The 119,259-nt window shown below is 41.4% G+C and overlaps 3 protein-coding genes across 3 annotated transcripts; 2 read left to right on the top strand and 1 right to left on the bottom strand.

Moving 5' to 3' along the window:
* Nucleotides 1-12,038: 12,038 nt before the first annotated feature.
* On the top strand, nt 12,039-24,093 carry MED4 (mediator complex subunit 4). The gene is made up of 8 exons (XM_048957687.1): nt 12,039-12,241; nt 15,611-15,677; nt 15,969-16,139; nt 16,521-16,578; nt 17,563-17,649; nt 19,087-19,218; nt 21,086-21,303; nt 21,446-24,093. The coding sequence occupies exons 1-7, from the start codon at nt 12,054-12,056 to the stop codon at nt 21,256-21,258; spliced, it is 876 nt and encodes a 291-aa protein (XP_048813644.1). The 5' UTR covers nt 12,039-12,053; the 3' UTR covers nt 21,259-21,303; nt 21,446-24,093.
* Nucleotides 24,094-24,207: 114 nt separating this feature from the next.
* Nucleotides 24,208-28,781, bottom strand: NUDT15 (nudix hydrolase 15). The gene is made up of 3 exons (XM_048957836.1): nt 26,611-28,781; nt 26,332-26,522; nt 24,208-26,171 (listed from the first exon to the last, which is right to left on the bottom strand). Exons 1-3 carry the CDS (start codon nt 26,760-26,762, stop codon nt 26,026-26,028), a joined length of 489 nt encoding a protein of 162 aa, XP_048813793.1. The 5' UTR covers nt 26,763-28,781; the 3' UTR covers nt 24,208-26,025.
* A 7,483-nt stretch (nt 28,782-36,264) lies between these two features.
* SUCLA2 (succinate-CoA ligase ADP-forming subunit beta) lies at nt 36,265-57,164 on the top strand. Its single transcript, XM_048957559.1, has 11 exons — nt 36,265-36,426; nt 37,965-38,148; nt 47,664-47,763; nt 47,952-48,114; nt 50,754-50,882; nt 51,314-51,452; nt 51,811-51,972; nt 52,054-52,196; nt 54,404-54,524; nt 54,795-54,883; nt 56,361-57,164. The coding sequence occupies exons 1-11, from the start codon at nt 36,340-36,342 to the stop codon at nt 56,433-56,435; spliced, it is 1,392 nt and encodes a 463-aa protein (XP_048813516.1). The 5' UTR covers nt 36,265-36,339; the 3' UTR covers nt 56,436-57,164.
* The last annotated feature ends 62,095 nt before the right edge of the window (nt 57,165-119,259 follow it).

Genomic DNA, 119,259 nt, shown 5'->3' with positions numbered 1-119,259 from the left:
GACTCAGGACACCTCCTCTTCAGAAATTCCTCTTTGCATTATTAGAACATGTGCACTTCCCAAATTCTGGCAGAAAGTGCATGTGACCCCTTTTCAAGTCTTGACTGCTGAGAAATACATAAGTTGAACAGTTGTGTGAGGAATAGTTTAGAGTCTGGAGCTCCTGTGGCTTCACTATATGCTCAGCAACAACTCAGCAACAGATGCTGTTGGTGGGAACCCAGCACGTATATCACACAGAGGAATTCTCACTGAGGCAAATGGACTTCAGCACAAAAGATGTTGGCACACTGGTTGTAGTTCACATGAAGAGTGAAGGAAGGCTTCCTTTTCTCCCCTAGATCTTCTAAGGGATCGTGGTGGGTCTCCATGGCTCTGACTGGATCCTGCTGCGGGTCTCAATAGCCACATTGTTTGGGTGTCCCATATTCAGGGTCAGGGCTGACTGTTTTTCTGTTAGAGGAATGTGGACAGCATTGCAGATTGCAGTCAGTCAGACTGAAGTGTGCTGCTTCCCAGAGTTGAAAGATCTCTCCTTTCTTCCTGCCCACCAGCCCACTGAAATCATTTTGGTTTGGGGAACAGGGAAGGGCTGGGCCCCTGGCATGTGAAACAGACCTGGGAATCTCTGGATTTATGAGTGGCAGCAAAAAGAGGTTGGGCCTGTTATGGGAGCTGCTTATAAAAACTGTGACCTGACAGTGAGCAAAATGTCAGCTCCTCTTAACAATGGAATCACTAGACTGCTGTTGAAAGAGAGGAAGTTCTCAAGCAGGCATTCTGTCATTTAAGTGACATTCTTTCCTACTGAATGCAAGCCTCTGCACAGCATTTCCTACTATTGTTGCCTAGCATCTGGATTACTGCAGCTCCCTTCAGGGGGCTGGCATTACAAATTCTCCAAAAGCTTCAAGCACATAATTAGATTGCTCCCTTAGCAAGCAGAATTTCCCAGAGGGGAAGCACCACTGGCCCGTAACTTGCCTGAGCTGCCATCAAGAGTCGAGAACAAAGCTGGTTCTTGAAGCTGCAGGGATCTTGCAAATTCATCTGGCCCATAATCAGTAGTCTGAAAAGTTTGGTGGGGCTCTGACACAGATTGTGCTTGGGATAGCAAAGTCCAAGAGGATCTGAGCCAACCCAAAGGCTCTGTGTTGCCAAAAGCCTCAATCCTGCTCCCAGCTGTACCTTCTGTCCCTTCCAAAGTGTTGGCCCACTTCAGTGCCTTCCGACCATGCAAAGTGCCTGGGCAAGCCCCCTCAGCTCCTGCACAGAGGAGCCCAGCACACCACTCACCTTTCCAGCGGCTTCGTTTCCTGATGGGGTGAGATGACAAACTGGCCCACTCACTCATAAAGTGCAGGATAAATGCTTGAGATGCTGCAGGGGAAGCATTAATGACATGCTGCTCTGGGGGAACAAATGCAAGGGAAAAAAGGATAAACAACCCCCTATCAGCAGCAGCAAGCTGTTAAATTGTGTTCAGCATCACATGAACCCCCACCCTTGGGCCTTGTCCATTGCCAAGCCTTTTTTTTCCTTTTTTTTGGTATCGCAAAACCCTACGGTGGGTGATATTTCATCTATTTTGGGATAAATAGGTGAATAGATAAATAGATGTTTAATCTATTTTAATCTGTTGCGCAGTTCAAACAGATTTATTTTACAGGAGGTACGGATGATGGCAACTCACTGGGCAGATAACAGCCCAAACTGTACTCTAGGGTACGATTCCAGCACAGCACAAGCTGCTGTAAATTTGGGCTGCTGCCTGATTCCCCTCTCTCCTCACATGCGTTTCTTTTTTTTTTCCTGCACATTTTGGCCTCGTGTTTTATATGACAGTGGTGCCAGAAAAACCAGAAGATGAACCAAGCACATGGAGCTGATCTGGCTAGAAATCTAACATGTGAGAAAGTGCCTTACTTTCTCAGGAATCTGTTTTCTGAATTGGACCACTGCACAAGTCCACCTCCTGCAAGAGGAATGACATGTGTCTGATGATGCAGACAAAGGGGAGAACATACTTTGCCTTTTTAACTACCTCCCCTTTGCTTCTAGCCTTTTGCCGTGCATGTTAGATATGCTTTTATACTTAGGCACTAGAAGCAAAAAGGGAAAATCATGATGGGACTCAGGCTGGATATCTTATGTGTAGGTAGGTTTTCAAGGATTGTGATTCATGGGCTTGATTTAGATATCCATCTCCTCTTCCAGGAGCAGGAAATTAGGCAGTGGTGCATCCTTTTCCTAGCAATAAAGTCTTCTGAATAAGGGATAGCAGCATCTGTTGAAACCAGCCAGTAAATGAGAAGGCAAAGATAGGAGCTGGGATCCTTCCTCTTCCCAGATTTAGACTTCTGCGTATGCGACACTGGAATATATTTTGAGCTCTCCTTCCATTCATTCACTTCTAGATTTAGGTAACTAGCTCTTGCCCTGCAGAACAAATGTGTGTCTTGCTGAAATGCAGCCTCAGAGGAGGAAGTATTTTTTTTTAATCTATTACATAAATATGTACTGGTTTCATATCCTCCCAAGAAAAAAAACTGGAAGTTCTATCTAGGTCCTCCTCAGAGGGATGATATTCAGTGCTGCAGCTCCCTGCTTCTCAAAGGAGAGCTCTGAATGCAGGAGCTAGGGGACCATGCTGGATGAAAAAGCACTGAAAAGTCACTAAGCAAGCAAGATCCTAGCAATAAAGACAATCCAACCCAGTATCTTAATTATAGAGGTGCTTCCCTGACAGATGAAGGACTCGGGCGCCAGCCCTTGATTCCAGCATAGATTAATAGATTACCCTTTGTTATCTGGGGACTCCTTGAAGCAAAATACATAAGCAAATCCTGGGGCATGGCTATGGGGAAGGTATTAATTCTCCTTACTCTTAACTTCATCTGATTTTTCGAAACACAAGACATTTGTACATTAATAACACACTGTAAATGCCCAACAGCTTCCAGCAGGAGATAGAATGAATGCTTTGTTATTATAGGAAAATAGATGCGTATTTTTACTGTAGTCATAACAAAGGAGGCTTCAAGCATTCCTCTACATGCCAGTTGGGTTGTTTTTCTCATTACAGATATTCATCTCCCCGAAGCCTGTAGTGTCTTTTTGTATTCATACGTGATGCATTCTGACAGCTTCTTTACAGTTAAAATTTGATATTTCAAGAAATCCGCTCACAGGCTGGCTTTGAATACAGCACATGAAGCTACTTGAGCTTCCGCATCACTTTCCATTTTATTTTCAGCAAACTTTGGTTTGCATATTCCTGTAAATGTGTGAAACTTCCAATTGAAAGGACTTGCTTCAATTCTCTTGCTGCTAATCAAAGTTTGTAATTTCTCCAAAAGATAGAAGCAGGAAGGTTTGACTGAGGGCTAGTTTCCTTTGCTGCATACTGTTACCCCTGGAAAGTTAGTGCATGTCAGGTCATTGAAAGTGAACACGAGGTTGTTCTGTAAGGAGAGAGGATTGGCAGAGGTCAGAGTGCAACTAGGAACATTGCATGGCTTCTCCACCTCTGTTATTCAGATGTTGAAACAAACCACAGCGTTTTGCTGTGATAAAAACAAGCCTTGAGGTAATCAGGCACATGGAATTAAAGCAAATGCTTGTATGAGGACTGCAACAGACAGGAAAATCACACAAAAATAAAGAATAGCAATAATAAAAAACAACCCCAAAGTCTCTCTGCAGAAATGTAAAAGGCAGAATTAATTTTCAAAGCCTGAAGCCCTTTTCTAACTGCTTGTGTCTGAACAGAATTTCTACACCATGTCCTTGCATAAATAATTTCACAATTCTGAATCAGATCCTTTTCTGTATTATCAGGTTACTCTTTATAAAAGCACTTTTCCTGCATTATTTTTTCTCAACACTCAATTTTCAGCCCAGGAAGAGGAGCTGGGTGAGAAGGAGCATGATGGATTTAGGACAGTGTCTCAGCAGAGACCAGAATGGTTCTCTGTTGTGAGGCTGCAGCTTGATACCTGGATTGTGTGTTTTGCTAGGGAGAAGCAACTATTGTTCTGCAGAGATGATAGAATGAATGACAAATGTGAATTGACAAGAAAGGAGTTTAAGTGGTTCCCCAGTGAGCAAGGGGAAGGCTAGGAAGCTGTAGGGCTGGAAGACTCTACAGTGTGGTCCTTGCTTACCTTTTACTTGCTTGGGGATTTGGAAGAATGCGTCATGCCTGTCTTTTGGCCTGAGCTTATTTCCCATGGAACTATGGAGCAGAGAAGTGGCTGAGGCAGAAGGAGCAGTTGGTGCACGCCCACTGTTCACCCTGACACTCCAGAGACACGCATCTGGTCTTGAGACTACAGTAGAAACACCACTGAGTTGTTCAGTTTACACATAGCCCATGACATTTTTTTTACATTGCTTTCATCTGTACATAATAGAACAGTATAGTCAGTGCTGGCAGGGAGAGGACAGCATGTTGCCATCTGCAGCACTGACATCGTATCTAGATTGGTTTTGCAGGGACTTTGAGCTGCTGGGTGAATGTGGAAGGATCCTTTCTTGTGACAGTGGAGTGATCATGTCAGACACAACCCAGTCAGTCCATGCAGCTGCTCACAATCCTGCCTGCATGCATGCTGGATGCAATTCCAGTTTATGGGAATGGTCTGGAAGCAGAACAACTATAATGTATTTTACAGGACAAAATGCCAGCACTTGGAAGGCAGGGTATACAGAAGCACTTTGCAGAAAGAGCAGCACCTAGAATACACGTAACTTGTGCAGCCCTTGTAAAAACATTCTCCTGAGCATTCTGTCCTGCAAGACTGGAATATCCCAGATACTGTATATTCAGGCTACAATCTAGCGAACAGCTTAAATATATGCTTACTTGTAAGCAACTAGTCCAAAGCCTAAAGCTAAACATAGAGACAGGCATGCTATTGAGCCGAGGGCAGAATGCTCAGCACTTCACAAGGTCAACCCTCATCAAAATTGAGCCTTCATTTCTTCAAGTACCATAATACTTCAGGTGTCTGAGGCTTGAATTTGAAAATGAAGGTGGCTATTGAATTTTGAAATGAAGGTGTCTATTATTCCGGGGCGTATGACTCGGGCATTGAGCAACCTGAACAAAATCAGAGGCAAGGGATAAACAGAAGCACAAGGGGTGCTGTAGGGGAAAAAGCAGATGACTGAGCATGACGGTTGTCTGGGTTGAACTTCTTGCTATGCTGCTTGCAGACGCATATAACTCATTGCTACGCCGTCCTCTTCACTGCCAAGTTTATTGCCAGATGATCCAAGTGTGATGAAATGTAACTCGTGAAGCACCTGGGGACAAGAATTATGTGAGATCCCATTCTGGTCACCATCCGTCCTATTGCAATGAATACATTTTTTCAAGGTGGGTAGCAGGGAAGCTGAGGGATAAAGAAAGGAATTTAGTGAGGTGAAGAGAAACAACACGTAAATTATTCTGCTGCTGTGACACTTTTCAGGGCCTATAAAAATGTGACAGATTGTGGCGGCTTCTTTTCATATCTTCTGTTCCACAGTGCATTTTGCATGGGTGCTTTCTGTGCCCAAGTTCATGCCTACAAAGTGGCTCTCAGTGAAGCAATTTCCAGTGGTGGTGTTGCCACATGACGTATGAAATTGTGACAAGCAGCTTGGATCTGAACAAGTTTCTGTATTCTTGCAAGGCACAAGAGACAATTCCCAGCACAAGAAGCATAGATTAAACAGACAGAACAAAAAAACAACAAAGCAAACCAACCAACCAGCCACAATAACAACAAGACAGCATAGGTTCAAAGTAATATCAGTGTTAAAATTATTTTAATGATGCATGAACTCCTGGCAGATTGTTTTCAGTGACAGCCACCTATCTGGGTGACACCAAGTGACACGATACTGCATGGACTTTACTGACCTCATGTAAAGCCCTGCTGTAGTTTGAGCTAAGAAGGAGACGTGACACGAGTAAACATGAACTATAGTTAGGCTTTACCTACTGCAGGGAGGCTCGGTGTGAATCCACTTTGTTGAGTCTGTTGAGAATGCTGCTGAATGTCTTATTCCTTTCTGTGAACAGGTGAGGTGAATCTCTTCAGTGGCTAAAAGAATGGCTGTTCAGCGTACTGCCTTTACAGATGATCAAAACTATGGAAATAACTCCTCATGTGGGCCTACCACTAACCTTTAACAACACAGTACATTTAAATGACAAATGGGTTTTCTCTCGGAATGGTAGGTTGCAGCCCAGAGAAGTGCCATAGTTGTTAAGTAGAGATCCATGCATACATGGCCTGCTTCACACAGGGCAGACTGCTGGTGACTGTGACAGCCTTTCCCAGTCTCATTAGCTGTGTGCCCTCCCCTCATTCACATGGCACCAGCATTGCCAGCAGTCAGCCAGACTGCAGAATCTCCAGTGGGAGCCTACTTGGTTGCTCATTCAAAGCCATCCCGTAATTGCTTTTGGAGTGGTTTCTCACACTGTTTTCATAGCTGCCAATAAAAGCTTGCCTCACTTCTCTCAAGATTCCACAAAGAATTTTACCTCTTCCCACCTCCAACTGCTGGGAGATAAACCACTTTTTTTTTTCATTTTTGCTCTTACAGCTTTCTAAATAATTCTTCATTTCACCTTCCCTGAAGAACTCAGTCCTTCAATTGAAGCCAGCTACTCCTATTTCTGGCTGGTGGTCTGCTCCTTCTGAATCCCCTGGGCTGGAGCTGGTGTCTGCTGCAGGTAGTCAGAAATCTGTCTGGAGGCTGCATTACTGTGAACCAGGTGAAACTTTAAACAGCACCTTGGAGAGAAGGTGGCAAACTTGTCCAGTTAAAGGACAAGTGACCCAAACAGCCTCAACAGGAAGAGGTGGCAGCTTCATCTTTAGCAGGCAACGGAGCGCAGTGAAGGGATGAGGGAGGTGTGGGAAGGCTTCATTATAAGTAAATTAGAACTCCTATCAGCTTCATTGGAATTCACCATGTGGGAGAGCAAAGCCTGCTGCTGTCATCACTGCCCTTGTATTTTTTTTCTGCAAGGGGAAGTAAACAACTGTAAATTTCAGTGTGGTAGAAGCTTGCGTGGGTGTCCCAGTAGTGCTTGGTAAACAGGTTATAGGAGCCACAAGGAAAACTAGATTTTTTTCCAAATAAACAAGTATACCTTAATGAAGACTCAAAACTAATATGAGTCGGGGACTACCCCAGTAGTCTCATTATCTCTAATTGGATGTTTTCTCTCACGAAGTAGCCAGTGTTAGCTTTTAGCTTGGTGAGGGAAAAGATCTCGTATTGTTCCCCAGTTTTCCCTCATTCCTGGGAACACTTGGCAGGATGGTGAATATCTCCAGCAGCCAAGCTGTCAAACAAGCTTTCCCTTTTCAGAAGAGATTTTTTTCCCAACACTATCCAGGCCAGTTTTGATTCTGTCTCCCACTCAACACCTCCCACTCCTGAGGCAGAGCTGGTCCCAAGAAGCCCTCTGGCAGACTGAAAGCCCTGACTGCTTTCTGCCTGGGTGACTTCCTGTCTCCAGGGCTCTGTGCCTACATTTACACCAGCAGAAATCAGCACAACTCAGGTTTAATATAGCTCAAAGCAGACATAATTTTGTGCTGGAACAGTCTGGAATGGCTTACCAAACTATGGTTTTGGCCGTATGTACCAATGTTTCACACTCCTCCTACAAAAAATAAGCTTAGGCTCACAACGCTATCTATTTTTACCCTATATTTAGCCTGTTTTAGAATTACACTGGCTAAGCAAAACCACTTTTTTTCTTCTCCCATCTCATCAGTCTACAATCTCTATCCAACAGAAGTGAGCAGGGAAGTAAAGATTTCTTTTAAAATAGCAATAAGAAATTGACGGTTTAACAGAGGCATTAAAGATATTAATGATGTAAACAGCTTGACAAATAAGGGATGATTATTTTCTTCTCCACAGGCCAAAGTACAGCGGTGGCGTCCTCCCAAGCAATGCTCAAGAAGTTTAATTTCTATTTTAGGTGATATTTGACAGAAAGGATTTTATTTTTACATTATCTAGGGGAAGTGGATATGAGGGTTTGTTCTGTCCTTGCTCTCTTTGATTGCCCTGCTGCCTTTTTATTGTACTGTTTTATTACATACGGTCAGACACCTGAGAGCCCTCAGGAGTTCTGTGTCTAATGTCATCAATATTTTCCACTTTTATTTTAAGGTGTGGTACACCAAACACCACTTGAACAATTGATGCTTAGTGTCTGTAACGTATAAATAAGAAAACTGCTGAAGAGCACTGTGACCTGGAAAAGCTGCAGACTGAAATTGAAGCGTATATCTGCTTTGGGTTCTTCTGCAGCTCTCTAAAGTCCAGCTTCTAAATTACAGTGACCCTCTAGTTCACGTACAGTGAGGTAATAACAGCAGAGGTTAAGAAATACCAGCAGTATCCTGGAAGAAAAATCTTTGCATCAGAGGAATGATAGGCTGAAATTTCACTTGAATGTGCATAAGGGATGCATCCCTCTTTCCTTCCCCTGTCCACATCTGCCCTTGTGTCTAGTGAGCAAGCAACGGCTACAATGAAGCCAATTACTTCAGCAAGCTCATCTGACACAAGGCAAGTGAACCAGCAAAAATGAAACTTTTCTGTTGGATCTGTTTGCTCACCTGATTCATTGTGTGCTCTCAGTTATGTAAAGAGGAATGAGATAGAGTGCATGGCCAAGGAGAGATGGGGGAGACTGCACTTTTCAGCATTAGCTCACAGCCATACCAAATTGCTTGAAACACAAAATCATGCACTGAGGGCATGGTTTCACTAGATGAAGTTGGGTGACATAATATTTACAGGAACATCTTCCTCCTGCTCCTGACTATGTGCCCAAGAGCAGGTTTCACTCTCTAACTCAGAAGAAAAAATATTCACCATGACCATCACCAAAATTAGTTTTTGGTCTTGTTAGTGAGTTGAAGTAGCTCGTGGAAGCAGACAACAAACACCGAAGAGGATCTAAGGGAGGGTGAAAATCTACGTATGAGAGATGAGTGAGCAACATTGCTGCTTCTCAGAGCTGGTGAATGATGAGATCAGCTCAGCTGGTCTTGGGTCAGCCTGGTCTAGTGGTTGGCAACCCTGCACATAGCATGGGGGTTGAAAATAGATGATCATTGTGGTCCTTTTCAACCCAGGCCATTCTGTGATTCTATGATTCTATCAAAGTCATTTTGCTCTGCAGATCATCATTTCCCATTCTGGAAAAGAGAAGACTCAGCTAAACAGGATATAAAAAAAGCTTCGCTTGTGTTAACAGCTTGTTAATAATACGCACAATATACCATTGAAAAGACTATCTGAAATCAAGGAGCTCTGACATGTCTAATAAACTCACTGTGCATGGAAAGCTATCTTCATGGCCACACAATTAAAATCTTCTCAGACTACTGAGGAAAAATAGGGAATGATGCTTAGCTATTTGGGAAATGCATCAGGCTTTAAAGGAGCAGATCTGGCTCAATACCAACACAACTATGAAAAAAAGTTTACTCAGGGGAAAGAAATCCAAAAGCACTGAAGAACTGAGGAAACAGAGGAACCTACACTGGGAAAACAGATGCTCTGTTGTTTCGTGTGCCTGTTTCAGAAGTCTATTCAGCAAATCGTCCACTTAGTGTTAAACAAGTGGGCCATGGGGCAAGTTTAGGGTGCAAGCCCATTTAACCCAGCTTTCCCCTTTGTCCAGAAGGAGGTGACCCCTTTGCCACAGTCTGAATGACTCTCTCTGTTTTAACACAGGCAGGCATTTCTCAATGCCTCTGGCCTCAGCCCGTCCTCCCACGTAGAGGCAGGATCTCAAGTTCAGCCTTTGCCTGGGAACCTGCAAGGAGAGGGAAAGGATCAGACACCAGAAAAAAAGCAAGATGAACATGCTGCTTAGAGGAGGGTCAGCAGCATGGGAAGTGAGGGGGGGAGGGTGGCTGCTCCAGAGAAAGCCTGGTGGCACTGGCCTGGCTCATAGATGTACTGTTATCAAAAGGGATGGAGGTAACTGGCTCCTGGATGCAAGGAGGGAAAGATAGCTTGCGGGAACCTCCTATGCCCTTGGCCTGTCAAGTTTGGGCATCCAATTAATGCTATAAGTTTTAACTCTAGCATCATGGCCCTGAAATGTGTTAGAAATACATCAGGTCCAAATAATTCAGATGTCAAAATGAATGTGAAGAAGAAAATGATTTAGCAGAAGGATTGCTTTATTTTCTGAAGTTGCTGTTTTCTTTCTGTTCATGCACCCATACTGACACTCTAACAAATCAGTGAAGTGGATGCACAACCAGACAGCATCGCTGATTACATCTTTCCCTGAACAAAAACAGTGAAATACTAGGGAACAAAAAAAAGAGCAAGAAAAAGTTATTTAGAGAGTAGAACTATTTGATGAGATTTTATCTGCTATGTAGCTTAAAGAGAATTCCCAAACTACAATCAGGACTCTGAGGGTTGTTGTACATCGCAAATGAATTTTGAATAACTCTTGTTGGCAGTTATCTTCATCTCAGGGTTGCCAAATCTCACTACTTCATCATGAATCTCATAACGCTGAATTGTTTATTTAAACCACAATTCAAAGAATCATTGATTAATGAGTTTCTCGCCTTTCATTTTTTTAATAAGTGTAAATTTTTCAGGGACGTGCTTATTACAGAAGGTAAAAAGATAATCAGCGTAAGTACCAGAACAGCCAGAGACGTTATCATTCATCTGAAGCTTTCTCTAATGAAGAGAGAAGTGAATCACAGCTTGCTGGCGGGTTCTGCAGCTGCCTGCCGGCAAGAGAACAATGTGGAGGCTGAGGACACCCTGCCTTCTGCCTAAGTCCTCACCCCAGCCATAAACCCCGACCCTAGATTTGTTTTCACTCCTCATCTGCCTCCACCTTCTGTCCTGATCTCTTCGTATTACCAAAAGTTTCATGAATGTAAAAAATTCCACTGGCTTCACTCTGGCTTCCTTTGTGACCCCACCCGGAGCCAGAGGCCTGTTTACAGAACCACCCAAATTACAGCAACACTTAAAAAAACCCAAAAACATAACCCAAAATCTCAGTATTTTTTAATTCTAGCTCAACTGCTGGCAGGACAAAGGGCGGGACTTGCATGTTAGCTGCCCCATCATCACAGGCAGACCTCTGTAATGATGCAGAGCTGCTGTCAGCTGCCACCGGCAAGCCTGCATGCCTTGCCTTGGCACATTGGGCTGCTCATGTTTCCTTGACAGCTATGAGGTCCTGGTGCTTGCGGGACACGAAGGTGAGAGGTGATCCTGGCTCCGTACCACTAACAGGTTGGACTGCTGTCACATTTTCAGCTTCGCTCTTAACTTTCTTCAGCCACTTTCCTGGCTGATGAGTGATAATAAATCACTTACCTGATAAAGCCACCTCAAGGATTTTCAGACATCAGCACCCTCAGACACTGAGTACAAAATGATGTGATTCAGTCGTATGCCCTTTCTTCATCATTTGTTTTCTAGATCGTTAGAGTAGGTCTGAATCCCATTTAGAGGTTCTTTTAAGGAAATCCAGGAATACGAAATGCACTCAAAACCAGCAATGAGCTGATTGCAGTGATGTGGGGATTGGCTTCCTCTCCCAGCAATGAGAGGGAATGTTGCAGCAGAGGAGGCTCAGGGTGGGTGTTAGGAAACGTTTCTGCTCAGAACGACTGGTGAGGCATTGGAACAGGCTGCCCAGGGAGGTGTGCAGGCATCGTCCCTGGAGGTGCTCAAAAACCGTGCGGATGTGGCACTGAGGGACGTGGTCAGCGGGCACGGTGGCATGGGCTGATGGTTGGACTGGATGAACTTAACAAGACTCCAACTGTAACGATTCTACGGTTCTAAGCACAGTTCCGTGTGTAACGAACCAGCTCCAGGAGAGGGCGTTCACAAGCCCACATCGAGCCCCACCGGGGCGAAACGTAACCTCCATCCCCCCACACCGCGGCTCCCGCGCCCCACCCTCAGGGCGGCCGTTACCCCTCCGCCGCTTCCCGCCTCCTGCCCGGCGGATCGCAGCACGCATGCGCTCTCGGTCGCTGCCCCTCAGCCGCTGGAGGCGCTGTCTGCCGCCCGTGCGGGGCTGGATGAGGTGGGGGCGGTCCGCGAGCGTGATGGCGGCTGCGGCAGCGGCGGCCGGGGGAGGTGGGGAGCGGAGCAGCACCCGGGAACGGCTGCTGGCGGCGCTGGAGGATCTCGAACTCCTGGCCAGGTAGTCGATGGGATGGGCGCCGCTCGGTACCGAGCCGCCGGCGGGGACGGCGAGCGAGGGCCCGGGGATTGGGGCCGAGAGGAGAACGGCGGCCTGGGGCCGAGCGCGCGCGTGGGGTGCAGCCGCCCGCCGGCTGAGGGTGGGGAGCCCGGCTGCAGCGGGGGGCTGCGAGAGCTGCGGCGGTGCTTCTTGTGCTCGGAGCTTTGTTCCTCGCTGCCCGCTGTGCCGGCTGCTATCTGTGCTGTCTGTCTTCCGAACGGCTCGTGGGCCTCGTATTACTCACTGCCAACCTGCCGTGTGGCTCACTGACTGCCACAGGTAGGGCACAGAAAACAAGCGCAGCTGTTGCTCTTCTCGTGTCCGTTTAGATTTTAGGTGGTTTCTTTTTTTTTTTTTTCTTCTTATTTTTCCTTTTCATTTTGGATCTGATAGTCTACCATTAGAGGTAACGGCCTCAAGTTGTTCCAGGGGAAGTTCAGATTGAATATTAGGAAGAATTTCTTCCCAGAAACAGTGGTGACGCATTGGAGCAGGCTGCCCAGGGAGGTGGTGGAGTCACCCATCCCTGCATTTGTTCAGGAACTGTGTGGATGTGACACTGAGGGACATGGTTAGTGGGCATGGTGGGAATGGGCTGATGATTGGACTGAATATACTTACAGGTCTTTTCCTGGACCAGGACCTGGTGTCCTGATGGACGACAGGTTGGCCATGAGCCAGCAGTGTGCCCTTGTGACCAAAAAGGCCAGTGGCATTCTGGGGTGCATTAAAATGAGCGTGGCCAGCTGGTGAGAGGGAGGTGATCCTCCTCCTCTACTCTGCCCTGGTAAGACCTCATCTGGAGTACTGTGTCCAGTACTCCACAAAAAAGACAGGGATCTCTTGGAAAGAGTCCAGCGGAGGGCCACAAAGATGGTGAGGGGCCTGGAGCATCTCTCCTATGAGGAAAGGCTGAGTGAACTGGGTCTGTTTGGCCTTGAGAAAAGAAGACTGAGAGGGGACCTGATCCAGGTCTACAAATATCTAAGGTGTGGGGGGCAGAGTGGTGAGGTCAGACTCTTTTCAGCAGTGTGTGGAGACAGGACAAGGGGAAACGGCCGGAAACTGCAGCATAGGAAGTTCCGCACAAATGTGTGTAAGAACTTCTTTACAGTGAGGTGACGGAGCACTGGAACAGGCTGCCCAGGGAGGCTGTGGAGTCTCCTTCTCTGGAGATGTTCAAGACCCACCTGGACACCTGCTTGTGCGACCTGGTGTAGGGAACCTGCTTTGGCAGGGGGGTTGGACTCGATGATCTCTGGAGGTCCCTTCCAGCCCCTACAATTCTGTGATTCTACAATAGTGAACCCAAAGCACGTCAGCAATATGTTAGTGATCAGCAGTACCATGGGGCTGGGCCTTTCGTGATCAATGTAACTGGCTTGGGTGGTAGGGGACACATGGTCTGTAACATGTCTAACCTGCGTCCCTTGTGCTAACACAGGGCCAAATTACAGCCCTCCCCAACATCAGTGTCAGTGATGTTAGCTGACCTACTTACAGCAGATAGTTTGCTAGTGATCAGTGTTGGTCAGGTATGGCAATATTTCAGTAATAGCAAGTTTCAGTATTCACTAATAGCTTTGAATTATTTTAGTCACAGAAAATGTTATTAAGGTTGGAAAAAACTCTAGGATTGACATGCGAAATCTTACTTTGGTTACAGAGTTTGATTGCAAAGCAGGTATGATTTACTCAGTGCTGCACAGACACCAGGTGCAGGGGGAATAGATCCACCTAACTTGCACACCGTCAAGAAAAATTGTGCTACAGATATAGGCCAAGCTAATACATAATCAGTAGTTTCCCTGGAATTTGGATACATATTCATTATAGCCCCCGAGAGTTCATTAGCACGCAGACCCTCCCCTCTTGTGCGTGCATAGGAGGTTGTGGGATGAAGATTTGTTGTCAGAAACCTTCACAAGGAATGCCTTTCTCGCTGTAAACTGCTGGCCTTTTGGGGGGGCATCCCCCCAAGCTTGTTTCTTCTTGCCCTGTGGACATCTAATCACCTCCCTGCCAAATGTCCTCGGGCTGTTCTCAAACCTTATCTGTATGGCCTTCATCCCCCTCACTATCACAGACCCGGTGTCTGCCATCCCTTATTTTCTAACAAGCTCTACATTCTTGCTTCTGTAAACTATAATTATTCCCCTTCACCCCCCTTATTCTCAGTCACTGTGAAGCCTTCTTGCCTTTTACTTGCACTTATGGGGCTCTTCTCACCATTCAGGATCATCTAGTCCAACCATCACCCCATCCCTACCATACCCACTAACCATGTCCCTCAGTGCCACAGCCGTATGTTTCTTGAGCACCTTCAGGGATGGTGACTTCATTGCTCCCATGTTTCAAGATGCTGTTTATAGCTTTACTGATCAGGGGCTTTTTCAAGCTTTTAGAAAAGAACCTGTTGTTGTTTTAAGGTTCTGGCTCCACTACTGTATTAGTGGACATCTCTCTTGAGCTGCTTGCACCAGACTAAAGAGCGTGCCAGTACCATTCCAAGGACCCTACTTTGGATAAGTGGTTACTCATGTGCAGCACTGAACTTATGTTAATAGCCTGAAAAACCAAAAGTGTTTGCCAGATGTATAGGAAAAAAAATGTATGGCCTTTTTGCAGCACGGTCTTATTTAGGGAGTTTCATTTGAGGTTCTTGATGGCTCTACATGATGGTGGAAAAGTAAATGTGTACTTGGAAGCAAGATCAAGAGGTTTGTTTGAGAAGCTCTTCTAACCTATCCCCAGAATATTAGTTTTTCAGTATTCATGTGTGTTCAGTGCACAGCTGATACACCATTGTGAAAATACTTGCTTTTATAGAAGTGGTCTTACAACAAACTCCAGGTATGTGAACACATAGACTTAGTTGCTGTAAACTGAGTGTGAAATTTGCTCTGTAGTAAATAAAAAGAAAAATAAAAAAATATGGAGCAATAGAGAACAAAAATAATGTAGTCAATTCGACTTTCATCCTCTCATGGAACAAAGGTGGTTAGAAACAGGATACAAATGCATTTAATTGTGCTGTTTGCTCTCAGTTTCAGCTTGTGTCTAATGTAGTTGGACAAGAACTTAGCTCTTTTTAAGTACAAATACACATGAACACTTCATGAGCTCAAAGAACTAAAATGAAATCATGCTGCAGTCATGAAACTATTTACAGAATTGTAGTTGTGAAATCCCTGTCAACACTATTACGTAAAACTGTAAAATACTTGAGTACATGAATGCTTTAATGATATAAATACTCAGTTGGGGAAGATTTGATGTGACTTACAAATAATAGCTTAGAAAGTTGCATAAATAGTGTTTTCCTTTCAGGGAACTAATTGAAATTTTGGCAATTTCAAGAAACCAGAAGCTTCCACAACCAGGAGAAGAGAGCCAGGTAAACTGACTTTCTTAGTTGTCATTCTTTGTGCAGATAAACACTATGTCTTCTTATTTTCTCCCTTTGTACTTGGACTAATGATGATGGTGAAGCTTTGGCATCACTGAAAAAGCATTCTTGGTTTCATGTTTTTGATTGCTTGTTCATTGGTTTCTTGCTTCATAGGCTGTTTCTGCAAGCTGAGCAAGAATTAATACTCTTGTGGGTATCAGTTGCTTTTTGCAGTGTGATGGAGGGTGTGTTGTTACTTGAGCTAATTAAAAGTTCTACAAAACTCTTGCCCAACAGATCCTGGAGCTGCTGATTCAGAGAGATGGAGAGTTTCAAGAGCTAATGAAGTTGGCAGTTGATCAGGGGAAAATCCACCATGAAATGCAGCTTTTAGAAAAGGTAGTAGAAAAGAGAGATAATGACATTCAGCAGCTGCAGAAGCAACTGAAAGAAGCAGAGCACATACTGGTGAGTTCATGAGGATGTCTTTGCTTCTGAGCATCTGCTAGCAGGGGGAACAGAAAGTCGTTTTGGAGAAAGCAGTTTTGTGTCAGAGAAGATTTAAATGTTTAAAACTTTGTGAGAGCTTTAGTGTTGGTTGATTTGTTGTCTTTTTTTTCCCCCCCCAGTAACACTACTTCTTTATTATGTCGTTCAGTTACTTTGTATTGATAATTTTCTTCAAAATCTACTTTGTTTCTGTTTATTTTGAAGAGTCCCCTGAGCAGTTTCTCTTAAAATGCAGTTACACGCAAGGGTTTCTTCATAGAGGACTTAAGACAGAAGGATACAAATGAAGGATGTACTGAAGTTTTGGCTTAGTGTTGTTTCTTTTCTTCCCACAATTAGGCCACAGCTGTTTATCAAGCAAAGGAAAAACTGAAATCAATTGAAAAGGCAAGGAAAGGTGAGTTATCCATGATTGTACGTAATATACAAACAGTTGCAAAGAATGTTGCAAGTGAACTCAAGTTAGTAATTGCTTCTTAAGGTTGTCATCACAGATTTCAGTTGCTTTGTGTGTAAACAGATTTTGACTTTGTTATGAATCTGTCAACCATTTCAACAGAAGAAAGATGGAGCATGTGGGGATTTTTCTTTTCTTTTTTTTTTTAGGAGTAACTTTTTTTTCTTTTGTGGCAGACATGTCTTTAGTATTAGACTTGAATTCAAGTTTCTGGATGCTCTTCTTGGACCACAAACAGTCTATCTGGTTACCTAAATGTCTCACAAAAGCAGATCACTTCAATGTGACTACCTGGAAGAGTTTTTGTGTGCATGTATATTATAGCATTGTTTATAAAAGACTTCTTAGCTGGTGATACTTGTTTGTATTTGTATCAAATGCTGCTATGCTGTGGCAATTGCCAAGCTAAACTTGATTTTTTCATTTATTTTTTGGTAGGTGGCATTTTTAAGTCGTTTATAGTATTTTTTTTGCCATACTTCCTTCTAAACAAATCAAGGAATTTCATAATGATTCTAGTAACTCTAATACAGGTGTATTTATTGGAGGAAGGGCTACTACAGGTACCTGGTAGGTAATACAGTTACAAAAAAGGAAGACTGTAATTACTGCCAAAGTTCTGTACTAGAAATGCTGAAGTTTTCTTAAATATGCTTGTCAAGTGCACTGTGGAAGATACTGGTTTGTGTTTCCTCAAAAGGTTAAAGAGCTCTTAACACTGAAGGCATACTGAACTTGTGGCTGTAAAGTGAGTTCACTGTGATGCTTGTTCTGTATCGTCCAAGCAGTCTGTGAGCAGTCACTGCACTTGAAGCCTTCTCTTGGTGTTTGACAGAATGACATTCCTCATGTTTTCAGTTTGAATAACAGTCCAATCAAATGATGCAATCTCTTAAATATGGTAACTTTTCTTCCTTCTTTCAGGTGCCATTTCATCTGAAGAAATAATTAAATATGCCCACAGGATCAGTGCTAGTAATGCTGTTTGTGCCCCTCTGACGTGGGTACCAGGTAAATATCATGTTTATGACTGTTCTTATGACTGCTCTTTTTCTTGAATAAAAAAAGCACAGCCAGTATCTGGTTTTAAAATGGTTTCACATAATGAAGCACAGTTTGGTTTATTAAAGATATGTAATATCTTTAATTATATATATATTTATATATTATATATAAAATATAGCTGTTACATCTAGCATTTCCAAGAAAACTTCATGTGCACCTGCAGAACTCTATGAAACTGCAGACTTCTGTTAACTGATTGGTCTTCTCTCATTAGTTTACTTTTCTTGTTCCTGAATATTGATCCCAGTTAAAAGGCAGAAGTGTGATGAAGACTTCTGTGTGTTTGTGTCCCTTCACTGCACGTATTGCATAGGATGTATGTACATAGGATTTTAGTAACCTATGATTTTGGTAACAGTGAAAGCCCTTCATCTGACTCCATTGATTGTGTTATGATTGTTTTGGGAGCTATCTTTCTTATCCAAAATTAAAATGGAGGATTTGGTTTTTTCTCCAGTACTTATCATAGAATGATTTGGGTTGTAAGGGACCTTAAAAGCCATCCAGTTTTAACCCTCTGCAGGGACAGCTTCCATTAGACAAGGTTGCCCAAAGCCCCATCCGACCCAATCTTCAGCAGTTCCAAGGATGGGGCTTCTACAGCCGCTCTGGGCAACCTATTCCATTGCCTCACCACCTTCATAGTGAAAAATGCCTTGCTTATATCTAATGTAAATCTACTTTTATGTCTGATTCGGTTTATATCTAATCCCAATCTATCACTACATGCCCTTGTAAAAAGGCTCACTCTCCATCTTTTTTATAAGCCCTCCTTAAGTATTGAAAGCTTGTAATTAGGTCTCCCCAGAGCCTCTCTTGAGTCTAAACAACCTCCCCTATCTCAGCCCCTCTTCATAGGAGAGATGCTCCAGCCCCCTGACAATCCCTGTGGCTCTCCTTTACACCAGCTCCAACCTTGGCTGTTTTTCTTAATGCTGAGGGCCCTAGAGCTGAACACAGTGCTTAAGCTGGAGTCTCATAAGAGTAGAGAATAGAGGGAGAACCATCTCCTTCAGTCTTCTGGCCACACTGCTTATGATGCAGCTCAGTATATGATTGGCTTTCTGGGCTGCAACCATATGCTGGCAGCTCATGTCCAATTTTTTATCTGTGTGTATCCCCAAGTCCTTCTCCACAGGATTACTTTCAGCCCATTCATCCCCTGTCCTTATTATTTAGCTGTCAAGTAGCAGAGGGAGCAAAGATGTTCTGAACATCATACATTATTATAATGTAATTTTTATGATAAGTAGGAATGAGCAAGGAAAGTCTCCAGTTCTAATAGAATAGGGGTAATGCTCATTTTGATCCAGACAGGAAACCAGACACAGAAGAAAAAAAAAAATAATATTTCCTAATTATTATCATTATTATTATTAATAGGGGACCCACGCAGGCCATATCCTACAGATCTAGAAATGAGGAGTGGTCTCCTGGGTCAGATGAACAACCCATCCACTAATGGGGTTAATGGACACTTACCTGGGGATGCGCTTGCAGCAGGCAGATTGCCAGGTAAGAGAAGTTCAACTTTTTTTTTTAACTATTCTTATTCTTTGTATAGTCAGAGTAATCACAAATGTTTCTCAGCAATGGGAAATGAGAATTAAAAGAATGAAAATTATGGCCAATGTTGTTCCTAGCAGTAAAGGACCAGTCAATAAAGTTATTTTCTGTTAACTATTTTTTATTTGTTTGTTTCATGCTAAATGATACTGCAAACACTAGAACAAAGTAAATATGAAGAAAACTCACTTAGCTACCCAACAGTTAATTTATTTTAAAATGCTGTAAGCTGATTGATATTAAATCATATGAAAAAGTGTTTCCAAAGCAAACTCTTCTTGTGAGCGACGACAATGGAATTGTGAATGCTGTATTCAGAAGAAAAGAGATTTATTGTCTTCTCCTACTCTCCTTTAAGTTCAGGATTGAAAAGATATTTGCAAGGACTGATGGAAAGGTGGTGCCTCTAGTGTAGGTCTTCTTAAAGCAAGCGTAGAACTGGTATAAAGGCTGCATTGTGTCCTCACATCTGGTGGTGAGTTGGATTCATGCAACTAGCTAATGCAGTAATGTGCTCATCTGGTATTAGGGGATTGTGGCTGTAGTTCCATAAAGTCTCAGTCTACCCTCTTCCAATTTAAAGCCATTTCCCCTCATCCTGTTTCTCCATGCCCTTATAAGAAGTCCCTCCCCAGCTTTCCTATAGTCTCCCCTCAGGTACTGGAAGGCTGCTATGAGCTCCCCTCAGAGCCTTCTCTTCTCCAGGCTGAGCAGCCCCAGTTCTCTCAGCCTGTCCTTGTAGAGGAGGTGCTCCAGCTCTCTCATCGTCTTCATGGCCCTCCTCTGGACCTGCTCCAATGACTCCCTGTCCTTGTGTTTGGAGCTCCAGAATGGACGCAGTGTTCCAGCTGGGCTCTCATGAGAGCAGAGTAGAGGGGCAGTCTGTTGGTTATGCTTTTCTTGGTGCAACTCAGGATATTGTTGGTCTTTTTGGCTGCAAGTGTGCATTTCCAGCTCATGTTGAATCTTGCATCAATCACCACCCCCAAATCCTTTTCCTCAGGGCTGATCTCAAGCCATTCTCTGCCCAGCCTCTATCTGTAGGAGTAGAGATCAGTAGGAAAGGAGCAGAAATGACATTAAGGATGCATGCTGCAGCTTTGAAGTGGGAGGTGTTTTGAGGGCAAAGAGGAAAGAGACCTAGGAAGTGTTGTGGAGGGAGGAATTCCCTTGTAGGTTCATGAGAAATACGCACTGGGGGGGCTTTGGAAGAGATGAGGAGAAATAGATTTGAGAGAAGTTGGAGGCTGCTGGGGTTGGTCTGCTGGGGCACTGTGAGGCATTCCCATCTCCCACATACATCTGCTCACGGGCTTTGTTTTGTAGTAGGACTGTCTTCTCCTTTGCATTTGGTGTATCATATTTGCTCTTTGGAAAAGGATAACCAAGGTGTTTCTGCCTAGTTCAGACTAAACTTAAATCTGAATTCCTGTGTTTACCTTACTTACTCTTTTTTGATGTAATGTTTTCATCTCTTTTTGCATAGTGACTGAGAGTGACCATTTTCGTAACTGCTGGTGGTTTTGACTGTTAAGTCAGTTCATGTAGAGCTTTTCATCATCAAAACCCAGTTTGAATGTACTCTGTTCTGAAATTAATTTTTCTTTTGATGAGGGATTAAGCCACCTACATAAACAGGCCTCTGGCAGAATAGGCTTTTACAGTGATAGAACGACTCCATCACAAGATATTTTTAGCTGTCCAAAAGCCAGTAATGTCTTTAAGATTTGCTTTAATTTTACACTGTTGTTTGAACTCCCTTATTCATTTTGTGGATGTACAAAACTGATAGCTTGATTATGCCCCTTGTTTCCAGATGTGCTTGCTCCTCAGTATCCTTGGCAATCAAGTGATATGTCAATGAACATGCTACCTCCTAACCATAGTAATGACTTCATGTTGGAGCCTCCGGGACACAATAAAGAGAATGAAGATGATGTGGAAGTGATGTCAACAGACTCCTCAAGCAGCAGCAGTGACTCAGACTAGGTACAGGAGGGACGGTATCCCTAGTAGACCTTTCCTGTGGTGAAGGTAGGTTGGATGCTGTTAATCACAGTCCCTTCTATTATGCTGGCAGCCCTTTGCAGGGAGAAGATACAGCCAGCTCAAAAATAAGAGTGGCTAATTTCAAACCATGAACTTACAATTGATATATATATTTTTTTCCCATTAGATGTTCAACTGAGATGACTGGGAGCTTTCTGCTGGATGAGAGATGTCAGATTTCCAGTGCTGATGTAAATGTGTGAATGAGTATGTTTGCAAGAGATGTGTGCATTTGTATACATATATATATATATATACACTATACATATTAGATGACAACGTTCCTGGGACAAAAGGTGTAAGGGGAATCCCCTTGTATGTATGCTAGTAACTTGACTCTTTTGAAGACAGTCTTTTCTATGGCACAGAAATAAGGCATAAGATTTGTAATTTTAATACCTTTTTTGTTACTGCTGAAATGCATGTTGTTAATCACCTAGTGTGTTCTGAGAACAAAACCATGGCAATAAGGTGTTTAAAAAAAAAAGTTTGTAATTATTGTAATATATAATAAACTCACCTTTGCAACTTTGCTACACTTTGCAAACATAAGTCTTAGGTTTGTTGTGTGAGTTCATTAGTCAGCGCATTTCATCTGTGTGTGTTTGATTTCTGATTCAGTTTCAGAAGTTTGTGATCCTTTTATTGGGATGTTTAATCACAGAACAGTCAGGGTTGGAAGGGACCTCAAGGATCATGAGGCTCCAACCCCCTGCCACAGCCAGGGCCACCAACCTCCACATTTAATACAGGACCAGGCTGCCCAGGGCCCCATCCAACCTGGCCTTCAACACCTCCATGGATGGGGCATCCACAGCCTCTCTGCACAGCCTGTTCCAGCACCTCACCACTCTCTCTGTAAAGAACTTCCCCCTGACATCCAACCTAAGTCTTCCCTCCCTCAACTTAAAACCATTTCCCCTTGTCCTGCTGCTATTTACCATTGTAAAGAGTTGACTCCCCTCCTGTTTATGTGCTCCCTTTAGGTACTGAAAGGCTACAATGAGGCCACCCTGCAGCCTTCTTTTCTCCAGGCTTTTTCCCTTTGCAGTGTCAGTATTGGAAGCAGCTGAGCAGCCAGCAGCTGCAAGTCTGTTCTTTTCAGCTGAGCCTATCAGGTACACACAACTGCAGACCCTGAAGCAGTGATGTAGAATGCCCACTTGCCAGACACCACAGATATTTTGGTCAGGTATCCCAGGGCCATGGATGCTTTGGAGCATACTGCAGATTCAGCTCTTTTCAGTTCAAAAGGAGCTCACTTATTATTTAGTCTTTGTCATCTATAATTTTTTTCAGTTCTTTGAACCTGTTCATTTGTTTGCTCCAGCAATTGCATTTTTACCTCTGCTGTAAGTGTTCTTTCATCTTTCCGAAGTTATTTCTCTTGGCTTTCTTTGCTCTGTTTTGCTTAGGGAGTCATATGATGACAGCTACTCTTTTATTTTTGCAATCTGATCAGGTTACTCATGCAAACTGTTACTTATACCAGTTACAGGTTTCTGCCCTGCCTTACTGTTAAGGCTACCTGAAACAGAGATCAAAGTTCTCTCAACTTTTGCATATTCTGTGCAGGAAATAGCTGTTAAATCAAGAATCGTTCCTCATTGTTCAGGCAGGCCTTCAGCAGTGACAGTAATGATACCATATGACCTATATATATATGAGTCCCATAGGGATACAGGAATGAAAATCACCTTTTCAGTTAGGTTCAAGCACTTTAAGGGAATATGGGCAATTTGGTTTTGTCTCAGCTATCACTTTTGGAAGTATTTTCACTTCCTAAGATTTTTTAACCTCTGTTTCACAGTTAGAAGTAATTCTTATTCATAGGTATTTTAATCTTTATGCTAGGATCAGCTTTTTCTCTTTGGTGCCTACTCTCCAGCTGTCTTTTAAGATAAGTGCTTGCCCTTTAAGAGAGGCCAGGTGCATCTGACTCCATCTCTGGATGCATTCATGGCCGGGCTGGATGTGGCTCTGGGCAGCCTGGTCTGGTGCTTGGCGTCCCTGCACATAGCAGGGGTGTTGAAACCAGATGATCAGTGTGGTCCTTTTCAACCCAGGCCATTCTATGGTTTTATGATTTGGATCAACATAAATTAACCATCCTAACAAATAATGTACCCCAAAGTCTTATAAGGCAATATCATATGATTCATTCATTTAAATAACTGAGAAGGTGGGTGGTTGTTTCCAGATATAAATAAAAAAGGAACAGAAGGCAGAGTTTTGTGAAATAACCACTTACTTTCCTGGGTTGTTTAGTGGCCTGTTAAGGGATTAAAAGGTACCCCTAAGTTACCTGTTTCATGTATTTAAGAAATACAGTTCACTTTGCTGCTCTAGTGCATAAAATCAGACTTGGCACATAAGATGCATCCTAGATAAAGTTTCATTGCGTAAATTCTTCGAGCTATCTGTTAGGAAAGTTTTTTTCTGATTTGTATGTCAAGATGCTAGCTACTATAAGCAATTTAACATAAACTTGCAAAGGTTTAACTGCATGTTCTGTTATTCAGTTGCTTTGATGTGTACAGAATGCATTTTCCTACTTAATTTTATATTTAATTTGATCTTTGTATTTCTGCTCAGTTGAAAATAAGCACTAAAAGTGATTGAGCATCAAATATTGGGAGTGCTGGGGGTGCAGTGTGTAAGAAATAGAAATGCAAGGTGCATGCAGAACAAGTGAATTTAGAGATTGCTGATAGCTGATTGCAGTAATGCACTGTCATTTAATCAATCCACTTAGGAAGAGAATGGTAACCCTGACATATGGTGATGCTGTGTCCTCATTTCAGTAGCTACTAGTCTACTTGCAACAGATGGAGTGACTGTAACCATTAAGTGTAACTGCAATTATTGCACTACAAACTATTGTATGCTGACTTGGGTTTTCCCATCAATGCTTAGATGCCTTCCGATATTTAAAAGACCACTAAGTTGTTTGAATTACTAAATATTTTTAATTATTCATTGAGGCAGATGGGCTGGACATCTGTCAACTCCTTCTACAACCACTTTGTTGACAGCTGAACGGAGCAATTATTAGTAAATGTGAAGTTGCTTTTGGGAAGAAAATCTCCACTTGTGAATAGAAAAATAGGTTTCATACAAAGGTAGAGCAGTAAAGGAATTTTCATTGGCATCTGCAATTTCAAAACTGCTTTTTAACAAAATCTTTCTTCACAGAAAATCTGTCATAAGGGAAGCTGCACATAGAATTTGGAGCAGTAACTGTCTAGGAGACATCTTTGTGCCTTTTATCATCTTCCTGCTTCACATCAAAAAGAAACACCTCCATTAAAGAATGCTTCTATGCAAAGTAGGGAAGAGCTTTAAGCTCTTCAATCTCATGTAGGAATTGCCAAGTCAGTGCATAATTTCAGACAATTTTAATCTTCCGCTATTGTGCTGCTTTTATTTAAAGAAAATAAACACATCTCAGATAATTTTCTACAATGGGTATAGTTACAAAACAAACAGATGTATTACAAAATAACCCTGGAGAGAAAAAAAAATATAAGGCAGTTATGTAATTTGTTGAAGTCACAATCTGTCCCTATCCAAAAATTAATGGTTAAAATCCAGCCTGGTTTACGGTTAATATCTACAGCCTGAAAAGAGCCAACTTTGGTTACAGTTGCTATAAAAATGACAAATCCATCATTTTTGTACATATGTTCTGTGATCTCATTTGCTACTAATTCAATTATTGGGTCACCCCATGCAGAAAATTAAGATGTTAATCAAGTCGTAGAAGCTGTAAAGGATGACACCTACCTGTGCATTTTAATACTGACAGCACTCCTAAGCCAGAAAGTGCAGCTGCCTGAATAGAGCTACACATCTATAAATGAGTTTGTTTCTTCACTGTGTTCTGTCAGCCTAGCAGAAGACTGTAGGTGCTTTGACATTAACCTCTTAGGGTTCAATAACATGGTCAGAAATGAAAATCAACTGAGGTCTGAAATTCTGTAAACAAGTTCTACTGCCAACAGAAGGTAGGTGAAAGGGGGTGGAAAAAAGGGTCAGAGAATTTTCATTCCCTGCAGCATTCTTTTAATGTTTATAATACTGGTTTCCAAGTTTAGTGTAGGAGAACATGATATTCTGTGGAAAACTGGACTTTTGTTTCATAGAGCTGCTGAAAGCATCTTAACTGGACCTATGAAACAAGGTTAAGTTTAAAGATTGGTCCAAAATCATAGAACGGCTTGGGTTGGAAGGGAGCTCAGAGATCATCAAGATCCAACCCCCCTGTTGGAGGCAGGGCTGCTGATCTCCACATTTAACACTAGACCAGGTTAGATGTATACTTAAAGAAAGCAGCATGATATACAAAACAGCTTTATGAATAAACCAGGACCGTTGCTTAAACAAATCGTTTTCCTTTGGGCATGTTGTTACAGCTGTTTCCAAGTGAGTTTCTCATTTACTTCCACAGGGCATCTCATCTGCATAAAGATTCCCCAGATAAAACAGTATGCCTAAAGGAAAACATTAATCATTAACAGCTACAGAAGATGTTTGCAGTTGCTTGGAAGGCAGCCCTGTGTACCTCCTGGATGTACGACAACTCGGGTGAAAGCACTGCAGCATGTGACATCTTGGTTACTGCAGTTCAGACATGGGCAAAGCCAGCACCACACATCGTTTTGATTTCTGCACCACAGGTCCTTCGGGCTGTCACACCACCAGGCTTCATGCCAGCTGATGGCTCCCTGTGTACCCCTTCAGGTGATCCAGGTCTTCCGTAAAAGGGTTGTAGCCTTGTTCCCTCAGGCACCGCAGGCCCCAGAAGAGCTGCTCTGCTGGGGGAAACTCATCCCATTTAACCCACTCCCAACCTGAAAAAATAAAAAATAAACATTGTGACCGTAAAACCTCTCCAAATCTGTACGGATGCTTCTCGCACAGAAGCTGCCAACGCCGTACTCGCGCTCAACGTTAATTAAGCCGGCGGTTGCTCAACGAGCAGCGCTGCAGCCCCGCCCCTCCCGCCCTCACCCTCGTTCTTGTCGGGCTCGCAGTTGCGCGGCTCCTCCCCCGGCTCGGCCTCGCCCTTCATGAGGACGGTGACGTAATGGTAGCGCGCGGCGGCGCACACGGAGTTGACGGCCGAAGCAAAGCGCACGTTGCGCAGGCGCAGCGCCGCCTCCTCCAGCGTCTCTCTGGCGGCGCACTCCGCCAGGCTCTCCCTGCGGGCGGACCGGGCGCGTGAGGAGGGCTGCGGTCCCGCGGCGGGCGGCCGGCTGTCCGCGCCGTCCGGGGGGCCGGGGCTCCTACCCGAACTCCAGGTGGCCTCCGGGGAGCTGGTACGTGCCGGCTCCCATTGAGCCTTTCCTCTTGCCCAGCAGGACGCAGTTGGGGTGCGCGGGGCTGGTGACCACCACCCCCACGCCGATCCCGGGGCGCTGGGGCCGCGTCGCTTCGCCCATGGCAGCCGCGAGCTGTGCGCTACGGTGCCTCCGCTCCCGGGACGGCTGTGGGAGTGCGGCGGCTGCGCATGCGCGTAGCGGCGTCTCGTGGAGAGGCGTGGCCTCGCTTCAGCCGCTCTTCCCGCCCGCTGCCGGGGGGGGGAGCGCTCACAGGCTGAAGGACGTTGTGAGGTTCATAGCAGTATTAGCACGGCAGCCTACGCTCGTGTGGAATGCAGCGAGTTAACCACGCGAGCAAACGAAGGCTGGCTTCAAACAGGAACGTCCCACCTAGATACGGCTCCGTGCCATGGGATGCAGGGTTCCAGTTGATCTACAGATCTGCTTGGAGTGGAGTGGTTCTTACTGTGTCAGCTGGTGGTTTCAGCTAGGCGAAATCACTTAGAAGTCATTCAGAAGAAAATCTGCAACCACAGTTATGCATAAATCAAGAGGTGGAATGGCAATTCTTTAAGGATAAAATGGAAAAACAAATGAAAATCCGTGTTAACAAACATTTTTCCTTCATTTTCATGTTTCTTTTAATTATAGAATGACTGGCAGTGAAAAAAACTCACATGCTACAGAATCGTAGTGGTTAGAAGGGACCTCTGGAGATCCTCCAGTCCAGCTCCCTACTAGAGCAGGTGCCCCGTATCAGGTCACACAGGAAGGTGTCCACGTGGGTTTGGAGCATGACTGGAGAAGGAGGTCCCACAGCTCTCTGGACAGCCTATTCTAGTGCTTTGTAAGTTCAAAGTAAAACACCTGACTAGGTTTGTATGGAACTTCCAGTGTGCCAGTTTGTGCCCATTGCCCCTTGTCCTGTTGGTAGGAACCAAGGAAAAGAGCCTGGCCCCATCCACTTGACTACCATCCGTTAGATATTTAGCATATTAAGCACTGATAAGATTTTGTCTCAGTCTTTTCCAGTCTACCAGGTCTATCAGCCTTTCTTGTAAGGAAGATGCTCCAGGTCCTTAATCATGTTTGTAGCCTTCTGCTGGACTCTTTCTGTAAGTTCCCTGTCCTTGAACGGAGAGCCCAGACATGGCCTCAGCACAGCAGAGTAGAGTGGGAGGGTGGCTTTTCTCAACCTGCTGACCACGTCCTTTTCAATGCACCCCAGGATACCGTTGGTCTTCTTGACCACAAGGGCACACTGCTGGCTCATATATTTCATATAAATAACTAAAATTTGTCAGTGGCCATGATTTTCCTTTTCACCAGCCCACTGATCACAAAAAGGATGTGAAGTATTATTCCTTTTCAGGACTTCAAAATAGTATTTTGTCCTGTTTGAAAATGTACCTTTATACAGGCATTTTTATTCACTTACAAAGGTCACTTGGCCAAGTTGGCTGCCTATTGATCTCTGCTTTTTGTGGGATTTGTTTTCTGATGTTGGGTTGCTCGAACTGACTCCATATGGCCTCGGATGACCCCTGGTGTTGGTATGCAGAAGTGTCAGAGTGTGTGTTGGAGGCAGAGCTGCCCTTTGAAACTAGTCTGTTTTTATCTGTAATGTCAGCCCACACCCTGAATTACTGATATCAGTACCTTAAAAAAAAAATATCTCAGGCAAAATCCCAGGCATTCTGTGATCCTAATTCATTTATTTCTGTCTGTGTCTTCCAGTATAGGCATTGTAATCTTCAGATTAAACATTGTTCAGTTATGCCATTTCTGTATTGAAAAGATGATAATGATTTTAAATTTTACCAAAGACAACTCATCATCAGCAGCAATGAAAACATTCTTCTTTGTGCTAAATGTAAATCATTTTCCTGTATCTTACATCAAACAGCATTTACAAAGAAGACTGAGGATTGCCTGCTCTCATTCAACTCATACTGTTAAATGCAAGAAACACTCATGTGGTCGTTATGTTTGTTTCAATGGTAGCAGGATAACTACCTTTTCTTACAAACATATGATTTTTGGGGGAGGCTTTGGAATACATGTGTTTGCCTTTGATTCTTTCAATTTTCTTATGTTTGTGATCATTAGCAAAGGATGCTGTAAAAATAAAGCACTTCTTTTCTGACTGACTCTGTTTGAATTACTTTCTTTACAGGACTTATGTAGGTTGTAGATGTGCACTCAGGTTTTGCACAGATCGTTCAAGAAATATTGGCCAGTATTTTTAAGTGTGATGGTGAACAGACATCCAATGAAGAAAAGAGATGAGAACAAATCCAGAATGAAAAGTGCAATTTCATCTTCTATCATAGTAAGAGTCAATATATACATAGTAAAGATTTTCCCCTTCTCTCAATCAGCCATAGACAAACTGGGGAATGAAAGGCTGGAGAGCAGACCCACAGAAAGAATGACAGAATTACGCGAGTTTGAAGGGACCTCTGAACATCACTGAGTCCAGCCCTTCACTAAAACCTACAGTAGGTTGTACAGGAAAATGTCCAGGCAGGTTTTGAATATCTCCAGAGAAGGAGACTCCACGACCTCTCTGGGCAGCCTATTCCAGTGCTCTGTCATCTTCACAGTGAATAAGTTTTTTTCTCATGTTTGGATACAACTTCCTGTGTTACAGTCCAACTGTGTTCCTGGGTTCCTTCCAACTCAGCGTATTCTATGATTGGTGATATTGCCATACAGAGAGCTGCTTCCCATCTAGCAAAGCAGTGAGAGAACTCCATTGATTTGGGAGCTAAAATGAGTCTTCTGGGGTCCTACTTCGCTTGTGCAGTGTTAGGATAATAGGCAGTGAGTGCGTTAGAGCACTAGAGCAGGTTGCTTGCAAAGGCTGTGCAAGCTCTGAAGTTACTGATGAAAACTCAGCTGGACAGAGCCCTGGGTGATCTGCTCAAAGTTAGTATGAAGGGAGTAGAGTGGTTGTAACAGATGGCCATTCCAACCTAAATTATCATCTGATTCTATTCTGATAGCAGCTAGGATTTCTTCTGATGAATTTATGTATTCCCTATTTGCAAAACCACAGGAAATCAGTAAAAGGTCTGCATTTTTTATTTAAATAACAATTCTACTTGCTAATGTAATGGGAAGGGGTAGCTCCTCACTCTTACCTAAGCAGTTCCTCTGATTTGAAGACTACTCGTCTACTTACAGCTAAGAATGGATGACAAACCCTGTAAGATCACAAAAATGTCTTACGTCCTTTGGGATTTGTCAGGGCTCTAAGCAACCTGATCTAGCTGTAGACGTCCCTGTTCATTGCAGGGGATTTGATCTAGATGACCTTTAAAGGCCCCCTTGAACTCAAACAATTCTGAGATTCTCTGATTTGTATTTCTTGAGGAGATAACAGAGAAGTTGAAAGTGCTTAGCATTTTGTAATTCCTTGATTTCAGTTTTGGCAAGTTTTCTAAGCTATGAATATTAATCCTATCAATTTCTAGCATATCTGCTTTTCTGTATCAAGGGAGAAACTTCAGGAAACAGTTCTGTTAATTATAAGAGATGCAAGGGGGAAAATATAAATTGGATTTGTGGAAAAAAAAAACACCTTTCATACTAATTGGTCAAAAGATGAGCATCTTTGCAAGCTTCAGTAAATCCCCTTGCCAGTTGTGCACAGAGCGTTTTAGAGGCTTGCCATTATTATCTGAGTATTTCACCTCATGGTCAGGCACACCTCTGACCTCCAACCCCTCTGACTTAAATGGGCCCACTTACTTTTCCTTGTCAGTTGGAACTGGAGGTAGTTCTGCCTCACAGCTGAGAAATCAGGGCGATGCCCTTGTCGTGTTCAGTATCACCAGGTGAGTTTAAGTCACTTTCAGAACTGAATATTCAGCCAAATCCTGCTTACACAGTCAGCAAAGCTGAGACATGATCTAATAAGCTGTCACCAGCCGCCTATAAGAAGTGTCAATGACAAGAGAGTATCTGGTCTCCATGATTCCATTAGAATTCCAGGACTGATATTCTTCATTTCCTTCTCTTAATGTAAAACAGTAGATGCTTTAGGCAAAATGAGCAGAGAAATCAAATGCCTTGTTTTTGTTGTTATTGTTGTACCATCCATTCAGATTCAATCATTAAATTGTTTGATTAAATTGGCGTAAGTGCTGCCATGCTTATAAGAGGAGTCTTGCACGAGGTTGGCAACTGTATCTTCTGGGATGCTGTGCTTTGGAGATTGTAGATAAAACAAGATTCTCCACTAGAGTCCAGTGACAGTAGAACAGATTTTGCTCTTTCTTGTCACAGAAGATCCTTCCAATACATGTCTGAGTACTTCATTGTTCTTATCATTCATTACCTGGGTGAATCATGACAGAGAAGCTGACAGGAGTATCTTCCTACTAAATAGCTTGTCATGCAAATTGTTAAGATGCAGTGTGCTTCCATTTGTTCAAAAAAAAATTGCCTTTTGTTCCCCAAATCCATTATTTTTTTCCCTATTTACATATGTGACAGACAGTGCTTGTGATAGATTTAGATTTCTAACAATACCCCTAATAAGCTTTGGTTTGTTTTCTTATACTTTGAGATTTTAATTTAATTGCCTTTATGTTACTTCTCTGCAATTGCAAATATGCTGTCAAATATGCTGACAATTAGTATTAAACGCTTGTCAAACCATTTTTCTTTTCAGTGTAAATCAGATATGATATTTTGTATGTCTCCATCTAGGATTTCATAAAATCTACACTGTGCATCTGAATATTAATCAAGGAAAATGAAAGAAGATTCGTAGGGGAAAGAAGTTGACTTGGTCTGCCTCCCTGAGCTTATGGGAAGTGGAAGAAAATGAAAGAACGGTTGATCTGCTGAGGTTGCTGGTTAGGTCCCATGTGGCCTGGCTCTCTGTCCAGGCTTTGCCTCTAAATTTGGACACTTCCTTTTCTACAGCTGAAGAATAGGATAGCACAAGAGAACTTTTTTGTTAGAAAAATCTGTGGATAAAAAGCAGGAGAATGTTCACAGTAGTGACAGCGTGCCCCTGGCCTGTCACAGGGCTTGGTGATTTGATGGAGTGGCCAACAGTGAAACTGTGAAGAATATAGAGCAATGATAATAAATAAAGACTGCAGCCCTGAAGCAAAAATACTGGAATATTCATAAACAACTGCTCTTAATTTTCCAAATGCAGATGGGAAATTCTGTAGAAGTTAGCTTGCTTTACCTCTGCCTTTGTCACAACCTTTATTACAAATCTACGATCTGCACAATTCTCCGCAATATTCCCCTCTCTGTAAACTCCAACTCATTACATTTTCGTATCGGAATTTATGAGAGCTTTCAGGTTTTCTACATTATGTACTTCCTTATCATAGAACAGAAAATTCTTGTGTTTAATAGCATAGTTCAGGAAAGGCCTGCCTGAGCAGAGTAAGTTTTGTTTCTGTAACCTTCACTGACTCTCACAAACTAACTCTTGTACTAAAAAAAAGCACCAACAGAATATTATTTTCTATCTTGATGCTGGAATTATCATTCACATCTGATTCCATTAAGAGTACTCATTTTCATCGAGATATACTGTCAGCACCAAAGTGGCCACAGTCTTCACAATGATTTATGGAAAATAATGGTGTGCATATGCAAGTATTTGCTTTACTATTTTAACTGCTTGTTAGTTTTTTTCTTAACTCTGGTGTAGACAGACAAGATTGAGTCATCAGAATGGATGTAGGAGGTGGGACAACTCAGTTATATTTGTAGCTCTGCCATTAACTTTTTAAGTGACCTTGGGCAACTCATAGTTTGGAAAAGATGGATTGTGATCCAACTTCTGTAAATCTCCTGTGTGTATTCAAAGTCAGGGCAGATTGAGGCAGAATATAAATGTCTCCATGATTTCAAGCCAAAAATCTGTCAAAGACTGTAGCTGGTGGTCCAGTGTGGATCTCTGAAAAATAGGCAAGAAAACATGACAGGGCTTTTGGCTCTTCTACAGCCATTTGCATCTCAGGTACTTCTCAGAGCAAAGGTGGCTTCTGTGTATTTAGTAACCTTCCTCTCTATTCTCTTCTTTGAACTTATGAAGACCTCTATTGAGCCCATGTGAACTCCTGACATTTGCACCATCTAAGGCAAGGTGCTCCACAGCTGAACTACACAGGATGTGAAGGATCACTTGTCATGCCTTTTGTGCAAGCAAATTCCTTTTGCTGCAGTGAACCTCTCACCAAGTAGCCTCCCTTGGCATCTCATGATTCCTGTATGTGGAGAAATGGTGAAGTGATGCTTAGTGTTCTGAAGAAAAGTGCACCCATCCAGATCCGAGGCTGTACAAGTTTCTGATATGAAAACAGGTGAAAATGTCATTATCTTTGTTGGAGGGATGCAGGAGCATCCTTATGGTGACACACTGGTTTGCCTGTCCCTATGACAATTGGAAGAACAGATGAAATAACTTCAGACTGATGCAAGTGAATAGCTTCATATTATTAAATGCTCCCAAGGTTCCTTTTAGCAGTTTGTCCAGAGTCAACCCTGACAGCTGTCCTGCTAACTAGCAACACAGTGAGAATTAACTAGCTGGAAGATGTGCTGTGTAAAGCTATGGAGACTGCACTGAAGAATTTTTCTTATTTTGCTTCAGGTCAGATTTTCCCCTGTGACTTTGGCTAGTCTGGCAGCTGAACATGTCTACCAGTCTACAATGCATCCTGATTGTAGCCAAAATCAATATATTTTCCCGTTTCTCTAGGAGAACAAAGAAAAGGTGAATGCATCCTTTCCAAGAACTGACTCTTAATGGTTTCTGCAGGGTTTGTTTTTTATTTGCACATTTCCAGGCTACCTTGTACTGACAGTCTGAGCCAGACGGTGGCATCCATGATCAGAAGACAGAGAAATTCATGATTTTTTTACAACATATCCCAGTTATGCTAATTCTCACAGCCAACAATGAACTCAGACAATGCAACACGCAGATTATTAAAGCCCTCTATACAGCTGGTTTTTTGGATTGTACACAGTGGCAGTAGCTGCCGTAATCTTTCCAGTCCTTTCATATGCTCTATCGTAATTTTGCAGCTCCTTACAATTACAGTGAGGTGCTCATGCCTGGAACGTCTGAATGTAAGAGGTGCAGACCTAAGCGCTCTGTGGAGTTTGCTGCAGATAAGAGTAATGCTGTAGGCAGATAGGAGAGGACCAGAAGCAAAATAAATGAACAGTTGTTACTCTGTCTTTCCCAATACTTGCCTAAAGAGAAGCTATGATGGTACACTTTCAATTTCGGAAGAAAAATGCAACCTGTCCAGTTACAAAACTGACTAGGATCACATATCCACCATTGTTTTCCTTGAGATTAGATTTAGCTTTGTGGTTCACATGCATAGAAATAGCTGCATTTTTCTTCATTACTGACCTCTGCCATTAATAGAGCATACTTCTCATTCTGCTTTCCCAGAATTAATGCTTTCTTATACATTATTTTCTAATTAATGTTCTCCATTAAAGCTTTGTTTGCCTGTGACTCACAAGGTTTATTCATTGCAGAGGGTTCTGTCTTGTACATGAACTCACTAGTGACACTAGTGACCCAAGGACACCACAGTAAACACACACATGCTAACTTGCTAAAGCAGAGACTCAGCTGCATACTACATGAGGCAGAAGTTAATTTTATGTGATATAGAAAGCCTGGTACACTGGGGCTGTAAGGATGGATTTCAGAATAACTGTGTGCAAATATTGGGTCTTTGGTTCAGTAATTGGTGTCAATTAATCAAAATAAATTTGATTTATTGTGTGAAGACACTGAAATAAAGAAAGAGAATTCTGAGGGTGAAAAAATTCTTGGAGAAGACACTGAATTGGGAGAAAGTATTGATCTGCCTGAGGGTTGGAAGACTCTATGGAGGGATCTTGCAGGCTGGATTGATGGGCTGAGGCCAATTTTATGAGCTTCAACAAGACAAAGGCAGAGTGGCTGTAAAGCTGTGTGGAGGAAAAGGATCTGGAGGTGTTAATTGACAGCTGGCTGATCATGAGCCTGCAGTGTGTGCAAGTGGTCAAGAAGGCAAACAGTGTCCTGGCTGGTATCAGCAATAGTGCAGTCAGGAGGAGCAAGGAAAGTGACTGTCCCTCTGCACTCAGCAATGGTGAGGCTGCACCTTGAGTACTGTGTTCAGTTTTGGGCTCCTTGCTACAAGAAAGACATTGAGGGCCTGGAGCGTGTCCAGAGAAAGGCAAGGAAGCTGTGAGGGGTGTGGAGCACAGATCTTATGGGGAGTGGCTGAGGAAACTGGGATTATTCAGGCTGGAGAAGAGGAGGCTCAGGGGAGACCTCTTTGCACTCTACAGCCACCTGAAAGGTGGCTGTGGTGAGGTGGTGGTCAGCCTCTTCGCCCATGTAACAGTGATAGGATGAGAGGTAATGGCCTTAAGTTGTACCAGGGGAGGTTTGATTTGGATATTAGAAAAATTTTCTTCTCAGAATGAGTGGCAAGGTATTGACACAGGCTGCCCAGGGAGATGGTGGAGTTAACATTGCTGGAGGTATCCAAGAACCGTGTGGATGTGGCACTGGGGGACATGGTTAGTGGGCATGGGTTTGTGGTCGTACTAGATGATCTTAATGAATCTGTGATTCTATGATTAATAATAATAATAATTGTTATTATTATTATTTTTCATTTTGAACCGAAGTGGAGGAGTCTTGCCACCCCACAGCACGGCCCTGTGATGGAGTACACTGTGACTGCAGCTGTGTCTGCAGGGGTAAAGGGAAGCACACAGTCTATCGTGAGCACAGACTGGAGGACTGTGTTTGGATGTCTGTGTTTAGGCCAGGCTGGGTGCTCATACGCTAGGGAAGGTGGATGGGTTCCTGTGGAGAGCTCACTGTCATGAGGGACAGTCATGGCTGCCTCGGGGACAGTGAGCCTGCAGACCCCTCCAGTTGAGGAGGTGGGGGAAACCCTTTGCAACCATCATGGCAACATGGGACGGATTCCCACTCCCCAGGAGCTGTGCGGGATGTGCTGCCCGGCCCTGCCCAGCTGTGGGGCTGCAGCAGAAACTGCTGCATATGAACCTGCTCATATGTAGGCTTCTCTGGTTCGTGATCATCATTTTAACACTTTGTTCTTTAATTTAACTTAATTTACAGTTTATAGGGCTGAAGCTGATGTACAGTAGCTTCCAGTGCCTTCCTCCACGGAGCTCAGTTCTTAGCTTGGCAGAAGGACACAACCAAAACCGCGGCACAAACTTGCATGCTTTTCAGTTTTGTGATGTTTCCATGTTTTTTTCATAACAGATGTGCTCCTTAAAGTACTTAGGTGCTAACTAGTTGCTGAAGGGTATTTTAGCTCTACTGAACCTTGCTCCTGCTATCACTGTCCCCAGCTTTTTCTTGCTGCCCTCGATTATCACGCTTCTTCTGATCCCTACGAGATCCTTTAATCCTTGATGAACAACCAGGGTTGAAAACCTCTCCCTTCCGCAGTCCGCCCCGACAGGGGGCAGCAGAGCCGCTTCTGTAGCCCTTAGTGCCCGCCCTCCCGCCGCTTCCCTGGCTGTTGTCATTGAGGGCGATGGAGCCGAGCCAGCGCTTCCGGCTCCTCCCCATTCCTTCTGCCCCACCCGCGCCTCGTCTCGATGGTAGCGCATGCGCGCCGCCAGGGGCACCTGAGGGCGAAGGGGCTCCGCCATGGCGGCCTCCATCATCTGCAGCCGGGTGTCGGCCGCTCTGAGGGGTAGCGGTTTCCGCGCCGCTCTGGGCACTGCCACGGCGAAGGTAGCGGCCGTGAGGCAGCGGGGCGGGGCCGGGCTGGGCCGGGGCTGGGCCGGGGTTAGGGTTGGGATTGGAGGTGGAATTGGGGTTGGAGCTGGAATTGGGGTTGGAGCTGGGGTTGGGGCTGGGGCCGCTCCCCGGGAGCTGTGCGGGACGCGCCGTCCGGCCCTGTCCGATTGTGGGGCCGCAACAGACCCGCGCAAACAAAGGAGGTAGCGGGCCTGGTGCGAGCCAGCGCTGTGCCACCTTCTTCTCCTTCCCCATACGGAGAAAGGTCGCTCGAGTTCCCCTCTCGCGTTACACGGAGTCCCTGAGCGCCAAGGGACGCGGCTCCTGCCAGCAGCACCTCGTCCTTGGGGCTGTGCCAGCGAGAGGGCCGCTGTGTGCAGGGGATCCCTCGGAGGTTAAACCTCTGCCTTGAAATGCCGTCCTAAGTTGTCTGCGTGCTTTGTTTTCTCGCTTTAAATAAAGTGATTGAAAGTATATGAAGTCTCCTCTGTGAGAAACTTCCCGGTGCAGATTTCCGTGTATGGTACTTGTGCCAACGCTACTTACCAAACGATTAAACAGCGAGGCCTTTTCTGTTTGAAGCCGGGTTAGTTTTCTAGTCTTTTTGCTTTGAGCTTTCAGCTGTAATTGATATGCGTGGGTTAGCTGAGTTTGGTAGATCTGCTGTTTTGTATGCATGTAAAGTTAAGGTTTTTTTTTTGAAGTCTATAAGTAGATGTTCTTTTTTTTAAGAAAAGAGATAGTTCACGTGATGCCACTCCTGATGTTTTATGATCAAAATTGTCTTTTCCTAGGACTGCTTTATTGAAAATATCAGAAATTCTCCGTGTCTTCTGCATCAGTTTTGCAGATGAAATTGTCTTGCTCTGTGCTGGAATTTCCTGGGCTCAGTGCTAAGCACATTTTCTTTTACCTAGCCTCTGAAATGTTGAAGTTACCTTTTTACAACCCTCCAACTCAGCATCAGTGTTTGGAACTGCTCATATGTAGGCCTCTCTGGTTCATGTTCATCATTTTAACACTGAATACTTTGTTCTGTAGCAAACTTAATTTACAGTTTATAAGGCTAAAGCTGATGTAAAGTAACTTCCAGTGCCTTCCTTCACGGAGCTCAGTTCTTAACTTGGCAGAAGGACACAACCAAAACCGCAGCACAAACTTGCATGCTTTTCAGTTTTGTGATGTTTCCATGTTTTTTTTTCACAACAGATGTACTCCTTAAAGTACTTAGGTGCTAACTAGTTGCTGAAAGGTATTTTAGCTCTACTGAACCTTGCTCCTGCTATCATCGTCTCCGTCTTTTTCTTGCTGTCCTCAATGACCACCTCCAAACCAATACCACAAGTGGCTAGTATGATAGATAATGTACATGAAACATAAAAGAAGGCATTCAGATGATTGCATTGATATACTTAACTTGTTTAATATATAGGCTTTTTTTTTTTTTTTTTTTTTTTTTTAAAGCTAAACAGCAGCTTTTCATAATACAGTCATGTTCTTTGTTTTTTTCCTCTTTCTTTTCTCCCTTTCAGGTGCTTGGTGGAAGTCCAGGAATACTTAGTAATCATGGGTTTCAGGTGCAACAGCAGCAGCAGAGGAACCTGTCACTACATGAATACTTGAGCATGGAACTGTTGCAGGAGGCTGGCATTTCTGTTCCACATGGACTGGTTGCCAAGACGCCAGATGAAGCTTACAAAATAGCAAAAGAAATAGGTATAATATTAAAGAGAACATATAGTGTGTGGGCACGGGATTGATACAGGTTGTAAATACTTTGTCTGTCTTTTCTATTAAGACATTCTTTGGAGTTCTGAATGCACCTTCTCTTTATGAGAGCCTTTCCTGTGGAGCATCTTTCTTGCAGACCTGAGTATTTACTTTGGAGCTGACTTTTTCCTAAGAATATTTCATATTATGTCTAAGAACGCTCAGTACATGAGCAAATGGTGAAGTCAGTTAAGTGAGAGTTTTAAAGACTCTCTGGGTTATACACGTGGAGACTGGTTTATGAAGTTAAACCTTGAAACTGCAGTGGGAAGAATCTAACCTTACTTCCAGTGAAGGCTGTGAACTTGTATTTCTGTCACCATCATTCCCATATCCCAAATGCTAAAGGTGTTTTTCCTGTAACTCATGAGTTATGCTTAGAAGGAACGTATTTTGAGAGGATGTGGCAGGTTTAAGTTGCATTGGCTTCAGGTTCATACGAGTGCCTAGGCTTCTTTGAAATGAATAATAGACTCTGCTTTGTGCAAATTGTGGATTTCTTCTCATTCTCTAGCCAGGGTAGAGTAGATCTTCTGTGAAGAGCTTCAGTGATGGACAGATGGACCATCAGTGATGGCAGGACTTCTGTAGCTCAAAATCTGCTATAGAGCAGAAGATGCAAAGGAGGCTTTCTTTTATGCTGCAGAGGGGTAAAACCCTGTGTCTTTGAAAACAGACTGTTCTGTTAGAATGCAGCCACTTGATACAGGACAGGAGGAATTTGACAGCCTGTAGTTAATGCTGGATTCATGTCTTGTTGGTAAAAAGGCATCCAATCTCCTCTACCTGATGCTAGAGTGATTAGTTGAGCTTTAATTTAGGGTGTGATTTTACCCATTGATTTGCCATTTCACCTACTATATATCTTACTAAAAAAACCTTTGGGGTTTAATGTGGTTATAATATAGAAGCCTGTTATAATTTGCATTATCAATACTATTTTCTTTTTCAGTTTAGAGCTTCCTTCCCCAAATGTGTTAAATTTGTTACACAACTGTAACAGAAGACATTGCTTTTTTATCATATTCCATTTCTAAATGAAAATGCCTTTGTCTTTTCATCTCCAAATGGATAAATTTGTAGTTACTCCTGAGGTTGTATGTTTTGTTAGATCCATTTCTGCTTCATGTCTTGCCTTTATGTGATCTGAAAGTGTTATTTTTTTTCTAGAGCAAATTGTAATGTAGAAAAGAATTGGGCAGCTTCAGATTTGATGTTTCAGAAATGCAGGTGTATTTTGCTTATCTTCTTTGTCTTGATCCCATTCTAGCTTCACCATCATAAAGGAAATATGTTAAAATGCTTCCTTTCCAACTATTCTTTGAGTGGTTTAAAATTCAGTCCCATACCTTCAGTGCAGAGTGAGCTTGTAGCACAGTGTAAACTTCAGTAAGCAGAGGGCTATGCCTGGTCTAGTCTGATCTAGTATTAAGTGTGGAGGTTGGTGGCCCTGCTTGTGGCAGGGGGTTGGAGATTCATGATCCTTGAGGTCTCTCCCAACCCTGGCCATTCTGTGGTTCTGTGATGTGCCCTATCATGTTGATATCTGCACAGATCCCCTGCTGGTGACAAATAAGACATCCCTTGTGCTTTTTGGTGAACAGCAGGGGGACTCGTACCTCAGAGCTCCGTTGTTTTGTTCCTTGTTTAGGGAGGAGACCTGTAGCAAAGCAGGTATGTCTGTGGTTGCTTGCTCATAGTTCTGTCTCATCCATGGAGGCCCACAGGTATGCCTGTTATCTGGCAGATGTGACCCTATGCAGTTTCTTAGGGCTGAGGAAAATGAAGTTGTGAAGTGTATGAGTTGGCATCGTATAGAATACAAGAGATGAAGAATTCAGAGCTGCTTATTGCCATTCGTATACTTCCTTTAAGTTGGTGTGTGTTTGGCACTGTGGCTTTGTTTAGTGTTAGAGATGAGGAAAGGAAGACTTCCTAATAGGGGAAGCTGAAGGAGCTTGGGTTTTTTGGGCTTTCCTCAAGCGTTGCCCAGAACTTGTTCTGCACGTGGCAGGCTGATCTTGGCTGCAATATTTTGGCTTTCTGTTTTATTCTAACCATTTCCCTCTTGTTTTCTTTTAGTATTCACTTAAAACAACCATAGAATTTGGAGAAGAATGGAAAAAAAACCTCACTTTTTTTATCCTCCTACTCGTTATTTGTTTTTATTGTGTAAAAGTTGTTGCTGGTAGATAGCAGATTATCTTTTGTTTCCCTTTGTGTGTTAAACCTTTTTCCAAATGTTTGTCTAACCCGTGACAAAGATAGTTGGTAATGCTGCTTGCTCTGTCTTCCTGCTGCTAACTCACATGCTCCTGATAACCTTTAGTCAGAAACCTGCTCTCTGTGAACTTCACTTTAGCACTGGATTTCTTTCCTTTTGCAGATAGGTCACTCCAGTTACAAATGGGTAACTTTTTATCCTAAAGCACAACAAATACACTTTATCATTAACAGAAATTACCACAATTTAGCTGTATCTAAAGCTAAGTCAGTGTAAGCCAGAACAAAGCCAAAGCTTAACTGTACCAAGGATTATCATCACTGCTAGATAATTAGTGTAGCACAGCTGCAGCAAAACTGAGGCATATGAATATTGCAGTTCATCTTAGGACTAAGTTACAAGAGTGCACTTCTTCCCTGTAATATTCTTTCTAATATTCTTAAAGGTAACTGAGATGAAATTAGATGCTGTGAACAAAGTTAGAGCGATGATGGCAGATCACTCATGGCTTTTTTTGAGGAAAAAAACTACATTTTCTTTACTGTTTTTCAAAACTTGATTTCTTCTGCTGTGTTGTTTCTTAAAGTGCTTTTTTCAACTCAGATTTCCTTTCTAGATGGATTCTGCAGTTCTGTTGTTTTGTTTCTGTTTTGTTTGGAGTGTATAAACAGCAGGGAGTGCAACTGTTTATGAGGGTGGATAGTGATAGGACAAGGGGGAATGGTTTTAAACTGAGACAGGGGAGGTTTAGGTTACATATTAGGAGGAAGTTTTTCACTCAGAGGGTGGTGACGCACTGGAACAGGTTGCCCAAGGAGGTTGTGGATGCCCCATCCCTGGGGGCATTCAAGGCCAGGCTGGATGTGGCTCTGGGCAGCTTGGTCTGCTGGTTGGTGACCCTGCACATAGCAGGGGGTTGAAACTGGATGAGCATTGTGGGCCTTTTCAACCCAGGCCATTCTATGATTCTGTGATTGTTTAGAAAGCTTTTTGTTGTGAAGGTTGGACATTATTAAAACATTGGTTTGCACATAACTTTTTCTTATCATACTTTTTTGGCTGTGGAGGGTCACTGACATTTATTGTTTACCAAACAGCTTTTCCTTCAGCAGAGCCCTCCGTCTCATTTCAAGTGATTTGTTATCACGTACTGAAGCGGGTCATGGAATGACATATTTCTTCAAAGCAATTACTGAGTGATTCAGTCACTGGAAACAGGTTTGGACCTCCTGTAAATGTCACTGTTTGCATAATTTTCCGCTTCTATTTCACTGTCTCCATAAACATCTAATTTGTGCTGCTGAAGGAATGTGTTCTACTCAGAGCTGAGAATACTGATACCCAGTATCTGATAAAGACTTCAAAGGCATTTTTTTTTTAATATTGATATTTTTAGTTATTTGTGAGTTTTGCAGTATGACTATTTCTATGCTGTGTGAACACAAGAGGAGGCTTAGATTAGACATAAAGAAGAACTTTTTCTCTCAGAGTGGTCAGGCACTGCAATGGCTGCCCAGGGAGGTGGTGGAGGCGCCGTTCCTGGCAGTGTTTAAGAGGTGCCTGGATGAGGAGCTGTGAGATTTGGTTTAGTGCTTGTGGTAGCAGAGGTGATGGGAGGATGGTTGGACCAGATGATCTTGTAGGTCCTTTCCAACCTTGTGATTCTATGATATTGCTTACATTTTGAAAACGTAAATGTTGTTAAGATACTGGAGTATGTCTTGATGACTGCTTATGAGCTTAGTTTACTCTCAGCCAATGTGTGATTGCATCTAACTCTGTGACCAGGGCCACTTCAGGAATTGATATGTATTTGTGTCAATAACACTACTAACAGGCCTAGAAGCTATTCTTTGAAGAGCAGATGCTCATTTCTTTGGTGTGTAGCAGATAGCTCAGTGGAATGTGCTGTCTGAAGCATACAGCACTGCTGTTAGTTAAAGCAGCACCTATGAATTTGTTGTGGTAACTGAAATGTTGATGCTTCCTGACACCTTCCTCTGTTAACAGTTTTTGTGTGTGAGAGGGAGTGACATATTCTATGCCCATGGAGAAGCTTTTCTTTCATGGAAAGTGTACGTTTCCTTTTGTGAGGATTTGAGACAGATCTTGAAGCAGCTTTGGTGGTGTTGCTTCTGGTGGTGTAGGATTTTAATGACAGAAATTCAAATCTTAGTTAAATAAAGTAAGCTGTACAGAACAGGAGGTGGTGAGAAATGAAGTGCATAACATTCCTCTTCCCTACTGCTGAGTTACTGGAAGGAAATTGAAACAGTGGAATCTTTCCTCTTGCTACTATTGTTAACTGTTAGCTGCGAATCCTTACCAGTGTAGTTTATAAGCAGAGATCTTTGTTGATATGTTTTCAGCAGAATGATGGAAGTGATTGGCATATCTTCATTCCTAATGGCAGGTCCCTGATGAGTACATGCTTTTTTCCAGAGCTTCAAGTTCTTTTCAGTATTTTTATTTTCACAGAATCAATAGAATGGCCTGGGTTGAAAAGGACCACAACGCTCATCTGGTTTCACCCCCTGCTATGTGCAGGGTCACCAACCACCAGACCAAGCTGCCCAGAGCCACATCCAGCCTGGCCTTGATTTTGCTGTCAGTTGCTTAAACCTGCAGCTTGTATCTGTTTCTTAAAAAGTAACATGTAAACGTAGGTAGGTTTATAAAGAAAAGCTTTGATTTGTAAGTATGTGTTTTGTACAAAAATCCTCCAAGTCTTCAAATCCAGCTGCCTTGGAGGTCAGGTTCAGATGGATTGCTAAGCAGTTTTTTCAATGAGGATCCTACTTGCCTGGCCAGAGTCTCTCAAGAACCAGCAGTCCAGAAACCAAATGTTTTCTTGACTTTTTTTTTTTTGGCAAGCACTACTTCTTGACATCCAAGGCTTGCATTTTGCTTCAGCCTCTGCTTTCTCTTATAGCGTTTCACCTCTTTGAAATTCCCATATCAAAGCATGTTGTTGATAATAATTCAGTCATTCAAATAACTTGTTTAACCTGCCTGTTCAGATTGTGACTGCTGTATTTTAATCGCTTAGATTCAGCTACTGCCAAAACCTTGCAAGTTGATGAAAAACTTGAGGCAGGTGAATAATGTCAGGATGTGTTTTGTGTAGAAGGTCGTGTTGTGTAAGAGGTGTGAAACATGTTGTTCACTCTCCTGCTTGGCATGAAGATTGCAGGCACATAATTATTTTGATAATTAGACTTCTGCTTGCAGAAATTCTTCTAATCTGAATGTTTCTAAGGCTGAGAAAATGTGATTTTGAAATTCTATCCTGAGTAGCTGTGCTTGTTAGCAAAGTACAGTGTGCTTTGAAGAGGCTCTCTGCATTTGTTAAGGTTGGCACTGTTACTCTGTGAAAAATACATTATTTATTACAAGTCTGTATTTTCCTTACTTCCAGTAAATACAACAATATTATTCTACACTTCGAATTTTCATGTCTGTGCAAGAAGAAAAGATTGATTTGCATTATAACTAGGAGAGATTTGTCCTAGAGCTAAATGCTTTTAAATAAAGTGTAACTGTGGCAAAGGACCCAAGGAAACGGCCACAAGTTGTGCCAGAGGAGGTTTAGATTAGACATGAGGAAGAACTTTTTCTCTCAGAGTGGTCAGGCACTGCAATGGCTGCCCAGGGAGGTGGTGGAGGCGCCGTCCCTGGCAGTGTTCAAGAGGCGCCTGGATGAGGAGCTGTGAGATTTGGTTTAGTGCTTGTGGTAGCAGAGGTGATGGGAGGATGGTTGGACCAGATGATCTTGTAGGTCCTTTCCAACCTTGTGATTCTGTGATTCTATTCTATGAAAGATTTGAGTCTTTGTCTACCACAGTTTGCAGCTGAATGGCAGTTGTTGAGATCTTGATTGCCACTTATTAACCTATTATTGCGTCTTATTTCCACTTTTGTTAGAACAGATCAGGCTTGTGTGGTTATCATGAAGACGTTCACAATAGGTGGAAAGCAGCACTGCCACTGTAGTGAATATTAGGCCTAAAGAAGTGACAACAAAAGTGATTTGACGTAATGCAGAATGGAAGCATGTGAAACAGAATACTTTAATTAAGGTTGTCTGCCCTAATCGTCAAACTTCCTAATTGCACAGAACATTTGAGAGGTGACAGAACACCCAGCCTTATTTCCCCTTAATAAACTTAGCATAAAATTGTATTGCCCCTTGATCATCAGTGCGTGAGCATGGTGAGAAAAGGACTTTTCTCCCAGTCTGAAAGTTTAGGTTGTGGAATCAGAAAAGATTCCTTTGTGTTGATAAGTGTCAGTATTGCTTGAAATAAACAACAGGGCATTTCCTGATTGCACCACTGTTTTTTGCTATCTAGTTAATAAACCATTGTTGAATATGAAACCTGTGTTAGTACTGTGTTGATTTTGTCACCCTGAATAGATGCTAACTCAGTGTTACACTGATTTCAGGTCTTGTTCTTAGTGGTTCCTACCATTTCTGAGTGATTGCTGAGTTCTGTGCGTTTCAACCTTAGCTTGCTTGCCTCTTTAACTGCTTCCCTGAGACTTTAGCTGCACTCCGCTGCCTAAAGATGGTATATGGATACCTGCTCCAAGGCAGAGCTGCTATTTGTCACTGAAACAAAAGCCTAGCAGTATTTCAGAGCAATGTAAGGAAAACACAGGACAGAAAAACTGTTCATATTAGTAGAAAATGGTGTTAGCTCCTGTTTTCCAAATGTTTTGTTGAGTTACTGGGAGAGAACTGCAGTTCTCTGTTGTGTGGCATATGAAGTAGTGCTGCAGCTGTAACACTGCAGATGATATATGTGACACAACATCTCCCTTCTGTGGAGTTTAAGGACAACTTTAAATGGGTGCTGTAGGAAAGAACTGTTCATAGAGTCAAGTTAAAGCTTTCTCAGGACATGGTTATCTTTACTTTTGCTTCAGGTACATCTATGAAACTTAATTGCTTGAAAACATAGCTGGTCAAATAACTCTTGAAGTTTTGTGTGCAATCAAGCAGCTAGTTTATTTGCAGTGGTGTAGGGAAAAAAATGTAAATAATTAATAGCCTGTTTGTGGAATGCTACAAATTGTTGCATTCTGTTCATAAGGGACAGTTCAATGATAGTTTTGTTTAAGGTTGTTTCTCACAGGCTTTTTTCAGATGCCTTTATGCATTGCCAAAGTGTAACCAACTACAATACTACCCAAACTCTTAAGAAATACCCTGTGGGAACAGGCCTGTGGTATGGATAGCCAAAATCTGAAAGTGCCAAAAGAATTTTGGGAGACTGTGTGGGAATCCTATTTTGGGAGACTGTGAACCTGGCTGTTTTCTTCAGCCTGTACCCTTTGTTTCCCCCCTGCATCCATAGTAGTCTTCCCCAAAATGTTAAAGGGAGCATCTCTGCCTGGCTTCTTTTGTATCTCCTATTCTGCTTTCATGTTCATTGGCATGCTTCTGTATCTTCTGTGTAAGGAAAAATCACCTGCACTCTCTTGTAGAGCAACTTGCCTTGGTGGGTGGCATTTGTTTTCAGCTCACAAAGACTGTGAAACAGAAAGCACTGATGCTACAGATATGTGGTAATTTTCATGACTTTCCAGGAAACTTCTCTGTGGAAGTAGCTTTTACCTTCTGGACTTGGTGTAAGAGGTGAAAAACAGGGTTTAGGAGGATCTTCTTTTCTCAGCTTCTTCGTGGACTGTAGTCTTTAAGTCTCTGTCTTGATTATTGAGCATGTTTGATCTCAATCTTTGTCAATTAGAAAACTTCAGTAGGAACCTCAGAACAGTCAGTTAAATAGTGCTGTGAAATCTTGAATATTTGAGTCACTTGAAATACTTGAAAAGTATCCCCTAGGAGCAGGGAACTCAACGTCTTTGAATCACTACACAGTTTTATATTGACACTCAAATATCACACTTCTGCACATTTGTGTAAGCACTAGGTAAATGATGTTCAAATGGCTGGAACTTTATTATTAAGTTGGCATGTTGGAGCATGTGGCTCTCATATATCCATGAAGCTACTACTTAAGATTTTACCATGCATGATGCTTACTGTTTCTTAAAGCAAGCTAGCTTTGTGCTTGAAGTATTTCCATTAAGAAAATGGTCTCATGAATAAAAAAGGCCAAAGTCTTATTTTATGTGGCCTCTCTAACGCCCATTAACCTGTTTGATTGCTAGTACTCAGTAGCCATGAAAATGGTTATCTTCAGGACCAGAATTAAATCTTAGATTTAAATAGAGCATAGCAAATAAGCATATGTTTGCATGTTTGTGTTGTTCAAGCCTCTCATGCCAAAAAGCTCCATATCAGCTGTACATTCAGAGATCTGTTGCTCGGTACACAGTCAAGACTGTTATTTTTCTTATGCTTTTACTTGGCTTCCTTTTCACATCCAAGTGGACAATGCATTTGTTCTTTGCCCACTAAGAGCAGAGTGGCTCAGCCAGCTGTGGCATGAAAGGAGATGGGATGTGCCACATACATTGCATCCTGCAATCTAGTTGTTTTCAGCACTCATTCAGTGGAATTGAAGTTGAGTAATATCTCAGAGGGGTTTTCTTTTTCTTCCTTTATCACCTTAAATAACACAATGAATTCCTTCTCCTTCAGCGATGCTTCACAATATCCCAGTTGATAGTGAATTTATTCTCAGATTTCACTTCTTTAAACTTGTATGCACAGCCTGCTCTACCTTCAAGAGTATTTTAAAATGGCTTAGGGCATCTAAAAGACTGACTTTGCCTGACCTGGTAAAAATAATGGGTTTGCTTAGGCCTTTGATTTCTGCAAAGCACCCAAGCTTTCAGTGCTCTGCGTAAAGGAAACCATACCACACCTGCAAGTTAATTTGGGTAAGTGCCATAGTTGCATATAATTGCTGAGAAGATAGTTATAGATGTAGGGGATTTATACTTCATTCAGGTGAATCTTGGATTGCAATACCTCACATATTCAGTGCCATTTTACTAATAGACTGGGAGGTAGTGAACATTTATTGCTGAGATCTCGATCAGTTATGATTCAAATGTGTATAAAAAAAGTAAAATACTTAATGTAGAAAGATTTTTTTTCTAATATTGACTCACCAGGGTTTGTGAATTGTGGTACAGTCTTTGATTCAAGTTTGTCTTTTGAACATGGGGGGGAGGTTAAAATGAAAGCAACCTCTATTGTTACACCTGGGGCAGTTCGTTTTTAGTAGTCATGCATGATAAATTTTGTTTTCTTTCATTACAGGTACAAAGGATCTTGTGGTAAAAGCACAGGTTTTAGCTGGTGGTAGAGGAAAAGGAACATTTGAAGGTGGCCTCAAGGGAGGAGTGAAAATAGTTTTTTCGTAAGTTCTTTCTGTTATCCAACCAAATGGAAAAACCTCACTTTCTTATTATGAATTGAACCTCCTGCCAAGTTTAAAATCAGTGTTTTAATTATTAACATTAAAATAACAAGTAGGTAAGAATTTTTTATACTACTTTTGTTTTTCCAGCAGTTTCTCTGTCACATTCTGAGCTTCTTTTATTCCAGTCCAGAAGAAGCAAAAGATATCTCCTCCAAAATGATTGGAAAGAAGTTGTTTACCAAGCAGACAGGAGAAAAGGGCAGGATATGCAATCAAGTATTTATCTGTGAGCGCAGATATCCCAGGAGAGAATACTATTTTGCAATAACAATGGAAAGGTCATTTCAAGTGAGTAACATTAGAAATAGAGGTCAACTAATTAACTTGTTATAGTTGAACTAATAAAAAAAAAAAAATGCTGTTCACTGTATTGGTTGCTTGCATTTGAAATTCAGAAATATAAACAAGTGAAATGTAATTTCCTAGTATCTCTAACTGTGCAATTGCCGTGGTGTTTTAAATGCTTTAAAAATCTTATGCTAGAATTTAAGATGTAGAAAAAGAGTAATGGTAGCCTCAGCTGAAGCTCAAATTCATGGTGCTGAAGGGGAGGAATGACGGGGTGGAAGGGGCTTATTTTCATTTATTTTCGTTTGGCTTTTGAAGTGTGCACTTGTCTACCAGATGCTTGTACTAGAGTTCAGTTCAAAAATTCAGCTTTGCATGTGCATGCATGTATACACAGTATTTATGAGAGTTAGAAACATGAGAAGTAAAAGCCCTTTGGAAGAGCCTATGGTTCTGGATGAATCAAGTGCCTGTGTGCAGCGTGGAGATTCCTTGGGATGTACAGGTTTGTTCCCTCAATTTTGGGAGTATTGGTAGCTTTCTTACACCAGCACTGTTCAGTAAGTGGTAGGAAGCTTACACAGCTGTCAGGAAGATGAAAACTGTAGTCTCTCTTATATTCTGTATTTATGGCTATATAGCCCTTTAGGCTACAATACGAACTTGGTAACTGAAATGTGTCAATGCAATCTGACAGATGAATTTCCATGAGTGCCATTAGGTAGGACAGAACATGAATTGCTAGATAACAAAGCCAAGGTAAAGCAGATCTTTTAAATTTTTCTTCTGAAGCTTTGCAAGCTGAATTTAGTCGATACAAATGCTTAAGAGTTTGTAGAAGGGCAGCTCTTGGTCATTGAAGAGTGTCTCTAGCATGAGCATGAAATAATTTTCTGTGGAGGAAACTAATCTTTTTTTAATGGAACATTAAAAGTTCAATATTGTACTTACACCTGTGTCTTCCTCTGTTTCTAACAAGAAAACATCATTTGGATTTTAGTGCAGTTAAGTGATTAGGGCACCTGTGTTCTGTTGTACTGTACAAAAGCTTGGAAGAGCCAAACGTTACAGTATGCATCCCAGAATTACCACAAGGTGGCATGAAAATACTGCAAATGGCCAGTTTGTAATCTTAACATCTTGTTCTTGCTCTTACTTTAAGAAAAAATCTGACTGCCTTCTATTGAGCCATAATTTTTGCTTTTTTTGGTAGGGATGTACTTTGTTTTTACTGTTGGCTCTTTAAGTCTTGTTTTTGGATGTGCTTCTAATTGCTGTAATGAGTCTAGGGTGCTGATGATTAGGAAAACCTTTCCAAAGAAGAAATTGTAGAAGTTGAATAGCATGCAGCTGGTATTTCTGATGCTGTTGCAAACCTCCTCCTTCAGGAGGTGAGGAAAAAAGCTTATAAAATAATGAGTTGAAAGTAGAATGTGATGTCTTGGGTTTTACTTGCCAGTGGAGGCAAGACTCTTGCATATTAAAACCATTTATTTTAGTCAATTCTGTGGAATGATGCTTTATTTTTGTAAAGTATTTTTAACTTGCTGACTGTTCAGGATATAAATACCCAGAAATGTTCATTGTGTTGAACCTTACTATTTGATGTAGGACAATTAATCACCTACATGCTTCCATTTGGAAAGATGGTGATGAGAAGGGAATAGCGTGGTTATTAAGCATGCTCTTGGAATCAGCATCTTGCTTTCTGCATTCAACTGTCAGCAGCTATAAGGCTTTTTAATGTTTAAGTAATGTTGCCTTGGTACACCAGATGTCATAATTAATGCACAGGTGGTGATAAGGGAAGGTACTGGGGATAAAAACAAGTGTGTCTTTAAACAGGAGGACTGTTCCCACAGAGAGAGATTGTAGGTATATTGGTAGTGAATCCTTGATGTTTTCCTCGAGATTTAGATAGCAGAGGAGAAAACAAAAAAAAGCAACAGTGGCCAAACAGAAAAGTTTTTAGAAAATGTTATCTATTATGTTTTATTTTTTTAATATATATATATATGTTTTAATTTCTTTTATTATTGAATCATTGGGAGCTATTTTGTCAGAAAACCTTGACTGACTTTCAGCAATAGCTGTCGTTACTGAGCTTTGTGATCCTATTGGACAGGCAAAGTTTGGAGTAATTTATCACTGGATTCTGCAGACCTAAATTTGTCCTTGGAGCTGGAGCAGGGTGGAATTAATAAATGAGTCCCTGGCATTGGGTGTGTGTTTGTGTAGGTGTGAGTGGAGAAGGGGGAGATGCTCCTTTTCTAATGATGCAGACTAGAAGATAAAATGCATATAATTACTGAGTTGGATCTTTCTGTCAAAATTTAATGTATCTGTTAATTGATCTGTTGTATACAGAATTTTTTTTCTTGTGAAAAGAAATTGGGCTCAAGGTACACTTTGCAATTTTGGAAGTATTATTAAAAGTGTCTATATAGATGTATTGAGTAAAAAAAAATGAAAAGGTAACATTCTTTTCAATAAAAGCATGTTGGTAAAATACTGAAATACAGAGGTGTCCAACTGTGAGCAGGGCTTTACTGTTGGAAAGTGTCTTATGGAAAAAACTACATTTCAGTTGTGGGGTATAAAACTACTTACACTTCTACTCTTTTTTCTTTTTGTTCCAGGGTCCTGTGCTGATAGGCAGTTCCCATGGTGGTGTTAATATTGAAGATGTTGCTGCAGAGAATCCTGATGCGATAATTAAGGAACCCATTGATATAGTAGAAGGCATAAAAAAGGAGCAAGCTGTTAGGGTAATTGTTAATGTGGAAAAGTGCAATTAGCAAGGATGGGTAGTGTCGTTTCTAAAGTTGATGAAGTGTGTGTGTGTTCAGCCTGCTGAGTTGTCTTAAAGCATTTTGACATTTTGAAACAGATTCGAGTGAGTGATTTAAGTATTTTCAGCTTGATAATCAATGTAAATCCAGCTATGCATGGCAGTGCTTTATATAGCTGTGTAAAGACAATGATAACTTATTACTAGCTCTCTTTTTGGATAAGTGCAGTGTTTTATATCAAAAATGGTCTTTTAAAACCCAGGAGTTATCCTTCTCTTGGAAGACAGGAGAGAGTCTGAATCTGCAACTCAGTACTGAAATAATATTTAAACTTGGAGATTCCTAACTTGTAAATGTCAATCAATACATGAACATCAGTTAACTGATAACCAGTCTTCTACTTTCAGCTAGCCCAAAAAATGGGATTTCCTCCTAATCTTGTGGATGAAGCAGCTGAGAACATGATCAAATTATATACTCTCTTTCTGAAATATGATGCTACCATGGTAGAAATAAATCCTATGGTTGAAGACGCATCAGGAGTTGGTAATGTTTCTATTATTCATATGCGTTTTGTAACAGCTTTCATAATTCTGTGTTAATTTACAATGAGTTTCAGCTAAAACTTCAGTGGTATGCAGCAAGGAGGACTTGACATTAGCATGTTGTGTTGGAAAAACAAATTTAATAAAGCATGTAAGTGGTTGTCTTTGTTAGTAAGCTGGAGAGAATCTTGTATATACATGCAGTGTTAAGTGGGTCATTTCAGCAAAATGTTGGACCACGTGAGCTGGCTGCCAAGCTTGATGTAACAGATGCTAACATGCACAAGTAACAGTTGAAGTATTGTTCTAGTAGTAATGGCACTAAATGACTTATTTTATAAACTGTGATTTCCTTTCAGTGATGTGTATGGATGCAAAGATAAATTTTGACAGTAATTCAGCCTATCGGCAGAAGAAAATCTTTGATATGCGAGACTGGACACAGGAAGATGAAAGAGACAGGGATGCTGCCAAAGCAGATCTCAACTACATAGGATTGGATGGAAATATAGGCTGTTTAGGTATGCTCTACTTAACGAGCTTTAAATGACTTAGTGAGTTTATAAACTGCATTCCTAAATGTTGTATTTATTCTCTTGTAGTCAATGGTGCTGGTTTAGCTATGGCCACAATGGATATTATTAAACTTCATGGTGGAACTCCAGCAAACTTCCTTGATGTTGGAGGTGGTGCTACAGTGCAGCAAGTGACAGAAGCCTTTAAGCTTATTACCTCTGATAAAAAGGTAGGGACTTGGCATATCAAGGTCCTACAAAGGCACAACACAAGCTGTACTTTGAATTGCAATGCTTAGTGCACGTTCTCCAGGAAACATGTTTTTGTAAGTGAAAAATTAGAAAGGGAAGAAAATGGAGACGTTAGCTAAATCTTGGTACAAATGGAGAAGTCCTGAACACCTGCTCGAGTTTTTTCTTATTTTAAAATGAATTCTTTGGCTGTATACTGAGTAGGTGGTTTTGTGTCCTCAGTTGAAATTACAGCTGTGAGTCTGTTCAGAAGTCCTACGAGTGTAAAATTGGCCACACTGGCTTTTTAAACAGAAACCACTTTTGATAAACTTCCTTTTTTTGTGTGTGTTCTTGTGCTAGTTTTGCAGCTGCTAGAGTTGTAGAGATGAATATTCTCTGTGCTGTGCACAAACAAATTTCTCGCAGGTACTCATTTTGTATAACGTAAATAAATAACTTTGTGATGGACATGGAATGGCTTTATCCTATCCAGAGTTTATCAGTAGTGTTTGAACATTATTAAGATAATAAATTGGTTGGAACCAGAGAGGTAACTGTACTGTCTTAGATAACGTGTAGACTGACTTGGTGGTCCACATAGGGATGATTATCCCAGTAACCAAAACAGTTGGGTGTTCCTTGCAGGATCTGGTAATGGATACTACATTTAGATCACAATTTAATATACCACTTGAACCTCTTTGGAAAGGGTCAGAAGGAAATAGAGATTTGTGTTAGAGGTGTTTAGTTTCTTTCTAGTTGGAAAGACTTTTGTCTTTCACAAACTTTGAAGAGAGAAAAGATGAAGGAACAAGGAAGAAGTTGTGGGAAGCATTGGTGTAGAGCAAGTTCTTACAATGACAGTTTGCTGCAGATGCATAGACAAAGGCTGTCCAAATGCACCTATTTTTCCCTTTCTGCTTTCTTTCAACTGTTTATGACTTGATAAGTATAAAAAAATGAAGTAGCTGAGATTCCTGGTGCTAAAAAGTCAAACAGCAATACAGCCCACTGGGTGGCATGGACTGCAGTCTGTTTGGGTCCACTTCAGGGGTGGTTTGGAACAGCTTTCTTAGGTTCCAGTCTAGGTTGCTTTTACACATTAGTAGCAGAAGTGAAAACAATATCATGCAAATAAGCTAGTCTGACTGCAAGATAATGAGCACCAGCCTACTGTTTAGTACTAGCTGCATATTAAAATTATCTTGTTAAGTTTATCCTGTCTTCCTCCAAGGCTGTTATGTGTCCTTTGTCTTTCACCACTGACTGCAGTCTTTCCAGCCTTCCTTTCTGCTAGTTAAGCAGGAAGAGTCTTTCCCCTGACCTCAGGCTTAGTCCTCCTGAATTAAATATCCATCAGATATCTCTAAACATGCTAGCTTTTAAGTAAACTGCGTAAACAGTGTTGTAAGTTCTGTAAATTTCACATGCTTTTCAGAGTGACTTCTTCAGTAATGCTGAGTTATTAATGTGGGAAATACCCTTGCTGGTAATGTTAGAAATGGAAAGATAAACAGTTGACAAATTAAGTAGTTAAATTACTTTAATTACTGATGTTTCATCTGCTTGATTTGCTGAAAGACAAGCAGCCTTCTTTTTTTAATCATTCTCTGAAGTAATCATAGAATAAAATCATGGGATCATTAAGGCTGGAAAAGACCCCTAAGATCATCTAGTCCACATATCCACCTACAACCAATATTGCCCACTAAACCATGTCCCTAAGGTACCACATGTGGTTCTTGAACGCCTCCAATGATGGTGGCTCCATTACTTCCCTGGGCAGCCTGTTCCTATGCCTCACCAATCTGAGAAGAAATTTTTGCTAGTATCCAACCTGAACCACCCTGGCAAAACTTGAGGCCATTCCCATAATGTACTGTGATGGATTTGTGCAGAAAATGTTTGTCTTTACTCAGGTACTTTCACAAAATATGGACAACATGAAAATATCCTGAGTCAGACATTTTTGAAATGAAGAACTGTATTTCCTGAAGTGAAGCGTGTGACTTTATAGAACTGTATTTTGTGTTCCAGAGAACTTTCAGAGCAACAAAATGTTCTCTTTCTTGAGCTGAGTCCCTTACTACACTTAGAGAGCTTGAATTTTCCTTTGAATTGCTGTTGAAATGCTGTGAGTGGTGCTTTTAGCTGATGTGTCTCTGTCCATTTTTAATGTAAATATTGTTCTTGATTTTTGTAGGTACTGGCTATTCTGGTAAATATTTTTGGAGGCATTATGCGATGTGATGTAATAGCACAAGGCATTGTTACGGCAGTAAAGGATTTGGACCTAAAAATACCTATTGTGGTACGATTGCAAGGTGAGTGTATGTGATAAATATCTTTCTGTCTATATTGACAGATGTTCTTGACCTCAGATACTACCTACCAAGTTTTCTGTAAGCTGTATAGCTGTTAGGCTATGAGAGAACAGGGACAACACAGAATTTAGATGATGAGGATTGGGAAGTTAATAAAAAGAGATTTACTGCTTTCATAACTACTAAAGTAGTTGTCTTCAGCATTTATCTGCATACACTGGAAATGGTAGTCCAGTATTCTGTAAGAGTTGCATTTTATCTTTTCTTAAGGTACACGAGTTGATGATGCCAAAGCTTTAATAACTGCTAGCAGCCTCAAAATTCTTGCCTGTGACGACTTGGATGAAGCTGCTAAAATGGTAAGAGAGCTCACAGTGAGCCTTATTTTCAGAACACAGGATCTGTTTCAGAATACTGGAAAGCTGAAAATCCTTTCAGTCAGCTAGAGGTAGGTAGCCTAGGGTAATCAGTGCAAATTATTACCAGCTTTGCAAGCAGATGCCTTGCAGGTTAGTTCTCCTTTCAAAATATTCCCTTACTATGCTGTTGGGAGCCGTTATGTCCCCAGAGTTTCTGAAGGTTGGGAGAGACCTTTTGAGATCATTTAGTCCACCTGTCCACCTACAGCCAATATTGCCCACTCAACCATGTCCCTAAGTTCTACACCTGTTTCTTGAACACCTCCAGGGATGGTGACTCCATTACTTCCCAGGGCAGCCTGTTTCCATGGTCAACACTCTGAGAAGTGGTGAATAACCTTCAGTTATTTTTTCTGAACAGCAGTTTCAAAATGAAAAAGTTGGGGGGAAAAAAAAAAAAACCAAAAAAAAAAACCAAAAAAAAAACAACAATGCACAGCTAAATGGATGTATCTGTCATCCTTCTTGTTAGGGAAATGGCTGGGAGATTAATTTTAAGTCAAGTAACTGAGAAATGTAACACTTCTTTTGACATAGCATTATATTTGTGCGTGTGATTAAAATCAAACATAGTTGATCACCTTGATTCTGCAGTAAGATAATTAGGTATTCAGGCAGATTGGTTATGATTTTGATTCCCTGAAGTTGAAGTTCTAGAATTAGCTCTGGATTGCTTAACTTGTTAAGCCTGATGATACAGTCCTTGCTTTTAAGAAGTAATATTAAGTTTTGCAAGATTAGTAAGCTTTATTTGGTCATTGTAAATATTCCCTAGGAATGCATATGGATTCTTAAGCTGGATTGGATCTATAAAATGTGTCTTAAAACTGATGATGTTTTGCTGGTTCAGTCATGTTGCCATGCAAATAGAATTAATTTTCTAACCTAAAAATATCTGTATCTGGAGAAGCATTATTGGAAAGGATTCAATTTGTTTGTGTATGTTGCCAATAGGTGATTCTTTGAACTGGTTTATGTATGATGATGCAATGAGATTGATAAACAAATGGATGAGGATAGATCAGTGTAACGAGCTGAGCATTCAAAGCAGTGATTGTAGTCAGTGATTTAAAAGGGTGTATTTATACATGTTTTTTTTTCCACCTAAATGTTCACTAGATGGTTCTGGCCAACTAGGATTTTAGGTGAATTTGAAGTTATGTAATTATTACATAGAAATTATTCTACAAACATGTAGCAGTAGTGAAAGTGAAGAATTTTAATGTGCAAAAAATGAGGACGTATTCCTAAGCAGGAATTAATTCATGAAGGTTATGCAAGAGAAGTTGGGTCTCCAAAAGGTATCAAAACATGGTCCAGAAATGCCTGTGACAAAAATTTATAGGAGAACTCCTGAAATTACTTAAAAAAATTAAGATAGGATTGTTTGAAATTAAGTCTTTGTTTTCTTTTACAGGTGGTGAAACTCTCTGAAATAGTGACCTTAGCAAAACAAGCTCAGGTGGATGTTAAATTTCAGTTGCCAATTTGATCTGAGAAATGTCATGCCAGTGTCTCATATGTTTCTCTGAAATACTGTGTTCTGTGGGATGGTTTTTTTTTGTGCAGAGGTTTTGATTATTTGGCAGGCACGCAGGTTGAAGTACCTGGTCTTTGATGTTAACATTCAGAATGTTTGGACTTCTTGTAAAAGTGTGTATTGCTAATATTTAGTCCTTAGCTGTTCTCAAACCTCCAGCTTTTTTTGCTGCAGAATGTTACTTGCAATATACTTCTGCGTTGTCCAAAGTAAAGCTTCTGGTTGAACAATTATTCTGAGTAAATTCTAAAGTTACTTTACTTGTAAATTTGTATTAGCCTTGGTTAAATATAAATATGACTAGATGATCTAGTTGTCCCTGTGGAGAATTGTATTGAAACGGTATTTTGTATTGGAGACAGTTGTACTTAGCAGTATAGTGGACTTGAACAAACAGATCATTATTTATGAACAGGTGCATTTGAACTTGATCAGGAACATTTTTAGAAGTGCTTCACTGAAGTGGCTGGTTACTCTTCTGGACAACGTGTTTAATCACTACAGCATATACTGTAGCACTTAGATTTTCACAATTTTGGGTCTTTAAGAGAAAGCATAATGTAGTTTTGTATATGAATAAGCATTTACCAGACTTCAAAGAGATGAAATATATAGAGGATTAAAGCGTCTATTGTACATTGCTGATAAAATTGTACATGAATAAAATGTCTCCCAAAACAACTTCTGTCTTTTTCTTTGTATGTCGCCATTTTGGTCAATTGCATAAACACAAAGATTAAGTTGGGATTTAAAGGTAGCAAGATGAAAGCTTTTTAGAAGTAAATTAATAATATAATTAATATAATTAATAATAATAATACATATGCTCTTTTTTTTCCCCTTGAGTTACTAAGCTAGTTTTTATCATCTTAAAGCGCTGTTGATTTTGGCGTTATATACAACTTGGAACTTGTCTGTTGATGCGTACATTCACCTCTTAGTAACTTAACATCAAGTTTGGAAACTTATTTTTTGTTTGTATTTTGTGATTTTTCATTTTTTTTAAATGCAGTTTTCTTGGTTAACAACAGCATGGTTTTGTCAGGAAATAATAAATGAATTTGTCTACTGTGGGATTTCAGAATGGGAAATCCTTTGTGAGATGGAGAAAGTCTTTTAACCAGCAGTGGTTTTGAACTGAAGAGGGTAGATTTGTTTTAATTGAGATGATGACAGTGGTGAGGCTCTGAAACAAGTTACAGAGCAAATCTGTGAGTGCCTCATCATTGGAAGTGTTCAAAGTTGGGTTGAGTGGGATTCTGGGCAGTCAGATCCAATGGGAGGAGTCTCTGTCTAAGGCAGGAGGATTGGAACCAGGTGATCTCTGAAGTTCCCTCCAACTCAAACCAATAGGTGATTCATTCTAAGATAAACATGAACAAAAGACTTAAAATGTTATGTATGGAATGTGGGGAAATTTACAGCCACTGCTACACAGTTTTGAGGTAGGTAGGGTGATAGGAAACTGCAAACAAGCATAGTATATTTCAGTAGCTTTTTGACTAAAGAAAATTAGCAGAAGCTAAGTTCACCTGGAATTTAAACTGGGTTATTTGCAGTCCTAGCTGGTCTCTCACAACACATAACTTGTGTGCTGTTAATCCATTGTGCTAAATTGGGCCTGTATGCTTGGCATTTCTTTTATTCAATGGTCTTGAATGGGTTTGCAGAGATAACCAGTCTGAATAGACTTGTTAAGTGTTGAATGCTATGGAGAATATAATTCATTTCAAATGTGTAGGTTTGCTTCTAGCCTTATGCTTTTAAAATGTATGTAGAATGATAATCTTACAGGCTCATAAGGAGATGGACTTCTCTTTTAAAAATGTAATTATAGTCTACCTTTAACATAAGAGGAAAGAACAGTGGAACAAAAGTGACTTGATGTTGCTAAAAATAAGAAATGGAAATGGGCTTTTAGTACAAACACTGGACTAGAACTGAAATAAAACTATACCCACTGTTAGACCAAAATTTCTTTATGCGTTGTTTGAACTGTAAATGTTGAACAGGGAGAAAGAAGCCAAGGAAGAATAATTTCCATCTTTGAATGTAAAACACTGAAATACTCAGTAATGCATTCACAAGCAATGGACTTGTCAGAAAGCTGTTTTACCACTAGTGTTTAAAAACAAAACAAAAAACCTCATCCTTCAAAGAGAGAACGAATAGGTGTGGGGCAGGAGGGAGGCAACGTGCAAGTCTTTGAGCTGAGCATTCAGCATCCAACCACTGCCCCTTAAAATGGCAAGGTGTGTGATTGAAGATGGTTATTTTAAGGCACTTCAGCAATGTTTATGCCTTTGTAATGTCTGTATTAATGGAAAAAGCTGAATTTCTGTTTGAAAAACAGGAGTATGGAAGGTGTTGAATATGGTGCCACAGGTGGGATAGAGGGCGTGGAAGGAGTATGAACGTGAAGTATTATGGGTAGGGTCATGTATAGAGATGGCACCAGAGGTGAAGTCTGGGAACATGAGTTATTTCACTTGGTGTTGAAAGACAACCAGTGATTGGTTGGTGTGAAGTATCTTGAGACCAAATAGGAATACGGAGATTAATTTGACAAAGGGACCTTTTAATTATTGATATATATTAATTGTTCTTCAGCCTGTTTCATCTTAGTCCAAGTATGTTGCAACTAAGAACTGTTAATCCATCTGGCACGTAGTGATGATTTTAAGGCCCTGATGTCAGAACTACCTTAATCTTCTTAAAGCTTTACAGAACAACCTGCTTTCCCTTACTGCACTAGAATACTACGCATTAGAGATGTGTACGAGCAGAAGCGTACTAAATTGTACAGCCAAAAGCAAGATTTATAACAGAATAAAACAGAATAAGAAAAGAAGAATGTGTAAATAATTTCCTACAGATAAGAGTTTCAAAAGACCTGGAATTGTAATGGTAGTAAAAGGAGTTTGTATTAGATGATTTGCTGCCTTTTAATGCAGCTATTGATGCAGTTTTCTAACTGTCTTGAGATAATCATAGAAGCAAATGCTGCTGCTTTTTTCCTTTCTGCAAAAGTAGTCTAACCACTGGCAATTTGGGGATTCAGAGATCAGCTGTTGCGTTCTGCATCTCCAACTGGTGTTAAGCTTAGCAAACCACGATAGCTTCATTAAACAAATACCAGGTACATTTACAAATATCAAACTGATGCGAACAAAGAATGTGAATGAAGCAATGGCCCAACCTGTTGAGTCATGCAAGGATCACAGGTGAATTTTCACTTTTTGGTAGTGGAGAACCTGTGACAGTGCACCATGCCTTGCTTCTAAAGACAGCGTCAGCTGCTTCATGAATCTCTTTGCCTGATGAACGCAGTCGCTGCAAGCAATTTCTTCAACACCTGCATATCCCAGCCATGGGAAGCTGCAAGGAAACTCCCTCAGATGCCAGAGGAAGAAAGCCTTTATTACAGCTGCTAGATTTAATTTGAAGCTTTGCAGTTTGAGCCAGTCTGGATAGACTTCAGCAGCCTTGGTGTGTGTGTACTTGCTGCAAAACTGATGTGAGGTGTAAATACCAGTGAAATTCAGTTACAGTTGTACATAACAGGCACTGCATGGGGAAAGTGAGATGTTTGCTTGGTAGAGAACACTTAGGGAAGATCTCGACAAGCAGCAGTGATACCTCACAAATATTCTGTCCCAGTCACCAATGATTTGGAGCTGGGGACGTTGTGAAGCCAACATGGGTATGAATGAGGCAAAACTGTTCAGAACCATCACTGGCTGAACCCTGAGTTCTGTTCTGTGGGCGTGTTTTAATGGATCAGATGCATTTATTTTCTTTGGAGGTGATTAGCTGAAGCATCCTATAAGTTAAACTACATTTTTTCAGTCAGTTTGAAATTAAACCATCCTTGCCACGTAGCGGAAGATTTTCAAGAGTGTGTTAAAGTACAAGAAAACTAATGAAGGATGCATACACACAGGTGTTCACCATCCACTTGTCTTGTGTTTTTTTCCTCCTGCGTTCACAACCTGTGGAAATAGCTGCTTCCATACACAGGGAATGATGAGGCAATCAGGTGTTTTTCTCATGAAAATTGAGAAACAGAGGGTTAAAGTCACTCTGTATGGGATGATAAAAGCTCTATAAACTTTTTTTTTCTGAAAAATAAAACTTTAAAGAAAAACCTTACTCAGAATTGATGTTTTGCTGGAAGATTTGTCTTTCCTTTGCAAGAGTTGCCCAGAAGGGCCAACAGTATCCTGGGCTGCATCAAAAGAGGGGTGGCCAGCAGGGAGATGGAGGGGGACTGTCCCCCTCTACTCTGCCCTTGTGAGGTCCTATCTGGAGCACTGTGTGCAGACCAGGGGCCCCCAGCACAAGGAGGATGTGAAACTTGGAGCAGGTCCTGAGCCATGAAGATGATCAGAGGCCTGGAGCACCTCTCCTATGAAGAAAGGTTGAGGAGCTGGACTTGTCTCCACATGCACTGAAGTTCTGTAGGGGCCTTATCTGTGTTCCCATTTCTTAGTTTATCTTCTGTTCTGTGTGTGCTGAAATCCCTCCTGCTCTCCTGGCTCATGTTGTTCTTCCACCCCTCCCTGTGAGAAGCCATGACTGTCTAAGGGCCATTGGCTCTGCCCACGAAGTTTCCCTCAGCTGTCCCAGCACTGGGCTCAAATCTCCCTGCACTTCTGGCAGGAGGAAAGAGGAACGGTGCTTGCAAGTAAGAACAGGCAGGGAGAGCATCATTTTCCATGAGCTAACAGTCCAAAAGCTGAGAGCTGTGCCTCCTCTTTTACACAGTCTGCACTGCATTGCCTTGTGCTCTCTGTTTGCTATCTCATTGATTCACATACTTGTTTTCCTCTGCCATCTTTTGATACCTTCTTTAATTTCCACGGGTCCATATTTGATTGTTCTTATGAACTGTACTCATTTCAGGAGGAGCAGCAGGTTCAGGACTTGGTGGGATTCCAGGAGGTGACAACTCCATACTTTCCTTTATCTGAAGAACTCAGTGGTGCACTTGAGGGAGCTGTTCACCTTCTCACAGAAGGAAGAGGGGAGAAGGAAGTTCCACCAGCCTCTAGAAAAAGGGACTTATTGAAAAGAATAAATAAAAAGGTGCCTGAGGTCTCCCGGGTCAGGCCTCTGTCCCAAATCTGCTCTTAGGAGGATCCACTGACAATAGCAAAGAGCAGCAACATCGGCTTACTGAATGCTGCTTCTTCATTTCGGAAGCTGCTACTGCCAGGGACCTCTTTAGAAGGTAAATATCTTTGACAGATGGGTCTTCTGCTCTATCTCCAGTGATGGAGCTGAATGCAAACCCTCAAAGAGAAGCCAAGTTCTAGTTAAAGTAAATAAAAGTAGCTAGATTGACGATAAGAGAAGTCTGTTGTGTAGATTTGTAAAAGAAACAAACCATATCATGTCTCCTTACTCTGTGTTTTGCCATGCTTACTTGCCCAGCTCACACCTTGCACTCCCAGACTGATTGAATATGCCAGTAGTTATGCCCTTTTTTTGTGTGTGTGTGTTCATGAAATCTCCTATGGATTCAACTCCAGAGCCCTCTTTCACCACCCCTGCTTCTGCTGGATCTTTAAGCCAGTGTGAAGATTATTCCTTCTCCAGGCAGGACCTACTTGCACTCTCGGACAGATTGGGTGCCCTCTCAGACCAGTACAGGGGGACTGGGAGAGGACTGCAGTGTCTTTTCTGCTGCACAGTGCAGCCCCTTGAGCAGGACCTACCACTTGGTTGCAGATGGAGGCCAAGTATCTTTGTTGTTATGATGGAAGGGTGAAGACTGGGAAGAACCCATGGAAGCAGGTGTGAGCAAGGATGCTCTACTTGTCCAGAAAAACAGGGCAAAAATGTTGATTCCCCAAAGAACCAACACTGTCATTTTCCAGACAAGTATTTTCTCTGCTGTCAGAGACAGCTTCTATTTAGGAGGATCATGTTGTGTAGCTGCATATGAAAGCAGCTGCTTGGTAGCCAGCCAGCAGCACAGCTACTTAATTTACCAATGAAAACTCTGAAGAAATGGGGAAAGTTTGCTAGAAAGCAGGTCTGCAATACCGCCAGGCAAAGTGTCTCTCTCCTCCATGCATCAGAAAACCTGGTAAATATTTGAAAGTTGCGCAGCAAAATACAATATGCACCCAGATTTACTGAGCCATGAAGATCTAGATGCTGAAGTAACTAAGGTATGCAGAGTATCTCTGCATTTCCAGTAATCCCTCTTCTCCTGGGTCCTTCTGTCTATGGCTGACAGCTCTTGAGCTACCTTTGCTGTAAGGCAGACGGGCTCTTGATCTCACTGTGAGGATACGCTGGAGGTCTGCCAAGGGAATACATAGATTAAAAGCAATTTCCTGAATGTTTCCTCCTGGGATGAAGAAAACTGCTTGGAGGATGAGCGGACATCTCCCTGCAGCAGAACTTTTGTGCCTTGATGTAACTACAAAAAGAAACCAGAGACAGCTGCAGGATTATGGGAATAGTGGAGGAGTCACCATCCCTGAAGATGTCCAGAAGCATGGAGACGTGGCACTGAGCAACAAGCCCAGTGGATATAGTGCATGTACTCCTAACTTACCTCAGCTCACCCCAGTTACTGGAAGAAAGGAATGCAGATTTATTTTCCCTCATCACCAGCCTTGCTTGTTGCTTAAATGCTCACTAAGATCTGGAAGATGGATGTTTGCACTCCATGCTCCTGCTCAGTTGCCCATGTCTTACATCGCTCAATGACTCCAGCTGTCCCCTCTACACCTGCAGCAATTCCTAGCAGTTTCTCTATAACTTCTACAATGCCCTTTGGCATCTCTAGTCTGAGATTTGGCAGTACAAAGAAAATTTAAATTTAGGGCAGCCTTAAGTTAATTAAACTTATCATCAAATTAATAACACAAAGATTAGCGTGCTGACTGCATTATTCATTTCCATGTTTTATTCACTAAAAACTCCATTTTTAATGCACTCAGTGTTACTTGGAGACTTCTAACTTGCTCTGTGAGAGTTTCATGGAAATCTTTGGCACTCAGGGCTTCTGGGGTCCTGCATATAAAGTGATTTTCGCCCAAGTGATAGAAGATTCACAAGTAATAGAAGATATGAGAACTCTCCAGTTTCTAGGAAAGAAAAAAAAAATCGTCAAATAGAGGGGGTAAAATTGCTCTATGGCTAAGTAATTAATTCTAATATATCGCCTTTCCTTTTATCACTCGTTCCCTAGGTCTCCTGCTCTTCTCCCTGCCATTTGTTTTTCTCCAGTGCCAGCTCACCTCTTGAAGGTCTTTCAATTGCTTTCATTGCTGCCACAGGGGCACAGCTCATTTATTGGTGTAGTTTTGCTCCTGGTTTCATACCACACTGCGGGAGATCATTATTTATGAATAATGCAACAAAATGCCACACGGTATGAGGTTAGGACTGAGTCTGTTCCTTCAGGTTGATATTTTCTTTCAGTTCAGCCAAGCAATAGCTGAGTGAGATGGGTTCAAAGGGCTCCAGCTCCTCTATTCCAAGGAGGTTTTGGATTATGGTCTGAAAGAAGTGAAATTATGAGAACAATAACCCAATGTGTGCCTTGGAAAGAGACAGTGGGAGTGTAACTTTCCTTGGAGAAAGGAAGGAAATTAATGAAAACTGCAGCCATGGCACAGAGGCAGCGTTATTAACAAGGAAGACATTAGGAAGGAATAGTTAAGAAATGTGCAACTGTTGTTGCAACATAACACAGGAGAGAAAAAGAGATCGAATGAGCGTATTAGGTGCTTTGTTCCTTAATTTCTGTTTTTATTAAAGCTAAAGTTGATACAAGAATGACTAGAACTTCAACAAATGACTGCTGCTGAGTAAAAGCATTGCGTTTCATCTTATTGTTCACATTCCATGCCTTGCCTGGTGTAATGTGCAGAGATGCAATCAAACAGCAAAGTCTCCTCTTCCTTAAATCCCTCAGCTCAGAGGAATTAAGCTTGGGGAGATGAAGGCAGCTCAGTCTGTGTGGAAAAGCAACCACCCAAATTCCTCAGAATTGATCTGTCTTCCTCTGAGGCTTGAGAATTGCCTGTTCACATTTGTCCATTGAAACTGCTCATTTAAAAGTGCTAGAAATATTCCAGAGCCTTGCCATTAAAACGGAGCGTTTTGAGGCACAGCTGCACATCCAGCCTTTCTGTCTCAGCTGCGTGCTGAGGAGGGCTACAAAGATGGTGAGGGGTCTGGAGGGCAAGAGGAATGAGCAGTGGCTGAGATTTCTTGGTTTGCTCAGCCCAAAGCAGAGGAGCATCAGGGAGGCCTGATGGTGACTGCAGCTCCTCACAGGGAGCTACTTCATGAGTTTCTGTCTTCTATACCAGCATCCTTATGTAGTGTCATAGTTGGCAGAGCTTGCCAAAGTCTTTAAAGGCAGAAGCCCAAGGAGCATTTGTATCTGCAAAAGTACAATTTTGTCCTGTTGCTGTTTGAAGAAAGCTGCAAAAAGCATACTTTGAAAGTGCTCATTCCAGTAGGGGAATTCAAAGGGCTAAATTGTGCGCCCTCAGTAAGTTTGCAGATGCCATCAAGTTGGAAGTAAGTGTTGATCTGTCTGAGTCTCTGCAGAGGGATCTGGAAAGGCTGGATCACTTGACTTAGGCTAGTTGTACGGGCTTCAACAAGACAAAGTGCTGGGTCCTGTGCTTTGGTCACAACAACCCTATGCATCACTAAGGCTTGAGGCAGAGTGGCTGGAAAGCTGCATGGAAGTAATGGACATGGGGATGTTAGTTGAGAGCTGGCTGAACATGAACTGTGCCCATGTGGCCAAGAAGGCCAATGGCATCTTGGCTTATATCAGAAAAAGCACAGCCAGCAGGACCAGGGAGGTGATCATTCTTCTGTACTGGTGTGGCCACACCTTGAGTGCTGTGTTCAGTTTTAGGCTCCCAAATGCAAGAAAGACATTGATGCACTGGAGTGTGTCCAGAGAAGAGCAACAAAGCTGTGAGGGGTCTGGAGCACAGTGATAGGATGAGAGGTGATGGCCTTAGGTTGCACAGGGAGGCTCAGGTTGGATGTTAGGAATAATTTCTTCTCAGTGAGAGTGGTAATGCATCGAAGCAGGCTGCCCAGGGAGGTGGTGACTTCTCAGCATCATGTGCTTGCCAAGTGTTTGCATGATCATGCCTTCCAGTCAGTGACACATTACAGAATGATGTCTCAAAAGGAGGATAAGATTATATTTTCCTTATGATGTGAATGATGAATGGACTCACCGACCCATTACCTAGAGTGATGTTTTTCATTTACTGTCTTTGTAGCATGGCTTGTTTTACAACATGCAGCTTCAGATATCAACCCTGCCAAAGAGCACAAACAGTGCGGAGTGATCAGAAAAGCCACACTGAGTGACTAGAAGATGGGTATTTCATTTTGGAAAAAGGGCCCAGTTGTGCAGGTGGTTTATCCAACATCCTGGGCGCTCTCAGCCCCACTGCTGATTCCCCAGCACAGTTTTGGCAGGAGATGTGGGACCTCAACACCTTCTGGAGCCAGCCTGGGGATGAGGATCTTGTAGCAACAACTGCTCTGCATTTCACACTGTTCTTGGAGTTGTCTTCCCATGAGAAAATCCCAGAGACAGCTCATGGTCATGAATTATACAGTTCCCTTCTTTCACATTAGGACTCTGCATCAGGTTTTTTGAAGCCATGGAGATCCATAGCTGACAGTTGAAAGAAACTCTCCTGTGTCTCTTTTATTGCAAGCATAGGAAGATAGGCTGTCTTACGTACTCAATTGGGCTGCTGGGTTGAATAAATAGATGCTTTTAGATGCCAGGTTCATACAATGGCATTTGAGAATGCTGTTTAGTAATTAATTCTGTGAATAATAAGGCATCACTGAAAGCATTCAAAAGTCTACATGGTAATTCTGGATGCATGCTTTGAGATAGACTTACAACAATAATCATAAATGTCAGTGCTGTTTTGGGGAGCAGGCAGCGGAGAAGCACCAGCTGATAAGCTCTGGTTTTGTTTTTGTAATGTTTACCTGGTTTGTTTGGGTTGCCAGGCTGAAATTCAAAAATCAATCATCAAGCTATAATGGATGTATATTCATTATGGCTCAAGGAGCCTCAAGTGTCTTTTGCTCATGAATTATTCACAAAAAAAGAAAAGGATAAACAAATAAGTGATCTACTATAGAATGCAAATCCCTGGGTATCTGCACAGTGTGAAACTGCACGGAGGTCTGGGCAAAATCTCCACTCTCTCACTGTTGCCAAGGCAGTTAAGGCTTTGAATTATCATAGAATCACAGAATGGTTTGGGTTGGAAGGGACCTTTAAGATCATCTAGTTCCAACCCGCTGCTATAGGCAGGGACATCTCCCTCTAGACCAGGTTGCTCAAAGTCCCATCCTACCTGGCCTTGAATGCTTCTGGGGAGAGGGAATCCACAGCCTCTCTGGGCAACCTGTTCCAGAGTCTCACCACCCTCACACTAAAGAATTCTTCCTAATATCTAGCTTAATTCTACCTCTTCCAATTTAAAGCCATTTTCTCTCATCCTGTCGCTGCATGCCCCCATAAAAAGTCCCTCCCCAGCTTTCCTGTAGGCCCTGTTCAGGTACTAAAGGCCGCTATAATGTCCCACTGGAGCCTTCTCTTGTCCAGGCTGAACAGCCTCAGCTCCCTCAGCCTGTTCTCCTTGCAGAGGTGTCCAGTCCTCTGATCATCTTCATGGCCCTCCTCTGGATCTGCTCCAACAGCTCGGTAGGAGGAAAGCATAACCACTCTTCATGTTTTTTTGGAGGTATGGGGGAATGCTGGTTTGAATATCTCACGCCTTGGCACCAATGCTGTTTGCTGAGTGGGATGGCTGCTGGTGGTACCGACGTAACCATGTCTCTGTTACTGAAGCTGTAAAGATAAAATGCAGATAATTTACCCAGCAGAGAACATCTCCAGAGACAGACCAGCTCATGTGAGACTGCACAGTGTCAAAGTTCTGCCTGCAGGAGGAAAAGATTGCTTTGTGAGCTCGGTAGCTTGGGATCCACTGTGAGGGTTCTCCCTCCAGCCTTGAACAACATGGTTAACTCGAGTGCTAAAAGGCAGCTGGACAAGGAGGAGACAAATTTTTGCAGTTTTAAAGTGGCCTCAGGATGGACATTAAAGAGCTTTTCAGTCTCTGAACAATCCAGGGGACATGATCCTGCTATAAATGAGACTAAACAGTCAGCAGCAAAAAGGGGAAAGTGCTTACATTTGCCTGCTAAGTGAAACACAAGTGTTATGCCAACACTATAAGAGGGCTGTATCTATTTATGTCCTAACAGTTAAGGTTAACGTTCTATGAGGATTCCAGGTAGAAATATTGATAAAGTTTTCTAAATGTTATGAGAGGCATTTGTTTCCTTGCTTATATTTTATCTATGTGTTAAATGCTTATTCCACCAGGGAACTCTATATTTGCATGCATAGAAAAATCAGCTGGGAATGATTTATATATATTTTCTAGGATTTCATGTGTAAGAACTTGAAGTTTAATTCTTCATAACGCTTTCTGAGAGACCCTTAAAGACAGGGCTTTGAACTGCAAATTGTGGCCATGTGGGAGAAGTTGACTGGTGTGCAATGGGCAAAGCGGGGAGCATGCAGAAACAGCCCCAGCATTTCATCAGAGAGCTGCATCTTCACCCTGCCTCCACTGCTGATGTATCACAGAGATGTTTGTTGAGCACTGCCCTGTTCCCATGCTCCTTATGTTCTGGATTGCTGAACTGTGACTCACAGCCTGAGTGCTAAGAACTGAAATTTTGGTCAGTGGGGGACGCATTTTCTGGACTTTTTTGAGCTATTTAATACCAAGTACTCAAAGATCCTACTTTGGGTCTCCCAAGCTGAGCGCTCAGAATTAGTGCATATGCTGTTACTGCTTCTCTTTCCACCTGCAAAATGGGAAAGTGCCTCCTTGACACAAAGGGGCATCATAGAAAGAAATCAGCGTGATAACTCTGGGCTCATAACAACATTTAGACAATCAGAGCAGAGTTTAAATACACTACAAGTCAAGCAATGAGCTCTCAGCAACAGGAAGAGAACATGTTGACTTGCTGTTCATGAGCTGAGTGCCATCCAGGATGTGCAGCGAGCAAGGTCAGTGTCCTAAGGCAAAAAATACCAACCATACAAAATTATGTGATTAAATACTAGTAAGACAGAGTGTCTTGCTCCAATTTATAGGCGGGAGAGGAGGTTCTTTGATATGTGTATACGCAGTTTGAGATTAAGAAACAACAGACCAAATGTTGATCCAACCAGTTTATTATAAATCTTAATCAGGGAGATGAGGAGAGGGAGAAGGGGAATAGAAAAGATAGGAGATAAAAGCAAGGAGTCTTTATGAGCAAGAGGGAGACAGTCACCACCATGGATCCAGCGAGGTTCATAGTTCAGTTGTTGATCTTCAGTAGTGGTGGGTCATCGAGCGTTGTTGTCCTGCTGAGGACGATGGTGACCACGGCAATGATGGCAATTGATTTCCAATGGCAGTACAAACTTATTTATAAGTCCAAAGTGGTTGAGTCAGCTCCTTTGGAATGACAACTTCTGGCTTCTGGATCTCAGCAGGAACTGCTGTTGTTCCTGTCTCCCTGGCCTTGCCAACAGATAAGAGGGAATATGGAGGTGCCAACTTGCATCTTGCCTTCACAGGATACAATGATATTATCCCCCAATCTCCCATAGCAAACAGGAGTTATTTGGCCGTAGGACAGATCTTCCACCAGTAAACAGTTCTGAGCACTCTCTTCCAAAGGTCAACAGCTTCAAAGAAATGCTTTCAAATGTAAAATTGTCCAGACAGTGATGTTGATTGCCACACAGCAACACCCACCTCTCATCTCCAAGACTCTTATCACAAGAAATACCTCAGGAAGCAAGCTTTGAGCCAGAAAACAAAGAAGGGTTCATACACAGAGGAAAGCACAGAGGGTAAAATGCAGCTTGCACAGGGCTGCACTTGCTGTATTATTTGCCAAAAATGTTGCAATTCACTGGCTATTTTCTCTAAGGGCATTTGAGTAAATGAAATTTATTATGAAATTGTTTTCTGTTATTATTTACTTTATGTTGACTCTGTCTGTATTCATAAGGCTACAAGCAGGCTGGCCTGTGACTGTATATGTCTGCTTGTGGCTTTTTTTTGAACCTCCAACATTTGAAGGTTTAGAACTTTTGTGTGTGTGTGTGTGAAAACACTTCATAGTTCTTCACCTTGTTGACTTTTGTTACTCTTTCCTTTTACCAGTCACCATGGCAGCACAAGGCTAAATCATACTGAATTATTGTTTTCTTTGTATTTCACAGTGAGGTCTTACACTCTCCGAGTAAGGAATGAAAAGGAAAAATTGCTCATGGCTTCCACTGACTGTAAAACTTCACACTAAGACTGCTGCTCTATAAAGCCGTACTGTCCTACAACTATCTCTGAAACATTGCTGAAGAGAGGGGAGGAAATGGACTGCTTTTACAGGGTGTCTTTGAGGAAAAGGAAAACGAAACAAAAGACAGATATTATCGCAAACAGACTTGAAGACTGACCCCGAGTAAGGATGGAGTGGAAGAGGCCCTGGGATCCTGCGGCCCAGCCCTTACAGGCTACTGCCATTTTGAAATTATTGCTCTGCAGTACATGCTGCTGTAGTTTCATTACTTTAGAAATGTCAGGTTTTCTTTCTATTTTTTAATGTGTTTTTTTTTTAGCCCTACCAAAGAATGAACAGTTTAAGAGTGTGTTTCTTTTTACTGTAAGAAAGAAACAACCATTCGTTAACCCATCATCATGTTGCAAATATTTTGGGACCAAAATGACCAAAAGAATGGGAAATTCACTGATCGCAGCACGGGAAAGGATGGCACGTCTCAGTAGCAATGCTTCCATCATAGAAACATAGAATTAAAGATTATCCTAAGTTGGAAAGGGCTGTAAAGATCACTGAGTCAACCCCTGGCTCCACACAGGACCATACAGAAATCATGGCTGAGAGCATTGTCCAAATGCTTCTTGAACTCTGATAAGCTCAGTGCTGTGGCCACTTTCCAAATCATCAGATGGTTGAGCCTTCAGGAGAAGCGAGAATTACACCAACCTTTTTGAAAGAAAAGGTAAGAACCAGTTTTCATAGAGAGAATTAGTGTGGAACCAGCGTTGTTGCTTGATGTTACCAGCAAACTGAGTCACTGCCACTGCCTGAGAAGGCAGAACTCTGCTGGAATCCCAGCTGCCATTCTGGAATCTGCATCTTTGTAAAAACACAACAAAGACATATATCAGAGAGTAGACTTCATCATGGGGTATTCACTTCACTAGCAAACCACAAACTCTGCTACCAGGCCAAATTCAAGGGCAGATTGGGCTGTCTGGACAACCCATATTTAAAATGGACTTTCCCAGTATAAATCTAATAATAATCCATAAAAAGAGGCATGAAGGCAGCTAAGAAAACACATGAACTAAGTTTTTCTCCCCATTTCTATCTGTTGCCTGTTGATTACTACTTGAAAGTGTGCATCCAAATGAGTATTATAGTCTCGACTAATATTCTCCCAACTTTTTGCAAGCCAGACACCCTTTCCACTGCAACTGCTTTCTCAAGATTATTCCACTGCCCCCTTTCCACTTTTAGTTTCTGGCAGCAGCTCATTTTCTCAAAGTATGGGTATGGGGTTCATGCACTGCTCCATGGGCCCTGGCCTCAATATTTCCATCCTTCCTGAAAATATTCACAAAAGCATTCATCCATTTCAGATCACCTAAAAACAGTCAGAAGCTACTTTGCTGTTTAGGAATCACTTATTTCACTGAATTTGCATCTCATTTAAAATGCTATTTACTACCTGGTGGATGTAACTTCAGCAAGTATAATGAAGCTTGAAGTCGAAGAGCAGCATGGATCCTACAGTAAAGTAATACCAATTTTGTGTAGTCATTTTTTTGACTTTTTTTTCTTTCCACGGAGATATTTGTGTTCAAATAAGGGTAAATCAGAATATCTGCACTATTTTTCTCTTTTAAAAGTTGATTCTAATTGAAATGCCATTCACTCTTCTTTTCAGGAAGGTCAGCACTGCAGATCTTTAAGCAGTACCCTTGGAGATACATTCCAAGTACAAAGATCTCCAGGTCCTTCTACTTAACCTTACTTAATCAGCTTCATCCATTGCCCTCCAGTTGTCTATTTTCACAGAAGTGTAGAACTGGCAAACTCTGTGCTGACAAGGAGTTGCTGCTCTAAGCTGATGTGAGGTAGATTTCCTTTATCCCGTGCCTTGCAGCCATGTGAGTTGAACAGAAGCATCTCTAGTAACTGCCCACGGGATCATAGATGATGCAGTCTGGAAGGGGCTACAGGATGTCCAACCTCCTTCTTCAAAGAGTGATCAACACTGATTCCAGATCAGACTTCAGTTTAGCTTATTCTTAATCTTTTCCTTTGCTGATTATTATTTAAAAACAATTACTCTTAAGAATGGCCATCTCCTCCTTGCAAACACAGACCATCTTTCAGGACAGCAGCAGTGGACTGTTTTTTACCACTTCCACTGTGCAAGTCAGGTTTACTACCTGTGACATGCTAACCAGGCTGACTTTCCAAGCAAAATGTTCCCATGCAGGTCTTTTGTTGGTCTTACTCCCACGTAGAGAGTTCAGAGATGGATGGTAAATGGAAAGATGGCCATGTCTTGCCCTGGGATGGATGGTAGCTGGGATACCAGGTAGCTGATTTGATTCTGTATCCTGAGTGTTTCACAAATCATCAGTTTAAGTAACGGATTCTTACAAATCTTGTGGGAAGATGTGGCTTCAAGGATATACTGTCGTGAGGTTTGCCCTGTAAAAAAAAAAGCCGTTCTGACGTATGATGTTGTTTTTAGCCGGTGATCTACCTCTCACTGTGACCTTAACACAGCTATGTAATGAAGTCATCTTTGAGCATATGACCTTGTCAATTCTGCACATAACTTACAAAATCCGATGCGTACTTCTACTATATCTTGCTCAGTAGAGAGCTTTCCTGGTTTAATTAACCTAAGGCAAGCACTGTTATCTCTGGGACCATTGTGCTAGTTTTATTTGAGATTTTTCATTGTAAGTAGTAGATCATTTTTAAAAAAAGACATTCTAAGCAAAAGAGAAGAGTTATTTTTCTTTCTCTTCCCTGTAACCTTTTCAGAGAGCTCAATTACATCCTTAGCTATACAACTCCTTGCTGTGAATCATCCAGAGAGATTTTTCCAAAGTACGTTATATGAAAAAGAACACAAGAGATCCCAAGTATGGCAATTCCACACTTTTTTCATCTATCAGCTTTGAGAAAGAAAACCTGCCAACAGGTAATTCGCCCTTTTCATCCCATCTATTGCAGTCCAGTGATTCAAGCGATTCCAACAAAAATGCTTTATTTTTTTTGGTTCAGGAGAACTGTCTCCATTTTAACTACTCATGTGCCCCATATGGTCTCTCGTTAGGTTTTCACTGACAGCGATCAACTCCCAAACTGTATTACAGGACAAATAGGGTGATGTGGAGAGTGGGTGGGTTAATCCTTTCAGAAGCCAATGGCAGCTGTCACCCTGTGAGCTCACCATACTGCACAGAACAGCACTTAGCTGGTGTCCTGTCATGCTGACCATGGTCCTTTCTGCTTCTGGAAGGATGACATGGCAAAACAGGGCTCTAGCAGCAAAATCATGGTAGTGCTATGGCCCTTTTTGAAATGCTGAAAGTGGCTATCAAGGTGTTTTGATCAAAGCCACACAGGTTCGAGTTCCTGAGGTGGTCCCAATTAGGTGCAGCATCTCTCATAACTCTAGTGAAGTGTTTACTGCATTTTTATGCTTGTATGGTACTGGGAGATTTTAGAAGCACTTTTTCAGAGTATGTATATGAGTACTTTGTGCTTTTTTTTTTTTTTTTTTAAAAAAACTTTTGTGCTTTGTGGTTGTTTGTAGTCTTGTAGGTGGCTGTTTTTCCTCCTAGCCCTTTGTCCCAGGCCGAAATACCCTTTGTTCTGCCATCTTTGGCTTTTTGAAAACTCTTCTCATTTCCTACTTGTTACCCAATCCTCTCACTTCCCATGAGAGCCCTTCACCAATTTTCCGTGAGTAGCTATCAGTCCTTTTCCTGCTTCCCAAACTATTTTGCTTTGAAGTACCTCAAGTGCCTTTGCCTACTTCTCTGGCCTGCTGGGTGATGAGGCACTGAAATAAGGTGCCCAGAAAGGTGGTAGATGCCCCGTTCCTGGAGACATTCAAGGTCAGGCTGGTTGAGGCTATGAGAACCTGATTAAACTGTACAGGTGTCCCTGTTCATCACAGGGGAGTTGGACTAGATGGCCTTTAAGGGTCCCTTCCAAATCAGATGATTCTATGCTTCTATGAAAGACATCACATGCTTCTCTCTTTGCACAACAGCATCTTGTTAACACTATTGAGAACAAGCGTTTGTATATACATGAAATTCTTCCTGCACAAATGTGCAATATTGCAGTGGCTGGAGAAAGAGATGGAGCATTTCAGAGTTCAGCTGCACTGCCCACAGGAGACCTTTTTTGTTTGCTGGTTCAATAAGACTTACTGACAACAAAATTTGTGCAGCTTCCTTGCTGATAAATGCCTGAGAAGAATGTCAGTGGTTGATGAGTGGTGGAAGAATGTACTCATCTTCTTTGTAAGCCTTGAGCTGCCAGTATTTTTCATGCATAGCTTGCAAGAATATGATTGATTAAGTGTTCCAAAAGGTATGAGATGCTGTGTTAGTTTTTCCCTTTCATGAACTTTATTGTACAACCTTGGTCAGCAATAAACACAAATAATCAAACCTCCTCTTGAAAGTCATGCTCTACTATGGCCAAACAAATGATGTCTGACTGCAGGAATAAAAGCAAAGTAGGAAAAGATGCAATTTATCACCAGAGGTAATTTCTGGATGTTCCACAGTACAGAGGCAGAGTGCAGTGGTAGCAGGAATGGCTTTTGCAGACAGGACACTCGTGCAGTGATCCTCTACTCTTAGTGTGCCAGATACAGATTATATCAAAATGGTGTGAAGGAGTGGGGGAAAAAATTGTCAAACTATATTTTAATCTGAGAATCTCTAGAGCAATATTACCTCTACTTAATGCAGCTGCTGGATAAGGTGGACATGGACAGATGGACTCCTAAGACCTGCTTCATTCCTCTTCTCGCAGTGTTGATGATAGGTAATGGCCTTAAGTTCCATCAGGGGAGGTTCAGTTTGAATACTAGAAAAAATTCTTCTTGGAAAGAGGGGTGGAATACTCACTGGAACAGGCTGCCCAGGGAGGTGGTGGAGTCACTGTCCCTGGAGGTGTTCAAGTACTGTGGCACTGAGTGGGCATGGTCAGTGGGCATGGTGGGGATGGGCTGATGGTTGGACTAGATCACCTTAGTGGTCTTTTCCAACCTTGATTCTATGATTCTCTGATTCTCAGTGCTGTAGGGAGGGAGCTCTGGCCCTTATTTTAGGGCAGCAACTCCAGTACTTATGATCTGATGTGAAATGGATTATTCCCCTGCTTTTGTATTTATAGCAAGGGCAGTAGGAGTGAACCAGATGAGTCATATTTGGATGATTTGAACTCTGCTCCTACCTGGCAGTCTGTCTCATTGCTATTTTGAAGCAGGTCAGATCTTCCTGAAGTATTTATGTGGCATTAATCATTGTGCAATTCAGAAAGTTGAAGACTTAAAGGAAGTGGGTAATATTATCTCATGTCAAATCTAAAATGCACAGCTATTAAAACAAGCTTATATATTTTCAATGTAATGGGCAACTAATTTTTGTAAACTGCATATTATGTAAGTCTATACTTTGATTTGATTTCCATGCCTCATTAAGAATTTTAGATTTCAGTCCTAATAAGAACTATCTGTTATTCTTTGAAATGATATAAGAAAATACTCAGCTCACGCCAAGGAATTAAGAAATAAAATAAACCATTTTCCTGTTTTCCTAGTTCAAATAGATATTTAATTAATGTGACATGCCTTGTGCAAAACCTAATTAATACATCATCTCTTCTACAACTAGAATTAATGGAAGATCTATGACTGCTGAGCTGCAGAAGGCACTGAAAACTTAATTCCTGTCTTCTTATTCTGTGTCATCTGATTGTCCGTCATTATTTTTTCATTGAAAAAGGGAATCTCTATTTCTGATCATGCAATTTTAATATGTACTGGCAGATAATTCCCTGCTAGCTCTGCTTCTCAACTTTTCCATTTTCATCATTTCCATTATGACTTGTAGTCTGAACAAATTCTGTGCTAATTCTTTGAAGGAGGTGGTGACTGCTGAGGTCAGAAAATGCTTCCTTACACGCATAGTTTTGCTTGTGGAACTGCCTTTGGAGACTTGATTGTGTGAGAAAAGTTTTTTCAGGAAGGAGGCTCAAACTCACATTGGTGATTTGCAAACAGACAACATATCTGGAACAGCTTCACCATCAAAATGCTTTTCTACATTCTCTGCCTTCTATTGCCCCTGACCCTTATCCGTCATCGCTGTTGGTATGGACAGTCTTTCTTTGTTACCATTCATATGACCAATCTTTCTTCCAGTTATTCCATTGACTCTGTGTACAGTGAGCTCATCAGATTACACAGTTCCTTTGGTGTGATCTACTACTGTCAGGCTGCCTGTGCCTATTGCAGTTCACCCATTTATTGACCTGACTTGTTCCACCTTCCAAGGCATTCCTCCTCTGTCTGTCAGATGCTTTGTTTCACTTTTTTCCTGCTTGAAGCCATCTGTATGCTTTGCAGGCTGATGATCTTTCCTTCTGATTTAATTTTTACAGGCTGCAGAGAAACAGGAGCTGTTGGTATTGACACAAATCCAAGATGAACCGAGATGAGACTACACAGAGAGAGCCAGATGTTGTTGATGAATAGTTGGAGTAGATTCATTTTGGGTGGATGCTCTTTAGGAATTCTTCCTTGATTAATGTCTCCTGTGCCATGGTAGGAAGTCTTGGAGTTGGATGGTTTAGGTAGAAAGATGAGAAAAGTAGCACCTGAATGAGAGAAAAATGAAGCAGATTCATCTTGCAGTATGAGGAGATCATGCTTGAAGGTGAACGCCAGTAAGTGGAGAGGACACCAATCCCTGCTGCTGAGGAGAACTGCTAATTTCAATGGCATGGCAAAAGCAATGGGGAAAGTCTCTTCCTTCAGCCTGACTGTGATACAAGTTGAAATAGTACTGTTAAGCTTGCTAATGCTCGTTGATGGATAGCCCAGCAGTTTGTTTGGAAAACAGGAATGAATCTATGTTTTTGTACCAAATAGATAAGGATGATATGCTGAACTCCTTGTACTGAGCAGATAAGGAAGTTCTGTCAAGTCTTGATATTGAGTAGTTAAGGGAAGTTCTGCTTTGAATCAGCTGATTGTGAAAGCAAGTATTATGCAATTAAGACAAGGAGATAGAACCCTATATTAATGATTTTGGGAGAAGAAATGAGTATGTATGTAATGTCTGAGAAAACCTCAGCATATGTAACACAAGTAATGTATATGAGCTGAAAGTCTTTTGTGCAAGGCATGCACAGTTAGGTGGAAGTATCCCCTTGTGCATCCAGCACCAAGAACAAAGAATGCCTTTTTCTAATACTCCAAACTGAGTCTTACCAATTTATGGTAACAATGGGATGACAAAAAAAAATAAAGCCAAATTTCTTTGAACTGGTGGTCCTCCATGCATAGATGCTTTACTCCTTTTGAATATTAAAAAAAAGACCAGCAACAAGAACAACAAAAAAACCAACACACAACAGGTTATCTCTCCTCTCCTCTCCTCTCCTCTCCTCTCCTCTCCTCTCCTCTCCTCTCCTCTCCTCTCCTCTCCTCTCCTCTCCTCTCCTCTCCTCTCCTCTCCTCTCCTCTACTCTCCTCTCCTCTCCTCTCCTCTCCTCTCCTCTCCTCTCCTCTCCTCTCCTCTCCTCTCCTCTGTTCTCTGTGGTTTTTTTTGTTTGTTTTGTTTGGTTTTTTTTTCTTCTTCTTTTTTTCTGTATGGAGATCAGTTCTGGGATTTGGGGGCATTAGTGGCAACAGCTACGGAAAAGCTTTACTCACCTCTCATCTTGGCATCCTGTAACTCTACCTGTATCTTCTTTTCCTTTTCCACATTTTTGCTTAATGAAAGGAGGGCATGTATCACTGTGTACACATGTCCAGAACTTCCTCCAAAGACTGCTGTTCACAACAAATTGCAGCGTTAAGGCTGAGACCTTTGGCTTCAGCAGTGAAAGGATGGAGGAAGGGAGGGAAGGGGCAAGTCTGAGAACATGAAGTTGGAGAGGCACCTGCTGATAGAAATAAATGAGTATCAGGAAGCAAGGGAGTGAAAGGGAAGACTGAGAAGGACACACAATCAAAAGCAAAACCAGGAACAGAGAGAGAGTAGGGATCAGAAAAATATTAAATACACAAATATGCTGAGACCTAGAGTGGCTTTTCGTATCACATTTCTATTTCACGCTGACTCTCTGTAGTGAATTTCTTGAATTGTTTCCAGATAATATCTTCTCATCCATCAGCAGAGTTCTTATAAGTTTGGGCTATTTCTGCCTTTTAAAGGCTGAGAGTTGCTCCACTCGATATCTGGATTGTCCTCTACAGAACACCATGCCTTTCCATTAGCCCCCAGTTGAGACTTAAACTAGTTGAAATGGCTTTGTATTTTAGTTAAGCTCCTCATTCAAGAGGGAAAACAAGGTTGACAGTTGTTGAATCTGACCTCTGGATTAGAGGATCTGACCTCTGCATCCCTAAAGGACATGAGATTTGGGGCTGTTAGTATGTATCTGAGTGTACCTTTGAGTTCTGCTGGCTGCTTTCAGTGGGATGGAAATCTTTCCATTGTCTGAGTCATTCAAGGAGCTGCCTGATCCAAAGGGCCAAGGGCAGGTGGTCCCTTTGATTCGAACTGATAAACATGAATTACCTAGTGGTATTAAACAAGTAATGGAAAGCTTGTCTGGGTTTTGGTGAACTTGCTCTAGATTTGGTTTTCAGTGGGTCTCTGTCACTTGGAAACACACATTCTTACTCAGGAATCCTAATCAGTAAATAATTTCTCAGCTTTTCATGGCAATTGCAGAGAGAAAGACATTTATTTATTTCCATCTGTTTTATATCACAGGGTGCAAGCCATCAGATCTTTGTATCTGATACAGCACAAAAAGAATGCAAGGTGCAGCAGGTTCACTTTCAGCTCTACGTGGCTGAAGGCTCCAGCAGTTTAGGAGTCAGGTATTCATTCCTGGGGTCAAGTCATCACACAAGCATCACACTGGAGAGAACCTTCTGCATCCCTGTTTGGTCATGCTAGTGAGATTTCTTTGAACTTCAAGCTGTGCCCTTCACTGCCATCAGAGAAATGAGTGCTTTGGTGATAGCAGTGGGACTGCTACCCATGCACGCAAAAAGGAAGCTTTTGAGATCCTTTGGGCATATGAATCATTCAGTTCCTTTTCAGTCTGGATTGCCTCCAGTTGCAATTTAGAAGGCATTTCAAAGGGCTGGGTTATAAAGGAATGGGCACCAATGCTTCCCTGTGTACAGTTTACAGATCCTCAAGGATGTCATGTCCCCTTCTCCCTCTCCCTGATCTTCAGCTTCTCCACGAAATCAGTAATACGAAAAGGCATTGTTTTTGAAGGCATAAGATGACTACAATTGAAGGCTCTCTGAGCTGTTATTAAGACATTTAGTTATGATTCCATTCTCTACGTTAATAACCAGTGCTGGAGCATTGGTTTGACCAGAAAAGAAGATGAGTGTCAATCATGCCCTGACATACAAGAAAAACACCATGGGGAGATCTAACTGTCCCAAATGGACAATATCAAAGGCAGAGGGCTGCAATGGATGAGGCAATATTCACGTTGTCATGCAACGCTGTAGACAACCTAATCTCATTTGCTTACTGCAGTGGTGCCATCCACCTGCTGAGCTTCAGCTTTTTCATAGAATCACAAAATTGTAGAATATCCCAAGTTGGAAGGGACCAATAAGGATCATCAAGTCCACCACAACACCACCCAAAGATCAGACCATATGCCCGGGAGTGTTGTTCAGATGCTTCTTGAACTCTGGCAGCTTGGAGCCATGACCACTGCCCTGGGCAGCCTGTTCCATGCCCATCACCCTCTGATTCAGAACCTTTTCCTAACACCCAACATGACCCTCCTTTGAAGAACTTTTCTTAACAGTGGTTCTGAACCATCTGTGAGAATGGCTACAGGATGGTAGTTAAACTGGCGTTTTGGCAATACTTGGACTGACTCTTACCAGACTAACATTTTGGAGTAACACACTGCAGTTTGGCTCATCTCCAGATACCAATATTTCACATATTACAGATATCCGAAACAGATATTTTGCTTAAAACAGCTATTTAGCTTAACGGTTATGTTCTGCACATATGCACAGCAACTTCCTCACTAGTGTTGGGAGAAGACACAGCCTTCAAGTCTGAACCATAACAGCATGGGCTGTGTCTCCATGGGACATCTAACAGAGGCTCTTATTCTACATGTGCACAGTTGAGAAAAAGGAGGGAAGTGGCACAACACAACAGACTAGGCTTGGTACTTGGCTGCTACAGAAATAGTTCCTCCTAGGGAACTGTTCTGCTTAGGGAAAGCTTGCTCTGATAACATCCCCTCCATTGTTTCTCCCAGCCTGATGCTGGTTTTTATTGCTGACAATTTACTTGCTACATGAACACAGTCTTTGCCAATGACCCTTCTTCCTGAAAGTCTGTCCATATTTCTACTGAACTCCTAATAGAGAAATACTTTCCTGGCTAAGCGTAGTGAGTGGCAGTAATTGCTTTCTTTCCTTTTAAGGCAGTTTGCAGGAATATGATTAATAAAACACTGGCTTTTAGCAAAGGCACTTAAATGAAGGATGGGCATTTCAAATTCACCAGTTATATTGATTAGATGGTTCCATTTATTTCCCCTTCTTCATCACAACAATTTGAGACTGTTGTATTGTGTGGGCAACTAATGTCAGCTGTGCTTGAAATGAAGGGCTTTTGACTCAAATGCCACTGAGAATAAACTTAAGGTATTGTTACCTAGGCATCACAGAAGGGATAAAAATCCAGTGTGAGGCTTGAAATAATACAGACAGATAGCCTCCAGACACAGAGCAAAGAAGGGCTGGCTGTAATAAATCCTATTTGACTTGTGTTCAGCCTAGCCCCATGCCACCAACAGAGGATACACTTTGGAAGCAGGAAGAAAATGTAGGTAACCACTACTAGAATTGAGGAGTAAATGCTGATGCCAAGGTGGGAATACTGCCAAGATGCCAAGAACTTCTGGATGGGTGGAAGGAATTGGTTCTGCAAAGCAATTAGGAACTCATAAGGAGCAAATAATGAGGACAGGACAGCAGAGAAAATGACCCAGCAGTGTACAGTGTTGGAAATAGCACAAGGATCCAGCGTTGTTGTGACTTGTTTTTGCTGGCACATACTGAGACTGTCTGATTGTTTCTCCTGCTGTGTAATTTTCAGCAGTAAGTGAAGATGCGTTTCCATCACTTTGCCCGTTTCTACCTCAGTGATCAGGGGGCAGCTGAAGTTGTTGCTCCTGTTCTCTGACCTTCTATGACTTTCACACTTTTATTTACAAAAGTTGTCTATTTCCAAATCTCAGTATCACCCAGACTCAGAGGACATGCTATGCAAGGTTTATATACATAATGCCAATTATGCCATCAGCTCATGAATCTTACAGCCTAGGCAAAAACATGCAAATACAAGCATGGTCTACCCAGAATAGCTGTTAAAATATCCCTTGCTCACTGGTGTAGCCAAAAATGTGGCATAAAAAGCTTTGCTGACATTTCTGTTGAAGACCATGCTATAGATTTTGGGGTAACTTACATTTTATTCCAAGTTTACTTACACAATAAGTAGCATAAATTGCTCTGTCTTGTGAAGGGTTCACCTTTGAGCAATCTGTTTCATAAGCAACCTTGACCTTAAGACATTCATTTTTTATGGTTTCCCAAGCTGGATTTCACATGTACAGAAAACAAGCTTCCTTGGGCAGGAGTAGAGGAGTAAGGGAAGCATGGATTCATAGATTCATAGAATCATAAAAGTTGAAAAAGACTACTGGGATTATATAGTCCAACCATCACCCTATCACCACCATGCCCACTGACCATGTCCCTCAGTGCCACATCTATGCATTTCTTGAACACCTACTGGGATGGTGACTCCACCACCTCCCTGGGGAACCTGTGTCAGTGCCTTACCAGTCTTTCTGAGAAGAAATTGTTTTGTAATATTCAAACTGAACCTCCGCTGGTGCAACTTAAGGCCATCACCTCTTATCCTATCACTGCTACATGGGAGAAGAGGCCTCATCACAACCTCCTTTCAGGTCATTAAAGAGAGCAATAAGGTCTCCCCTCAGTCTTCTCTTCTCCAGACTGAAAAATCCCAGCTCCTTCAGTTGCTAACCGTAATACTTGTGCTCCAGACCCCTCACAGCTTTTTTGCTCTTCTCTGGACATGCTCCAGGGCTTCAATGTCTTTCTTGCAGTGAAAAACCGAATCACAGAATCACAGAATGGCCAGGGTTGGAAGGGACCTCAAGGATCATGAATCTCCAACCCCCTGCCACATGCAGGGCCACCAAACCTCCCCATTTAATACTGGACCAGGCTGCCCAGGGCCCCATCCAACCTGGCCTTGAACGCCTCCAGGGATGGGGCATCCACAGCCTCTCTGGGCAGCCTGTGCCAGCACCTCACCACTCTCATAGTAAAGAACTTCCCTCTGACATCCAAACTAAATCTTCTCTTCTTCAGCTTAAAACTATTTCCCTTTGTCCTGCTGTTATCTACCCTTTCAAAGGTAGATTCACAGTACCTGTGAGCAGCCTCAACATTGCTGAGTACAGAGTACAGCTGCATAGCTGCAATGTGAGTATTTGATGTTTTTACCCGAAGTAATTGCAGTCTTTTTGTAAGAACACTTATATTTATCTGTAAGCATGTGAATATGTATGTAGGAAAAGTTTCTGGTCTGCAGAAGATTTTCTTTTTCCCCCAGTAGTAACCAGTTCCTAGTAGGAGAGATGGCTTTGCTTATTCTTTTTATACTCTGTTGTGAGAGAGGTTTGAGAAAGCAGAACGTAATATACATGGTGTTTTATGACCTCATGGCTCTGTGCCTGCTCCAGTGAGAGCTCATTGGCTTTCACCAACCTCAACCTCTGAGGGCTAGAGATGTGCAGAGCACGCAGCTCCTGCTGAAGACAACACCCAGAGCAATGAGGGAAAGGTGTTGTTTATCCTGCAGTGATTAATTACTGTCAGCCTGCACTGGTCCATTGAACTACTTTTGCTTTGCAAAATAATGGTGAATCTTCTAAACAGAAGGAATTCTGAGCTATTGGGGTTAGGAGCAGGTGTGATAAATGCATCTCATGCCGAACATGTTCAATGACACAGAATTATGATTGGTGCCATACTGCCAGCAAGATGTTGAAAGAACTCAAGAAGATTAGGAAAGAAGCAGTATGCACAAAAGACTTTTCCACATCTTTCCACCCACTATTTTAAGGGTCACAGGGTTTCCCATTCTTGCAAAGGGCTCAGTGCAAGAGCCAACAGGTACATACTCTTGCTGAGATGTGCAGCCCGTCAGCTCCCTCTCTTCCTTCCTGCAATTGCTAGTGCTTTTTGTAGCTGTATGACAGATGATGCCTGAAAGGAGGGGGATGAGATGTGTCATGTTTCTGCCCCTCTGCCTGTGTGTGTAACTGAACAAGTCTCTCTTTGCTACATGAGAATTGTGCCAATGGGTGTTGGGCATTGTGCTGTCTGAGGATGTAGAGCAGAGATAAAAGTGAAGAAACAGCGCAGAGCAAGAAGATGCTCTGAAGAAGTAGTATTAATTCAATAGAAAGTTCTGGCCCTGGGAATTGAGTACAAACCACCAGCTGGCAGGATGGTGCTTTCTCTTACAATCCATGCATTTCAGCAAGTACTTATGAAAAGTAGGCTAGATACTGGAGACACTGGAGACACATCTTATGTTGTTTCCTACCTCATTAGATGCCGCAGCATCTGTATTGTTGTACTATTGTGAAAAATTTGAGAACGAAGGATTTTGTTTATTCAGAACATTCATTTCTGAGTTTGGCATCTAACTTTTTCTTGGAGACAAAACAGCACAGTAGGAAAGAGCTGTGGATGAAACATAACTATGTTATAGTAAAAAATAATTTAAACCAGATGCTGACTGAGTTGGAAAATATTTCATAATACCATCTCCCAGTGGATACCGCTTGTCATCCTTCTTGAGATTGATCAAACACAAATAGTTATAAGTTTCAGCAGTTGTTCATTGTTGTCTTTGTCTCTGCTCTTTATGGCACAGTCCTTCATGGAGCAGATACAATCTTTTTTCATCTATCTGATCCAACAAAACGATATATTGGAAATACGGACATTGTCTTATCAAGACCGGCAATAGCTGCTTGGATTTGGCCAGTCCACAGGTAGTGTTCACTCCCTAACTCTGTAAAACAACCCATCACTTGTCCATCCTTCTTGCACTGCTGAGCAGGTGCTTGTCCTGGCTCGGCTTTGGCCAGTGTAGTTGAATTAATTTCTTGTGATTGAGAATATGTGCCTTGAATGTAATTATAAAACCAGAAATTGTTTATCTATTCCATTTTGGTTTCTCTTATAGTGAAACCTCATAGTGTCCCAGATAAGGAACACTGGGAGTGACTGCCTCCATTATTAGACAGAGGGAGGCCTAAAGGATCACAGCATCACACTTGGGAAGCATGCATAATGCACAAGCTAGGTGTCATTGTTAAGGCCTGTGCTAACGTTAATGGGAAAACCAATGTTCCCTAACCTGATCCTCCTCCACCAAGATTTTATCACTGGTCTCCTCCTGTGAACAGGAACTCCTGTGAGTTCCTGTGGCAGGTCTCACCAGTAAAGACTGAGGTGAGGATGTCATTGAGTACCTCAGTCTTTTCTATGTCCTTTTTGTCACCAGGTTCCTTGTCGATTCAAGAGCAGACCCCCATCTATGGCAGCACTCCAGATGTGAGCTATCCTACCGCATCTTTATGATTCTGAAGAGGTCATAATCCTGTAACAACACAGAGACCCCTAATTCCTCTCCTTAATTAGGAGGAACGGGAGGGTGGTTGGACTAGATGATCTTGCAGGTCGTTTCCAACCTTGTGATTCTGTGATTCTGTAATTATCCCCAGGATATTGACCTTCCTACATGTCTGTTGACACAGACTGTCCACACAGCTCCTGCAGGTAAGGTGCCCATCACCCCTGGACTTGCTCCTGTAGGTATCCTCACCTGGCAGTAGGAACCCTCGAGTTCCTTGATTGGTTCTTGGGAGTCTTACTGGCTTTGTGTAATCCATGAAGACTCTCTGAAATTGCTTTGCAAATAAAAGTTAATCCAAGCTAGATGCCTCACAGAATCATGTGACACTAATTCTGCTGTATTGCTAGATTTCTAAATCTCAGTTTATTTACAGGGATGTTTTCAAAATTTGTGTTTGTTGGAATAAAATATTCATCTTCTCCACCCCCCCCCCACCCCTCCATCATTTGAATTTCTTATCAGCTATGTCCTCATTGCTTGCAATGACTATCTGAAAAGCTTGGACTGGGTTGTTTTGTTTTTTTTTTTTGTAGATTTCCTTCCACAGACAATAAATAACCTATTAACCATATCTTTCTTTTCTGCATTATTATTGGCAGCATTGCCACTTCATCTGTCAATTGGGCTTTTGTAATTCCAGACATTCCACTCTTCCCTTCCATTGCCAGCATCATGAAGTAGGTTGCATTTATAACAGTAAAGAGAGAAATGTAATTTCTCTAAACTGTTCTCCATAACATTACTGTACAAACTGTCAGCATTTCCCTAATATCTTGTGTCTTGATGAATGATTTCAGTCTTGATGTTGTACTGAGTGCTCTCTGGACCCACTTGCAGTTAGAAAGAACTCAGTGCCCGTGGGATGACTTCAAGCAGTTTGCTTGGCAAAAGACTCTTCCACTTTCAGCCAAAAAGACTGCTACTGGCTTCAGTTAGGTAGCAGTAAATGTAATTTTTAGTAGAGACCGTGTTCCCAAATCTGCAAGATCAAAAAAACCAAACCAGACCAAAGTAAAGAAAACAACAACAAAAAATAAGAGAATATATTTTAAGAGATAACAATTGTATATATGTATATATATTTTTATTTGAATGTACCTTCTTAAACCTGAAAACACACCTGTCCTTTCCTTACTGAGGGACATAGAAGCAGTCTGAATGTGAAGAACACAAATGTCGTGATAAACCAAAAAAACATCCTGAAGGGCAGAAGAGGCAACTTGTTTCTTTGTAGACAGAAGTGAAGAAGATAATAGAAAAGGACTTGGAGTGAGGGTATCTCTAACCCCATAAATTCAGTTATGCATGAGTAGAATTTTTCCTTCCCATTTCCAGTGAAAGGATTCAACAGAGATCTTAAGCAACTGTACAGAAGGAGAAAAGCAAAAGTAATAACGCAGTCACTTTTTATGTGCATGTGATGTTTATGCCTTATAGAATCCTTGACAGTTTTCCCTTATGTTAGGCTACTTCTTCAAAGCATGTTTTGAGGGAAGTGTTATCTTCAACGAGAAATGTGATTCACCCAGCCCTGTTAGCAGATAAAGTGCTATAATGATTTATATCTTTATAAAGGTGGGGTAATTTGATATAGAAAGCAGTCAAATGTGATTAGAAGTGGTTGTGAGGCAAGTAGCAGGGCTGACTTTGACGGACTCATGTGAAGGACACTAAGGTTTTTGTTGCTATAATATAGACCACAGCATGGAGAGTTGTGGATATTGGGGCCTTACTTTGAGCTTGTATCACATCTGATGTAGGAAGATCGATTCTTACCTGTTGCTGGAAAATTGCAGCTTGTATTAAAGGACTGGACAGAAAGAGGGCAATTTTCCAGACTCTGAGTTTTGAACTCTATTAATTTTTATTGTTATTTGTAATGCTCTGAAAGTTAAACAGATATTTATTTTATCAGCAAAGTATTAATTATTCTTTTTGTAGGATAATTCTTTATCCAACTGAAATACATTTTCTATTTGTGTATGTATTATACATATGGAAATCTAACTTTCAAAAGCACATCCTCTTTTTATAAGATATTTTAAAATCATACTTAGAAAAATATCCATCATTGTTTTCTGTGCCTTTGAGCTCTGGTTCTGAAATATCCAACATGCATTTCTACACTCCTGTCCAAGAAGACTTGTTGCTTGCCTTCAGATGTTGGTTTGTGCTTCACTGTTAAGCAGTTCTATGCTGAAGCCCAGATAATCTATCACTGTGATGGTAGCAGTGCAAAATACGCTTTTAGCAAGTCTTTAGATATGGGTTGAACTTAGAATATGTTCTTGAACAGCACTGAATTCAAAACTTTGTTAGGTATGTGGCTGAATCAAAACTTCAGGATATACTTGTGCTCTCCTGAATTAAAGTCTCAATTCAGTGGAATATTTTCAAACAGTGTGGTGTTAACAGAGATTCTTCTAGACCTTATAATACATCTCTATAATTTTGGAAAGGTCTGAAGGCATCACTGTGTATTCATAGCTAGCATATGTCTCAGTACATAAGTCATTGAATGCTCTCTTCCAAAAATGGCGTTTGGAATAAGAACAGATATCTTGATGGTTCTACACCTGGACCTCAAAGCTCCAACTGCGACTGATTCATCAGCGTAGATAGAAATACTAACATTTGCCTGGCATTTCAAATTTACCTAATCATTTTCCAGGAATAAAAAGATTATTTTTTACTGCAGAAATTAGGAAAGTTCAATGCTGTGGTGAGCACTTACTAACAGTCTATTATACCTTCCAAAGAAGAAATGTAGTACTTCTACATGCTTCACGAATATAATTAAAGAAGAAAACTCTCTTTTCTTGCTTCTCTAGATTTTAATTACTACTACAACCTGATTGTTTGAAGAGAAGAAGGCATATAACCATAAAGAATGGTGCATTGGTTGAAATGTACTTGCCATTCACCTTGCTTACAGGTTTATGGTTGGACATAAACACCAGCAAGAGTTGAGTAACCCTTGAACAAATTGAGGCATTTCCTAGCTGCTGCTTCACTTGGGGTGGTGGGACACTTCTCTGTGCAGATCTCTGAGTGAACAGTTCTAATGTCTCTTTGTAAGACCTTTCTCTTCACTGACCCAAAGGGTAAATAGTTTGTAAATAGTTGTGCAGCAAGAAAATTTCAGTAAACATTTAAATATTTTAAGTGATGTCATGAAGAATTAGGCCAATTCCGTGTCCAATCCCTATACATTACTTGGGAGATGCTGTAATACTATGTAGGCTAAGCAAGGAAGACCAACAGTATCCTGGGCTGCATCAAGAGAGGAGTGGCCAGCAAGAAAGGGGATTGTTCCCTTCTACTCTGCCCTTGTGAGAGACCCCATATGCAGAACTGTGTCCAGTCCTGGAGACCCCTGTACAGGAGGGATGAGGAGCTGTTGGAGCAGGTCCAGAGGAGGGCCATGAAGAGAATCGGAGGGCTGGAGCACCTCTCCTGTGAAGAAAGGTTGAGAGAACTGGGATTATTTAGCTTAGAGAAGAGAAGGCTATGGGGAGATCTTAGTGCCATCTTCCAGTACTTGAAGGGAATTTACAAGCAGGAGAGGGACCAACTTTTTATATGGGTAGATAGTGATAAGACTATCACTATCTTATATAATATATCACACGTATCACTATAAGACACCTCATTTTTTTTCCCTCTATGTCTTGAAACACAACTGAAGTCAAAAGTTTGCCTTTCATAGGCTTGTAACCATGAATGTTACGAATGTTGTTCATGCTCTGCAGTGTGTTTCTGTGTCAGAACCACTAATCAAATCCCGTTGTGTACCAAAAAGATGTCAGCTGCATTATAAATTTGTGCACCTCATGGGTTTTTATGTTGTTTTGTCTTAAATGTCTAATTACTTTAATGAAGAAATTATTCAGGGAGGTGCTAATGCAGTAAAAATAATTTTCCATCTCTGTAATTTCCCCAGCCTGCTTTTTGGCAATATATGCTGTTTCAAGTGCACTGTGAGATAAACAGCTTTCATAGTAAAATTTTACTAGGTACTGTAGAGGGATTTAGAGCTAGGAATGCAAAATCTGTATGAGGTGCCATGGTTACAGTAAAGGGCCTCTTTGCTTCTTGTTGTCAGTTCAATAAAATTATACCATTACTGACAGTGTCTGAATGTTTTATGGATTTTTTCTTTTTTGCACAAATAAGCTCATGTTGCTTTTTCTATTTATATATATATTTATTTCCAAAATATGAGAGATTTAATTCATCCCATTTTCTTGTTGGAAGAGGTGATGTTCCTAAGTTGACATGGCAAAGAATGAATGGTACATGTTGATTACAGCACTATTATGGCTAGTTGCCCTTTCTTTCTTTTAGAATCAAACAGAACTTGGTGTGTCCATCTGTTGGTATGCGCAGTGTTGCTAGGCTACTGTTGTGCTGCCTGGCACAAGTGGGCAGCATCGTTCATGTGCACAGATTGACCTGACCTGCATTTCTGGCACGCGTGGCCATCTCCTTTGTGTGCATGGATAAGAGGATGTAACAGCTGGGGCTTATAACAAAACCAAACAGATGAATGGATAGCAAATATCTGCTGGAAAATTATTTTTCCTCTAGACACTGTAAGGATCAAAATCACAAAACCACTCATCAAAGCACAAAAACCACTAAGATCTCAGATAACCAAAGACAGACTTGAGCAACATTTTCATGCCATGCCCAGATTCAGACCTGCATGGTGTGGTGTACCACTCAGGGTACCACTGGGGCATCCTGGTGTCTCCTAAGCTCATGGGATAGGTCCAGCTCACCATCCATCATAGGATATCAAGAGAACACTCCCTTCTCCCCAGCTAAGCAGGGGAGCTAAGCCCAGGAGCTAAGCCCATTACCTGTCCTGCAGCTCTAAGAGCAACAACAAAAAAACTACTGTAGCTGGTTGCGTCATTTAAAGACTACTTCAGTGTTGGAAACCTTGCATTGCTGGTTGGAATTCCACATGTTTTTGGAGTGGGGTTGGACCTTCACTCTAACGTGAAGGGTGAAGCGAACTTGGAGTAACCCTGTGTGCTCCTTCTGAAACAGGAGAAGGACTGCAGTTGTTCATGCTGTAAATGACCCTAACTGAACAGATTTCAAACCATGAAATTCACTTGCAGCTTGTCATTTTTGGCTGACTGTGCTGACAGCAAGAGCTTTTTTTTTTTTTTTTAAGTTTCTGAGGGGTCAAATCTAAAACCTTAAGGAAAGCATCCTAGCTATCTTCATGTGGCCTTAGTCACTAATAATGCTAGCTGAAGATTGCAGCAGCGGCAAGGGATTTCATTACAAAGGGCAGGGAATCCTTTCTATTTAAAGTATGTAATGCATTTAATGCCTCTAATCCAATCTTCAGAAGAATACAGATGTTTTATTCACCCTTTTAGTTCACAAGTCTGACTTCTAGGGGCTTTAGGCATTACAAAAAATCACTGCTACGATGGTGTCAAGGACTCACACATTTCTGTGCATCATTTACAGTGCTTCCAGTTCCCTTAGGTTTATTTGGGTAGTATTTCCTTCCCAGCCTTCCTAACCTGACACATTCCTTGCTTGATCTTTCTACACATGCTTTCCTCAACTTTTTTTGGTCCCATATGATGCCCTAAATTATATATGGGGAACTGCTTTTCCTGCTAAATTCTGGTGGGTGCTCAGTTGGTATGTCTGTTGTAGAAAATGCTACTGATACTTTCTGTGAGCTGGTTATCCCTTAGAGAAAAACTTGAGCTTTCTTCCACCTTGTCCTCAGCTTTACAGAAGAGTTACCAGCCTCGTGCACAGAGGTCCAAAGCTGTTCATTCTTTCACAGCAGATGGGATAGGTAAAGCTGGTGAGATATCGGTCCAGTAGTACACAAGGGATTCATCAGAACTTTGGCTTGAACTATAGCTCTCTATCCACGTGCTTTTTGGCACTGATTGGCTCTTCCTTTTTGTAGTGTCAAAGGAAATCATAGAATCATAGAGTGGCTTGGGTTGGAAAGGACCTCAAAGATCACCTAATTCCAAGCCTGCTGCCATGATCAGGGTTGACAATGACTAAATCAGGCACTAGACTAGCTTGCCCAAGGCTCTGCCCAGCCTGAAAATGAAGATATACTGCTCTGAGTATGTAACTTCAGCAAATGTTTTTCATGCTGAATGTTTTTAGAACATCCCAGAGGATTTTAACATATGCAACCCTCCTTGCATTCTCTGAAAGGAAGGCAGGAGTCCAGAGCACCTCTGAGCTCTGCAAACATCCCTGGAGACGTGGCCCACAATTTGTTTTTTCCTTACATAGGTGGTTACTTAGCTTTGTTTTGGGGCACATCTCAGTGCTCCTAAAATGCTTCCCACCTGACTGCTCCTGTAAACTCCCTTCCAAATGGATCTCCATTTGGAGAGCCAACACCACTGATATGTCAGATCACAATGAAGTTACCTACACTCTCTTTGTCGGCTTCACCGAATACTAGCTGGACGAAGGCTATCTTATTTATTTCCACAAGCCCATCATGGATGCATGTGGTACTTTATGACCAGTGAACCTTTCCCTGTGCCCAAAATACTGCAGCATCGAGACCATTGACTCTCTAGACTGATGAGAAGATTTGATGCTCTTGGTATACGTAATATACCAATATATATATAATAATATATATATATAATTAGCCAAGGCACTTAGGGAAACTGTACGAGGAATAAGCCCCTTTATTCACCTCTGAGTCTCCTTTTGAGCACAAAAGAATGAATTTTTTAAAAATTCATCCAAAAAATATAACAAGACAGCTCATGTTGGTATAAGCACACTTAAAGAGCTGTACTCAGTGATCCTTTCAACTCAGGATATTCTGTGACACTATAAAACTACATCTGAAAATCTATTGAAGAGGGAGACTTTAACAGAGGAAAACGTGCAATTTCAGCTCTCAAAAGATGGTTTGAATACTTGATGAACTGCCTTGGTTACTTCATTACCTTTTCTTTAGACATGATATTTCATCAGTCATTTTGGAATGGGATCTGAGGACTCCAGGATCAGTCATTGTACCAACACCATAGTGATTTTTTGCTGCAGAGTATGGATGTGTCACTGAAAGAGAAGACACTTGTGATTAAGCTGGTAAGCTTTGCTTAAGACCTTGGGCTCCATTTCAGTTCTGCTGGAAGCTTAATTTATAACATCAGGAACCTCATCAAATTTTTAGGTCCCTGCCCTCTGTTCATCCATTAGATGTCCTTCCACCATTGCTCTGGCTGCCTCATCTGTCTGAACTTTCCCTAATGTATTAAATTTGTTTCATAGAGATCTCTCCTTTTGACAGGGACTTCTAAGCATCCCTGTACTGAGAAACAACATTAGGGAAGCAAGCCATTAATGACACAGAAAGGGAAGATACAGAGCTGAAGAATGCTTTCTACTTAAAACACTAGACAAAATTATGCTATGTATCATAAAAGCCTCTCCATTTCAGTTGTCTGTCTAGCTGTCTCCCAGATTTGCATCTTTGTGGATAATTTCTTACTCTAAAAAGCACCCAGATGGTAAAAATAAACTGATTTGCATGCTTGTCTGCACCTGTCTTTTGGAAGGGAGATTCGGGAATAGTTTTGTGTATAACTCAAGAGTAAGAATATGTTTGAGAACAGCAAACAGAGCTTTACCTCAGAATTGCCCCATTTGATCTGAGGCTTTGTGAACAAAACCCATGATGATATCTACCATAGATAAATTATTCACAGGGACTCTGAAATGACGTGGGGATGCTAGCAGACCCTGCTCCTGCTGGCAATGCTGCTGTTGATAGCTGGTTTCAAGAGAAGGCACATAGGTTGCAGAAAGACAATTGCTATGGCCATGGCACCATCCATATGCCTGTGGCTTGTAGCCATGGAGCTGGACAGCATTCGCTTCACCCATTTTCTAACCCTGTAAGTCACAAACCATTCCCTCTTGCTGTGCGAATAATTCTGCTTCTCTGTATGCTGAATGGTTCGCATTAATTCTGGGAACTAGGAACTGTTAGGCACGTACAGAATTGTACAAAAAATGTTCGAAAGCCATGAAAGCCAGGAAAGAAACATGAAACTAATACTAAACTTCCCAAAGTTCCATATTGCTTAAGGCACTCCAATTGCACTACAGGGTAGTTAAGATGAACGTAATGGCAAACTACACCACTTCCAGGAGGGGAATATAATTGTTTTTTACAGCAGCTAGTTCATAGGTGTCCAACCCTTTGGCTTACCTGGGCCACACTGAGTAAACAGCAATTGTTTTGCACTGGATATACGTAGGTTGCTCCAAAAGGAATACCTCCTAGTTATTTCCATGGAAACTTCAACAGCTACAAAGAGCACACTGGCACTGTAACAAATTCTGAGCTACAAAATACCATTTTTCAACATAGCCACCACCATTAGCTCTGTATGAATGAGAGCCCGCATGCCATGCTCGTAAAAATCTGTGTGGCTGTCTGGAATGTGGCTTATCTTTCATGCTGCTGTTGCCACTGCTGAAACACACCACCCACCACCTCACTGTGCTCACATACACTGTTAGGTCTATAAATGGTCAGCAAGCATCGGTGAATGTCCATGGGTGCAATTTTTTCTACATGGAGGAGTTCAGTGACCCATCTTTGCTTCATCCTCAATTCCACGTCAGACACCATTCTGTCAGTGCTCCTCTGCTGCCATCTGTCACATGGCAATAAAATGTAATGGGATGCTGGTGGGAAGGTTCAACCTCTATTGCCATACCACCACAATTATCCTCTGATGTTGTGAGCCAACATCATGAAACAGGGCATTGCTTTTGCCATTGTAGCAGCCACTGTAGCTTGAAGGGCAGCCCACAAATGGGTGAATAAAAGATTTGAGTGTAAGGCACTAAACAGAACATCACTAGTTTATTTTTTTTACTTTCCATGAGCATTAACTCCATGGATTTCCACTGTTTTCTAGCTTCTGACGGAAGTAACATTTTCCAATGATCAATACAGCACTGAGATAGCCTCTTTATAGTAGGCTACCAGTAAACTCTGCTGATTATTTATAGTACAGCTGGAAAAACACACGTTAGATTGTTTGCCTTAACATTATTCCCCCCCCCCCCCCTCCGCAATTTGTATAAACAAAAGAACAAGCAGTCAGACTTGTTTGCAAATGATAATAATGATAATAAATCAGAAAACCAGAAATGGGCTTAAATAGGAAAAACTGATGTAGATTTTAAATCACATAAAAATTCAACCAAAATATTCCTGGTAACATGAAATACTGTAAAGGCTCATGTTGTGTCAATACAGAGCTGTGCACTGAAGTCAAAATTGCATTGAGCACAAGTGCCTTTGAACCAGACTGCTTATTTTATGGAATTGGCAGAATTGGCTGACTGAACTGCAGCATTGCCTGGAGCCTTTTGAGCTGTCTCCATTGAGAAGGGAATGTCTTTCTCTTTGGGTGGAGCAGTCCCATCTCCAAAGCATTTCTCCCTTTCAATATAATTTAAGAAAAATGGTTGTATTAATACTGATATTTTCTGTATTTCCTTTTCTTAATATCTGTTGCCCAAATAATTCAGAGATCAGTTTGAGTCAAATCCAAGATTCACACAAAGAATAAATTCTGACCTGGAGCCAGATTTTATTAAAAATATTAAGGGAGATTTTCATGTGAGCAAAGAAGAGGGACAGCAGATTGTTGCTATCAGACTGAGCACTTGGTGTGCAAATCTTGCATGAACCTGGTCTGCCCTGGAATTCGGTTTGCTTGTTTTTTTTGGACCTGTCTAAAGACTTCTGTCACTACTTTTCCCATTCTGTTAGAGGAATAAGCTTTAAAGATGAATTCTGAATAATTGATGCTTTAAATTCAGCAGGGAAGATAATCTCATGTGAAGTGGTAAATGCTTCAAGTGAGCTGCAAAGTTAGGCTGTTAGAAAGCTATCTTTACTGTTCACTTTTCCTAAGTGCTCCTCCTTACATGTCATACTTGTAAAGCTGTGGATTTATCTTAGTGCTATTAATGTTGTAATGCGGTTTTAAATTTCTTTGATTTCATACATGATGGCAATTATCCTGCATCTGTACTTTCTGCTTTGTGTTTCCCTTCCTTGTTTGTATCTCAATATCATTTTTAGGGTATGTGCCAACACAATGACATGCCATTGAGCTCAGAGCCAGGATTCATTAGTTTCAGTGATTACCACTTCTCCCCATGCTGGATGCTCTGTGCATTTCTCTTCTCTGCTACTCTCAGCCAAGCCTTTCATTAGCATGCCCGTGCACAGCATTATCAGATTCACTGGGAACAATGGTCTGATCTCTGCTGCTTATGTCCACATTATGTGTTGGGATGCTCTTCTGTCAGCCGGTGGACCTCTTCCCTCTCCTGTCGTTAAATCATCGACATAACAGTCAATGCAAGCTGCCAATGCGGATTTGAAACTTCCTTCCATCATGATTGCTATTATTTTCCACATCCAATAAGAAAATATTTTCTCTCTTCAATAGCACTCTGATTTCTGCCCTTTTCTTTCTCTCTCTTCAAAGTTCTCTCTACTCTTTTCCTCATGGTAACCTTCTACTACCTCCTTCCATCTCTGCCCCTTCTTGGCATCTGTCCTTGCAGTAAGTCATAACCGTGCTCACTTATTCTCAAATCTGCATCCAACTTCTTGAAAGGAAGAAAAATAAAATGGGCAGCAAGATACACCACTGTTTAATTGAGCTGGAGAGACAATATCCTTGATTCTACTCATGATACACAGTTTTGTTGGGGGCTCTCTGGTTGTGCCATCGACAGTTGGACTAGATGATCTTGTAGGCCCTTTCCAACTTTATGATTCTATGATCTCAGGCCCTGTTTCTTGTTATGCAGTATATTTACTGACAACAATTGAAAAATTGTAATGTCCTATTTTAATTTTTTCTCTTCTTGTGCTATGAAATATCTAGTTTATTTTGATGGAGGTTTATTTAATGTGCTTTTGTTGAAAGGTCTTTCTATCACTTAAACATGACTAAGCACGACCAAGCATGACTAAGATAATTAGGCTTATTTTCTTATAGGAACCTAGTATAGCTAAGATTATCTTTAGCATTAGCAACTGATGTCTATTTTGTTTCTTCTTTTTAAAACCAGGTGGATGGGAAGGCTGTTATTTTTAGATACTCTTTGAAGATATTCTCTTCCCCGTGGAGTTCTGGGGTTAAACGTCAGAGTCTGATTTCAATTTTTGACTGTGTTCTGCCATTGCTCTTCTCCCACAGCAGATAGTGTTTCTTCTGGTAGACACTGCTCCATCTCAGGGCATCAGAGAAGTACACGGTGTTAAGTAGAAATGAAGATAAAATGAAGCAAAGCAAAATGACCATCATGGAAGATGGCAGTTGTGCAGCCAACTTGCTCAGTTGAGGTAGAAAAGTGTGGTCTGACTGCACTCAAGACAAAGCTAGACCATGAAGTTTGAACTAAAGTCAGACCTGCTCCTGCTCTTAGCTACATGCAAATGAATAGCTTTGTCTGGTTTCCTAAAACTCAGGTGGCCATGCAAACAGCATTGCTATAACGCCTGGATGGTGTAACATCTGAATACCCAATCTACGTTACTACACTGACAGAAGTATTCCTCTGTACTGTAAGTCACTAGGCTGGATCAAGGGTAAAAAAGACTTTTAGGGTTGATTAGCATTGCAAAACTGGTTTATGGTATCATCTATTAGCAATCTAAATATCTAAAGGCATATACCATTAACTGGAAGATAAAATGAGCCTGAATGACCTTTTCTTTTTTGAGACAATTGGATGCTGTTATAGCATTTACATGTATTTCTGTCATACAAGCAAATGTATTTACCTTCAAGTAAAGCAATTTTTAAAAATAAAAGTAACACTGTTTGATAGGAGCAGCAGATAGGCTACCTGTGGCAAAACATGTCATTTGAGAGGTCAAAACACAAGGGACAACAAACAGGTTTCTTTTCATGGATGTCAATGCAACTCCGCTTTTCTTTGCACTGGCCACAGGTCTAAAACTTTTTATTGCAAGTTTTTCAGAGGCAGAATTTGATAATTTTTGCCCCTGACCAAATGGAAGACATTTCAAACTCTAGATGGGTGCTGCCTCTAAACCTAGTTAAGCCTGTATAGATGTGTGCTTCCCTTTGCCTCCCCTATTCAGACAACTGCTGCACTGCAGTTGGATGAAATAGCACCTATGAACTGAGAACATCTATCACATGCTTTGTGTTGTATGAGTTTTATATGTTCAAATAATATTTATGGTGCCACACGGAATGTAGAATCTGGATAGATTTCTTGGGTCTTCCTGGATCTTGTAGCAGCCACTTGTGTTCATGTGCTGAGATATATGTAGTGGCTTCAGAGCTGGAGTCTCCCATAACACTGGAGCAGGTTAGTCTGGAGCTAATCTATCTTCTTAAAGTAGGTGGATTTACCCTAGAGACAAATCTGGTCTGCCATAATTTTCATCCAGTAGTGTATGTCATTATATGTCAAACCTTAGGACTGTGAATAATTTTCTTCAATCAGGTTGCTTCTTTGAAGCTAGAAGCGCCATTCATACCTCTAGATTATGTATTCACATTCAAATACCTTGTTTAGCTAGAGGCCATGATTCATTATACTGGCCAAGATCTAGGTAAAAGGTGTTTATTAACAATGAAGTCAAAATTACATATTTAAAGTTCTTGTCATTATCTCACCAGGGAGTATTTGTTCTGTTAATTAATGAAATGATTGTCTCAAACAAGCGTTAATAGCGCTTAAACATTTTGCCAGAATCACAGTATAAGCATAACTAACAAAAGGAAGAGATCGGCCCCCTCAGCATAGCTAAATCTTCAGAATTTATACATCATATCATGGATTATTTAATTTATCAGTCTCTAAAGAGTTTCATGAATCTTTTTTTTTTTCAAAATATTTTTTTCCCATTTGTTTATTTTAGAGTTGTGGTTTTGCACTTCCATTATAGCTAGTTCATTTTTATCCGTAAAGGCACAATATGTTTTCAAATTTATGAATCTTCTCCATAATTTCACTTGCAAAACTAGTAAAAGCACCTTTTAGAGAAATGACTTATTTCTTTTCTGCTTGTCAGAATGAGTTAATAATGCATCACAGTGTTGTAACTAATGCCTGCAGGTTTTGTCATATTCCATACTGGAGAAACAGCCCGGATTTCAACACATTGTAAAGTGTAGGAGAGATCTGAATTCTTCGTTTTCCGCCTCAAGCCTTGAAAACTCATGTGCCTCTGTATATACAGATCATAGTCTGATGTCTCCTGCAATCTAACAGTACCTACGTGGCCTTGATGCTTCAATTTTCTCGACTTCTCCAAATGCACGCCCCAGCATTTTTGATATTCAGTCCTTATGGTGCTATTCCTCCATGAGACCACACAAGCATTCTCATGAACTCCTGGCCAAAGAGTAGGGCTTTCAAGCTCTCTTTCTGTGCCCTGAAATGCTGCCTAATATTTGGCTTCACTAAACCAGTGTGTAGCATGCAGGTAGCCACCACTTTCTCCTGGAAGGCAGCAAGGTTCTGACTGAGTCCCTCTTTGCATGTCTGTGAAACTTCAGATGGGCGAACAAGCCCCACTCCCAGCACTGATTCTCTTATAATGAACTGTAAACAGCCACAGGTTATAAATTCTTGCATCTCTGAAGCACATCTGCAGTATAGATGTAATAAACAAAACCACAGAACAAATATACATCCTTATTTTCAATTTATTAGGAAGTGAGATAAATGTAACACATGTCAGATTCTTGATCAGCTGGAAGGAAAAAAGTCTCAGACACAATTTGTTAGCTGAAATGATATCCTCTCAGTGCAGAATTAACTTTTGCAGCTGAGTTGACTGGTGATGGAATGGCCAGTATATGATGAGATATTGCTGTAAAAGCACAGCAAAAAGGGACACGGCCAGCACTCAGAAAGCTGAGCAACACTTATAAAGGCAATTCTAAAGCTTTGCAATTGCTGAAACGATGTGCTCTGTAATGTGAAATTTGTGTGTAAGCTCAAGGTCAAAAGTTTAAAACACTCAGTGCTGTAAGATATTCTTATGGTATTTAGTGGATGGAAATGACCTCCAAAAGAGTTGCATGTGGATAAATGGAACAGAGCTGATCTTTTTTGAGAAGAAACTGTATGCAATGATGGCTTTTTTTCTGTGTCTTCTGCCGCTCTGACAAGTCCAATGAGGGTAAATGTGCTCTGTTATCCTAGGATTAAGATGGAAGATCCTGGAGAAAGATTCAGCCTCTCCTTACAGCAGCTTGCTGGAGAACACAGCACTGGAGGTGAGGCAACATGCGGCTTAGGTCAGGCTGAAACCTCTGCTATCACAGAATTATAGAACCATTAATGTTGGGAAGGACCACTAAGATCATCTAGTTAACCCATCATCACCACAGTCACTAACCATGTCCCTCAGTGCCACATCTACATGTTTCTTGAGCACCTCCAAAGATGCCTCTGAAGGATGCTTCAGTGTGTAGCCCTTGTTGGTGGAAGGAACTTGTTTAAATTTGATTGGTTGGAAAGAAATTTTGCGGGCTGCAGGCTTTTATCTGCCTGTAGCTCTGAATAGTCCTGGAGGAGTGGAAAGGGGAAGTATTTGGATGGACATGCAAAAAATGAATTTTAAATTCATTGCTGGGCCTCTGAACTTGCCTATGGGATTTTTAATGGGAAAGTTTTGATGACTTTGTTCAACAAATACATTGCTGATGTTTTCTGATAAAATGGTTCTCATAGCCCCCAGGCATTTCAGGAGATATTGAAATCCATCATTCTTTAGAAAGGCATTGGAACATTTACAATTGCAAACGTGCTTAAAGCTTAAATATCCAAATAACCAAACCATGTATTGCACACTGTAGAAACACTGCATGCAAAACGAATGACCCAGGTGTCTAAACAGAGATATCTAATACTTTTTCAGATGTCTCCAAGCTCCCAGGACATGTTGCAAAGACCTCATAGAAGACCTGCATTTGCAGCCCTGCAGACAAGGTAGCATGCTCAAAATAAGTGAGTTTTTACCTCCTTGATTATTTACAACTGTGTAAACTTAAATGAATGGTAAAGAGGGTGAAACTAAAATGTAAAGTGAGAAGTACTTTTATGAGAAGGCATGAGCTCAATGGCAGCACTTCATTTTGCAAGGCTCAGAGAAACAGACAGCTGTAATCCAGTGATACACTGTGCATGCATGCCATGCCCATCAATCCTACATAAATACAAGCAATGAACAGATGATATCTCTGCTGGGCAATAGCGATGACGTGAAACAAGAAATGTCAGGTCAGCAGGCTGAAGCACTCCTTTGTTTAAACAAATTTCAGGAATGGGCACTTATCTGTGTAACATTTGCTTCTAATAACGCTTCCATTGATTAAATATGTCAAAACAACTTCTATGGACATTCATTCCAAATCTCTGTGTAGCCAAGTCATTGAGCTATCAAGGTACTTGAGCTTCTGAGCTTTCTTGCAATGCTGGCATACTAATTGAATTCTCTTCTGAGGTACTTTCTTTATGATCTTGGGGCCTTAAGCAGCTTCCCATCTGCTTTTGCATTAAGAGTGACATAACCATGTGGACACCAACTCTTGGAGCCTTGGGAGATCCGTGTTGTTCATTCATAGGCTCCTTCCCAGCTCAGAGCCATAGGAGCCTGTTACGGAGGCAACATTTGCTGTGGCCCCTATTGCCCATGGATAAAGCTAGCAGAGGCATGGTGTATACTTCTGACTGCACTTCAGGACCTGCTGTTGTAGTCAGTCTTGAAAAGCTTCACCCCTGTACTGAAAACTAATGTGCTGGTTGCTTTCTTCAAGATGTTCATTCACCTACTATTTGCTATGGTTGAAACTTCTTCATTGAGAGCATGTGTGTTATGAACAAAGTGCTCTGCTCTGAAAGTCTGAACTTCTGAACTCAATGCCAATGATTTTCAGGCCTCCAGCAGCTAGCACTGTGATTATATTGGAGTAGGAATGACAAAAAAGTGCTCGGTAGAGGTTGTCTAGGCGGTTATTCAAATATCATATAAATATGGTAAAATATTTTCTTGATAAAATATTATTTGATACGATTATGTCTTCTGACTTTAACAGCTCAGTGTGCTCATTACCTGCCTGATCTTTTATGCAAACTTGCACTGTAACATCTTATTTAAAACTGCATTTCTTTTTTTTCCTATTCAGGCTGCATAAATGAGTGTCAGTACTGGCGGCATGAAAATGAATCAATTTTTAATTGCAATAGCTTAAATACATTTTGATTGTGTTTGAAAGGAAAACATTTCAGACGAAAAATTAATTCCACCCAGTTGAAGCAGGAAATCAAAATTCATGCTTTGGTCTTTGCCTTTAAAAATATCTGCCAGTCACACTGTCAAAATGAAAGCTGCTGTTGTTCCTTCTTTAAAATAGAATTATTTAAAGAGACAAGAATAAGGCCTATGTCAGAATCTACTGCTATCCTGAAGGAAATTTCAGCTTGAAGTGCAAAAGCACAGGTAAGTTCAGTTTGTGAATACACCTGAAAATGAGTACACCTAAATGAATTAATTGCAAATGTAATACTCATGTAGTATTTGCGTCACAGTCCAAGCCTCACATTTTGCAGATCTTCCTACTCCACCTGAAAGATGGGTAACTGCAGATCCAAACTGTCATCTGGGTGCCTAACGATCCAGCATGCATGCAAGTGTGAGGGAATAAGAACACGCAAATGTTCATATATTCATATTCAGCTTCTTCAACTGCCAGTCAGAACAGCTGCCTGCTGAAAAATCCTGTGTTAAGAATATGGAATTGGAAAGATGTAATAGCAGAACCTCCAAAAGCAATGGGGGAACTGACTTGATAAAAGCATTCGTATTGCCAGATTTGTCATCACTTAATTAGCATGTCATGCAAAAGCTGCCTTGTAGTGCTTTGGATGTAGTAAGTTATATGTGTCATAATTTCTTAAGATTTTATGAATAAAAAGGAAAAAAATGTACTGATGATAAAAGTCATGACAAAAAAACAAATGAAAATGCTGGGAAGAAATATAATTATCCAAGACCAAGGAGATGGGATGGATGAGGTGAATGAGTGCCTTGTCGATTACAGTTTGCATGTTGTATCTCATAGCTTAGTGGCATACAGCTGAGCTCTATGAGGGCAAAACGCAGCTAAGAAAGACTACTCAGTGCCAGTTTGGCCTCCTGGATGGAGAAGAAATCCATGCTTTTTGCTTCATGCTGGTTCTGACAGCCATTTAGCAGCAGAAAAAAGATACATGATGCTGGAAAGAGTCTATGGAATCTGGCTAGAAAGTGGACTCAGGGGTAGGACCTGCAACTTTTGTTTCCAAAATAAGATACTGAAAGGGTCGAGGAATTACATCCTTGTTAGAGAAAGTCTAGAGAACCAGTGTTTTAGACATTTGCAATTCCATCTCAAGCTCAATGGTAATTCAACTTTCTAATGTGCAACTAGGATTTTTACTCTTACCTTACTTACACCTTTTGTGTGGCAAACCCGGTGTAAATCTCCCCATGTGGTGTTCTGTTCTTCAAGGCTCTTCACTTCATTGGTGGCTGATAATCCTATCTGCTTTCCAAGAAGCAGATGTCTGAAGATGGAGTCTGGCTTAAAGGACATAGGATAATGAGGGTTATATTAACAGCTACATAAAACTACGAAATAACCTTAATTTAAGAAGCAAGGCAATTTTGACAGTGGATTGTCTTAGGATTGTAAAGGCAGAGAGTGACTCAGAGAACACACGAATGGAGGAATTCTGAGTCTACTCTGATGTTCCCAGGTGAAAGTGAAGTTCCTTTGTTGGCCAACTCTCAAGGCCATTTCTTGCTGCCACTGACAGAGCTGAAGGCACTGCGTGACACAGTGAATGCATCAGAAATGAGGATATTTTGTTCAGCTGAGGAGACTGAAACTTTGGATTTTGTTAATGTCTTTTTAATGTGTTTCCACTGCAATTCTCTTAGAGGCAGTCATACTACAGGAGAACAAGACTGCCCTTTTTTACAGGAGTTTTCAAAATGTCAATTTTTTAAAAAAATAAAAACTGTCAGATTTTGACACTTCCCACAAAAATAATTAAGAAGCATTTGGAAATCCTCTTGACTGTTTCAGTTTGATAGCACTAAAAGGCTTTGAGTAACTTTTGCTTTTTAATACAACATTGCAAAGTCAAATGTCATTTCAAGCTTAAAACTCAAACCTTGTGTTCTGAGAAGGATTGAAAGAGCTGGATTGTCAGAATGTCCTGAGAGGGCTGACTATTTTTTTAATTTAATTCCCTTTTCTCAAAACAAAATTTTATTGTGAGTGATTTCTGCCTCCAGAAAGGCTCTGTTTTATCAAAGCAGTTATTATTATTTTTTTTTTCCAACAGAAAAACATTCTGCAATAAAATGTTTCACTGGTGCTAGTCCCCAAGACTTGTTGATCAGCAAAATTGTAAGTGCTTATACCACAGAAACACAGAATTGAAGAATTGCAGGAATTGGAAGGACCTCAGGAGATCACTGAGTCCAACTCTCTGCTAAAGTATGTGCCCTGCAATAGGTTGCACAGGTGGGTGTCCACACATCTTGAATATCTCCGTTGAAGGAGACTCCACAATCTCTCTGGGAAGCCTGTTCCAGTACTCTGTCACCCTTACTTAAAGAAGTTCTTCTGCATGTTAGTACGGAACTTTCTATGTTCAAGTTTTATTTCATTTCTCCTTTTCCTATTGCTACACACCACCAAAAAGAATCTTATACAAACACTGCATAGTGCATGAGTTAAAGAAGATGTGACAGAACGATCTGCAGAGATAATAGTCTTAACCTGAAAATGATAATTTTATCTGTATATCACATGCCAGTAATGCCCTTCGTTTGCTAATTTAGATGCACATTTCTCCTGTAGAAAGTGAGGGCCCATATCTTGGACAGATATACTCATTGCTGGGTAAAGAACTGGCTGGATGGCCAGGCCTAGAGACTGGTGGTGAATGGAATTAAATCCAGCTGGCAACTGTCATGAATGGTGGTCCCCAGGGGTTGATACTGGGGTCTGCCCCTTTCAATATCTTTACTGATGATCTGCACGAGGGCAGTGAGTGCACCAGCCTCCATAAGTTTGCAAATTACACCAAGTTGGAAGGAAGCGTTTATCTGCTTGGGGATAGGAAGGTCCTACAGAGGGATCTGGATTGGCTGGATTACTGGGCTGAGAGCAATGGGATGAAGTTCAGTAAGACCAAGTGCTGAGTCCTGCACTTTGGCCACAACAACTCCAGGCAATGCCACAGGCTTGGGGCAGAGTGTTAGTTGATTCTTAGCTGAACATGATCCAGCAGTGCTCAGGTGGCCAAAAAGGCCAATGGTATCCTGGCTTGTATTAGAAATAGTGCAGCCAGTAGGAGCCAGGAAGTGAATGTCTTTCTGTATTCAGTCCTGATAAGACCACACCTTGAGAACGTGTTCAGTTCTGGGCCCTTCACTACAAGAAAGACATTGAGGCCCTGGAACATGTCCAGAGAAGGGCAATGAAGCTGGTGAGGGGTCTGGAGCACAAGTCTTAAGAGGAGGGGCTGAGGGAACTGGGATTGTTCAGTCTGGAGTAGAGGGGGCTTGAGGGAGACCTTACTCTCTACAGCTACCTGAAGGAAGGTTGTGGAAAGGTGGGGATCAGCCTCTTCTCCCATGTAACTAGTAATAGGATGAGAGGGAATGGCCTTAAATTATGCCAGGGGAGGTTCAGGTTGGACTTTGGGAATAACTTCTAAAGAGTGGTCAGGCACTGGAACAGGCTGCCAGGGAGATGGTGGAGTCACCTTGGAGGTGAAACCTCCTTGGAAGTGTCCAGGAAACATTTAGATGTTGAGGGACATGCTTTCACATGCTTTCATATTCGTGGAAATATTGGTGCTAAATGGATGATTGGACTGGATGATCTTGGAGGTCTTTTCCAACCTTGGTGATTCTGATTCTATGATTCTGGCCAGCCAGAAGGAAAGACTCTGTTGCTTTCATTTCTATTAGCTTATGGCATCAGATTTTTTAAAAAGAGCTTTGGAAGATCAGTTCGTGCCAATATGAGTTTACAGGGAAGCTACATTTTGTGCATTTTTTTGTAGTAGACACCTGAAGCTGTGGTTGGCAGCTGCTACAATCCTATGGGAGACTGTATCTAGATTAATGTTAAAAGGAATGTGTCCTTTGTATGGGTACAGAACCCAGGCAGAGGTTCTTGAAGACAACAGGCGCTGAAGAAAAGCAGATAATGGACTAACGTTTATTTGCAATCTAATTCTCAAATATGTCGCTTTTCTTACTCAGGTGTTTGCTGCTGTTTCCTTAGTTATTGTGCTTATACCATAGAAACACAGAATTGAAGAATTGCAGGAATTGGAAGGACCTCAGGAGATCACTGAGTCCAACTCTCTGCTAAAGTATGTGCCCTGCAATAGGTTGCACAGGTGGGTGTCCACACATCTTGAATATCTCCGTTGAAGGAGACTCCACAATCTCTCTGGGAAGCCTGTTCCAGTACTCTGTCACCCTTACTTAAAGAAGTTCTTCTGCATGTTAGTACGGAACTTTCTATGTTCAAGTTTTATTTCATTTCTCCTTTTCCTATTGCTACACACCACCAAAAAGAATCTTATACAAACACTGCATAGTGCATGAGTTAAAGAAGATGTGACAGAACGATCTGCAGAGATAATAGTCTTAACCTGAAAATGATAATTTTATCTGTATATCACATGCCAGTAATGCCCTTCGTTTGCTAATTTAGATGCACATTTCTCCTGTAGAAAGTGAGGGCCCATATCTTGGACAGATATACTCATTGCTGGGTAAAGAACTGGCTGGATGGCCAGGCCTAGAGACTGGTGGTGAATGGAATTAAATCCAGCTGGCAACTGTCATGAATGGTGGTCCCCAGGGGTTGATACTGGGGTCTGCCCCTTTCAATATCTTTACTGATGATCTGCACGAGGGCAGTGAGTGCACCAGCCTCCATAAGTTTGCAAATTACACCAAGTTGGAAGGAAGCGTTTATCTGCTTGGGGATAGGAAGGTCCTACAGAGGGATCTGGATTGGCTGGATTACTGGGCTGAGAGCAATGGGATGAAGTTCAGTAAGACCAAGTGCTGAGTCCTGCACTTTGGCCACAACAACTCCAGGCAATGCCACAGGCTTGGGGCAGAGTGTTAGTTGATTCTTAGCTGAACATGATCCAGCAGTGCTCAGGTGGCCAAAAAGGCCAATGGTATCCTGGCTTGTATTAGAAATAGTGCAGCCAGTAGGAGCCAGGAAGTGAATGTCTTTCTGTATTCAGTCCTGATAAGACCACACCTTGAGAACGTGTTCAGTTCTGGGCCCTTCACTACAAGAAAGACATTGAGGCCCTGGAACATGTCCAGAGAAGGGCAATGAAGCTGGTGAGGGGTCTGGAGCACAAGTCTTAAGAGGAGGGGCTGAGGGAACTGGGATTGTTCAGTCTGGAGTAGAGGGGGCTTGAGGGAGACCTTACTCTCTACAGCTACCTGAAGGAAGGTTGTGGAAAGGTGGGGATCAGCCTCTTCTCCCATGTAACTAGTAATAGGATGAGAGGGAATGGCCTTAAATTATGCCAGGGGAGGTTCAGGTTGGACTTTGGGAATAACTTCTAAAGAGTGGTCAGGCACTGGAACAGGCTGCCAGGGAGATGGTGGAGTCACCTTGGAGGTGAAACCTCCTTGGAAGTGTCCAGGAAACATTTAGATGTTGAGGGACATGCTTTCACATGCTTTCATATTCGTGGAAATATTGGTGCTAAATGGATGATTGGACTGGATGATCTTGGAGGTCTTTTCCAACCTTGGTGATTCTGATTCTATGATTCTGGCCAGCCAGAAGGAAAGACTCTGTTGCTTTCATTTCTATTAGCTTATGGCATCAGATTTTTTAAAAAGAGCTTTGGAAGATCAGTTCGTGCCAATATGAGTTTACAGGGAAGCTACATTTTGTGCATTTTTTTGTAGTAGACACCTGAAGCTGTGGTTGGCAGCTGCTACAATCCTATGGGAGACTGTATCTAGATTAATGTTAAAAGGAATGTGTCCTTTGTATGGGTACAGAACCCAGGCAGAGGTTCTTGAAGACAACAGGCGCTGAAGAAAAGCAGATAATGGACTAACGTTTATTTGCAATCTAATTCTCAAATATGTCGCTTTTCTTACTCAGGTGTTTGCTGCTGTTTCCTTAGTTATTGTGCTTATACCATAGAAACACAGAATTGAAGAATTGCAGGAATTGGAAGGACCTCAGGAGATCACTGAGTCCAACTCTCTGCTAAAGTATGTGCCCTGCAATAGGTTGCACAGGTGGGTGTCCACACATCTTGAATATCTCCGTTGAAGGAGACTCCACAATCTCTCTGGGAAGCCTGTTCCAGTACTCTGTCACCCTTACTTAAAGAAGTTCTTCTGCATGTTAGTACGGAACTTTCTATGTTCAAGTTTTATTTCATTTCTCCTTTTCCTATTGCTACACACCACCAAAAAGAATCTTATACAAACACTGCATAGTGCATGAGTTAAAGAAGATGTGACAGAACGATCTGCAGAGATAATAGTCTTAACCTGAAAATGATAATTTTATCTGTATATCACATGCCAGTAATGCCCTTCGTTTGCTAATTTAGATGCACATTTCTCCTGTAGAAAGTGAGGGCCCATATCTTGGACAGATATACTCATTGCTGGGTAAAGAACTGGCTGGATGGCCAGGCCTAGAGACTGGTGGTGAATGGAATTAAATCCAGCTGGCAACTGTCATGAATGGTGGTCCCCAGGGGTTGATACTGGGGTCTGCCCCTTTCAATATCTTTACTGATGATCTGCACGAGGGCAGTGAGTGCACCAGCCTCCATAAGTTTGCAAATTACACCAAGTTGGAAGGAAGCGTTTATCTGCTTGGGGATAGGAAGGTCCTACAGAGGGATCTGGATTGGCTGGATTACTGGGCTGAGAGCAATGGGATGAAGTTCAGTAAGACCAAGTGCTGAGTCCTGCACTTTGGCCACAACAACTCCAGGCAATGCCACAGGCTTGGGGCAGAGTGTTAGTTGATTCTTAGCTGAACATGATCCAGCAGTGCTCAGGTGGCCAAAAAGGCCAATGGTATCCTGGCTTGTATTAGAAATAGTGCAGCCAGTAGGAGCCAGGAAGTGAATGTCTTTCTGTATTCAGTCCTGATAAGACCACACCTTGAGAACGTGTTCAGTTCTGGGCCCTTCACTACAAGAAAGACATTGAGGCCCTGGAACATGTCCAGAGAAGGGCAATGAAGCTGGTGAGGGGTCTGGAGCACAAGTCTTAAGAGGAGGGGCTGAGGGAACTGGGATTGTTCAGTCTGGAGTAGAGGGGGCTTGAGGGAGACCTTACTCTCTACAGCTACCTGAAGGAAGGTTGTGGAAAGGTGGGGATCAGCCTCTTCTCCCATGTAACTAGTAATAGGATGAGAGGGAATGGCCTTAAATTATGCCAGGGGAGGTTCAGGTTGGACTTTGGGAATAACTTCTAAAGAGTGGTCAGGCACTGGAACAGGCTGCCAGGGAGATGGTGGAGTCACCTTGGAGGTGAAACCTCCTTGGAAGTGTCCAGGAAACATTTAGATGTTGAGGGACATGCTTTCACATGCTTTCATATTCGTGGAAATATTGGTGCTAAATGGATGATTGGACTGGATGATCTTGGAGGTCTTTTCCAACCTTGGTGATTCTGATTCTATGATTCTGGCCAGCCAGAAGGAAAGACTCTGTTGCTTTCATTTCTATTAGCTTATGGCATCAGATTTTTTAAAAAGAGCTTTGGAAGATCAGTTCGTGCCAATATGAGTTTACAGGGAAGCTACATTTTGTGCATTTTTTTGTAGTAGACACCTGAAGCTGTGGTTGGCAGCTGCTACAATCCTATGGGAGACTGTATCTAGATTAATGTTAAAAGGAATGTGTCCTTTGTATGGGTACAGAACCCAGGCAGAGGTTCTTGAAGACAACAGGCGCTGAAGAAAAGCAGATAATGGACTAACGTTTATTTGCAATCTAATTCTCAAATATGTCGCTTTTCTTACTCAGGTGTTTGCTGCTGTTTCCTTAGTTATTGAATCCAGGGTGAAGCATGCAGGGAGAATGTAAAAAAGTGTTCTAAATTATGAGTCTTGGAAAAGGCATCGAAAAAGCTTATGAATGCATAAGGAAGAAGTCAAGCATAAAAGTGACGCAGAGCAGCCTATTACATTCAGTGCCTTTTCTTTTTATTTTTTAATTTGTTTTGTTTTACTCTCCCAGAAGGTTAACTATGAGCAGATACTTAATATAATGAGTTATAACAAAAGAATACAAGCTTATACCGCAAACAGAAGGTCGTGATAAAGAGTATTTATATTCAAGTAAATTGGAGACATTTGAGCTGTTGAGTCCCAAATGAGCCCTCCCACAGGTGCTTATGGAGGAATGGCTGCAGTTTCTGACCCAGAGATCCTGGCAGAGAGGAACTGAATGGCAAACACTGATTATACAGGTCTCTAAAAAGGAGAAAAAGGAAGACCTAGGGAGTAAACAGGATTGCATGCCCCACAGGGAATAATTTGGTGATATACACCAGCTAATATGGATGAGTTAAGGACAAGCCAAGTTCAACCATCTATTCAGTAAAAGGTGCAATTTATCTTGACCTGAGTGCAACTTTTGGCATTGTCTTTTGTAAACAAGCTAGGAAAATATGATCCAAATGAAATAATAAAGACTTAGGTGAATAATTACACTAAACTTGCTCTAGAAACTGTTAAGAGTTATTCTATTCCATATTAATGGCACATTTGAAATGGAGACCTGCAAAGGTCTGTCTGTTTTACTCAGTATAGACATGAAGGATTTAGCTGGTGGACTATGACAAATACTCATAATCTAACGAAACACTATTTCATTTCAGGTTAATCTAGATATATTGCAGGAGTGATCCAAAAGCAACAAGATAATGTTGAACCAAGGCAAGAGCAAAAAACAGTGGATAGGAAAGAAAAATGTGAAAGGCATCTATAAAATGAGAAGTATATTTCAGTGCCAACGTACTGTGAAAAAGTATCTGTGAGTTAAAGTGGGACTGGATCTTTTTGGAGGATGTATTAGCAAGAGTGCAATGTGCAAAGCACATGTAAAGAAATGTATCTCTTTACTGTGCTGGTGAGATCATAACATGACTGATTGTACCAAAATGTAAAGTGGAAAGAGAATGCATAGGGCACATCCAGAGATAAGGAACAAGAATGATAAAAACTTTGGATTGTGTAAAAGAAGCCTTGAAGGAATTTGCTTTTTACTAGAAAAGGGGATCAGTGAGCATACATGAAGGTCATTTCCTGTGATTATACCGTTTGATGCAGCTAGGGTGACCATTATTCTCTGTGACTGGGTGGGAGGATAGGAGCTCAACAACTTAACCAGCAAAAAAGGGTTCAGATTGAATGGGAAGAGACCACTTTGGGAATTTGTTGGATTATTCTTTTTGTATGATATTAGAGAGAGTTCAGCTAATGTCTGTTAGATGGGTTTTATTTATCGTGATTAGCTGTTTGTAAGTGAGATCAGAGGAAAGTGTTGAGTAACATGTAACAGAGTGTCATCCAGCCCTGCTTTTGAATGATTCTGTTCATTTGCCATACCTCATGAGAACACTCTAATACTCTAATACTTTTTTGAGAAGAATTTTTTAAAGGTAAATTAGAAACCTCCTTACCACACTGGGATTGATGAGCTCAGCAGGAGAAGATGCCTGCAGGTGAAGATTTTGATACATAAGATTGGACAAATCCTGCTGTTTGAAATGGATGGCTTCACACAGACATCAGTGGGTACTGCTCTTGTCCATCCATCTCAAGACTGGCACAGACACTAAGAGTGTAATTGATTTAGCTATGCAAATGATGCATTTTAACTGGGACAGCATTCTTACTCAGGTGTTAATTTAAGTAGCTAATATTCAGCTGTACAACATCGCTGCCTACCTTTGGCACTTGTGAAATGTGGAAGAGTTCATTTCCTCTGGTAAGGCCTCCTTATCTGATAGGAAATCCCAGGTAGGCAGCGATACCCAAGAGACCAAATAATCAGGGTAGAAAATAGTTATTAACAGATAATGAAGGAAAACAGTTGGTGTTAAAGCCAAAGGTTCACTATGTATTTTTTTTAGTCTCACATTTTATAAACCATGCTCCCATCTTCACGGGAAATAGCTCATGAATTTGATTTCCTCTAGGCTGATATTACAAGCTGATTGTTTTTCAGTGCCAGTAACCTAATTACAAACATCCAGCAACAGGCCAGGAGATAGCTCAAAAGATGGCAAACCTAAGGCTTTTGGGCTATACTCTGTCTGCATGCCTACCCCTATACAGTCTCTTAGTAAATCCTACTATGCCTTTGCTAAATGTAGCTCTATGGCTTCTGGACAGCTTGGACTGCAAGTAGCACTGATTTGAGTGCAGGCATAGGCTACCAAGATCACAACAACAGGAAAGTGAATAGGGATGGATCCTACTGCTCTGTAGAGGAATGAATAGGTCATCTATGTGATATGATGTAACAAACGAGAGCATGTGAGACTCTTTTATGTCTTCTCCCACTGTAAATGCACACCGGTGGACCTCTGTGAAATAATGACAGGACTGTCACAAAGTCTTGGAGAAGTAATGGGGATATGTCAGGTTACAGTTTTTTTAGGATATAGCAGCTCTGAACTTCTGAAATGTTTTACTTCATTCCAGGAAGCAGAAATCTGACACATTTCACAGTGCTGTACAGGCGTGTGGAGAATAAAGCATCTACAAAATGGTTAAGAAAGGAAATAAGAAAGGGATCCACGGCACAGGAAAGAAGAAACAACTCCATGAGAAGTGATATGAATTTCTCACTTCTGCTAACTGCATAAACCCCAAGTCCATGTGAAAATAATGAGGCAGGTGACAAAGGGATTTGTCCTGCCATCCTGCCATGTTGATCACTGAGGTTTGAGAACAGTCACTTGCTCAGTGGAAGGAGTGAAACTGCATTGACTAGAAAGAAATTAACTGACTCAGATAAAACAAACACTGCCAAGTCTCTTCCTAAGAAAAAATACAAAGATGAATACCAAAAAGCCTGCTGTGGCTTTTTGGAAAATCTTTCAGGAAATCTTCTCACAGAGAAATAATAGGGAATGTCTTAATTAAGGAGTAAAAAACTGACAAAGGAAAAAGAGACCAATCTTGAAACTGCCTTAATTAAGTACTGAACTGTTGTATTTTGAGTGGTTAAAGATGGTAAACATTAATGAAAATATTGGCCTTTTAAGTGAATCTCTGACACCAGTAAAAATATTTTAGCATGCTTTTATAGATGATCATTGGGTTGTCCTTCTTTATCTCCATCCCTTTACTTTTCTTTCCTTCTGTTCAGCTGTTTGATGGAATCTGCATTGTCCTTATTCCTCTGGGTCCTGTAGCTGCCTTGTAAGACATGCCCATGCTCCCCTATGTGTGGGAAGCAGGGCTGAGGAGGACAAACAGCCTGGAAATGAGGGATTTGCCTTAGTGCTGATTTATTGACTGTGAATTTTGATTTGCACATTGATGCTTTGGAGCAAACTATTGAGTCACTGGGTGGAACCATAGCTAAACTTCCTCAGTTTTGTGTTCTGGCTGCTTCAGTAACTGTGCAACGGATGTTGGCAGTGTTGTCTGAGTTATGATGTTTGGGACATTAAAGAAACGGGGAAAAGCATTCTGCAAGCTATTTTTATTTTCCCCTCTCTCAGTTGAAATGTTAATAATTTCCAATAAGCTTAAGTGGACGTTTCCTCAGTATCTCTTAACAGTTTTTTTTAGGGCTGTAAATGCACATTTCCATTTGCAATTTTTCACCTTTTTCTCTCTCTAAGTCTTCTTTGAAAAAGCTGCTGGGGAAATTCTAAATTGTGTTCATTTAAAAGTATATTTAGAATGTCTTTTATTTTCAGTTCTACCTTCATTTTCTTTGCTATGCTGTTTCTATCCTTTTAAAAAATAACATTTTCCCTTCTTTTCTAGCTTGCTGATTGATTAATTTTTCTTCAGAAATTGTTTGAGGAGCGCATTGTGAAGCTAAAATGAATTCATTTCAAATTGTTCCATCATTCTCACTTCCCTTTGGAATCTTATGACTGTTGTATTCACTTTTAAAACATCTGAGTCTAAGATGGAAGAAGGTTTTCAAACATTAATTCATCTAAATGTGTTCGTGCTTCTCTCTTTCTTGTACAGTTTACACAAAGGACAACTGGGTAATATATCTGGAAGTAGAAGGCAGACTTTTTTCTTTACAAAAATTTACATATTTCACTCAGTACCTTCTGTACTTTCTAAAATACCTAATTTGTCATTTAATTTAAATTGAAGAGCCAGTGAAATCTAGGAGTAAAGTCCCTGCAATTGGTTAAAAAAAAAAAAAAAAAAGACTTTTCAAGTTATTTCTTACTGCTGTTGAGGCAATATAAGTAATAATGATGGATTATCTTGCAGTGCTTTGCAGATTGAAAGTGTGCATAAAACATAAGTATTGTTCTCACTGTTCAGAATAAAGATACAAGTTGTCACTCTTTTTATCCTCCTCCTTACTTTCAAAAATATTGTAATCATAGAAGACAAAATTATTCTGAAACACACATGGGAAAATCTTGTCTTTCCCCAATTTTGGACTGTAAATTTACAGATCAAGTAAACTCACTCAGTTTTGAAATTAAACAGAAAATTTTCTTTCTTAAGGTGAAAGTAAATTAATAAAAAGAAATAGTCACATTTTGCTGATGAACTCTCTGTCTTTTAATTTCAGAAATAGCTCTTTTTTTCTCCTGAAAATAGGACTTTCTTTTCAACATTCAATCAGCAGTTTGACATCCACCCAGGAGTGAGCATAAGTGACATTTCTTTCTAGCAGGACCTGCTCCAGATGTAAAAGTTTAGCTCTGGAAGACAAAGTCCAGCTCAGTCTCACTGGTTGCTGAAGAGCCTCCTAGAAAGCTAAGGAGTGGGATCATTATAGAGTCATGATAGAATGCCTTGGGTTGGATTGGACCTTCTGCCATGGGCAGTGCCACTCAGCAGCTTAAGCTGCCCAGAGCCCCATGCAGCCTGGCCTTGAGCACCTCCAGGGGTGAGGCACCATAGTTCCTCTGGGCAGCCTGAGCCCACATGAAGTTTACAGGCCAGTCATGGGATTTGTAAATAAAGACCTTTAACATAATTTAGATGATTAGACAGGCAATGGAGAATAGGAAGCACATCTTTAATTTATTCTTTTGATTTAATCTTTTGCTGAGCAGGAATGTATGTCCATGTCAGATGTATCTTAGCAAAGTTTTCATCACTCATCCACTGGGAGCCTTCCAGTAATTTAATATGGAGGCAGTTTGCTTAGTCCTTCGCTATTATTAATGCTCTGTATTATCAGAAGTGCCAGAATTTGATGGCTGGCAAAAAAATCTGTTTGTTCTTTAGATTTGATCTCAGCATGTATTGAGATGGAGCTGGGTGTCTTTGGTTTTACATGCACTCTTTGTTCAGTCAGTGAGCTATACATATGCACCATATACTGAGTGCAAGAGATGCAGCTTCAAGTCTTCCCCATACAGGTCTCGATCATCAGGCCCTCATCCAGCAGATGCCAGCATATGTCAGGTATTAATGATGATAGACCCAACTTTATTGGGGTGTCCAAAGTCCCTCCATGCTTAGGAGATGTGAATTGCTATCTGCTCACTTCCCTTACAGATTACCTGGGGAGAGAAGGGCAGGGTCAGCTAAACGTAACTGTTTTCTTCTTGCAAATGTTTTAGTCAGCTTAGTAGACAGTGATAAAGGTTGACAAAGTTCAAGGGTTGTTACTTTGCTCTGTTTTTAATATGGCAAGTTCAAGCTAACGTACATCACAACTTTACATCTGTACTTTCCATAATGCCATGGTTGGCCTCTTGTTTCCATTCTATTCCCAATACGAAGTCACAGAGGAACCTTCCCAATAGTCTGGGAACAAACACATCAATTCATCTGTCAGCAGCTCTGGCCAGCATGACAAAAAAAGGATACAAAACATACTAAGTAACATGATGAAATTTCAAAGTCAGATACCTGGCTCAGTCACATTTGAAAAATATTGGCAGAGTAGCAGCACCTGTGGAAATGGACTAAATGAAAGCTCACTAGTCTGGAGGAAAAGCATTCAGAGAGCAGACTAACAAGCAGGATGTCTGCAGTTTCCAAAGGACTAACAAAAGCTGACCCAATCTTTCGTGCTGCACACATTGCTATTATGCAGTAAGAAAACAAACTGTCTGGATGTAACAGTCTAAGAAGTTCTACATGAACTGGGATTTATGCTAAAATTGATAGCACTTGGAGACATGACAGAAAGTGATAGCACATGAAAATACACAGAAGTTGTACCCTATGTGTTGTCACCTCTTGTCTAATGAGATTAAAAGTGAAAGAGAAAATAAAGAGAACATAAAGAGAAAATGTGGTTTGTCTCTTTGGATTCAGGAATCTGGGTCCTGTTGGGGCTTTTTGTGCATTCTGAGACACGCTCTTTGATCTTGATACACAGTTGGAGTAGATGACCACACATGACAGAGTCTGTTTTGAAGAGACACTTTGGCTGAAAATGCTGGAGTGATCTGGGGTATGGGAGTGGCAGTTTGGAAGGTGGTGATCACATACTGGCTTCTGAGAAATGTGGACATTGGAAGGAGAAAGCAGCCAGGAGATAATTTCAGCCATCAACTCCTTGAGCTTCAGAGTGGAAGGAGGCTGGGCAGCAGCATCTTTCCTTAGTTTCATAATATTGATAAACTGTCAAAATCAGTTCTCAGCAGAGCCCGCAGCATGATGCTGGTAATGATTTGACAGGAACAGATCTGATGCAATCCGGGAATCCCCAGGATCTCTAAGAACTTAAATGTAGGGATTCCATCAATCAATTTAAAAACATAGATAATTATACAAAATATATATTCTAATTGCTATGAGACTGTAAACAAACTGCTTCTCTGCTCTGTCTTAAGAGCTGTGTGTCCCTATCAGTAGTTCCCTCCAATCTTCCAAACCTATTAGTACTCCTAAGCAGAAAAAATCACATATGCCATATTCACTGTATATATACATATATTTCTGTTTGCCTGTTTGTGAGTTCCCTCCCCTTTTATAAAAAATGTATGGGGCAGCCTAAAGCAAGTCTGACAGAGAAGCAGAGATCTGAAAGCAGTGGCAGTGCTGCACCAAGCCTGACTCACATAGGAGAGGAAATACAGACAGAGCATGGGATTCATTCATTTGCCTTTCCAGCCAAGGAACAAATTTACTCTTTCTGTCTGGCTTGGTGGCCAAACACAGTAGCAAGCCAGCCAGCCAGTCAGTAGGCACTTGATTTCAGCCCAGTCATAGTTTTGCTGTGCTGTGGAGCATTCCATTGACAGGCTAGTGTAGCACATAAGAAACAAGAAGGAGCTGGCTGCTGGATTACTGCCATGCAGGGGACAAGGGAGGAAGCTGGGGGAACACCAGAGATTATGCAAAACCCTGGAAAACCAGGTTTCATTAGCTCTGCTGGGCATGAGATTGCTGTGTTTACTAAAGAGGCTTTGGGCTGTATAGGAGGAGGAAATTTCATGTCATTTTAAATGAAAACGCTTTCCTCAGGTTAAGAAGGAAAGGAAAGGGAAAAAAAAAATAAGACTACAGAGCAAATGGTGAGAGATTCTAAGGACACAGCAAATTCCAGCTTCCTCCCACGTGCAGAACCAAAAGACATTTTTCCCTTGACATCTATATGGCTTTTCACAGGGAAGAGTCAAACATACTGGAAATCTCCCTTTTTCACTGACAGTACAGGTCTTATGCCATCTACCTATTAATGCAAATCAAACTGTGCTCTTTAGTTTGCTCTCCTTGCTTTAAAGGTCTGGGGCTGGTCCCCATTGCCCCTTAAAAGCACATGTTCCTCCTGCAGTTAACAGCTGCAGTTAACTTGGGTTTGGATTAATTGGCGCTTTTAGCACAGCTGCTTTCAGGCTGGCTACTTTAAGTCCACTGGGCTTTCAGAGAATTTAGAATGGGGAGAAACTTTTCATTAAATGAGTTGGCAAGAATGTTTCCAGGTTCTAAGAGTTTCTTTTGGAGTAGCACTAATGGGCTTATTGCTCACAGTGCAAGGCATCTGATGGCTGGAAAGGTAATGGCCAAAGGTTGTGCTGCAAAGAGAGGATGTAAATGGAAGTATGGTGCAAGGATGTTTCCTGCCAGTAGACATAGTCACTGGTAACTGAAGTAAGACCAAGCCAGACAGCTTTTATTTTAAAATTTTTAGTGGAAGATCCAGTCAGTGTGGTCAGTGCCACTTGAGGGACACAGAGTCTGAGATGGGCTTTAATTCATGTGGTTTCATTCTTTTCAAAATTGAGAAACTTCTCTGCTAGCAACTTGCCTTTACTGCTCTATTCTTCATGTTGTGTTGGGTGTCTGTTTGACTGTGTGCATGAGCTGCAGACAGCTCAGGTGGAATGAGGTGAATCCCAATCTTGTATGCTTAAATAAAAAAAAAGGAAAACAACAACAACAAAAACAACAAAAAAAAGTCAGCTATGCACCTAAAATCCTTAATTGATAATTTGCACCTTCTTAGCCTCTATTCAGTTGCATAAATCTAAATGCTTCTTTTATCTAGTTGTAATTTCCTCTAGGTACTGGCTTATCTTTGTATGACTTGATTTACCTGATTGTGACCTGATAAGGTCCATGTAAAGCAGCAGATCTGCAGACCAGTTCTTCTGTCCCAGCAGCTCTGTCAAAGAAGACACTCTGGTGCCTGCATTTCATGTAGTTCTTGATGTTAGGATTATCTGACTGGACTGGCACTCACAAGAAATACCAGAGGAGGAAAAAGTGATGTCCTGTTCTTCTCTTTATTACACAGCTCAGGAATTGCAACACTTGCTGAGAGGTTATCTGATTCTATAATTCTGTGAAACTGGTCCTCCCACACCTTACATGCTGTGCAATGAGCAGCTGCCTCTGGGTTTATTATGGGAATCACAGAAATACAGAACAACTCGGGTTGGAAGAGATCTTAAAGGCCACTCAGTCCCAACCCCCTGCCATGGGCAGGGCCACCCACCAGCTCAGGCTGCCCAGGGCCCCATACAACCTGGCCTTGAGTGCCTTCAGCAATGGAGCACCCACAGCTTCTCCAGGCAGCTTTGCCAGGGCCTCACTGACCTCTCAGTAAAGAATTTCTCCTTCACAGCTAACATAAACCTCCCCTCTTTTAGTTTAAAGCCATTCTCCTCGTTCTATCACCATTGGACCATATAAAAAGTTGCTCTCTCAAAGAGTGTAGTACTAAACAAATCTGGACATAAATATACTGCTAGCTCTGAATGGTGGCAATTGTAACTGATGGAAAACATCCCCTCCCTAAAATTATCTTTGCCTGAATCGTGGTTGAAATGAGAGGGAAAATATGCATCAACACTGGGACAAGCAGGAAACATCAGTCTCTTCCCCAAACTTCTGCCATTCTGTAGATTCTTAGAAAAGATTCTTGACTTTTCTTGTTCTGATCACAAATTGACTGTATTTTCCTCATTTAAAAATAACCCTGCCATTCAGAGAGGAAAGCAATATTTAGTTCAGCCACTGTCTTTGTTCTGCTGGCAGGAACTGTCAAACGTTATGAAAACAGACACAGATTTACATTTTGGGTAACAAAATAGAAGACACATCTGTCCTCAGATTACAGCGCAATAAAAGTGCAGTAAAAAATAACAGAAAGTGGGGAAAAAACCATGATCACCATCCTTCATGATGTTGATTAGAACTAGATGTGTGGTGATCCTAGAATTACAAGCACTTTTTTTTTTTCTGCAATGCAGTCAGATTTGTGTGTGTGTGGAGTATTGGTGAAAATTTGAAACTCAGATATCTCAACATTCAAGTTATTTATGGGCTGGTTAGCAATGCCTGTAGTGAGCCTGACTTTTGGAAATCTGGTAAATCTGAAGACGTAGAAAAAGTAATAGACATAAAGCCCCCCAGCATAACACAGTCACTTCTATGGAGCAGTTCTGTAATTTCTGCATGAACCGTGGCAAACCTTCTAGAATAGGAAGTATGTGAAGTTAGACATATTTATGTCAGATTTTATATCTTCCTGGGTTTGCTTTCATTTTTCAGTTAAACAGCAAAAGATTTTTTTTTCAGCACTATAAATTAGAAATTTATAGTGAAATATTTGAAATAGAAATTTCAGCACTAATACTGCATTTTCCATTTTAAATTCTTTTGATAGCTATATTTTCTTTAAAGATTTTTTCTCTGTGCTGATTTTCATAACCCTATTTCTTCCAGTGGAAAAAAGCACGATTAAAATGAATT

This window comes from Lagopus muta, chromosome 1 (assembly GCF_023343835.1).
Source record: "Lagopus muta isolate bLagMut1 chromosome 1, bLagMut1 primary, whole genome shotgun sequence".
Classification (NCBI taxonomy): domain Eukaryota; kingdom Metazoa; phylum Chordata; class Aves; order Galliformes; family Phasianidae; genus Lagopus; species Lagopus muta.
Note: the sequence above shows the minus strand (reverse complement) of the source record. Positions and strands in the feature narration are given on the sequence as shown.

Bases quoted from the DNA above. Each gene is read 5' to 3' on its own strand.
- MED4 (XM_048957687.1), top strand. From the start codon at position 12,054: ATGCGCTCTCGGTCGCTGCCCCTCAGCCGCTGGAGGCGCTGTCTGCCG. The intron at 15,678-15,968 runs GTAAACTGACTT...CTTGCCCAACAG, and splicing joins AACCAGGAGAAGAGAGCCAG to ATCCTGGAGCTGCTGATTCA. The intron at 17,650-19,086 runs GTAAATATCATG...TATTATTAATAG, and splicing joins CCCTCTGACGTGGGTACCAG to GGGACCCACGCAGGCCATAT.
- NUDT15 (XM_048957836.1), bottom strand. From the start codon at position 26,762: ATGGGCGAAGCGACGCGGCCCCAGCGCCCCGGGATCGGCGTGGGGGTG. The intron at 26,523-26,610 runs GTAGGAGCCCCG...GTCCGCCCGCAG, and splicing joins GGAGGCCACCTGGAGTTCGG to GGAGAGCCTGGCGGAGTGCG. The intron at 26,172-26,331 runs GTGAGGGCGGGA...TTATTTTTTCAG, and splicing joins CGAGCCCGACAAGAACGAGG to GTTGGGAGTGGGTTAAATGG.
- SUCLA2 (XM_048957559.1), top strand. From the start codon at position 36,340: ATGGCGGCCTCCATCATCTGCAGCCGGGTGTCGGCCGCTCTGAGGGGT. The intron at 51,453-51,810 runs GTAATGTTTCTA...ATTTCCTTTCAG, and splicing joins TGAAGACGCATCAGGAGTTG to TGATGTGTATGGATGCAAAG. The intron at 51,973-52,053 runs GTATGCTCTACT...ATTCTCTTGTAG, and splicing joins TGGAAATATAGGCTGTTTAG to TCAATGGTGCTGGTTTAGCT.